At 47.6% G+C, this 105784-nt stretch overlaps 1 protein-coding gene across 1 annotated transcript; it reads right to left on the reverse strand.

Annotated features, from left to right (window-relative positions):
- Positions 1 to 4706: 4706 nt before the first annotated feature.
- FSTL1 (follistatin like 1) lies at positions 4707 to 59525 on the reverse strand. The gene is made up of 12 exons (XM_086460609.1): positions 59133 to 59525; positions 58978 to 59049; positions 58804 to 58863; positions 17784 to 17888; positions 16385 to 16514; positions 15367 to 15399; positions 13601 to 13731; positions 10673 to 10791; positions 9768 to 9880; positions 6831 to 6941; positions 5015 to 5112; positions 4707 to 4751 (listed from the first exon to the last, which is right to left on the reverse strand). Exons 1-12 carry the CDS (start codon positions 59523 to 59525, stop codon positions 4707 to 4709), a joined length of 1410 nt encoding a protein of 469 aa, XP_086316735.1.
- Between the last annotated feature and the right edge of the window lie 46259 nt (positions 59526 to 105784).

Genomic DNA, 105784 nt, shown 5'->3' on the forward strand with positions numbered 1-105784 from the left:
CATGCATGACGCACAAGGCAAAGAATTTATAGTGCCATCTAGCTAAATTCGCGGCTGACACTTCCTTTCATTCCTTCTTAAAATCCTCGGAAATTTAAAGTAAGAAAGCAGACCCACTTTGCAGTTGAGCAGTGAATGGGCAGGGAATGCCACAGTTAAGACTGCTTACACGGCAGATGGTGCATGCTAAAGAGGCCATTTGGTGTGAAAAGTAACATGTAAGAGGCAACGGGTTTGGTTTCTTTTTGGTTTTGTTGTTTTTTGTTTTAACTGGCTTTGGAAGGAGCATACCAAGTGAAACAAAGTAACACAGCCGTCTCTTCTGTGGGGCTGTCATTTGCCCAGAGGAGCTCACAGTAGTGAGCCAAGTCCATTGCAGTTATGGGGGAGATGAATGTAAAACATTATCTTCCTGTTATATGACACCATTTAAAGGCCATTTCATCATTCAGTTCAGCAAAGGTGACATGAACCATTCAGCCCTGTCTTCATAAGGTCCTGTCAGAAACAGAAGGGACCTCAGGAGGGTCACCAGCCTCTTCTCCCATCTTAGGGTAGCGTCAGCTATACTTGGTCTATTCCTGTGTTACTCTAGTCTTTTCTTAAAATCCATAGAGCGGTGAAGTCTGTGAAATATCAAGGAAGTGTCTTCCAGTTCTTTGCTAATCTTGACATTCAAAAGCATTCCCTGGTGTCTCATCTAGATCCGCCTTGACTGCCACAAGCGGAGTTAGTGTCCCATCGGCCACAGCGAGATGGGTACGTTCATCTTGGTCGCAGTCTCCACCCAAAGACAAACATTTAGAGCTTTCCTTCTTAACTGTGCCTAAGACTTCTGACCTGCCCTTCTAAGTCACATTTTCAAGGCCTTTAGTTACTATTTTTCCTTGCCTCTGGGTTTTTCCCACCTGCTCCACCCGTTTCATGAAAGGCACTGCCCAAACCAGAAGGTACTCCAGCTGAGGCTCCCCCAATGCCTCACAGGACAGAGCGATTGCCCTGTACTTCACTGCCTGTGTCCCTCCGTATTCTTCCCACTTGACAATGGTTTGCCTTTCCATCGCCAGTGTGACCCTAATGCATGTTCACCTTGTGACCACATCACACACGGAGAGCTGCTAGGTTTGTCTTTCCCAATGGCACAGGTGGAACAAGTGCTGGGGGAGTGAACGGGGGATACTGAAGGAATTGTGGAGCAATCTCATCATTAAAAGCACATGGCTGGGAAGCAGGATATGTGGCTGCTGGCTGCATCTCTGCCGCTGGCTTGCCATGTGATTGCAACTTTCCACTTCTTTCTGCTGTACCTCAGTTTCCCCAGCTATAAACCAGAGACAGTCATGTCTTCCATTTGCCCCGTGCATTTTGATCCATGAATGCGCAAAAAGACAGCTGATTTTTTTTTCGGAAGAGGAAAACGAGGAATGTGGCTTGTGAGAAATAAAACAAAACGTGTCATTTTTAAAATTTTGTTTCATTTATTTGGCAGTAATATCCAAACCCCCCTGCTTCAAAAAAAATTACAAAATCAAGTAAAATAAGTGCACTAAGGAAACCTACAGAATACTGATAAATTTCACACACATACCAGAGGGAATATAGAGGGAGGAGTGGGACTTTTTTGTTGCTTAGATTTGGCTTTTTGGAAAAAAAAAAAAAAAAAAAAGCCTTCCCTGCCCCTTGCAGCCTGTACAGCAATTATCCCAGAGGGTGATGGCTGAAGTTCAGCTCTTCCTTCCCCAACAGCCAAGTCACCCTGCAGAAGTTAGCGACCGACCAGCCTGCTGCGGGGTACAGTCTGGGCATCGCTCCCCCAACAGTTGCCCTTTCCCTCAGCGCGGGGAGGCAAGACATTTCGGTCCCCTTTGGGGACCGTAGCCCTTAGAACTGGCATCGCTCTCCACAGTTGCCTTTCCCTTTGAGGGCACAAGAAGGAAAAGGCTCCAATGGCGGCAGCCCTTTCTGCGGAGGCACCTTCGCTGCACCCCTACCCCGCTGCCCCAGGCTACCCTGGGGTACGTTGTATGGCTTGTCAGAGAGCTCAGCTTGCCTTGCCTGAGAGAGTAGCCCACCCCTCCGCCCCCAGTGCAAGCGCAAGCTCTGTAAACCTCAACTGCCAGCACCCACCTCCCCAGCTGTCCCCAGCAGCCGTCCTCGTAGACCGCACACCCACAGGAAACAGGAAGGGGACTGGAGAACGTTATCACATAATGCAGCCTACGGGAGCCCTTCAGCTATGTATTACCCTCTCCTTCCTGCACATGCTCTGCTTCTCCCAGTTGGAGGTATTCCTGACTGGACAATAAGGTGTTATCTCCATCCAGGGAAAGCCTTTAAGGCAAGCTGTTGTGTTTTCTCTAAGGCACTTTAACGATCCAAGCTGGAAGGAAGTGGGCTGGGAGGCACAAACTACCTTTCAGAGCAGGGTCAGAATAAAGCCAAACATTTATTAACAATGTTCCTGTGACTCCAGATCCAGCACATGAAGCTGTCTCACTCATGCAGTTGGGGAAGAGCAAGGGTACATCTCATGGGTGCTCCTGATTCCACCAACCACTTAATCCTGTGCCACCAGAACACAAACAATGACTCCATCCCAGTGTAGCACTGTCCACATTACCCTTAGCTCCTATGGACTCATTCCCCTCACCTTCACAATCGACAGCTTCTCAAATCCAGACCCTTATGGGAGAAGAACCAGCCCCCTTCTGTATGTATTATGCCAAAACCTCCAAGCATGGCAAGGTAGAGCATGATTCTCACTGGAAATGTGGCATGGTATTGTGCCGAAGTCAATGGAAGTCCTCTGGGTTCATGTCAGGAAAACAGCTCGACGACCAGACAGCCTTTCACAAATCTGGCTCACGGGTGAGACCGCAGGAGAGACCAAGCTGTCTTCTTTTCCTACACTTGCTAGGCACCAGCTCATTCTTCCTCTCCGAGGAAAGCACTGTGCAAAAAGGGTAAAGTAGGGACAAAAGTCCTGCTGCTCTTCACTCAAGCAGAACATACTTTTGCAGATGGATGCAGAGTTTCGCTTGAGTAAGCACTAGGGACTGCAAGACACCTGGCAAGAACTGCTGAAGTTGCTCACAAACAGGAAGATGGAAGTCAGAAGCAGTCATCTCAGGGTACGTGCATCTGCTTGGCATGCACAGCAGGGGCGTGAAGGGAACGTGGAAACTAGATATTCAGGTGTGTGAGTGTATGAAGTACATTTGACAACTGCAGGCGAAAATCAGCTGGGCTTGCGGCTACAGAAATGATTGTCAACAGCACACCGTTTCATTTATATCTTCATTTATATCTGAGAAACAGGTCAGATGAAAATGACCCATGAAGGGATGTGAGGATGGTCAAAGATGGTCTGATCAAAACCACTGTGAAATGCATCAGTAATGAGGCTTCCAGCCCTGACTTCGAACTCAGACCTGGAATCAAAGAATAATGCTGCTGCCTCACCCCAGAGGGAGATGAAAAGCGCAAGATGATGGCTAACAGCCCAGACTCCAACTGAACGGTTTTCTAAGTAGTTAGGCCTTTCAAGATACGCTGCTAATGGCATTGCCTGGCCCCTCTGTCTCTAGACCACTTGGCACTTTCCTGGGGGCAATTTAGAGAGGCATTAGCATGGACTTTGAGCACATGGACCAGCACAAAGCTGGTCAATGCTAGCTAAGGGAGCAAGAGCTAGAGAGCTGCAGTGTCAATCCATGCCTGGTCAAGCTAATTACACCCAGCCCTGTCTCCTCCTCCCATGAGGGACATTGCTATCCCAAGCTAAGAAATACCCTGTTGTGCACGGCTCACAAGTTGCTTGTGGTGTTTGTGGTGGCTGAGTGCAGTGTGATACAAACTGTTCATGGGCATTACAGCACTGTCAGTAACAAAAACCCACAGGCTGGGTTTTCTTGAAAGATCTAGAGCTACAAAACATACAAAAGCTGAATTACTACCATAGGAAATAAAGTAATAAAAAACAAAAGGGGGAGCCAGCATGTGAATGTGATAAGAAAAAAATATGATAGCACCTCTAAGGAGGGGGCAAGGAGAGTAAAGGTGAGATGAGGTCGAAAGGAACCATGTTGTGTTGGAGCCCACAATGTACTGGAGGAGCTGCTGGGGACAGTCCGGTGGAAAGCAAGGAGGAACGTGCTGGACTCATGCCAGCAGCATGGCACCATGACTTCCAGGTGTCACACCAGGCTGACCAGCTTTGAGGACCTCATACCAAAGGGGAGGGTAAGCAGGGCAAGGTCCTTGGCTAATGATGCCCTGCAGCACACGTGCTCAGCCACAAAACTGCCGGGCCTGTATTTCTGTAGCCAAGGCTGGTGCTGACAATTTTATCGATTGAAGACCCCCTTTTCCATCCAGCACTGGCCTCCGTCCTTTCCCCAGATCCAGGGAAACAGGAAATCCCTGTTACCTCTTGGAGGGAGCAGCCATCTGCTCTGGGAAAGGGTCCCAGCAGCTGCTGTAAGTCCCTCCCAGCCTTCCAAGGCCCCAGCAATATGAAGCTCCCTGAACAGGTAGGCTCTGCTCCCCTTTCCTGGCCCCATTCTCTGTGTATTACAAAACAAATAACCCATCGCTATACAATGTAAATATCTGTGACTGGGCAATTGTGCATACTGAGATCAGCACTGGAGGACAGGGTGGCAGGTTGGGCCCATCCTCCTGGGCTCCTCCGGTGTGGAGGCCCCTTACATCTCCTTGGTGCTCATTCTCTTGGTCTTCTCGGCCGTCTCCTGGGGAAAGAGAGCACAAAAGTGAGGCTCTACACTGACACAGGAACCCGTGTGTGCCCTGAAGCCTTCAGTCCATCCACAAGCAGTGCCAACACTGGCTTATAACTCAAAGCCCCACACCTATATTTGTCCCCACAGGCAACAGGGATCCTCCTTTACTGTGCTCCCCCTTCTACCAGCAGTCTCCAAGTGACAGAAGCAGAAGGAACTCCTCTGGCACGGAGAGGCTTAGTGCAAGCAGACCTTCCACACCTCATACTAACCTGATGCTTCTGCAGTTCCTGAACATATCTAGCCAGTTCCTCCTCAGTCAAGTCTTGATTAGGTCGCTGCCTCTGAGCAGGCACCTTCTCATTCTTTCCTGCAAACAGAAATGGAGTTCAGCATTATCACAAACAGGGGATGCAAATTTCAGAGGCTGAACCATGTAGAACAAAGAGAGGCAGGTAGGCCACAGCGCACCTCAAGCTTAGGAAGGCTTTGCTGGAAGAAAGTATCGTCTGGCTTCTTAGAAACAGAATGGACCTTGTGGCTGTCTGGGACTTCAGAACCTGGGCATCCCGTCTGTCCCCATGTCTCCCTCCCACGTGATAAAAAAATAAAGCCACAAGGAAGAGGCTGCATATTATTTAAAACAAGCACCTATAAGTAATTCAAACATCTTGGCCTCTTGTAGGGAATAAAGAGAAGCCCAGGGCTATCCAAGTACAATAACTGATGCCTAACAAAGAGGTAATTTCGCCCAGTGGAGATGCAACTTGTTGATGTATCTGATCTGTTTCTTTGGTTTCATTATCTCTCTAACAATAGCCTCTAAACCCTCTGATGCTCTGACATGGGAAGAAAGTAAAGGAATTGTTGTCCCATTGCATGCTTCTGCAGGAAACAAAGTAGGCAGCAAGAGCAGGTGTTGCATAGCAACTTTGAAGCTTGTTTCTGGGGAGGCAACAAAAAGAGTCTCTCATTCGGTTACTTAAGCTCTGACACCTATCCACAGCTCCTCTGGGAGCTCGACTACTATTACAGTTACCTCTTCTGAGGCGAGTTCCTGCTGCTACAGCCAAGTCTGGGCTGAGGTGATCCCGAAGCCTCTGCTGCAGAAGGCTAGGCAAACATGAAAAACTCTGTATATGCTTGTCGCTGTTCCCCTCTCTCCTACTCTGCCCAAGCTACTGCCTATAGATCTGAACTAATATACTGCTGACAGCTCCCACACAGCTTTGAGCTTGAAAACAAAGCTCATGCAAAGGCCTGGTTTCTAGGGAAGAAGGCCAGAAAAATACAGTGCAGTGCTGGGAGGGTGGACGTGGCTCCTTGGAAGGACCCGTACATTTCCCAAGACAGGGGAAAGCTGGCTTTCCACTGGCCCTGGACCATCTGTGAGAAGGCAAAACAGAGAGCCGTTGTTCACAACCCCACCACAAATTCTCACAATTGTAACATGGCTGTGAAAGTTTAAGGGCCTTCCAAAGGAAGAACAGACGGACCAACAACCCTGCCTTACTATGAACACCACCTCCCTTCATCTCCATCACCGTCATTTTCTTCTACTTCTACAGTTTTTATGGCAAGAAGCCAAAATGCTTTCTTGGCGTTACTGGATGAAGTCTTCTATCTCCCCTCTGAGGCAAGACAGGACCCTAGCTCCTGCTTTACACATACCATAAACACAGATACAGCGAGGATACTGACACATACGCAGGAAAGCTGACTCGCTCGCACCTACATGAATGGTTGCAGACAGTGACCTATTTGGTCTGTGCGTGCCCCAAGCCAGCTGGATACAGAATAGCTCTGATCTAGAAGATATGGTGCTGAATTTTCATGACACCAAATCCAAACTACAAACCCAGCAGCATTGCCCCCAGCCCAGTTACACACTTTCTGACCTCTAGAACAGAACCAGCTTGGGTTTGGCCAACATGCAGCATGGCAGGGTGATGGAGAAGCCACCCATAGAGAAGATGAGGAAAAGCTGGAGAGAAGAAATCTGGATAGTTGGTGCCCTCGGAAAGATAGAAAGCAAACACCCCTCTCGTACAACACCAAATACAGCAATTGTCGGGAAAGCATACAGACCCTCGCACGTCATTGCGGTGCACACCCAGTTCCCACAGGCACAGACGCAGCGGTTGCACTCCACCTGGGTCTCTGCTCCATCCTCATAGGTTTCATCTTCCAGAGCACACTCTAGAGAGGCACAAAACAAGGGCAGTGCTTGTGAGACGGCGAGCTGGCTAAAGACAACATACTTTGGAGATGCCTTGAGAGAGATGAGGTAAAAAGTTTTGGAGGAGGCCTTCCTTCTCCTAACCACCAGAAGTCCCATAATGACTAAAACATTCATGCTGAATTTGGTGTGTGAAATCAGCCAAAAAATAATTTGGGAAAATCAAACAATTAATTTTGCTTCCTCGAACACATTTCAATTACTCGATTCCAAATGAAATCTCATACATAGAAGAGAACCCCCAAAGGGAAAGTTTTGGTTACTCTGAAAAAATTCCTGTTCCAGGTGGGGAGAAGTTGGGGAAATTATTTGTGTATTTGCTGTTGCCCTGAGAAAGAAAGGGGAAAAATCACAAGGTTTCTCATTTCAGCTCATATTTCTTCTCTCAGCTCTACTATATGTTTAAGTTGAGGCCGCCAAAGCACTGAAGGGTCCGTATGGCGTTAAATGAAAACCAGCTGACTCTGTTTTCTGGGGGAGATGCAGCACCCCTAGCTTCCCACTGAAACAGGCAACAGAGAGTTCAACTTAATAGTCCCTAGGAAGCATAGCGTCTGTCTGTTCCTCGGTGCCACTGCAGCTGGATGTAAATCTGGTACCTTTGGACCAGCACCCCCTGAGGAGACAATCAGATGAATGGCTAGGCATGCCCGGTCAGCAGAACACTAAGCTGCTTCCACATGAACAGTAGTACTAATCAGAATATGGAAGGATAGTGAACTTTGAGATGTTCATCAGGGAGGCTCTCTGTGTAAAAGGCAGAGCATAGCAAGACTTTGGTCTGGTCTGACTTTCCTAAGTTATCCAGACGTGAACTCCTCACATTATTTATCTCTGCACTGATAAATACATGCCTTGACCTTCCAAACATACCGTATCCACTTGACCTACACCCTTCCTTCTAACATCCAAGCCTTTTTCATCACAAGAGTTCTGAGGGCTCTGGAACAGAAAACGCAGTACTTCTGACAATGCAGGGAGAAGGGGTCTTGATGGATGGGAGGCAGGTGTACATCAACATTATCTCTGTGAGTGGAGGTACAGCATCCAATGTCTGCCCCAAAGCTGGTCTCTTTTTTTACCCGGGATATGGAGAAGGCTGAGGTACTCAACAACTTTTTTCCCTCAGTCTTCACTGGCAAGTGCTCCAGCCACACCACTCAAGTCACAGAAGGCAAAGGCAGGAACTGGGAATGAAGAACCATCCACTGTAGGAGAAGATCAGGTTCAAGACCATCTAAGGAACCTGAGGGTGCACAAGTCCATGGGACCCGATGAGATGCATCTGTGGGTCCTGAGGAAACTGGTGAATAAAGTTGCTAAGCTACTATCCACCGTATTTTAGAAGTTGTGGCAGTCAGGTGAAGTTCCCACTGACTGGAAAAGGGGAAACATAACCCCTATTTTCAAAACGGGAAAAAAGGAAGACCCGGGGAACTACAGGTCAGCCAGTCTCACCTCTTTGCCCGGCAAGATCATGGAGCGGATTGTCCTGGAAACTATGCTGGGGCACACGGAAAATAAGAAGGTGGTTGGTGACAGCCAACATGGCTTCACCAAGCGCAAATTGTGCCTGACAAATTTGGTGGACTTCTACAATGGGGTTACAGTGTTGGTGGACTTGTGCAAAGCATTCGACACTGTCTCACATGGCATCATTTTCTCTAAACTGGAGAGACGTGGATTTGACAGATGGATAAGGAATTGGCTGGAAGGTTGCACTAAAGAGTCACAGTCAACAGCTCTATATCTGAGTGGAGACCAGTGATGAGTGGCATTCCTCAGGGGTTGGTGCTATTTAACATCTTTGTCAGCGACATGGACAGATGGGATTGAATGCACCCTCAGCAAGTCTGCCGACAACACCAAGCTGCGTGGTGCAGTCAACACGCTTGAGGGAAGGGAGGCCATCCAGAAGGAACTTGACAGGCTGGAGAGGTGAGCCCCTCGTGAAATTCATGCAATCCTCATGAAGTTCAACAAGGTCAAGTGCAAGGTCCTGCAACCTGGGTTGGGGCAATCCCAAGCACAGATACAGGCTGGGTGATGAGTGGGTCGAGAACAGCCCCACAGAGAAGGACTTGGGGGTGCTGGTGGATGAAAAACTGAATATGAGCCAGCAACGTGTGCTCACAGCCCAGAAAGCCAATCGTACCCTGGGCTGCATCAAGAGACGTGTGGCCAACAGGTCGAGGGAGGTGATTCTCCCCCTCTGCTCTCTGAGACCCCACCTGGAGTGCTGTGTTCCACTCTGAGGCCCCCAACATAAGACAGACATGGACCTGTTCGAGCGCGTCCAGAGGGTCACAAAGTTGATCAGGGGGCTGGAGCACCTCCCCTGTGAGGACAGGCTGAGAGAGTTGGGGTTGTTCAGCCCGGGGAGGAGAAGGCTCCGGGGAGACCTTAGAGCGGCCTTCCAGTGCTTAAAGGGGGCCTACAGGCAAGGTGGGGAGGGACTCTATACCAGGGAGGGTAGTGATAGGATGAGGGGTAACAGTTTCAAACTGTTCGGAGGGGAGATTTAGATTAAATATTAGGAAGAAGTTCTTCACTGTGAGGGTGGTGAGACACTGGAACAGGTTGCCCTGCAGTGTCCAAGGCCAGGCTGGATGGGGCTTTGAGCACCGTGGTCTAGTGGAAGGTGTCCCTGCCCACGGCAGAGGGGTTGGAACTAGATGATCTTTAAGGTCCCTTCCAACCCAAACCATTCTGTGATTCTATGATTCTTCTCTTTCCTCCCTTCCCAGGACCCCTCTGGTTCCCCAATACAAGTGAGGAGTTCCTACTTTTCTCTGGTGGGTTGAAGGATGGGCTGAGGCACTTGAGAAATTCATTGAAGCTGAGCTTCCAGTCAGCATTTTCATCTGACAGCTCGATGAGGGCATCTACGCAGAGTCCCCTGAAAGGAAATAGAGAGGCATGTTCTGCACAGGGCTTTACTAGGCTGGCCCCTGCTCTACTGGCTTCAGAGCACAGATGAGTAAAACCAGTAGTAACAAGGAAGGCCCTGAGATGCCTGGCAGAAGTGGCTTCTGTAAGGAAACCTCACTGGATACAGACAAAAGAAAAATAGTCACAAAATACTCCCTGTCTAGCAAAGGGCTGGGAAGTGGCGGGATATTCAGAACAGCAGGAATAGGACCCTGTTGACATCTACATGCTGTCACATGAGTAGAGAGATGCAAGCACAGTCTAACCACAAGAACCATGTTTTGCTCATTGTCTCACACACAGTGGCACACACACAGAAAAAAGGGAAACCTCTCAGACCACATTTTCATGCGATGCCTGCATCAGCTCTAACTACAGGCCACCCATGAGCTGTGTTTTCCCACCATCTTCCTTGCACTGGATCTAGCTATCAGGCAAAAGGTGAGCAAGGTCCACTGGAAAGCTAATTTATTAGGGTATAAAAATGAAGACAAATTTTCCGTCACCTAACTCACCTTCTGGCTACACACATACTAGATTTAAGGCAAAAGAGAGTTGGAATACATGCTTAATGTGAAGGGTAGCGGTGGGACTGCTCCTTTTGGTGGTATTCACACCTCATTAAGTGAGACGCCACTTCATGCATAGTTGTCTTTGTTACCATAAGCCCGAACTGATATTTTCCGTGAGTGGATTTTCATGCCCCCTTCTACCACGTCTGCCCCCTGGCCCTCCTTCTTGCATCCTGTCCACTGCCCACCTGAGCAGCTTGTTAGTCTCCTGGTCCATGTAGGTGGTGATGTTGACAGCAGTCTCATTCTGCTCCACAAACTTCAGGAATTCAGTGGAGTCCAAGCGAGAATCGCCATCGTCAAAGCTCTGCAGGGAAAGATGGGAGGATATGAGAGTGTCTGATTTATCAGTTCAGGGTACTCCTTCCTTCTCCGTCTTCCATATGTACTTAGCATTTTTGAAGCTTCAGTGAAACAGGTTGCATCATCCCTGTTTTGCACAAAAACAGAGGTGTAGAGAAAAGCAGCAACATATCCATACTAGCGTCAAAACTGGGAGACATGATCCTAGCCTTGTTCTCACTGATAAGCTACACTGCCTCTCATTCACCTCCTGCTGCTTGATTTATGGCTCTAACCCCATTTCTTGTCTTTGTTCCAGCTAGCGTTTAGCCTTCTTAAATACCTCCTGCCTTAAAGCAGACCAGTTGCATTCAAGGAGATGTCAGCTTTCCAGTATGTGTAAATCCAAAGCTGTGCCTGGACTGTGACAGTGACAAAAGGGAAAAATCACAGGAAGCAATTTTCTGCTGATCCCAAAGAAGGAACAATTTAATACAACAGCACAACACCTCGCCACCAACTTCTTAAGGTCTTGACAGGACTCCTGGCACTGAAGAGCAGGATTTTTAGCCCCAAAATCCTGGCTGTACTCCCAAAGAAGTAATTGCATTTTGCCTTCCTGTTTGGAGATGTCAGATCACAGTGCTGGGCGCTCAGCAGGAACTGCTGGGCCCCCTCAGAGACAGCTGCATTGCAGCGAGGGGAAAATGAACTCTACGCACAGACTGCTGCCGGCTAAAGTTTTGCTGTGTGACTTGGGGCAGGTCACTGTGGCTCCTCGTGCAGTGTTTCCAGGAATGCAGGAAGAGACACTGCCTGTTGTTACCTCTGTGTGGAGAAACCTGTAAGGCTAGGAAAATTATTCTGCACACCGTAGCCTGTGTACAACTGCTCCACTAACATGTGTTAACTTCTACTAGACTTTGAAGCCTCTTGTCCTCCTATTTCTTTTGAACATGGCCACAATTCCCTTAATGACCCACTCAGTTGAGCTAGTTTTCTTGCCTTTCAATGCTATGGTCCACATTTACGTGTTGCCCTAGAGACTCTCCAAAACAGAACAGCTTCCCACTGCTAGCCTAACTCCTCTTGAAATAGCATCCTTCAAGGTCATGGCCTGCCTGACACACAGCCCACATCTCAGTCATTCAGCAAGTCAGGCTTCCAGGAGGGAAACAGCTTAATGAGCATCTACAAACCCCCCCATTAAGGAGAAAAGAGAAAATCTTCATGTCAATCTTTGCCCCCAGTGTTTATTACCTGCAGGGCAGGAATCAGGCCATTTGCAGGGCAGGTGTGTGGAGCCCTGGAGCTGGGCACAGCAGAATTCCTCCAGCAACAGCAGACCCTCATTGGCGAAAGAAAAAAACGTGTACGTTTGAACCTATTTAGTTTGCTTGGCTTGGATTTGTCCCAAGTTGCTCCAAGCTCTGAATTCTACTTTAAAAGTATTTCAAAGCTTTAAGGGTTGTTGATATGTGGATTACCACTTGACAGAGAAGGAAATTCCCCCTTTGGTCTGAGAAAAGGTATGGCTTTGTCATGGAAACTTTCATCCATTTGTGCCTGGGATCGGTGCTCCAGAAAAAGGACAGTAAAGAGGACATGAGGCTGTCTGCCTCTGAGCTGGAGCCACGAGATTTCACCAGTGCCCAACAGGCGCGGGGTTGGCAGGAGTGACCAAGCAGCGTCAAGGCAGTGGAGAAAGTCTGTGGCTGGCTCGTACATTTCAGCAAAACCCATGGCTTGGAGAGGCTCTCTGTGAAGGCGGCTGGGGACAGCATGTTTGCAGGGGGAGAGACTGAGGAGCTCCACTTTGCAGGACACTGCAGCTCTTGGGTGCTGGCAGGCGCCAGCAGGGGTGCCCGAGGCAGTGGGCCACAAGTGGGTTTCCACAGACAGAGCTGCATTAATGGCTACAAAGGCAAAGACGCTCTCTGGAGCGAGGGGACCAGCTCCTCTGTCTCACCAGGGGGTGCCATTGCCATGGCAAATTTGCTTGCAGCGCTAACTCCTGTCAGGCACCATTAATCTCTTGCTGTCAACAGCTTATGATTCAAACACTCTCCCCCTTTCCCCACCTGCTCCTCCAGCTCCATCCTGAATGCTCTGAAGTCTTGATCAGGAGCTGGGTGTGAGGGGGAGGGACACAGCAGTGCATGTGGCAGGAGCATGGGAGAAGCGTGTGATCTGGTGGTTAGAAAAGGGGGTGGGGATGGGCTGAGGGACAGGTTGACGTGGAAGAGGGAAGAGGAACGGGATTATTGCACGGCCCTGAGACTCACGGGTGGCTCCTCTCTCCCTGCTGAGCACTAGGGAACTGCCAGCTCTTGACCACAACTGAGCCACGCTCCTTGCAGGAAAATATTCTGCTTGAAGCTCCCAAGTGTCCCCTACCCCCGCCTCAACATGACCCTGGGACTGTTTGGAACAAAGGATCAGCAGCCCCTGCCCCAGCTTCCTGCTCCTTCTACCTGCATTTATAGCACTTTCAGCCATCTTTTCTCCTCTGGTTATCTTTTGTCCCCTGAGCTCAGTTCTTCTCTCCCCTGCCACAGGCACACCTAGCCTGCTCTCCATTTCCCCAGAGCAGGTCAGATCCCCAGGGATGTTCCAGGTCTGGCGTGTCCCATAGCCATGTCAGTGGCTCCATCAGCAGCTGCTGCAGGCAGCCTATAACACACCACGCTGTGGAACATACCACACCTCTCCGGCCCCCAGCTTGACAAGCCCATCACACACTGAAGCCTTTTGGGTGAGGATATGGCTGCCACATTGCAGCGACAGGGCAAGAAATGTTCTCCGGCCTCTGATGAAGACACTGCTCTACTTGCCTTAAAATACTTGTCCAAGACTTCGCTGTAGTTGCTGCCCTTGGAAAACCAGCCGTCTGGGATAATCTCAGCTTCCAGCCACTGGATGACACGGCGACGAAGCTCGTCCCTGTCTGACTGGTAGCAGACGACTGTCATGGGAGAAGGTGTAGTGGAAGAAAAAGCAAGGATGAGAGAAATGAAGTTTGCAGGGAGACCACAGAGAGACGACTGGAAATGAATACCAGCGAGCCAGCCCCGATGGCAGGTTGCAGGCCCCTCTGTCCTTGGAGACGTGCCATGGCCAGATCAAAGCTGAGGTGCCATGTGCTGAACGGCGGATGGGCTGTGGGTGACACCGTGTGGCAAGGCCAGAAAACGACACTCCTGCCAAACCCCTCCTGCCTTCCCGTCCTCAAAGCTTGTGGAATAGCAACTCGGGACTCACTCATCTTGGTGTGAAGAATCTCTGGACTGAGGGAGGAAGGCAACTGACTGGCTCTGGACACTGTCTCCAGGCTTCCCGATGCCATGCAGAACAGGGACTTAGCCGTTAACCCTCAAGTACCCAAACTTCCATCTTCTGCAAGGGCAAAGACTAGACCGAGCAAGCCTCTGTCCCCCAGACTTGAATTTTAGAGCCTACTACCTCAGGAGATTTTGTTTCTTTAAAGCTCTGACTTGCTCACTCTGACTGGAAATGAGATGAGGTCAGGCTGGTCTTGTTCACAGTGCTCTCCGCAACCATGAGTTTCTCTAGTTTGGTATCACCTTGTGCGCTAATACTGAACTATGTATTTAGAAGCAAAACTGAAAGCCTAGATCTCCTGGCTTCTGTGAGTCGCCACATCCACCCAGAGGCCAACGGAGCCAGAAGGAGAATCAGTGTGCATTTGTGTTGCTTACACACACTAAGGTTCTCCTTCTGAATCCAGTGACTATAATCACAGCCAGGTGGACAGATGAAAAGAAAAACCCATAGGGATTCTGCATGTTTAATGTTGAACTTCCCCAAAGCTGCTCTGAGGTGGTGGCCATGCCTTGACATGGTCCTTTCCCTTAAGGCTGTATGGGGGTTTGGTCTCATCTGTCCTAGGAAGCTTAAATTGACAATTATACAGGTCCAACAGTTAGAGGCCATGGACTGGAAAGGGATCCCCTGATGAAGCAGAGGCCATGGCCCCAGAATTCATAGTCTAAGTACACAAGGCAATGCAAAAGGGGAGAAACCAGACACAGGGAATCAGAGAGACTTGTTGGCTGATGGGAGATGTGGTTCAGCTACACCTCCTGGCTAACCAGATGATGCCCCATTCATTACATAGTGATGTCTCTGGCCCTGCACCCATTGGTTAATCACTCCTGAAGCAAAGTCTCCTTTCAAAAGGGTGGTCTTGGAGCTGGGGACATAGCTCCACAGTTATTGTGTCTTAGATCCCCAATGAACTATGCAAAAGAGTGTCTCTTCCCTAGGTCTGTGTGATGATCACAGCTTGTGTCCCTAGGGGCAAACTGGGTTTCACTGCACCTTGCACACACTCAAGAGTGCCTGAGACATCTCAGCACAGTGAAGAGCCCAGGAGATGTATGAGCTCTGAAATGTTACCCAGGAGTAACGAGCCGGGCAGTCGTATTTCAGCTGGTTTATCAACTCAGACTCTGCTCCAGCCAGCGCAGAGTTACGACTTTCACACAGAGCTGCGCAACTCCCCCAGCAGACCTTCCTTCCCATCTCCTTTCCCAAATGCATACAGAGGTCCCAGCCATGCAAGAGGATGGCTTCTCACCTGGACTTGCAGCTGGATTCTCAGACTTCTTCTCTGTTAATGAAAAACAAAAAAGGACATTTCTGATGCAACATGAAGCACTATGAACCTCTTCCCACCCTGGGTGCCACCTGGGCAAGAGCAGAGGAACCTGGGAGTCTCTGGAAACTTGAGGGCCACATGTATGATTAAGGGACTGGAACATCTGTCACCCAAAGGGGAGACTGAGGACTGTTTAGCCTGAAGAAGAGAAGGCTCAGGGTCAATCTCATCAATATTTATAAATCCGATGGGAGGGAACGAAGAAGACTGAGCCAGACTTTTCTCCACGGTGTTGAGTGACAGGGCAAGAGGCTGAACATGGATGGTAGTATGGGCTTTGCGGGTTTATCCTGAGAATCTGACCTTTCCTCAGCAGGCAGACTAAGACACCTGCCTGGCTGAATCTATAAGCTCAGAAAGAAGCAGGCAGAAGCAAGAAGTTGCCCTGCTCTCCTGGGTGCCCACCTTTCCAGTAACCCAGGGAGGCAATAGCTCTAAGATCCCACTACGGCCAACCTGATCTAGGGCCTCCATCCACACTCTCTACCCATGAGCCCAAGTGCTCCATTTCAGCTGATGCCTTAGCCCCTGGTCCTTGCCTGGGATTATGTTGTAGGTATGCCTTGTCTCCAGCACCGTACCTGCCATAGACCCTGTTGATCTAGGCCCTGACATGGTGACTGTCTTCCCACCTTGATCCCAAGCCTGCCCCAGACTGCTTCACTAAGGACTTGTCTGGCAATCGCTGATCTGTGCCTGGTTCTGGTTACCATCACCAAACCTGATTTCATGGCTTGACTTCATCACGACAAACTTGGCTGGTGATCTGGACTCTCGGTTGAACCTGGCTATCATTCCCAGGCTTGCCCTGTTCACCACTCTCCGCAACTGTGGGACAAGGTCCTGGCTGGTGAGGCCTCTGCCTTGCCTTGTTATCACGCGCGGCTTCTGACTCTCCCTCCCTTAGAGGGTAGCTGGCCCTCATCACTGGGGTTACCTTTACAGTGGCCATCGTAATCCACCTGGATCTTGGAGCCAGTGAGGCAGGCATCACGGTGCAACTCACAGTGGTTTAGGTACGTCTTGCCATTGCTACCGCACACAGGCCTCTTGTGAGGTTTGCATTGCTGCGAGAAAGCCAGAGAAGACAGCATTTTACCTGCCTCTTCGAGACAGCTAAAGGGAGGCAGGCGAGTCCCAATATCAGCCCAACACACCAGAAGCCCCTGGCCCTTGGCACAGCCCCCTTGGCCCAAAATGTGTTTGGAGAAGGCTGAACCCACCCATCATCACCCTACAAAAACCTGCACAGGGAAGTCTGTGAGTGTGGGTTCAAAGGCTTTCACTTTATCCCAGCCTCCATCACCACCACCACAACAGAAGCCTTCCTCATAGAAGAGTCCAGCAGAGGAATCATTGCCCATCTTAAATATTAAGCATAATCCTGCGACTGTTGCTCTGTGTGCCATGGACATGCCTGGCTGGAGGTGTTTCTGTGAATGTGTTCTGTGCACCTCTGCTTGCTCAGCTCTGTTGCATCTCTTTGTAGACTCTGCTCTACCTTTCTGCAACCAAATGCAGAATAAGCCATGAGCCACGAGCAAACAGCACAGCCTGCACCAGAAGGAGAGTTCACCAGTGCCATTGTTCAGGCTGTGGGCTTCTTTCTACCACCCCTTTCAGTCTGGCCAAGCCTACCCGGAGTGACAGACACTCTTCCTGCTAATGGGGCATTTCACTCTCCAGTGCCCAGGCCGGCCATATCAGAGCTGCAGGCTCTGAGTGAACACGGAACAAAGAGCCATATGGCCATGCCCAGGAGCCAGGCAGGAATGGTCTGAAAGGATGGGGCACTGTGGAGTAGGGAGATGCTGTCTCTACAGTTGGGAAAGACTCTTCTAATCATCTCTGGCTCCCTGCTGGATGAAGCTATTCATCCTCACAGCACTCTACCACAATTATTTCCATTTTACAAAAGCTGACTTTTAGTAGGGTGCTTGTAACCTCCTCAAACAAGACGCCAGTGAGGGCAGGCTGCCTGGGAGCTTGCAGACCTCTCCCTAGAGTGCCCTCCAAAGCCAGCTGCATATCAATACCCTACTGGGCTTTCCCAACAAAAGACCTCCAGCCAAGTCTCCTGTGCATGTAAAGAGAGCCTAGGCAGTTGTGCAAGCAGCACAGCTGCAAGCATCCGACACTCTCTGCCCCAGAGGGCTCTTCCCCTGAACCACACTGGGAAAGGCCCTGCTGTTTGAAGAGCCACTGTGAACTTGCAGCTGCTCCAAAACAGCTGTAGCCTCATTCCATCATGGGATCCTTCCAGCAACCGAAACACATCAGGGGGGGTGATGGTGGTGACACCTGTCCCAGACGCAGAACCTGCGCTGCCCCCGTACCTCAATGCAGAGGCAGGTTGGCTCTCCCTTCTCAGTCACTGCACACTCCCGCCCAGCTCCGCAGAAAACATTGGCACAGATCTTGGATTTGCTCCTTGGCTCTTCCTGCAAGATACAAAGCAAGAGACACAAAATACATCAAGTTACCCAGAAAAGTAGCCACACAGCTTTAAAAAAATAACACATTTAACTTGTAGACTGGACCAAAGATCACCAAGATGGTAAGGCAAAGATTACAGAATAAGAGAGACATGGCTGCGATAGATGGAAAGTTCAGACAATAACCAGGAGCAGACACAAGAGCTAGGGGTAGAGCCCCAGTAATGCAGAGCTTCCTTGAGGTCACTCCCAGACAATCACCTAGGAGAACTGGACCAAATATAAGCAAGAGAAAGTCTAGCACGAATGGCAAGAATAATTTGCTCATGTCAACGACTGCTGTCTTCAAATTTTTTTTCATGGAGGGTAGGGAGCAGAAATTTTGCTTGAGACATTTAAGAAGAAGGTGAACATAACCCTGGAGAAAGGTGTGATACCAAAGAGGGAGAAGAAATTGCCATCGCATACCAAATGATGCCCCTGCCCCCCCCCCCCCCCCCCCCCCCCAAAAAAAAGCTTCACAAAACTACACAACCCATTATCTTGCCTCCACTGGTCAAGATGAAACAATTCAAAGGAACAAACACTGTCACAGATAATTATACAGTAACCTGCTCACAGAGAAAATGTCTTCCCGGTCCCTGACAGCCAGTAGTTTTATATGCTTTACAGTTTTCTCCTAGTCAAAGTCATGACAAGTATTCTTATTGTTCACATAACTGGTTTTTTGAGTCCCACTGTGTTCCCAAACTGGTGACACCTAGCAGGGAAGATTTCCAGAGGTTAATCGTGTTTTCAATAAAAACATCATTTACTGTTATCAGCTTAATGCCTTTTTTTTTTTTTTTTACTTAGACTTTTAAAAGAGAAGATGGTCCCAGGTGTTCAGACTTTGGAGACCCTGGTTTAATTCCCTGCTTTGTAATTAATTTCTTTTGTGACTCTCATTTCATCGAACATTTTCCATCTCTATGTTAAGTATCTGGTTCCAGCTAGCCAAGTGGCTTCCTCAACAGTTTCGTATCACAGATTGAAGATCAAGGAATGTAAAACAATCAGTGAGACAGGTCAATCACATCTGCTGTAACTCTTCTCTCTAATACACAGAGGTTTTTTTACTTTCTTACCTGAGTATTACTCTTAACCTCTGCTCATTTGTGGTATCTTTGTACCTCCATCATATACTTTTGAAAGTAGATGATCAAAAAGGAGCAGAATTTGCCTGAGGATTATTTAATATAATATATTTATAAATTATAAATATATTAGATATTTTATATAATTATATAAAGATAATATAATAAATATATAATATTTAATATAATGCCTTGCATTATTTATACATATAACAACAAATGCTGAAGCACATTTTTTTCTCCTGTTGCTTCTTTATCCTAATTTTCTTTTTTTGTTTGTTTGTTTTGCTTTTAAACTGTAGTTTAACAGTGAGTTGCTGTCTTTACTGAACAGCCCACAGTGACAGCGAGATCATTTTCTGAATGACCTTGCCCTGGTCTTCAGAATATTTTGTCTGCTGGCCTACTGCACGGTCATCAAGCCCAAGAAGGTCTTTTCAAAGCACTGCAGAATTCCCTCCAGTTTTGCATAGCGAAAACCACCTTTCCTACTCTCTGTAAACGTTCCTGTGTTGCTGCTTATCCTGTAAAATAAATACGGCATTCAGACACACCAGTCTTAACTCAGAAACTTACACCATGTCTCAGGCCTGCTCACCGCATGAAGACAGTCTGTTATCCTCCCTCTGCCCCTCCGTCTTCCTTTCATATATCATTTCTGAGCTATGAAAGACACTCTGCTGCTTCTGCCACATCCACCTCTCTTTAGTTGCGTTCTGGTGGAGGGCTGGTGTAAATGACCTAGGCACTTCTGGGGTGGGATGGAGCAACACGAGCGGTTCACCGGACAAAGCAACCTCGCACAACTTAGGGCAGGAAAGGAAGAATAACTCATTTTGCAAAAAGACAAAGAAAAAACAAATTATCCCAGGCTGGAGTCTGACTGGGGCACTCACATGCCTAAAATGCACTGTAGACACTGAAGCGCTAAGCCATTTAAAGGGTTTCGAACAACGTGTCCATCCCTTCACCCAGCCAAAGACTGGCGGGGGGGGGGGAAGAGCCAAATACGGCTTTGAACCGCCACCCACCAAGGTCTGTAATCCAGGTGCCCGGCAATAGATGGCAGTACTCTGCCTCTCCTTACCCACGGCCAGGCAGGATTGCCAGCGGGAAGCTCCCAGCCGTGCCCACCGATGCCAAACCTGGCTCTGTCTCCTGGCCGGAGACTTACAGCGCTGCTAGAACCGCAGCCGGCCTCGGCGGGCATCCGCAGGGACCGAGCTTGGGTTGCAAGACTCCTCCGCCCTCAACAGCTTGCTGGAAACCAGGCCTACGATGCGGCTGTTCTGGCCGCAGCTCTCTCTCTCCACTGCCGGCGGCCAGGAGCCGTCCCGCAGCTCTCCCACTGGGACCCCGGGTGGGGATGCTGGCAGGGCGACACTGCCAGAACAGCCTCCTGCCAGGCTAGAGAGCCATTACTCTGCTTTTTCTTATTAATCAAAGCAATACGGTTTGCCAGTTGGTTCTTTTTGTTGGTTTAAGCTGTCCTAGGCTGGCAATGGGTCAGAGGTGGCTGCCACGTCCCGGCAGAGCTGTCTCCAACCCATGAGTTTGCCAGAGAAAGAAAGGAATCAAGCTGCTCTACCTGCCTGCCCTCTCACTCTGGCTCAGGGTCTCTCAGACTTAGCTTGCTGATCCTCTCTCCTAGCAGCAGCAGCCACGGCAGGAGTTAGCAGGCTGGGTGCTGCTCCACCTTTGGTGAAAGCAGCTCTCAGCTTCCATCCCAGCTCCCAGAGCAGTAACTCAGCCCCCTGCACCCCTCATCCTTGCAATGCACACCCCACAAACTGTACTTTCTCCAACTACAATCTACAAACCATTACCCCTTCTATTCCTGTGTCCCCCTCCCAAAATCCCTGAGACCCTCACCAGATACCACCTCTACTACCCCACATCTACCCCACCCTGCACCTGCAACCTGACCCACTCCGGCTGCTTTGCAGGTTGAGGTGCACTCCTCTGCCAGGCGTTAGCAGCTGCTGCTGCAGATCCTGCCTTCACCTCCTGCAAGGGCCAGAACATTTTCCTCTGCCAGCCTGCACAGAGACGAAGTTAGCAGTTGCCACTGCTACCGCTGGGTAGGCTGCACAGCTCTAAGGTGGTTCACGGCATACTGCAGGATGCGAGCTCTCTCTAGCAGCTCCCGGCCGCCCTCCCGGCAAATGCCTGAGCCTCCTGAGTGTAATTTGGAATGTAACTGAGATGGTGGTGGATGAATGGATGAGTACAGTAGGGGTCTGTGACTGAGGCTTTATAATCTTCACTCCTGATTCTCTGGTGACCTCCCAGATGCTATCAGCCAAACTAGTTTCTTGTGACAGATACTCTGATCTTACCTTGGACCTTGTCATGTTTGTTCTTTATAAAGCTCTATCTGCTGGAGTCATGTGAGTAAGTGGGGATGGCAGCTGCCACTTCAATATTAAATAGCTCATCTTTGCACCTACCACGTAAAAGCTTGAAAATATAAACTGCAAAGGTTTAAATGCAAGGTCACACGCACAAAAAGATTCCAGTGTTTCAATGTAATTGCCCTTAAATTAATTTCAGGATTTGGGGGCTGGAATCATGGGTTTTACACTGCTTCCTCCCTGCAATCTGCCATTGCCTTTTCTGTCACCGTGGGCTTGGGAAGTGTCACTCATCCCTGTGCACAGCATGCTCCGGCAAGCGGAAGGGAAAGGGCAGAGAGTTGTTATTAATTGCTGCACGGTGGCATTTACACCGCAAGCAGTGACAAGGCAGTTCCTCTCTTCTGCCTCGGGTAAGATGCCCAAGCTCTCTCTGTTTGGACACTGCTTTTAAGTACCCCTCTGCTGCCCAGACAGCAAGCGGGAAGGTGTAAAAGCAGCGAGCATGAAGCCAGGGCAGGAGTGCCTGGACTCCGGAGTGTCTGCCACAGCACAGGGGCACTCCTGACTCTTCATACCACAGCCTCCGCAGGGGCACAACATCCCCAGACATCTCGTCAGGCAAAGCCCCCGGAGAAAGCTGTTTGCCATGGCTCACGGGCCAGAAACTCAGGGCAGCCGGGCAGTGTCAGCGTCACATATGCATAGCCCAGACTGTCTGTGGAATGGGGACGGGAACACATGCCGCTTTTGGGGAGCTCACAAGCGTAACCCCATGGATGAAGGGTTCTTGAACGCGAACGGGCAAACGCCAAGCAGAAGCCTTGAACTGATGGTGCAGCGAGCCACATGCACTGCTTCTGCCTCAGCTGTTGCTTCCCGGGAAGCAATAAGGAGAGAGAGAGAAAGAAAAAAAAAAAAAAAAAAAAAATCAACAAAAAAAGACATTTCCAAGGCACCCTTGGGCAAGAAAGCCTGCGGCAGAGCCGGTGGTAAGGGATCACCATGGCAACCGACAATGCAGGGCCTCAAGGTGGAGAGCTAAAATTTAGGCAGCAGGAAGGGCTGTTTCTCATCAGGAGAGGAGCAGTCGGACCCCCAACACAGCGTAAGCACAGATGCCAGCAACATTTCTGAGCCCCTGCCTGTGCCCGGATACCCGGGACCAAGCGTGGCTCGGCGCGCCGGCACACGGTGCCTCGTGCGGCTCTGCGCGGGGTGCGAGGTCCTGCGAGCTGCCGCGCCTGCTCCGCGCTGGTGGGACGGCATGAACACAGCGCGGTGTCTGCAGCAAGATATACGAGTGACCACACGCATGAAAGAAAAAGACTCATTGTGGCTCCTTGGCTTTGCAAGGGAGCTGCTCGCTGCATCCTCCCCTGGCCCCCGCTGAGACACAACTGCCTGGTGTCACTTGGTGGAAATGAGGACCTTCCCAACCAGCCTGTGAAAGCTGAAACCATTAACAGCCCAGCGACAAAACACCTCTGTAAGGAAGAACAAGCTTCCACCTGCAGAGAAGAGCTGTGCAAGCAGCAGCACGTCCACGGTGCCCCACTGCCCAAAGGGAGCAGCAGGGATTTCTGCCATTATATATTGTGGAAGGATATCTACGAAATGAGGGACACGTGAACAATCCAGCCTTTCCAGAGAACCTGAGCTGGGACGTACCCGAACTGCAGAAAGCATAAACAACTTACAGTGCAGGGCGCATGAACACCTTGCAGGTGCAGGAGAAGAGACAGCCGCCATTAAAGACGCAGTCTTAATTTCTTGAAGAAGATGGGTGTGAACATTTGTGAATGTGACTTGAACGTGACTCGCAATGTGGCCAGTCAGGTTGGACTATGGGCCGTTATTTGCGATGAAGCCAATCAGTATGTATTGGGCGTGGTCGAAGGTTATAAATTGCACTGGAAACACGGAAATAAAGGTTCACTTGTTAGATCACGTTGATCGTGTCAGTGTCCTCACGCAGCTCCCGCAATATATGTTCTGGGAAACCAGCAAGGAGACCACCTGCTATGAGGTGAGGAGTTAACGTGCTTGAAAACAACCCCTCAGATTGCTTTTTCCTTTCTGTACACCCTTCCATACAAAATCTCCTCTTGGAGATCTCTCAAAAGTCTTTTTCTCAGCAGCCCATGCTGCACTGGAGAAATACTACCTGCCATCCTGCTCCTACTGACAGGAGTAAAAAGCTTTTCTGCTATCAGCAGCGACTGCAGGTCTTTTTCCTCTTTTGGCATCAGTTTGTGGAAATCCATAAAATTACTTGACCCCTCATATAATGCTTTGCACTGTTTGCTGTAAAATCAAGGCTTTCCATTTTTGCCCTGCCTGATGCACAAAGAAATCAAAGTGCTCTAGAGCTGTAGCAATGAAAGTTCCTCTGGGAGGCAACCCCATGTATTACACAGACTTGAGTACGACACAGATAAGGCAAAACTAAAGGGCACCAACACGATGTCTGGGGTTGCAAGACTTGCACAGATTGTCATGCCTCGCAAAAGCAGCAGCAAAAGCTGGGAGGAAGTTTTCGGGTATAACCAGTACAATTCACAGTAGACTCCCTCAGCGCAGACAGTGAGAAATGAGCTTTGCAGCTACATATTTCAGCCAGTCCTCCCTACGTCTTCCTGTCCACATCCCTTTTTCCTGTTTCGTGCCATGGACTGACACAGGAGTGGGGACAGAAGGGGTCTCTGAATGCACCAAGGTGCCACCTGTAAACAGCACCGCCCGCACAATTTCTACACCAACTCAACATCCAGCCTTGAAACCCAGTGCTTCGGTCAGCTGCTGTCTTGGCAATGTTTTCTCCTCAACACAGAAAGATTTGGAGACACAAGAGGCTAGGTGAACGATGCAGAAAGCTAAGATAAGAAGCCACATCTCCTGACTCCCAAACCTCCCTTCTCCCATCGTGGGGCTGGGAGGGAGAAGTGCTGCATTGTCCTGCAATATCCAAAGAGAGGGCTTGGCAGCACAGCAGCTATGGGGGATCAGGAAAACTTAGCAACTCCTGTACAGCGATGGCACTGAGAAAGCATTTGGCTTGTGCATTTCCCATTACCGAAGCGTGCCTCCGGGCAAAACAGCTCTTTCGGCAGTGTGCCCTCCTGCAGAGGTCCAGGGAGAGCAGATCCCATGTTCACTGGAGGGCAGGCAGCCTGTCACCTCCGGCCATTTGTCTCCTTGTTCTGGTTTGTGACTAACAAGCAAAGCACTCGTCCCTCCCCGCAAACCTGACCTAATTCCTGCAGCAGCTCCCTGGATCCTCTAACACTCTGATGTGACGGGGCGGAAATTTGGCAGCAGCATAAACTGAGCAGATTAGCGTGAAACAAGCAGGCACCCCCCAACGTCGGGTTTGCCATAAATAGATAGGTAAGGCGAACACTGCTATTTCTCTTCCCTAGGGCTACTGCCTCAGGACATCTGCAGACTCTGGAAGAAACCCCACACAAATTACCTTTAAGTCCAGCTTGGAAGGTTTGCTTTGCAATTGTCAAAGATAAGGTGGAGATAAGACCTGTATGTGGGGATTAAACCACATCTGACCCCCCGTTCAGCTCTCTGATAAAACTTATGTCCCAGGACATCACCACTATTAGGATGGCACAGTGGGCTGTGGAGTGATCCATATCCTCTACACTGGAAGCAAACCTGCCATTAGAAGCTGCTGAACCCACTGGTGCAGGGTCACATTAGGCCTTCTAGTACTTAAAGGGAGCCTACAGGAAAGGTGGGGAGGGACTCTTTATCAGGGAGTGTAGGGATACGACAAGGGGTAATGGTTGCAAACTGAAAGAGGGTAAATTTAGATCAGATATTAGGAAAAAGTTCTTCACTGTGAGGATGGTGAGACACTGGAACAAGTTGCCCAGAGCAGCTGTGGCTGCCCCTCTCCCTGGCAGTGTTCAAGGCCAGGTTGGATGGGGCTTTGAGCAACTTGGTCTAGTGGAAGGTGTCCCTGCCCATGGCAGGGGGTTGGAACTAGGCTTCAAGTTGGAACTTCAAGGTCCCTTCCAAACCCAAACCATTCTATGATTCTATGACCCAGCTGCACCCTTCCTTAGATCTGGTGTTATTCAGTCCCAAAGCACCGCCCTCTGGAGCCACTCCCCCCAGGAGCTCCCCCTCCCCTTGCCTCTGAGAGGCACATGGCACATGTCCTGTGGCTCAGACCAGCAAAGGTGTCAATGGGCAGCCAGGAGGCGCAAAAACAGGCTGTCCCCAAACCAGCTAATTAAAAAGGAAAAGATGTTTGTGAGGCAAAGTCTGGACCACGGCACTGTGATTAGACGAATTTGACAATGTCCCCAATGCTAACAATATCCTATTTGGAGGATGTCAGATGAGGTCTACGCTGGATGCAAAGGGGTCCAGCGCCATTACAACTTCTGGATTCCTCCTCCCCCAAATCCTAAAGCCATCCTGCGAGCAGCAGAAACTAATGAAGCCCAGTTTCCAACAGTTCTCTCTGCATGGTCTGTCTGTCAGCTAGTTACATGGCAGTGTATAGACTCCTTCCTCGGGAGGGGTCTTCACAGGCCCCTCTCATTAAACCAGTCACCTAGAGTCACAAAACCAGCTGGATCCCATTATCTCAGAGGCCTCCACTACTTTATCAGCTGTGGCGGAAACAGGCCGATAGATTCAAGACTCACTGGAGGCGAGAGACAAGCAGGCAGGCACAGCCTGCTGACATAGCTTTGCTTCCTTGGGGAGCCAGGCTGTAACTCCTTTGCAGAGCTCCATGTAACACCCATCTGGCTCAGGCTTTGTCTCAGCAGACTCACCACCACTGCTGCTCGCAGCCCTGGGGGCAGGTCCTCACCCCAGCCTCCCTGCATGACTCCAGCCCCCCTTCAGTCTCACCCACGCTGACCCTTTGTGCTCCTCCCCAATGTTTTCCTTCCATTGGAGGACAGACCCCATCTCTCTTCTGCTTCCATCTGTCCCTTGGAGCTTCCACTGCTGAGATATTTCAGCCAGCTGCAACCCAGGGTTGCAAACAGCCATCTGGACACAGAGCTGGGGGCTGCTGCACTCCCTGAGGGATGCCTGCCACAGAGGAGCACATGCCCCAATCCAGTCTCCAGTCACCACCCCCCCTTCCTAAATCTCTCCCTGTATCTCCTATTCTCAGCTGACAGCCAGGACTGGCTCACTAAATACATCACACAATAAAATGCAACCCCTTAAATGCTTTTGAATACTTAACAGATGAATATTTAATGGCAGCTGAGTTTTACTAACGGGAAACAAACCAGAGCATACATTTCTGCCCATGCTGGGAATCAGGGTGTGTTCCTAGAAAACCTGGCTGCAGAGACAAGAGGCCAGAGAGGAAGGGACCAGCAACTCCCAGAGGTCAGAGGAGGAACCCATACCTCACCCATTTGTGTGTGAACCTTCCTGCCTTGCTGGCTGCTCAGCCTGCGATGCATGAACTGGTCATGTCCATCACATCAGAGGATTGAGCAGGAGAGTGGTGAGGCTCTAACTGACCTCGGTGATGAAAGGGGCCCATCAGGTCGGTGATCTCTGCATAAGGCTGTGGAAAACCAACACTGCCCATGGCAGCCTGCTTGTGGGTATTTGTCTGTGGCTCTGTCAGGGAGATGAAGATGTCTGATGCTACTACTGCTACAAAAAAAAGACTGTCTTGGCTGTATTGCCTTGCAGAGATTGGCAGGGTGGATACAGAGAGCTCTACCTCCCCACTGACCCCAGCAGGTATATGGCCTGGCCTCCTGGCAGGGACCGCAGCTCTAACACACGAGCCATGGCTTTCTTATGTCCCACAGCAAGCAGACAGGAGCTGATGCCTGCAAGCAAAGGGAAGCAGGAATTGGAAGGAGGCTTTTCTCCCCACAACCTATTCAAGAGGAGAAAGGCAACTGCCAAACAGCTGATTTCTCTCACAGCTCGATGCTGCTAAGAGTTACGGAGCCAGGCACACCTCTCTCGAGGACTGCACTGCACGAGTACTTTTGTTTTCCCTTTTAAGCTGGAAGGAATGTCTGTGCTCTGGCCCCCACAACCTCATATTTTCCACCACAAGGCAATGACCGGTGAGGCCCCATGAGGGGAACAATGACATGAGAGTCTGGGGAAGAGGAAATCTCTACCACAAACAAGTCTGGAAAATGGCTGCTAGAAGGAAGGGAGCTTGTGTCTGGCAGCGCTCTCACTCGTGTCTGCAGCCTCGCTCTGCCGCTCACCCAAAAACCTCTTACACTCACAGCCTCGAAAATGTAATGCTCCATAACTGTGCTGACTCTTAGCACTTTCCTCCACCCATCCCTGCAGTGCTTCTGGAAGAAGGGGCCTGATTCCCTCCTGCCGCATCATGCGGTGAAACTGCCAGCTCCTCTGCAGTCACCAGGAACTTTCTTGCTATTGCTGGCTCCCAGCAACGCACAGAGGCAGGAGATCAGAGACAGATTTACACATGCCAAACCAGCTGGAGAGGCTTCAGCTGTGAGCAGGGCAGAGTCAGTCTCACGGGAGGAGAGGAGGTGCTGCTGCTGCACCAGGGTTCTCAGGGGGAGGAATCCAGTTAGTCACTTTGTATTTGGATACAAAAATAACCCTCGTGCACAGGGAAGGATCTCAGCGCACACGAAAGGTCCAAAATGAAGTTAGTCCCACAGGAGCTGTGGGATGAGATTGGCATCATCCTCTTCATGTGACATACTGGAAAAGAAAGGCCAGCACTGACTCCTGAATTTCAACAGGAGGGGGCCATTCTGTATGCGGGTAGCACATGAGACAAGTCATAGCATCTTAAGAGTGGTCAGAGAAAGCCCTAGCCAACAAGAGCATGTGAAGGAGGAGGAGGAGGAGGAGGAGTTCCTCCTCAGGGCATGCAGGTAGAGGTGGAGCGCTGTCCCTGGCCTCCAGACCAGAGCAGAGCTGTAGAGCACAGACTCCGCCTAGCAATTAAACACAGGCGCCATCACCTCTCTCCTTCTCCAAGCACATCCAGGCTCAGCGCTAAAAGGAAGGTTTCTCCACCAGCCAGCATTTTCCTGAAGGCATGCTCCTTCCCCTGCAGGATGCCAGAAGTCCAAGTCCACGGAGCCCAACAATAGAGCCCTAAGATTATCTGCCCCATTTTGGGGTGCACTCACTCAGCAGCACACACACCCCCCATTACCCAATCCAAGGCAGTTTGTGCCATATACAACCTCAAATGTTCCATTTCAACCCCTAAATCTGTGGTGACCTCAGCTCTTTCTGTGTCATGGCAGCCTTTTTCCATCCTTCATTCCCCTAATTTCCCACACTCAGAAGTCCTGCAGATTTTACTCGTCCTGCCATAAGTTCTGTTGTCTCTTTTTCCGGCCAGCCGGGATGATTTATTTCTGAAAGGAATCCAAATCTGGCACAGTTCTCAGCTATCACCTGGCTTCAGTGGAGCAAAGGGAAGAGCAAGCTGAGCAGTTGGAGGCAAGTTAGGATTTACAACCCTATGGCATCTCTTTACCTCTTCCAGTAACTGGACACACAAGAGGAATGTAGAGTGCAAGAAGTGCTGAGGTTTACCAGCAGCCTCCGGCTTCTTGTGCAAGAGACTTCAGTAGTTTTGTTCCCATTACTAATGCAATGGATTTGATGATCCTTCTTTCCAGCTCTGCACATTGGTCCTTCTTTACCCACCTTCTACGACAGCACATCGCAAAAAAAGCAATGGAAATCGCTATGTGATTGGAGGGAAGCACTGAGTCAGCCTCAGTGTGGGAGGGAGAGTGGGAACAAAATTGGACATAAGCCAGTTTTGTGCTTCCCATCTTCTAGCCTTGGTCAAGAACTTGCTCAGCTCCTTGTTAATGCAGAGCAGCTTCAGGGCTGTTCCATCCAATGGCTCTGCTGGAGGTGCCTTTCCAAGAGCAAATCCCCAGGGGACAGTGCTCTCTGTCACAGTCATTTCCCTCCTTTGAAGCTTCTTTACTACATGAAGTCATGAGATCCCCTTTACACAGTAGGAACAGTGAGGAAGGGTCAGAATAAACCCCATTATTAGGCACTATTTTGTCTAGACAACTTTTCTTGGCCCATGGTATTGACAAAGCATCCCCTTTCATATAGTCAGGAATGCTTATCAGACTAGTGGGAAAATCTGAAAATAGAAGTGAGTTAAAGCAAACCTGCAAGAGGGGAGAAGTTTGGGAAGGCTGGGGGACTAACCTGGAGTCCGCTTATGAGTGGTACATCTGACAAAAAGGCACAGCTCAGTCAACGGTTAAAAACTGTGTCCCTGTAGCCAGAGGGAGCTGAAGGAAAGTCTGCCAAACCTCTGTCATACCACTACCCTCAAAATGCAAACTAGGATTTCAGGAGGTGGGCAGATGCAAAGAAAGCTCTCTAGCTTCTTGTAACCTCAGCTTTTACTACTGAAGACCTGACAACTACCTAAACGGTGTGTGCACCTACTCATTGGTATTGGAAAGGGAAAAGAAAAAACACTGATGTAAAAACTAAGTGAAAATCCTTGCTGTGAGAGGAACATAGAGAGGGCTGCACAAGCATACGAACTACAGGGAGACATGTGCATGTGCTTTTCTCTGCTCTCAGAAACATCACATCAGCAACAAGCAAATCCCATTAAAGTACAAAGGCAGTCACCCCGCAGCCCCACACCAGGACCAGAGAGTACCAGTGTTGGGCCATCTGTGACCCAGCACAAGGGGAACTGTGACCCCTGAGTTAAGACCAGCTACTTCTTTCCATCTCCTGCTGCCCCTATTATCCCCCAGAAAGCCTCCAGCCCAGGCACTAGCACCTGAAACCCACACTGTGCAGAGCTAATACCATTTCACACCTATCCTGAAGAGGCTTCCCTCTGCAATAGAGAAAGCACTGGTAAGTCTCTCTGACTTGCACTTAATGGCTGACCTCTTCACTGAGACAGCCAAGAGGAAACTCTGATAAGGTGAGAGGGCCGTGAGAAACCTGGTAGCATCACTATGAAATATGCTATAAAATCCAGTCACTATGGTAACTGCCACAGCCAGGAGGAAAGAAGAAAACTTCTTAAGTCTAAGGGTTTCCAGCCTTCCCATGGATGCCTCAAGGCTGAGTACTGTCCCGGGCTATTGGCACCAAAGCCACCCGCAGCCCCTTTGCCCCTGCACCGCTCCCTGAACCTGCTTTCATTCAAGATGGTTGGCCAAACACCAAGGCATTTTCTTAGGCAATCTGCTCGTGCTTACACTGCTGTGTTCTCATGGGTCCCCTCGTCTCATTCCTGATTTAACCCAGTAAACACAGAGGCGGAACAGGAGATAAACTAGGCTGTGTGGGCTATCAGTGAGGGAGACGGATGGTATTTCCTTGACACCCCCCTGACCTGTTAGCTTACAATCTGTTGCTCTCACAATACACCTGTTACAACCCTGTTCCCTCTCACAGCAGTGGAGCAGTACGTAAAATGAAGGATAAACGCAACTGAGTAGTGAATAACCTCTGCTGTGCTCACTAGAAGTGGCACACCCCGTACCCACACGTGTAGTCTCGGGGAAGCAGATTCAGTCACCCCCACTTCTCCCAGAGCAGAGCTCCCCTTACCACCCCATGGCCTCTGTGCCAGGCTGACAGCATAGACTTGCCAGCATTCGCAGCCCAAAGGCAATTCTGTGATTAAGAAACAAGAGAAGTGATTATTGATTTCCCATAATTCCTAAATAGGGCTGGGTAACATTTTTCAGAAAGCGAGCTAATTCACTAGAAAATGCAATCTGAGGTTGACCAAAACTATTTGGAAATTCATGCCTAGTTTGGGAAACAGCTTTGATTCCAAAATTATTTCTAAGATGAAGTGAACTATTTTCCGTTTTTTATTTTGAAATACATTTCATGATATATTAGGTCAAAGAGAGTAAAATAAAAACATGTTTTGATAAGCTTAGCAACTTTTTGTTTGGTCAGTCCTTTTTTTCTGTTGAGAATTAAAAAAAAATTAATTTCAGCTGACCCAAAATGAAATTTTTGGTTTGACTCTCCGATTCAGCTAGGGAATTTAAAAAAAATCCCATGGCTTTATTCCTAAAACATTGTTATTTGGTGTCTAAAGCAACCTATTCTTCTCATTCTTTCATCTCCTTCCATCTGGCTCTTTGCGACTGCGTCTGGAAATAACGAAGAACCGTCGCAGACATCTCTCTCCCCCTCTCTCTGCAATCACGGAATTTTTTCATGTCTAGTTGGGAAGACTGTTGATGCTGACTCCCATGGCTTGACTTTAAAAACCAAACAAACAGAAAAATAAAGCCACAGCTCAATTTGGTGGTTATGATAACCCAGAGATAGATGTTGCTTCAGGGAAAGCTTTCTCTCCTCTGAGTCACTCCAGCAAAGCAAACAGCACTGATTGTTAAACAAGGCAGCTCCCAGATTGAATTGTATGGGGACTGCAAACACCCTTGTCCATCCCTGCTCTAGTCCCTTCTCAAATGCTCAGTCCCCTCCCGTCCCTCAGAGCTCAAGGAGCCTGGGCCTGCCTCCTGGGTGAGACACACAGGGACTGCTGCAGTTCTCAGCAGAGAAGAGTATCATCCCCCCTGCTGGCAGCAGCCAAACCCAGCTGGCAAGCTAATGGGCATCAGGAGGTTTGTGTGGAGAAGCCCAAACGGGAGGCAGATACCCACACTACAGAGCTGTACAGAGATACTCCAGCTCACCTCGAGAAGCAGAGAGTGACCAGGACTCATGCAGAGACAACACAGCACTGCCTGTGGCTGGGGACCAGCTGCCTGGGTCTTCTTCCCAGCTCTTGTTCCCCGATGGGCGATTTCAAGAGACTTGCTGTCACTGCCTATACATGCACCCAGAGGTGATTCAACTTGCAGAGACATAAAGGACCTGAGCGCATCACTGCAGTCACTTAAAAACAGGCGTTTTGAACTTCAGTAGCCTATCTAGCCCCAAACCAGTAAGAGCAAGTGACCAGCGTTCACCAGATGCAATGATGATGACCCAAGCACTTGCCTGTCTCTTTTCTTGCTGCTCTGGAGACAGTGATGAGCTGTTAGGGACTCGCAATGAACTTTGGTACTGCCCTAGGCTAGACAGAAGGAGAGGGCACCGAGCCTTGCGAGTGACCCTGCGGCTCTTCACACCTTCCGAAGCCCACATTCCTAGAAGAGGGAACACTGCTTGAATCGCCTCCAAAAGCACAAGCTATTCTCTAATACTTCTTGAGCTCTTCCCAGGATGTTTTGCTTTCTGCCCTGTGGCCTGGCCAGGCCCCGTTTTGCAGATGAAAGGCCATGAGTGCACACAGATGCCGGCATCCTTACGCATTCCTGGCTTGTAGGCTTTCCTAGAAGCAGCTACAGGCATGCTGCCGGGGAGGAGGAGCTGCCTCCCAGCCCAGAGAGAGGGCTGCCACTCTGCTGGCTGGCAAACCTGTGCTTGCCAGGTGTGCTGCAAGGTCCCAGCACAAACCCCTCTGCTTTGGGGCCAGCAGCAACCCCCCAGGGCCCCCAACCAGTTCAGCAGAAAACAAGCTAGCTCCCCTGGTTCCCCAAGGGCTACGACAGCCTTAAGGAGAGACAGTGCAAAACAGAGGGCATGATGCTGTCGACATGCAAACCTGCTTAATAACAACATGTGTTTCTCATCTCTGTCCCCATGACTCCAAGAGCATGTCACAGACTGAGCACATGAAGCATCACTGCCCACTGCCAGGAAATGTGTGCTATAGGGAGGAAACCCAAAGAGCACCTGAGGTCTTGGGAAGAAGCTTCAGGGTTTGTACAACACTGGAACAGCCAGCAGGAGCTTGGGGGGCTGCAATAAAGACATCTGCATGCACCCCATCTCCCCTGCCCAGCTCCAGCGCAGGCCAAACTAGACTCCGGACCCTAAACATTGGAGGGAAGCTCACTCGTGGTCTCAGTGTGCAGCTCAGCCCCATCAAGCCGTTAAAGGGAGAATCCGCCAGTCGTGTGGCAGGATTTCAGCCCAACATATTGTCCCTACCAGTGGTTCCCCCTTAAATTCTGACACTGGTGCAGGACCTCAGCCTTCATCCTCACAACCAGCAAAAGAAGGAGCCTCTCTGCATGACTGCCTCCCCTTCGCCCCTCCAAACCCACCCCTTCCCTCTGGCAGGGCAAAGTTGGCACAGCTCAGGAGAGCCAAAGGCAGCTCTCAAGAATCACACTGGCCTATGGCACAAGCTGCTGGCAGAGATAAGCTCAGAGCCTGGCTGGTGGCTGCAGCCCTCACTCCCTTGTACACCTAGACAAGGAATTATAAACACTTCCCCGTAAATAAAAAAAAACAAACCAACAACCCCCAGAGAGTGTGGAAAAATCACCAAACCAGCTAGATCCAAAGGGATCCAAAATCTCAGCCTCATTGAAATGAGAGGTGAAACTCCCCCTGTCTTGGGGGGATCTTGGTACCCTCACGGCTTTGCGCCAGCAAACTAGAGCCATGCCAACAGACTGGGGCAAAGACCGCTTAGAAAACCATGGGACTCCCTTAGCTGGCCACTATGCCCGTTTCTTTGTGCAAAGGAGCCCGTCACTGGGGCTGGCCTCCTCCTGTTGTCAATGCTCTGAAAAATAATGTCCTGGCAATTTCTGTGTATCGTACCGTTTGAGGCAAGTGCTTCCCCTTTTTCCCCTCCACTGTCATGGCTGAGAGGTGGGCTGAATTAATTGCATGCCCTTTCTCTGCGAGTGTGTAAACTGCACCACTGCAATATGCACACAAGACAGATTATAGCCAGTAAAGGAAGACAGCGTAAAGTAGCAGCTCTTTTTTGTGTGTCTTCTTTAGACGGGTCCTTTTTCCCTGTACCTCCCCAAGAAGTTATCATTCCTGTTTCACACCACAGGCAAACAGCCCTATTCCACACCACCTCACAGAAACTGCAGTGCATGAAAAGGTGGCTTTGCGCCACATGCATGATCGCCAACACAACTCATGGCTGTTGTAGGAGCTGTGGCTGGCACAGCTCTGTCCCTGCATCCCAGCGCGGCTGAGCCTCATGTCCCTCGTGCACCATCCTTCCCACCTCCAGCCTTGCCCTGGATGAGGGAGGCCAGAGCAGACACAAAGGCAACAGCCCAGAGGGGAGATTTGTTGCGTTCCCTTCACACCAACGCTGCAGCACAGTGTTTCCAGCAAAGATGCTCCTGGTAATAAACTCGGTCCTCTGTGGTGTCTCTCTGCTACACAACCTTTCCTGCTGCCCACTTGCTGTTTAATTTCTCTCTTGAGTGCCAGACCTTCTGTTCCTTAGTGCTAAACTTCTTCCAGCTGCTACCAGCTCTTACTGCTCTGTGTTGTCAAACTGTAGACTGCTTTTTCCCTCCCTTGCTTGACTTCTACTCCTATAACTTTGTACTGGTGAAGCCTTCAGTTTTCTCAAGGGCATTTGGTCAGTTACGGTCTTTGAATCCTTTCTAATGCTTTGGAGTGAGAATTTGGGTTTTGGCTCTTTTGGTCAAGGGAAACTTAAACTGGATCTCCCTTTTTTTTTTTTTTTTTAAAAAAAAAAAAAAAAGCAACAATCACTTGGACATCATGCCCGTATTCTCTCAAAGAGGTCAGAAATAAAAGCTTTAATCTTGTCTGCTGTTCAGGAGTCTCTCTGGAGATTGAGAAAAGCTCTTCACAAGACCTGAGTGGCAGGACACATTGGTAAAACACAAGCCACAGAGACAGGTCTCATCATGTCCTGCCTCACCACCGAGCTCCGTCTCCAGACTCCCTGCCTATCCAGACAGCTTTCCTTGACCGCTTTCCCAACACACTGGTCCTACTGCCCTCCAGGAACACTGTCCAACACCAACACTTGCCTTTGAGCGACACTGCAAAGCTCCCAATGGGATCACACACATGCAGGAAGCACACAGGTCTGGGAGGCACCTCTTGAGTCACCAAGTCCATCACCATGCTACCAATGGCCCCTCTGCGTACAACTCCAGTTACATGATACTGATTAAAGGACATTATTTTTTTGCCTGTCTCAACACCCACTGAAAGCCTGGTCTCAGAACCTTCTTACAGTTATGAGCCTTCCTCTAATGTCAAGACTGAAGGTATTCATGGCCAATTCATGCCTATTTATTCATACTGGCATATGAATAAATTCTATGCTTTAACTTAACTTAAAGCATATGAATTCTATACTTAAACAGCACATTTCCCTCCCTGGCATTTCATTCCCTCGTCCTGCCCAGCATAACGGAGGAAAACAGATAGTAATAACAGATGTCTGTCTTAATAAATAATGCTCTTTTATAAAAGTAACCTGTATTTTGACTGTTATCAACAACGCTTTTAAACAAGCATGGGATCCAAAAACCTTCCATTGCAGTGGAAATCTGGGGGACAGGCCAAATCAGGGGTGAAAAATGCAGTTTAACACCATTTTGCGGCCAGAGGAGGGCAAAGAAGTTTCAAAACTTAATTCAGTATTTTTGCTACAGTGTAAGCTTAGCCAAGTTATAATCAGGACAGTAAGTCATGACCGACAAATTCCTGTTCCTTCCACGGAAAAAGAATCCTCCATACAACAAGACGTGACATGCAAGATTAGGGATAGAGACAGAAAGTTGAAGGGATTTACTCGATTGCATTAGCCTAGGAACGAACAGAACAACAGCTCCTAACGTGAGGCCACTTTAGTTGTGTTTCAGAGAGGGAGCAGCCCTCTCCAGAACAAAGTTCCCTACTGTTTTGGAGCTGATGTCCATTATTAGCTATTATCTCAAAGGGCAGCTGAAAGACAAAAGGCAGCATTTTCCCCACATTGTAAACCCTCTCCAACAAACCCGGGCTATGTATCCTGCAATTAAAACCACCGTGCTACAGGCAACAATTGCCACAGAGGCTTGGGATCTCTTCATGTATCTAAGTGCCTGTGCCCCGACAGGTGGAGCACGTGGAGGGCTCGGGAACAATTCCTGGGAGAGAGGGAGGAGGAGGAGGGTAGGGATGCTGCCACAGATCAGCTCATATCTGGCTCTCCCACTTTGCTCCCCTAGCTTTAACTCCCATGGAAAGAAACAATTCTTTTTGTGCAGCCTTTTGCAAAATCTCTTCAGTGGGACGCGCTCATCCTCCTCCTTGTTCCGCAAACAGCCTTCGTGACCCCGCTTCCCAGAAGGCTGTTAAGTGCAGGCGGGTTCAGACACCCATGCCAGCCCTTCGCCTCCTGCAGCCTGGGGAGGCATCCCATGCTCCTCCCCAGCACGGGGACCTGACCCTGAGGAGCTGGAGGCCTCCAGCAAACCCTCTGCCTCTGCTGGCATCTCCAACAGAAGGCAGCAGACCACACAGACTCAGTTGTCTTCTCCCCTGATGAAGAATGATCCCTTCAGGACAAACTTGAGGTTCGTTTTGGGAATGCAGGAGGGATGCAGAGGATGGAGTAGAGTGAAAGGGAGGGAGGGAGGCTGCATTGTTGTCTCTCCACTCTTGGCTGCTCTTTGGGTAAATAATGGACTTCTGTCTCCAGGGCTGCTAATCAGCTCTAAATGCCCTCAAAGAAAGCAAACAACAGCACAATAGGAAAGCCCAGAAATAAATCCATTTCATTATAAATTCATTTAGTTTTCATTCCATTTTTCTTACTAGCAAAAAATTTAGGTTAAGCTAAGTACTTTCTTTTTCCAGCAATCTCTGCTAGCTGTCAGCTAATGCAACAGAAAGTTAAGCTTTTGACAGTATAATGGCTTTGTTATGAAAAAAATACAATTATATTATTTCCCAAGACAAATTCTATAGTATTAAACGTCACAGCAATGCAGCATTGTCCTTGACGCTGTTGGTGAAGGAATTTTACATGGAGAGATAGAAGGACAAGAGCAGCTTTCATGGGAGATGTATTTTACGGCATAGATCTCCATTGCTCAGAAATACAGAAGACATGAGGACACAACCATTACATCGGATAATGGAGTTACGCAAGCTTTTGCCTCTACGCTACTTGCAGTTGTGTCATCCATAACTAGAAATTGTAACCGCCTGAAGACTCTTCTGTGGTATGCATCAAACTATGTCAATTCATCAGTGTCCATTCATCTCCATACCGGTGTTTCTAACAAACTCACTAGCAATAGCTAAGACTACTAATCCAGGAGCAAGAAGAAAGAGTTTAGAGTACTAACCCGAGTGAACTCGTAACACGTATCACAGATATTTCAGTAATCCTCCATGTCTAGGCTAATCCCAGCAAAGCTGCCTGAAGTTCAGCTGTTTACAGGAATACCCCCAGGCAGCAGACGCCACGAATGGTTGACTGAGAGCAACCCCCTCCTGAACACCACACAGAAAGGGAAAAAATTGAGGGAATTGGGTGGTTCTGGGATGAGCACAGAACGCTGAGGCTCAGACCCTGCACTTAACCCGGGAAATTCAAGATGGCCAGGCACTAGCAGGAAAACCCCAGGCACCCAAGCTCAAATGTCTGCACTGTCGAAGCAGGAGCAGGGCCACTGGTGTGGTCTGCAAGTTCTCAGACATGGTTTTGTGGTTGGCACAGACCTAGGGTAATCAAGAAGTAATTCACATGCAGCCACCCTAATTCAGAGATAAGACAGTTTTAACAGCGTAGATGTGGGCCATTCTGTCTCAGCCTCACAGTCAGCAAGCAACTCCCTGCATGTTTGATTTATCAATGCAGACATTGCCAAAGCCATGGCAGAATCTCATGGCTTGACAACCTATGAGGAGTCAAGCACCACAATGGGAAATCTAGTAATGGCCAAGACAAAGGCATCGTTTTCCATGCATCTGGTATTTGCAATACATCCTTGTAGCTGGAAAACACCAAGGCACACCAAGCTGCACATCTGAAACAGCAGCCCTGCTCCATCTCCAGTTTCATTTGGGTTTGTACTTCATGGCCATGCCTCCTCTGAAGGTCCTCAGAGGAATGGAGAGCAGTTGAGCCAGCTGATTCACCAAAGTCAAGGTGTCACCCCACATTATCGGTGGAACAGATAGCACCCTAACACTTAAAAGCAGCTTGACACTTCCCCTTACGAAACCAGCTTTTCTGTTGCTGAGAACTTTGCCAGCACTGAACTGCTCAGGTTGAAATTTTCCATGCCAGGTGTTTGCCTCAGGCTGACTTTTCCTTTTTAAAGTGTCAACAGAAAAAGGTCAGTGGTTTCTGAGAACAAGATTAAGTTGTTTCATCTGTGTTTGAGGAATTGTTAAAGTTGTTGTGTTCAGAACACAGAACAGTCCTCAGCACCTCTGAGAGAGCCTGAATTTAGTGGGAGAGTCACCCTGGTGACTCCTGCTCGTGGGGAGCTATCTACATCTCTCAAAGGCTATGGCAAGTATATTAGAGTGCGTGTTTGTGGAAATCACCATTTTACACGCAGTCAGCGACCTTCCTACTGTCCGATTACTTCTGGAAATTCAGCCTCTGCTAAGAACGATCCTTGTCCCTATGGCTCTAGGATCCTGATTACATTGCCCAAACACTAGCTGAACATGATGACCAAAAGAGCTCTCTTCTGGGATTGCAGGATTTCACAGGCAGCTGCTGCTTGGGGTACAGCACGGACCGATGAAATGAAAGGCAGGGGACTACATCTCCCTTGCAGGTCATCAGTCATTACAGCCAGCAGGGCTGATGCCAGAAGAAAACAGTAATTTAGGACAAATAGTGCAAGGGTGGAGAACTGAATCATCAGATGTTTTGCACAGAAGAGGCAGGCTCAGGACATGACTAAGATTAGAGAGAGGAGGGCAAGGCAAGTAGGACATGACCATCCCCTGGACCTAGAGCCTGATGTGGGACCTGGATCCTGTGGCAGCAGGTCCCAGTGTGTATTTTACATTCCCTCATCAAGCCAGCTGCATGGTGGGATCCAGCTCAGAGCCTGAAGGAGTACCAGCACTAGTCTGAATGTGCAGGTACTACAAACTCTTTGCCTGTGAAGGTGGCTGAGCTACTGCTGCTCCGCTGACGAAACCGCTGTCCTTCTCAGTTACTTGGTAAGCAAGCACTGTGGATCCAAGAGCCAAGCACACGGGCGGCTCACACCTCATCTCTGAACTTCAACTGGGTTTTTTTTCAGTCATATGTTCTCAAAAGAGAAGCATAGCCCTGTGCTGTTAGCAGTACGGAGTCAATGGTTGCTGCCACATCTCTAGACAGAGCATGGAGACCACCTGAGGTGAGGCTTCATTTGCTTGTTTTTGTCTGCAGCAAGAGAGATGTAGTAACAGCCCACCTTACAGAGGTTTGATGGCAGCTTAAGTAATTAACCAGCAAATGCTCTAATGAGCTGAGATAGATGATACAGCAGACAACAAAAAATAATTACAAATGCTCTGTACCACAGAGGCAAACAACATTTAGGAACGCCAAACCAACTGCAGCCAGAGCTCAGCACTACGGGTCCCAGGTCTCTTCTTCCCCCCCAGCAGAACAGCATTCCCCTACAGTATTCACTCCTAGAAGGGACAGGGTCCCTTCTGGACAGCCAGGTCTTGCCAACACAAGGCAGTGTCTCTTAAGTGCCATTTGTCCTGATCACACAAGCAGCTGTCACCCACACAGCACACGTCTCAAGAGAAATGAGTTTTCTTCATGACAGCCTGAGCTGCAGCTCAGTGGATTTGCACCCTGGAGCTCAGGAACACAGGATGGGGACCATCCAGGGCAAAACAAAGGTGGTGGAGTAAGGTAAATGACAAGGCAGTTACTCACACAGAAGTAAACTGTACCTGCACAGCAGCCATTCCTCCCTGAGCAGTGAAGGTGATTGTGCCAGGCCTTGGGAAACGTCCCAGAAACCTGAAAGTTTATAGTGGCAGCGGAAGCCAAGATCTCTGCAGAGACAACAAATCTCCAATTACCAAAGCCAGCTCAATTGGCTTAGGGACAGGTTATTTCCATGGGGTTTTTTTGCTTGCTCATTTAATGATTATATTTTTTGTGTGTATCTGTTTTCCCATACAATAGTAAGAAGCCAGACATCAGGAATTTTTGCTAGGCCTCCCTAATCAGAGGGAGTATCTGTGATGCAACTTGCAAACACAACCCTACCAATGCTTTCAACCACTGCGGTTCCCATCTGCCACTCTTCCTTGAATCGGAGGTGACCCCGGTGATCATCTGAGGTTGGCTTCTCAGCCTCCTGGGAATCATGTTACAGAAAACTGATGTCCTCCTATTTACTTTTCGCATCCACCCGTGTGCCTCACTCTAACCTCCTCCTTTGAAGAGAAAATCATCTAACCTACTTTGGTTCTTTTGCCAGGGCAGAATGTTCCCTCAAAGAACCTGGCATTCACAGATGCTGGAAACAGTGATATGGAAGGGAAACAAAAGCCTTCAGCCTTGCTGGAAACCCAGCCCACAGCACCAGCCTAATACTGCCTGAAGATATCCTCTGTGGTTTGGGGTGCTCAACTCTGCAAAGCAAGGGCAGTGGCCATGCTCTCCCTTTGCTAGCAATGACATAGAAATGGCTGAGTTGATGCTTCTCTACAAACACCCTTGTTTGTGGAACTGTATAGACACCACAGAGACATCTGTGGCAGGCTGAAACTTGGTGGTTTACATGCTTTATGTCAAAATCAAATCAAAGACGGGGAGCACACTGAGTTTGGACATATTTTAAGTTAAACAAGCATAAAATATTTGGCAAATTTCCCTTGTTTAATGCAGTATAAATAATTTTTGGTATTTGACAGAGAAAATTTCCCCTTTAATGAATGTGGCAAGTAACTGAAAAGAAGGTCACACTATTTTTTGCAGTTCCAGTTAAGCAGAGGACAGCCCCATCTTCTGCTGCACCATTAGCAAAGTCCATGTGTGAAGTTAAGTGGCTCTTTTGCAGCTGGGGCTGCACTGGGGAGGTGAGGAAAGATACTTGTGTGGGAACGGTAGTTTCTCCTGCAGCGCCCAGTGAAGACAAGCAGATTTTTGCCATTACTTTCAGAAGGGAAAAAATGAACTCTGATAGACATAAAATTGAGGCAGACCAAGGGTTTCAGAAGGAAGCCTCTGGCAAATCCAACCGCAGCAGTTTAAGACATTAGCTTGCACAGCTGCCTGCCAGCCTTGGCCGTCCACCTTGTCGGCCAGCCAGAATTTATTGCTCCTCTAATAAAGTCAGCAGAAAGAAATACATGCTTGTGTCTCAGCCACTACAGTTCACAGCCCAGTGTATTAGACTGAACTGCTGACAATCATTGGTTTTCAGTATGATTGCAGACTCGTGGCTGTATATCCAAGGAGGGGAAGAGCAGACAAGAACAGAACAAAATGTCTCCCTTGCTGTGAAAGGCTTAAAAGAGACTTGAAAGGAAATGGGCAAACAAAGGGGCTAAAGAGCATATGAAAGATGTTTATTCTACAGAAGTTGCTGCAGCGCCTCTCTTCTGTATCCATTGTTGCTGGAAAGGTTGGTTTGGCTGTCTACTGCATGCCCTGGGAAAGGGAGCTGTAGCTGCAAAATACAAAGCCTGGTCTGCAGGAGTTACCACCACTGCTCATGCCCCTGCTAGCCCAGACCCCTCTGTAGGAGTAGGAGCATCCTCCATGGCCTCCAGCTTGTGGTACATGTAAGGAAGCTGAGAGCCCTCCTGACCCTAAGGCCTGCACTTCTGACACTGCCCTCCCCGCTTCAGGGCTCAGCTCCAGGAATGACATCACCCGAATGTATAAGCAGTCTATTTTTACTATTCCTAATGTAACCAGACCCTCTTCTCCTATGCAGAGGAGAGATTTCAGTGGTAAAATGGCATGTGGCAAAAGAAATTAAGAAAGGAAACTCAGAAGGGACAATAGGTTTTCTTTTTCTACAAAGATTTAACAAAACCCAGGAAATTCACACACCCAGAGCATTTATTAAAATGTCTTCCTAGAGTTGGCTTTGACTCAAGCACACCAGGAAAATCAGTGGTAGCCTTTTGAATACTGAGAACAAATTGCTTTAGTACATATCATTGTGTATGTATAGACATTATCCTCACGTACTGGATGTCACCCTTGCCATGCTGAACAAAACTATACTAGATGCCACCTGTACAGACGTGCAGGCTGTAGGAAATAAATATAACACAATGTTTCACCCCACATGATTTTAGAAGTAGCACATGATTTTATAACAATGTATTGAGCCACAATAAACAGAGGTAGGGTGCTGCATGCCACCCTGAAGTTTTACAATTATTGAAAGTTTAATACCATACAGTGAAAGGTTCGGTAACGCAACACTGAACTTCAGTTTTTGAGTAAAACCTCTTGTTTTTCAAAGAAAATAAAGCTTACATTTCAGCTCCCAAATCATTTGGGTTAGCTCAGTTTGACACAGATTAAAACAAACAAACCAACCCAAAAGAAGGCCCCCAAAGCTCCTTGGTACAGGTCTAACAGACCTCCTAGGATAAAACTTGCAAAGCTTGCCCCAGTCCTTCCCTGCCAAACGTCCAGACCCTGTGAGGGTGTAGACACTTCAGGCCAGACACACATGTAAGGTACCAGCTTTAGAAGGTTATCTCACCGAGCTGAAGAAATGGTATGCGTGTACTCCTTTAGCCTATGGCAAAAGTAAGATAATCTTAGCCTGCAGTGAAAGATTTAGTGGAATCACATCACCTAACATCTTTATTACAGGCTACACAAATCCAGCTGCTGGCTCTATGTCCCTCCTCTCACTGTAAGTGAAGTGTAAGTGCTCTAGCACTTATACAAGACTTGAGTCACTTCAGTGTGCTAACTCAGAAGAAACCAGCCCTGACCAAGGAGAGACCATCTTACAGCAAAGGTGTCTACCACATCTGTGCTGATCTGTAAGAGCTTGTTGCTCATGAGGCCTTGACACCAATTCTCACAGTGTGAACCACAAAACCCTTACCCATGCAAGTTTTACTTGCTCTTGCGCTTGGTACTCTTGACTCCGTGAAACCTGTACATAAACACAGCCTAATCCTGGTAGCGATCATTTATACAAGAAGCCTTTAATGTTGCAGTAAGCAACATCAAGTCCAGGGTGCAGATGAAAATCAAGTGTCTACAAGGGACACTGCTTGTGGCCGTTTCCTTTCCCCCCTGTAGAAATGAATACTCACTCTACAGCAAAGGTATCCAGATCGGTTGTGAAGCAGTTCCTGATGTGCCACAGCTTACTGCTTCATCTCCCATAGTAAAGCTGACCCAAGTTCAGTCATGAATGCACGATGTGCCATAAGCAATTCAGGACAGGCTTTGTGACCTGTCCAGTCATCCCTGCTGCGTGACAGCAATTTCAGCCAGAGTGGAACAGATGCCCATGGTCACAGAGCACTTCAGTTGCCCAAGTTTAATCCTCCAAGTCTTTGTTACAGCAAAACATGGTTGACTTTCATGAGCCTCATATCCTCCAAAACACCAGGATGTTATCACAGCCCTTGCCATAAGGGACCCTGTTGCTTCAGTCACATCAGTGTCCCATTGAATACTGTCATTTCTTCCCCTTCTCATATGTCATCAAACACACTAAGCAACATGCTTTACTTCTGCATGCTCCACGCATGGGCTTCATTGTGTTTCTTCATCTTACCTAAGTTTCTTCATCTGAGCCAAGCCACTGTAATTTCCCCCTCCTTGTCAGAAACCATGCAACTGCAGAGAGATCAGACTACCCTAATATGGGGACAGCAGCCAGCAGTATACGGTGTGCCTGGCTTTTAACAGCTAAATCCTATCAAAAACAATGATGAAAATATGGGCACTCCTCCCTGAGACATCCTAATGCTTTCAACAACCTCTTAGGAACACATAATGCTGCTGAATGGGACAGAGGCTGAAAGGAACAAAATGGGGTTCCTGGTACTTACTGTGTGAACACCCGCTGGCTTAACGAACAGTCCTAGATCTGAAAGTAGAGACGGCTGTATGCACACTCTTCAGCTGCTGTATCAGATAGCTGCTTCCTGAGGGCAGGCATTAACTGCACCGAATTATTACCTGAATGCAGTCATGAGGCAGAAAGCTCTCCTTTAGGCATCTCATCTAGGACCAGGGGTCCTACCACAGCACCCATCTTGAAGTACTTGCACCCAGACCCATATCATCATTTAAGATATGAACTCTCTTGTTCTCCATAAACCTTACATATGTTATCTGTCTTCAACATCCTGGGTTTCAGTGGCTTTTGCAGTACCACATAGGAATTCTGTGGGAAGCAAACCTGGACCTTACAAGTCCTGCCAGGTAAGCACACACCCCACTCCCCCCCCAACAACAACTACAGCCAGTCCATGACAATATGCTGCCCACACACTACATCAGTATAAGCAAGGACAAAAAGCCTCCCCCTCCATGCAGAATTAAGCTGATGGATGCAGAAGCATCTGTCCTGCAGCCCTTGAGTACGCTGCCTAGTGCTCTCTGGAGTCCATCTCTGCAATAAATGAGCACTTGACAACTCCCCTGTCCTGGCAGGAGAAGCACCCCGTGGGTGGATGGCCCATCAGGGAGGTGGAAATTGCCCCTGGCATCACTGTATGCTGCTGGAGGCTGTGAAGGAGAGGCCTCGCCAGGCCCCTCCGCAGCCCTCACCAAGGGCTCTGGCACCTTCTTGTTCTGGGAAGCACGGCAGGGACAGGTGAGCAATCCCTGGGCTGTTTCCAGCACAAGCTGCGGCACGGCTCCAAGCCACGCTGGCCGCACTCCTCGCCTCCCCCGCTGGACCCCAGCACCCGCCAGCCAGGTCCTGTTCTCAGAGTTGCTGAAGCTGCCGACACCTTCACAAGCCTGTTCCCCTGAGCCCACCGCACTACCCCTCACAGCAGGGTGGGTGCTGGAGGAGAAGCCTGCCTGGCCATGCCTCTCTATCCTGGTGACTCCTGCACGTTCTGTAGGAGAGGAATGATGGGGACAGACCACAGCTTCTCTGACAAAGCTTTAACACTGTCTTGCATCCAAAAAATTTTGGGCAGCCAGCAAAGGGGCCTCTCTTGCAGGGGCTGTGGTCAGCAGCAAGGGTTGGGATGGGGCAGAGAGGGAGGCACCTTCTTTCCCCTCTGTGCGTTCTACTTTCCCATGTTTTCTCTATGCCTGTGCAAAGATAAAAAAAAGAAAAGCTATGCTCCTCCTCTGCCCCATCAACCGGAGGTTTTTTGGGGGCAGAGTTCAGCTGCATAGGGGCAGAGCAGGAAGAAGGAGGAGCACAAAGAAAAAGCAGCATGGGAGGCACTCACCCTTCTTCAGGGCAGCTCACAGGCAGAGCAGCTCACACCCACCCCAAAACTGCTCCATGAGACACACATTGCAAGGAAGTTTGGCTACAAGTTTAAAAATCACAGCCCCAAGAAACACAGGGCTTTGTTGCCTCTTGCCAGACTTTTATTGAAAAATGGGTTTTTAGCTCGTGGCAGAACACAGGGTGAAAACACTGCCTCAGGAGAGGGAACCACCTCCTCCCACCTCTCATCTCTGACAAGAAAAAAGAAAAAAAAAAGGACTTCCAATTAGCTTGCCCACAGAAAAACTGCATGAGCTTTCCTTGTCTGAATGCCTCTGCTACCCAGTTAAGGTTGCCTTAAAGCTATGAAAACACAACCCTTCAGCCTAGCTCACTTGGTCTTCCTAAGGTGTGAACTGGAAGGGACCCGAGAAGAAAACATGCAGAGCTTTCTTCTTTCTTTGAGGAGGGAAAAATCACCAGACACCCATATTTAAACACAAAGTTGAAAACAGAAAGAGAAACAAAAAAGTGGTATTTTAATAACCACTGAATCTTTATTATGCATTTTTAGTACAGAAGCTTCCCGAGGTTGAAGTCAAGATCCAGCCCAGTCTGTGCCAAGCTCTGTAAAAACGCATCTCAGAAGAGAGTTCATGCCCCTGGGATGGCAAGCAAGCAAGATTTGCTCTCGGAAGAAATTTCTGTATTGTTATTTGGTTAGAAATGGATCATTTGAGAAGGCTGGAGGGAACTGCAAGAAACCTGGCTCTGCCTGCACCTCTCTAACTGTATCCAGTGTGGGTCAGACTCACGGGTGTCTAGCCTGCATGCTCTTTGTGTCCCCCTCAGTCCCAGCGTGGACACCTGTGGGTAAAACAAACCACATCACACCTAGACTCAGCCTCTGATATCAGAGACAGCTCTCCCCCCTGTCAAAGCCTAGTTCATCCACCAGTCTCTGCTGCAAGAAAAATAATAGAAATCAGAGCAACAGCAGTACGTGCTGGCACTCACATGGGACTTCACAGCGAACATACACATGCTCACTGATGCCAGTAGTGCAGCCTTTCACAGCCCTCAGGCCCCAGTTCTGCAAACCATCACTGCTCAGTTTAGATACTTTAAGGGTAGACATGCGAGAGACCATGCACTTCCTTGCTACCACGCCTAATGCACTAGCCAACTACATTAGCTGCTCTCCTCGCCCCAGGAGCCTTAAACTGGCCCACGAGCCTGGCAGCTGACTGGTCTGGTGAAAAGGGCCCTGCAAGGGCAGAGGCACTGTGCTCGGGGAGTGTACGAGCTCTAGCAGGGCTCAACTGAAGCTGCCTGCCACAGTGCTGTGACACGGCCCTTTGCCTACTACAGGGCATGAGCTGCACTAAGCAAGCATTCCCCCAGCCTCCAACCCAGTCAAATCTCACCTGTGCAGTCAAAAGGGTTGAGAAGACTCTAAATACTGAACTTTAACTTAAGCATGTATCATAGGAAACTCCAAACCAAGGCTTGAGTTGGTAATGACAGCAGTACATTTGTGTACTGTGGGAAGACTCCTGTCATGAAAATGTTGCCAGCTCTGCTTCCTGATGGTGTGTGGGTTAATGTATGTAACTCCCTAATATTAAATTAGGGCTCATACTGTTTCTGTCTTTCTTCTTTTCACAACTTATATTGCCCAAGTCTGTACAGATTCACAGTAACAGCGCATGGAGATATGCCCTGTCATCATGTGGCGAGGGAGCGCTAACAAGTGGGAAAGGCAATGCAATGCATGGAGACCCAGTACCGAGCAAGGGATTAGGAGACATACCTTAACCAGGGGACAGCTTAAGTAGCTCAGACTGTTTAGTTTGCCAGAGACAAGACCGGGAGTGGTCCTTGTCACAGACCACAATTACAACAGTGGTGGGGAATAGACACACGGTACTAATGGCCTCTTCTGTTTAGAGGATTAAACTCAATATTCAGCATCCGGAGATCAAAACGAGACAAATGCAAGCCAGAAATGAGGTGTAACAGCATGTGGGTAATTAACCACTGCAGCAACATACCAAACACAGTGGTATTTTCCATTTGTGGTAATTACTTAATCAAGACTAGATGTTTTTTAAGACACGCTTTAGAGTCCAGAGCAAATGGAATTAATCAGAGAGCTGGATATATGGGGTGTATTGTGCAAGACTGCAGAAGAAGTAAAGCACAATCCAGCCTCACCATCTACGAGTCTGTGGTGAAACTTGCCCCTTTTAGTGTCAGTGGAGTTGGTAGACAGGCATATTCTTAGTGACAAGACATGCTGATATTTATATGAAATAGTAATAATAATACATTGTATTTCACCCACACCTCTAACCTGAAATTCTCCAAGCTTTTTTACCGTCACTATGTCAGCAAACCTGACAACTCGCTGGCTGATAAATTGACATTATCATCCCCCTTTCATCCAGCTTGAACTGTTTCAGAGTAGCTAATCATCAGATTACCACTTACATGGGAAACAGGCTACCTACGATACTGGGCACCTACTTTTAGGCCTCTTGGTGAGAGAATAATCACGTGGGCGCCTTCAGGAAGGTTTGAGGATGAGAAGTGTCTCAGGACACAGAACTGCCCAGCAGCTGCCTACTCCAGATGCTCAACCCCAGTACATACTTCATAGCACTCAAAAACTCTGTATGACCTCCCTAGAAAGATTCTAGTAACAATGTCCTTTTAAGACCAGAAGTCAGCAGTTACAAGGAGAGAGAGGTTTTCCTAGTTGTTTTAACAAACATCTTCATATATGACAGACAGACCAAAAGAAAAGTAATTTCCATTAGTTACCATGACAACCAATGGAAATCACTAATCCATCTTCTCTCCCTTATCAACCTTTGGCAGACCTGTCAGGGAAAGCAAGCTACTATGACCCGTGTCAGACTCTCTGCTTAACCACAACATATAGCTGTCAGGGAAATCTACATTGCCACAATGTCAAGTGGTCCCCTTACAGCACATCTCCAGTTTGTCTCCTCTGAGTGACAAACAGCTGGAAAGATGCTTGCTGCTTCCCTCTGAGAGCAAACACACTTCAGAAATGCAATTCCCCGTGTGAGACACTCCAGCTCTCCCACCTTATGCCCTTCCTCTTTTTCTCTGTCTCTATTAAACCATTCAACCATCTATTCCTTCTCACCTGTGGGCCATCTGCTCGTATCTTAAATGTGGCCCGTACAAGCCCTTTTTACACATCTTTACTGCCTGGCAAGAAATTGCTGTGTCACAGCAATTCTGGTCCACATTTTACCTCTATTTTCTTCACTATTATTATTGTTGTTGAGAAGCATAATGACCCTCTGCAGTGCCTACTGCACCTTCTACAGGAGAGCTTTTAAACTTCCCTTAACAGGAATGCATTCAGACTCATAAACCTTCTGAGAAGCACAGCACCGTCATTATCCTTATTTTAAGATGTGAACACCGCAGCTTAGAGGAATTAGGTGCCTTGCTCAAAGCCTACACACAAATCATAGCATGATGCTAAGAGTGAGAACACAGGTCTGGAAAGAAGAGACTGTGTTTTTGCGATGCCTACAGGCTCTGAAGTTGTTTGAACCACACATGCTCAGAGTCCCCTTCAGTCCCTCCATTCTGCCATAACCCCACAGCAAACAAATATCAACCTAAAAAAAAAAACCCACCAAAACCAACAGTTGCCTCTGTTTAATGCTAGTTTACTGTTGACCTTGCATCTGCAGCCAGGACGGCCTAACCTACCCCAGCGTCTGGACATGTGCTGCTGCACTGCAGACGAGCTTGGCAGTGATTTGTGAGCAGTATTAGCGCCCAGCTGTTCTCCGGTCTCTTTCAGTTTTCGTGTGCACAAAGTTAGGAGTGGCCCAAGCACTGCACTGACACCATGCGGTTTCAGGCTATTCATATACCACAGCGAGATTCAACCCTTACCCAGTAGGATCCGAAATCCCCAAATGATCCACATCAATTGCAAATCTTCCTGCATCCTCCTCCACTCGCCCATCCCAGGTTGCAGGAGTTACTGGCAAGTTACTCCATAACACGGCCAAGTAAGGTGTCTCTATGCAAGCGTGTGTACCTGCACACAAGATGTAACAAACTATGTTTTGTGCCCCTTGATTAACCATGCTTTGGCTCAGTTTCCTCAACAACACCCTCCTGGGGGACTGCATGCAGCTCTGAGCACCAAAGAGGGGAGGACAAACTATAAAGTGCAAAGCTGAGTGACAACAAGCTGTTCTACAAGCTGCTTCCCATGGATTCCTGTCTCGAGGCTGATCGCATTTGGTGGCTATGAAGGTACAAACTACGGTCAAAGGGGAATACTCATAAAACGCTCCTCTGGTCTGTAGTAAAAGCCGATCTCACGCTGGAGCTTTTCCCTCAGGTAGCGCAGTAACCGTACCACAGTGTCTATTTTTACAAAACTTAGAGGAGTATAGTATCTTGTAGGGAATTAATATACTTGGCTAAACATGGCTGAAACTGGCTGTTGGGTTTAAAAGGTATTTGAGGAGGTTCAAAGGTACCAACAAACAGAGAATAAGATCACATAAAACTCCATTTCTTTAGGCAGCCAGGGAAAAATGTTCTGCTTTGACAGGAAGAAGGGAGCTACAAGGAGATTAAAAGAGGTGGGCTAAGCACGGAGCTGAGAGGCCCCATAAATCAGCTATGTGCATAAGGTGGAGATAACTGCACGGGGGAGGCACTGATTATCATTGAACACAGGGGCGTAATTAGGACCATTGGGACAGAATGAAAATACTAATGGTCTACTTGCTCATAGAAAAGGACCATGAAGATGAACTTACTGACTTTGGGATACTCCAGAGCATGGTATCATTTTTCACAGAACAGGAAGGGGGCATCACTTATTGGGGATGTGTAAAACTGGGTTTGACAAGACACTAATGGGCATGGTCTGTACAAGCAGCTACTAATCCCAGGGCATGCAGCAATACCTTGTAGAAGAAACAGTCTGTTTTGCTAAAGGGGGATGCTTTGAATGATCTCGATAGGCATTATCACATTTGTCACTAGCACCTCTGAAAAACCTGGCAAAACACAGAGGCTGTGGGGAATCATCCTGCAAGCAGGGGCACATCTTCCCGTGTACAATTCTCAGGTGAACAAAGGCCTGAGGACATGCCTGTCACCCTCCCAAAAGTGCTCCTTTCAGCTAGGCAGGGCTGGTCACACTGCCCTATCCGTAGCTTGGCAGCTGATGTGATCAAGGAGGCATTGCGAGCAGCCACAGATGTGTGCCACTGGCCAAACTGTGGGCCCAACCCTGCAGCAGGCCAAACATGGGCATGCTCCTTGCCAGGGACAGCACAGGCCACCTGCCCAGCCCTGGTCACGGGAAGGGCAATGTGCTACTTGTTGAGCAAAGCTCAGCGCATCAGCAAGCCCACGCACCAAGGCTTGCTCTTTAAACTGTGGATGAGTATAAATCAGGTAGTTAAAGAATAAAAAAAAGGTACTCCCACTCCCTCCTTACCCTACTCCTCCTTATGCTTCCACATCATCCTCTATCAATAGGTCTGGGCCCCAGTCCTGGGGACATGAGATATGGAGCTCCATGAGAAATGGAGCCTCTGTTGCAACTCGACTTCTTCATCGTCTGTCCGCAGGGCAGCTGGAGAAGGGGAGCACCGCCTGAAGAAGATCAGACTGATACTACTCATGTGGCATTCATCATTTTGGGGCTGGAATACCCCAGAGCTTGCATCATGTGGAGCAAACACGCTGTCCTCAGACAGGAACACTGCAGTTTTTCTGCCAAGCTGAAGGCAATGCCTTCAATGTGAATGCTTGGTTCCCTGCCACCTTAATCTTCCAGAGCCCTGAGTTTGAATGTGCGAGCTGCAGATCAGAGCTGGGTCACAACCTTTTTGGTTATCCCTGAGGAATTTTACTCACTCAGACAAAAAAAATGATCCAGACATAGCAAAAATTCCCTGAGGAAATCGCTTCCTCCTACATATAGGAAACGAGACAACAATTCCAATCCCTCATACTTGAGCTTCCTCAAACATAAACATGAAAATGTGGCCAAAACACAAGAGGGGAAAGAAAGTCCCAGAGCAGCAAGGAGTACATATGCAAAGAGTTACGTCATGCAGAAGGAAAGCTCTTAGCTTCAGGCTGCAATTACCAGCACTTAAATGGCAGGGGCCACTCTAGCATGGAGGGGGTCCCCCCTGCAGGCACCATCCTCCAGATCGATTCATCTTCAGGAAAACAGCAACAGTCTCTGATGTCTAAACCATCCCCGGACAGCATGGCGCTAGAGGCCAACCTGGCAACTGGCCAGCACCTGCTGAACGCTCCCTTTTCCGTCCATCCCCGTGGATGGACAGAAACTCCTTGTTCTGCCCCTCTGAGGCTCAAGCCCTGAAATGCCTCGCCCTCGCAGCAGGGTGATGAGGAAAGAGCAGCCAAGGGCAACATTTCTGATGGCAGGAGGTGCACCCAGCCCACAGGTACTTGCTTCAGGACAGGGTTCACCAGTACATCTCTCTATCAGAGGCTGGTACCTTTGCCAGCTCACCCCTGTCACCCTGCTCTTGCTTCCCTCTTAGCAAGATTTTAACATTCTTTTCTCCTGTCCCCTGACTTTGAAGACCTGAGAAGACTGTTTCAGGCTTGAGTCTTACTCCTGCCACAGGCACCTCTGCAGCAAGTCCTTCTACTACCTCCCTAGGTCTCATCACAGATAAAGAAACAAAGTTGTTTCTGACTATAGGCAATCTTTGAAGCTATCACTATTTCTTGAAAACTTTCACTGTGGGGAAAAAGATGGTTAAGGATGGAAAGCTGCTCCAGCATCCATATTCCCAAGGCCTCTCAATCCTGTCTCAGGACTCTGAGCGAGGAGCAGGAGGAATGCATACAGGCTAGGGACAACCAGCAGTGGGTGACAAATAGCCGTCCAACCAGTCCTTCTATGCTTGGAGCATAAGGTGTGCAAATCATGTCCTCCTACCAATGAAACCCAGATGCTTTGCCTTGGGGATTTTATCTGTTTCCCTCCATTGTTCCTCCAAGGTGGTTTGTTACTTTTTGCATTGCAAGGCCCACTATAGAGATACAATCAAGAGGAAAAAGAACCCCAAATTCACATGCTTACAGCTTTACTGCTGTGTAACAGAGCTGTAGAATGAAATGAGGGAACGAGAAGGAACAACCAGAAAAGCTGGTTACTCTGGGGTCCATTACATAGCATTACAGTATTTGGAGAAAGTGGTCAGAGGTCCATCTCTGGGACAGCAGTTGACAGGGTACAGCTGACGGAAATGCTCTGCAGAGAGCCATCCTGCAATGCCCATACAGAGATGAATGAGATGGGTTCTAACAAGTCTTTCCTTTCAACCTCCTGGTTTTCCTCATGCATTGGGTATCTTCCTCAGAAGCACAGGAGAACTGGTACCCTCTCCCCAGTGAGACAAAAACCAGATTCCAATCGTCAAGCAGTGTTTAGTTTCTTCTGCCAAAATACTTGCTTAGCTGTCAAACAGTGGAAATGTGAGATCCACCTACAGCCGAGCTAATGAGATACAAAATTCCTCCCCAATCATCCGCCCCAAACCTCTTGTTCTTTCCAAATGTGTTGGTCCAAGAAGAGCTTCCAAATTGTTTCCAGGTTATGGACCCCTTGACACATTCCAAACGATGCAAATGTCTCAAGAAATTCCACATATGCAGCGTGGAGCATGAGCTAGCCTTTCTTCAGTATCTCTCACAGGCAGCCTACATCTAATCCTCTGCCCCTACTAACCACGTGCCTGATGTCAAAACCAAGAGGTACACTGTAGTAAGTAAGAAAGCCAAGGCATAGAGCAGGTAGTAAGATTTCACAGGAACTTACATGAACTTCACTTCTGGGTAGCTGGTTTGCACGGCAGAGGAGGGGCATAGTCACTCCTTACTGCTGGCTGGTCTCTTCAGCCCAGATCAGAACTGGAGCACACTTGAAAGCAAATAGTAAGGAAAGACCATGCAGTCACTGCTTGTGCTACAGCTATCTGTGCTTTGATACAGCACTGAAGCCTCCAGGCTGCTTCTCTGCCATTTTTTTATTTACTGCTCCAATGCCTAGTAATTGCAATCAGAGCCCCATGGTCGAGAGCACATAAGCCCCTGCTCTAACCAGCTCACATCTAACTTAGCACACTAGCTGTGGCAAAATCTACAACCTCTGGAGAAGTCTAGATGTACATAACCCCACGTCTGCCACCCAGATGCAGCTCTGGAAAGAAGTATGCTTCACAGTGTAACAGCAGTCTGCTTTTTTTCTTTTGCTCAACTCAGGGACAATGCTGTGAAGGATAAATCTCTCCGAAGAAATGCTGGTTATTCACAGATTAGCTTGGATATTGTAGTACAGCAGAAGCTGACCCCCCCTGCAGAGATAGATGCAACCCAGCTAAATAAGGCATTTCTGGGAACCATCTCATCTAGCTCACAGGATATGTGGCAAAAACAGCCTGGTTAGTAGGAGTCTCATGAGCCCAAAAAGACGCATCTGGCTGAGATTTGTGACAAACTCTCTTCCATACAAAGAGAAACATTCCCCAGCTCATGTAACACCACACAAGAAAGATCAAAGTTGCCCCAGTGCCTCCTGATGAGTAAGCAGCTGTACCAATAACAGCAGCTGGAAAATGCAACTGGAGACTCTCAGCCAGTCCTTTCCTCCTGTGCTGGGAGCTGAGCTGCCTCCCAGGCAGCCCCCAGCAGCAGCCCCCTGTTAATTACCGGCAAGGAATTTGCACTCTGGCAGATAAAGTCATTCACTCAGCTACAGCGCATTTGCACAAAGCAGCCTGGATCTGACAGCAGCTCCATCCAAGAAGCAGCATCAGGGCGCCACACACACCTATGTGCTACGTGACGTCGCTTCTGCTTCAGAGCTTGTGCCCTGCACACTGCTGCTCAGAGGTTACGGTCCCTTCAAAACAGCCGGGGAGGTTGTTTAAACACTCATTCACGGGGCATTTGGTCAGCGACTTCAGCACGACATGAGGTGCCTCGAGCAGAACCGCTGGGCTCATCTCCCAGACTCGGATCCCTGAGACAATCCGCAGCACAGCACACGCCTTAAAAAACAGGCTTTGCACAGACGAGCCTATGCTGTGTGCCCGGGATACAATCACTTTTCCCCTGCCTCCCCATTTAAAATACATTTACTACCTTAGGGCACAACTCCAGCAATGCCTGGTCTGGCACTCAAGGGCAGGATTTCAAGGAGGAAGATGCCTATCACTCCAAAACCAGCTAAAAGAGAAAAATGGATGCAATTTTTCCTTCCACTGAAGATGCTCCTGCTAGACTAGACCTGGGAAGCCAGCTTTATTACATTAGTGGGTTACATGTGACTGCGGGGTTTCATTGCACAAACCCAGTGCATATTAAAAACAGCCCAAGCTACCCACATGATTGGCACCATGGTGTCTTTTCTTTCCAGTGCCACAGACAAAATAAATATCAGTGAGAGGAGGACTGAACTATCCACAAAGTCTCTATCACTAAATTTCAAAGGCAAATGGACCCTTCTTAAAATGATGACTTCAGGGCCAAATACAGCCAGATACAGCTATGCAATTACATCAGGATCTCAACTTCCATGTATACAGTTTCATGTATTAAGACAGCAGGTTTTAGTTTTCACCATTGCAAAAACGTGGGAAAAGTTTACCCAAAGCAAGCTGATGATGCTGGCCAGACTGTGTGAACAGCCCAAAGGGAGGAAGTACACCAGGCTTTATGAAGACCAGCTGAACTTCTATCTCGATCTCTCCCAGGACACACATGCACACTGCTGGCAATAGGGGCACAGGCCTCGGAAAGGGTCGAGTGCTGCCCTCCCTACATGCAAAAGCAGTCAAGTCAGAATGAGAGGAAGCGCTCAGGTGAGTTAAACAAACAGGACTTAGCTGAAATCTTTGCCTTTTCTCTTCCCCCATAACACCCCTTTTCAGCTTTTCACATCGAAAAACTACACTGAGGGAAAAGAAGGTGTGGTGAAAAAAAATTATCCCGGGGTTACAACAGGTGTAGTCACTGCAAACACTGTGCTATTAGAAAAGGTTATAAATCTGCCTCCCAATGCTTGTCATTGCTGTGCTGCTCAGGGGTTATAGCACCCTCAGATCTGTCAGTAAATCTCCTTGCAAGAGGAGAGCCTGTAGCATTCCTCCTCTAGCCCTTTATAGCCAAAATGAGACAAGTCAGATTAAACTGTTTACATAACTCTTTCCAAAGGCTGGCTCATCTGGCCAGAAATGGGTTAAGGACAGTCCAGGAGAACTGCTGCAGGTCCCAGAGATGAGGCCGGAAAACTGGGAAGGAGCAGAGGGCAGGCCAGGGCAGTGACCTCTCCTCTTGGCAAGGGTGGATTCAGAAAAGCACTTCTGTCCACAGCCCACACCAATACACTCATGCTGGCATAAGCCTCTTTGCTAATATCTAAAATTCAAGGTGAAAATAACTTTCTTGATGACTCTGAATCAGGTTTAAGCCAAACTGAAAAAAGAAAAACCCTCACTCTTATTTTGAAATAAGTATCCTGGTGGGACATATAATGATGCTGGTATAATTACAGTGGTACCACCGGTGGAAGTGCTCCTGCACGTCACCCTTCAGACCTCATGGACACAGTCAAACGGCGACTGGACTCCTCTCCAGTGCTAATTAAGTAACTTACTCCAGCAGGGTATGAAAAACTGATTAACTTTTAACACATTCATCAGACATTTCGAGCCTCTCCCTTTTCCTCTATTGCAACCTCACCTCTGTAGCATCCCTGTTAATACAAGTGAATGGCCGCCTCATTGAGAGTCTGACCCAGGAAGAGAGAGATAAAAAGGGCTGTCTGAAGCTGATGGCTGGCTTCCATCCGAGGAGTACAGTTCACCGTCTATTGCTCTTGTGACTATTACTGAACGGGGCCCAAGAAAAGCTCCCAAGTTTTGGCATGTCTCAGATTTTCCAGTCTGCACAAAGTCGTGCCAGGAACATTTACTAAAGCAATTTCTTTCTTTCTTTAAAGACTCTAATTACAAACCTAACAATGTTGTAGAAATGAGTGTTGTACAAAAACCCCAGTACAGTTCAGATACAGTTTTGCTGACAAAAGGATTAGAAGCTTAAGGCTCGGTGTTAATATTCCGAACATACTGAAAGGCACAAAGTGCAAACTGCCGCAGAAACCAAAGAAATAGAGAGGTTATCACTTCCAAAATCTGGAAGAGGGAAAACCACACAGGAAAATGCCATACTATTCTTACTAAATGCCAGTGATGCAGGACAGCCGTAATAAGAAACATTTAGTAGGGGGCAACCATCAAAGCAGTCTCTGAATTCCAAGCAGCTCGCCTCCAAGCACAGCCCACACTCTAGAAAACAAGAAGGTCTAGATATCCCAGAGGGTGGGATGCTGCCTGTGAGCGGACTGAAGGCCACCACTTGGCAGCTACCAGCAACAAGGAATCAAACTGAACCCCAAACCAAAAATTGTCCGAGGTGTCAATTTTCCCTGAAACCAGACCCAAACCTCAGTCATCACTCTCAAGTTTTGCTGAACTTAGACTGGAATCAAACCAAAACGTTCACTGCTTTGACACCTGGATGATTACCCCTGAACACAGACAGTCAAATCATTCATTTATCCACCCAAGCACAAACTGGCCTTTAAAACCAAAATTTCAACATGATGGCTGTACGTTTTTCGTACTTTCAGTCTGCAGAAGAGGCACAGAGACATGACAGTACTTACACTTGGGAAGCCATCCAGGTACTCCAATTTAGAGTACATGAGGCAAAAAGCAGGCTTTAGCACTTTGACCATTAACTTAATGTTAGCAGATGAAATCAGAAATCAAGGGCCAAACACATCTTGGCTATGTTTCTCTGGGTTACTGACTCCAAGAGGCTTTACTCAGACCACTGCCATCACTATTTGGCTGTTATTACCATCTGTCTTATGGATGTGCTGCTGTGCACCTCCTTCCTACAGAGGTTTTGCTGCATATGGACCAGAATTGGTTAAGGTTTATTTAGGGTTCCTAAGAAAATGAATAAAACTGATCTGGCTTTTTCAGGACAGTATTGGAGAGGACGCATGGAAACGCTGACTACGTAAGTATGTCACGCCTTGGGAAAAAAGTGTATTACGGTATTATCATGTACAAGCAGATGCAAAGCACTAGCCCATACTACCGCTCAGTCCTGCTCCCCTTGGTTTCCCAAAAGCGGCAACTAGAGCTATAGCTCGACAGTGTCAGCTCGCAACCGCCCTGTCTCACCTCCACTCCTCACATGCCCCACCATTTGCATTGTCTGGCCCTTCGGCGAGCAGCTGGCAGTTGCTGAGAGTTTGGTGAAGAGCTTTGCTTACAGGGACAGAGCAACAGCGATGGGCTTCACCCTAAAGCCCCCTCTGCCATAACCCCGGCAGTGCAGTCCATGGGTGGGAGGCAGAAGAAGAGGGAGCCGTTTGTAGGAAATCAGACATGGTTATGCCTTTTTTTTTTTTCTTTTTTTTTTTTTTTTTTTTTTTTGTGCAGAGCCAAACTGCGATGCTCTAGGGTGGGTCTCGCCATCTGGGAGAAATATGTAGGGAGAAAAAATGCAGGCGGGAAGGACGAGCCGCCCCCCGCCCCCCGAGCGGGACCGCTTCCCTCCGAAAGCAGGCTCGGCCTCCCTCCCCAGCCCAGCTTGAGTTCATTTTCCTCAAATCACTTCCACATTTTCCCTGCCGTAATTATCAAATATTTTGTTTCTGACCTCACTTTTACGGAGGCTGCCGCAACCGGGGAATTCAGGCACCGTTTATTTTCTGTCAACAGAGCTGGGGGGTTGCGAGTCCGGGGCTTTCAATGGTTTTCAATGTCATTGCAGTAAAAGAAAGGAAGAAAAAAAGAAGGAAAGAGCGGGACGCAGGGGAAGGGGGCTGCCCACAGGAGCCCAGCCCGGCGGCAGGCTGCTGGGGGGCCCGGCCCGGCCGGGGACGCAGCCCCCTCGCCCTCACGGAGGGGTCTGGCGGCCCCGCAACTTCCCTCCTGCCCCGGCTCCTACTTTCCCCCGTCCCGGCAGCTCCCCAGGGTGCCTGCGCCGGCGAAGGGGTCGCGGTGGAAAACGCCAGAAGGGAGACCCCCGCTCCCCGTCCCCCCGCCCCCGGCCTGCCCCGTCCCCCCCGTCCTCCCCGCCCCGCCGCCGGGGCCCCGGCGCCTACCTCGGCTCGCAGGCGGGCGACGGCCAGCAGGGCGCAGAGCAGCGGGAGAGTTTTCCAGATCTGCAAGAGAGGGAGCGGGGAGGGGGGCGGTGAGCGCGGGCCGGGCCGGGCCGGGGCGAGCGGGGCCGGGGCCGCCGCCGCCGCCAAACTTCCCGCCGGGGAGACCCTGCTCACCATGCTGCGGGCGGCTGGCGGCACCGACGGGGCAGGAGGAGTTGCGAAGGCGCCTTCCCCGACTCCGGCTCGCTCGGGAAGGGAAGGGGAGGGCTCCCCCTCACCCCGACCCGCCAGCCCGCGGCTCCACCCCCGGCCCGACCCCCGCCGCCTACCCCCGCCCCGGGGCCGGCTCCTCCCCGGCCCGCCGTGAGGGGGCGGCCCCCTCCCGTACCCCGCCGCCCCTCGGAGGTGCCCCCGGTCCTCCCGTCGCCGGGCCCCTCGGCGCCGCAGGGGGAACCTCGGCAGCCTTTAAAGTCTGAGGGGCGTCCAGGGGACTCGACCCGCCCGTGGCCGGGGGACTGGGGTCCCCTGGCCCAGCGAGCGCCCGAGGAGGGGGGTTGCCGCCTCACACCCTCGGCCGGGCAGAAGATGGGTCCGGGGGGGCCCCCCTGAGCCCTGCACTGGTCGGGGGCCAGGTAGAGCGGGGGCAGCCGTGCTAGGGCGCAGCGGCCTGACAGCCCGGCAGAGAGCACCCTTCCAAAGGGGATTGCAGCCGCCCCCCACATTGTCACAAAAAAGGGGGAAACTGAGGCACGAGGTGGCTTCTCCGCAGGTAGGTCCTGTAGATCCCACTGCCCCCGTGCTCCAGCCCTGAGGCCGCGCTGAAATGCCGGCCACGGACAGCTGCAGGTGCCATTCGTATCAGGATGCAGGGAGGTTTAAAAGTAAGGGTTTAAGTCTGTATGTGTTAGGATCCAAATGGCATTGGCTGAGTGGAACAGGCAGCTTGGGTGTTGTGCCAGGCACAGGGGGCAGAAATCCCACCTGAAATTCCTGGTGGTGCTCATTTGTGTATAAATACTTGTGAACCTCTTGTTTAATCTCTTCATCTTGGAATTTCAGAAGCCTCCGATAGCTAGAAGGCAGGATCTGACAACACAAAGATACTGATTGTCCTGGGCACGTACGGAAACCTCTGCTACAGCAAGCAACACCATGACACCAGTTGTCAAGGGCTTTTCCTTGGGTTTTGAGGTTGGTTGTAACCATAAACGACACTGCTGTCTTTGAAATACCACCTCACTCCGTAACCAAGCATGCCTGTAAGCCATCTATCTTCTTGCCATGCTTTATTCTGTGCCCTCAATGTGGACAGGCACCATGGGAGGTGCTCGTGTGTGTCCCCTCATCGTTCACCAAGACCAAAGATTATTCCAGCATCCTGCTGGAAGGAGAAAACTCTTCCCCAGAGTGGTCCTAGATGAGCCCACATCTGGTCTGTTCATGGCAGCTGTGCCATTTTTCTGTGCATCTTCAGGCTCTGCTTCCTCACTCTGTTTTGTTTTTAGAACTACAGTTACTAATTTTGCATTTATAAAGCATCCTCCCCAGCAAGTTCTGCTTCTCTGTGTGAGTGGTACTAGCCTATAAATCTATCCTGAAGAGATGTCTAATTATTTCACTGCTGATGCTGAGCGATGTGGTTTTCATTGTTTGTTTTTGCTCTTTTTTTCCTTTTTTTCCTTCTTAAAAACTCACCTTTCACAATGTACCTCTTTGTTTTGGAGTCATTGATTGCTTTGCCTCATGACACAGCACAGGCAGGGTTATGGCTGAACTCAGTTGGCCTCTAGTTTGCAGAAGCATCGTAGGATCAGGCTCACCCTGAGTCACCCTAAGAGAGGAAAAAAGCAAGTGGCAAATGATAAATATGTTTTAAAAGATTCATCGATTTCTGGCCTCTTGACGCCCAGCTCTGAGCAAGCAGTGCTACACGAGGAGGCTCTCAATTTCCAGAGGTAAAAGTGACTCATACCACTCTTGGGAACATAGCGCTAGCAGGGGTCTCCCAGCTCCCACGTTCCCTCCCTGATACCATAGGCAGTCACCTCAAGTAAGTATGATTAGCCACTGTGCTGGATTATGTAGGTCACCATGAGCATGGGGTTTTTTCTTTGTAATCAGAGGACTGAATATGAAACACAAGGTAAAGGATTAAATCCTCCGTTCTGCATTGGCATTCAGGTACACGAAAGCGTATTTCTTCGAGTTAGTTTTTATCATGTGGAAATCAGTAGAGGTGAAAATCAAGCATCTCTCATGCAAGCGTCAAAGAACATTACCACAGGAGGACAGGCACACACGAGGGGAGAGAGGCATTTGCACAGCTATCCCCTTAAATTAAATGAACTTTTTGTGTGCAGATGAGGCTTGAGTGTCTCTGGTAGGCTGGGGGGGAACAGTCCTTAGCCCTTTGCTGGAAAAATGGCAATGGTGACAGAGCCAGGGGTGTTTGTAGGAATGTGGACGTCTGCCGTGTCAGGAAACTTACCAAAGCAGGGAAACTGTGTGTTATCTCTTCTGTCACAGGCAACACAAAACTCTCAGCACAGACACCAGAGCCTTATTGCTGCATACAAAGGCACACATTTTATAACCAAATACACGATATCTGACAAACTGCTCATTTTTATTCCAAACTTTCACCATTTAAAACTGTAAACTGCAAAGGAGCAGTTTGTACTACCTGAGTGCATAAGAAATAAATCTGCCGGGAATCTTTGCTCTTTCGTGATGGACCCATAACAGGCAGCTTGAATCAGAAGCACTAGAACAAGGGGAAAGCAAATGCATTTACAGTTGTGGTTTCAAGCTGTGGCCATAATGGATATGGTAATTCATCATTGCTGGCTACACAACCAAAGCAGTATCATAAAAACGCTTTCAGCTAAAAGCTCCATTATAAGGGTGAACGATGCTTGCCTGAAATTTTGAAGGTTGCAATGCTCTGGTGGGCCAAAGAAATTGGAAATCATTGCTCTACAGGGAAGATGTTATTCTATTACGTACAACAGTATTTAATTTCTGCTGACGCTTACTTTCCAGTCACTGGTACTTCTAAAACAAACATTTTGTAACATAGATGGGATCACCAATTTTGAGATACAGACACGCATATGCGCAAGTGGCCACGCAACCGAAATTCAGTCACAAGCCGTTGCCTGAGAAGCAGAGCAAATGAAGCCTGGACTCATGCAAGTGTAACATCTCATGGGTGGATACATTCTCCAGTGTTTAATAACGTGCAGGCTCCAACTGCAGCTTTCTGCATTCTTGGGGCACTGTCAATGTCGCTCCCCCTGGACACTCTGGTGCCTCATGAGGGTTACTCGGAAGCCGCAGCCTCTCTCTTATTACAGCATGTGCGCACATATACGCCCAAAGTGATTGTGTAAGCCTCATTGCCTAGAGAAACGAGACTAAACACGTGCCAATAAATTACTACTTAAGCTCTCACCCAGCCCTTTTGGATATACCATGATATCACCCTCTCCACATTACCTCACTCCCATCCACCACCCACATCCTTCACGTCTCCTCCTTTCCCCCCTGCCGTATGAAACACCAGCCCTTAGGGATGGGGTTGTGCTTGCAGCATTGTGCTGAAGTCAGTGACCGCCCTGCCTGCACTGCATTTTAGGTGGCAAGAAGAGTAAGAAATTTGCAGCAATGTTTTTTGGCAGAATTAGGAAGCAGGGTATTATTTTTGAATGGCAAATGCATTAAGGTTGTAGCTGAGAAAGCTCAGCTCATGTGAGACCAGAGGCATCCGTGTCATCTTGAGCTACATGGGCAGTGACTCCTCATGGACCAGACTACAGGTCTAAACCGGTGCCTGAGGAAGGGCCAAGGGACACCTGGGCTTTCCCAACAGAAACAGGCCAGGACTGCAAGACATGACGGGGAAGCCACCCACAAAGGCATGGGCGTCAGACCCGAATGAATGCTAGGGTGACCGCAAGGTTGGTGTGAGGGTCCCCAGGGCTGTCACGCATGGATCACACTGACACCTCACTGCCCTGGGTGAGAACTCAGGCCTGCAGCAACGTTCTGCAGGTGTCCCCTTGGGGTGGCATTGCTGACTTCACATTACCTCCAGAGCGTGCCATGTCCTGACTCCCCTGAGGAGCTTTACCAGGACCTGTGAGCAGGGAGTAGTGGGTTGGTAGGAGTGAATGGTGCATAAGTAAGGAGGCAGCTTCCTATCCTGAATTTTGGGAAGATGCTGGGTGGCTGTCATTATCCTAGCTTCTGAAGTGCAGCACGTCACCCAGACTCTTAAGCTGAAAAAGTATGGGCCTCTAGCACGTGTACACAGCTGGGTGAGCTCACTCGGCTCTAAGGCTTCTCTGGTTCAGGAAGAGTAACTCAGGGAGACACTTTTCTAACCAAAACTCCAACTCAGGTAAGAGATAAGTGTGGTTAACCGTGATGTGAGGATACACACATGACACACAGGTAAGTTAAATCTTTTTTTACAGCGCAGTTATTTCTCAAGTCCATATCACTTTCCTGTAATTCAGTCACCCTCCAGCCTGCACTTTGTTAAACGCGGCTAGGTTTTTTTCTATTCTTCTAGCTTTGCTTTTTGCTTCATTTTCTTGTTCTTGTAATTTTCTTTCTCGCTATGATTTCCCCATTCCTTGCTCCTGCTCCAGCTGCAGCATTTGTACTAATCACGATAGCTTAAAGCTCTATTTCAGACCTAATATAGTAAATTACTATACCTTCCCCCTTTTCCCGTCTTTATTTTGCAGGTTTTACTGGGGACACTGCTAACCAAAGGGTGCACAAGTCTGGCACTAGCAGGCTATGTGGTTTGTATAAAATGCATTCTCTAATGGTTAATGCATTTTTAGGACGTTTGGATATCGCATTAGCTAGAGCAGTAAAATGCCTAAATACCTTTGACAACCTGGCCTTAAACTGTACCCTTGGCATCCCTTATTCAAGGTGAGGTTTTCTCACCTAAGACAAGCTCCCAAGGCATCATTTCCTCACAGACTTCATCCAGCCCCAGCACCCAGGCACAATGACCCAGGTAAGCCATGCCCACCAGCAGTGGGCACAGAACTGCACCTGTGTCTAACCTGTGTAACCATATCTGCTTTGCAGTTGCCACAGCCTGGCCAAGGGTAACTTCACATTCACAGTGCCTCACAGATTTGAACTACACTCAGATCCAAGTCATGGTGCAAGAAAGAAAAATCTGTATCAAAACCTCAGTGTGGTAACAGTCACTCTATCCTGAAGAGCATAACATGCGTCTCTCTCAGCATGTTCCTTGTGCCAGTTCACTCCAGCTGCTGCCAGGCCATGATGCAGCACAGCTAAATGAAATACTCTTGCTTTTGACTCTGCTGTTGCATGTGTCCTTTGTAAAGAGGCTAAGGGCACAGGGCTTGTTCAGCCTGGAGAAGAGAGCCTGTTTGGAGGCAGGAGGATGAACTAGAGACTTGCTGAGGTCCCTTTCAACCTGATTTATCCAATGAACTTGTTCGGTCCTATAAGTTTGCTACAGCCTTCAAACTAAAAGCACCCTCACAAAAGAAGTCCTATGCAGCCAGAAGCAGATTAGTATCACCCCCTGACAGAGCCCCTAGGGTGCTACTAGCCCATGGCCAAACAGCTCAGAGCTGACAAATCCATTAGCTGTGCCCTTGGGGTACAGTCCTGCCAGAATTACTGTGATTCCTTACCCACAATGAACATGGCTCATGCATCTGGAGCAATAGTTGGCATGAAGGAAATAGGGTTCCCAGGCAGTCCCATGGCCCTTATTGGCATCTACAAAGCCACCTTCCACCCTTATGTGGAATAAGAGCTATCCCAGCTGCCAGATGTGTGCCTCCACCATTGTGTAGATGCTGGCTGGTCACAGAGGTTGGTTGATAGAGACTGCCCAGCACATCTATCCTGCTGCAGAAGAGATGTGGCTTATCTACTTAGACAAGGAAGAATCTTATACCATTCAAATGAGGCAGTCACTAGCAAGACATCTGTACCCACAGTTATTCTATGGGGTCCTAGCCTACATGCTATGGCCACAACTTGTTGGATCTGTGTCTGACCCCAGAAAGGCCCTCAGAGAGAGGTCTGATAACGCAACAGGCAACTGCAGGAGTCTGGCAAAATAAGCCTTGGGACTGGCATCAAGGTAAGGTGAGTCGTCCATCATACAGGCAGCTGGATGGGCCCGTATGATTCCTAGGATGGATTTCCTAGTGTGTAATGCTACATCACAAACAAGCATGCAGGTACATACTGCCATGGAGATACACTTCAAGGCAAGAGTCCTGACTTGCCTCCACACCTGCTGATGTCACATGCACTTCACAGCACATACTGTTAAATATGTGAGGAAAACAACCATCACTGCTTTCCACTTCCCCATTATCTCCCTCATTTTGCAGACACAGTCACTGAGAAGTTGCTAAGATTGCTTCTGGTGGAGCATAGAGTCAAACCCATGACTCTTCTGTGGCAGGATGAAATTTCAGCTACTTTGTCTTTCTGCATCATTGAGCTACAAAGATGTACTCAGCTCTGCTGCCATGTTCCATGCAATGAGCCCAGGCACCCATCCTCAACATGCTATTGCTGCGGAGCAAGTGGTTGTCCTCCATCGACAAATCCCAATTCACACAGTTAAGAGCACTTTCTCCATTAGCTGAAACAGTAGGGGGTTTGTGCACATGAATGTAGCAGGAAATCAACCCAGGATGTCTTGAGCTCAGGCAGAGGCCATTATAATTTATCAATTATATTGCAACAAAACACAAGTGTTCCACATGCCACTCACTTGTCTCACCTCTCAATTGTTGCTGTCATGAAGAGGCAAGCTTAACATTTAAATGAAATATCCAGCAAAATTTCCTGAAGGTGTGCTAATGCCTGCTATCCTGCTGTAAAGAAGCAGGTGCTCTCTCTTCACCAACCAAAGACCATCACTTGTGGTTTGGCTGTGGGATCCACAGCTTCTGACTACCAAATCAGAGCGCCAAGTGCCAGAAGAGCCAGAGGACATTTTAAGGGGATGTGTTGATTAACCCCCTTCCCACCCTCTCTCAGCTGTGCCCTTCTCCCCTCCCTCAGCATTTGAACACTGCTCAAGTACTGCTTGTAGTCAAAGCTGAAGAGTTATTCCAGTACTGGGCAGAGGAAGTGCTGTGGAAGAGCCCCTGGAGGAGGATGCTTCAAAGTGTGCTGAAAAATTGCTTGCTGGTAGGGGCAGATTTGTGAGGGAAATCAGCTTCTTCAAACTAAGGATGCTGGCAATAAAGGTCTGCCAGATCTCTCACAGCTGAGAGAACAGGTCTGGGTTGCACCTGAATTAATATGAGCATCACAGGAGATGCTGGGTGGGGTATGTGGAGTCAGATCCTTTTTGGGAAGGGAGGGCATGGACACAGAGCTAATGAGCCTTGTGAGATGAGGGTGGGCAGGATTTCATGTAAAGGCTTTTGTGTGCCTCAGCACCATGCAATCCATCAACGGCAGGTGGGAGCTCAGAGACCTCTGAGATGACCCTCTGCAGAGCAGCTCTGTCTGGGGATGTCTCCTAACATGCATAATGTGTCCGCGGCCATGTGATGATGGAAACAGTGTACCTCAAGATGCCATCAATCCATTCAAACAATTGCCGCAGCAGATCCTGGCTCTCAACACTGTTACAGGACTGACAGAGTGCATCTCAAACTCACTTCCCATAGCTACCTACTTCTTACCCTTACAGCAAATATATATACAAAACCCTCTCATGGACTGTGCAGGTCAGACACATGGTTCAGAGGACAGAAGTTCCTGGTTCTCCCACCCACACTCTGAATAATTTTGCTAGCTATTTCTCATCCTCCAAGGATGGGCAACCTGCTAGCATAGAACATGCTCAAACACATTTAGCTATTTGTCCCAGCCCTTGGCAAAGCCTGGGATGCTTGCTAAAAGGCTTTCAGAAATTTTGCTGCCCAAAATGTGTTCGAGTTGTGTGAGTTGTGCCTGGGTCAGTGGGGGCTGGATGTGGAACAACAGCTCTGTGAGTCACCAGGCATCTGTGAGACAAGGAGGAGAAGTCCATACAGCCTTGTTTAACTACAGACTGTTGCGATGTTCAGTACATACATTCAGGATGGCTGTTCTGGTGGTCTATATCAGGAAACTTGGGAGTTGGCAATGTAAGTTTGGACAGCTGATCTTGGACGCAAACATTAGCTCAAGGACTCTTATAAAATGAGAAACTGCACTGTTAAGCAAGAAAATATTCAATGTGTTAGTAAACACAGCTCACCCTAGAGACTAGCTCTTGTCATTGCTTAGCAATGCTATAAAATCATATATTCCCCTCCCAGCCCTGGGCTAGTCAGTGGAAACCAAGGGGGTTTAGTTTTCCTCCATACAGAGGTACGATGCCTGTCTTCAGCCGGAGATATCATTCCCTAGGAGATACTAAGCACCCTCAGCTCCACCACAGAGGCTGGCAAGTGCAGTTTTTGAGCACCTGCAAATCAGGCTGTTCTATTACATTGTAAGTATGGGAAAGTGTCTGACCTTAGACATCCTTATTTAAACATATTGGCCTTTAATTGCTTCCCCAGTGGGTCAGGATTCAGGCCAAACCTTTTACATGTGAGAAGAGGATACATAGCTGTAAAAAAAGCCAATCCAAAGGAAAAGGTCACTGCTTTCAACCTGTGTGAGAGAAAGCTTTTGGGCTGGAAATGTTAGTGAGAGAAGGCAAAGTGGATAAGAAGCTGTGGTTGTAGATTGGATGAGTTGTCCCAGGAGAATGGAAACTGGACGAGCCGGGCGGGCGAGCTCGGATGTCATACTTGCTACTCTGGGCCAGTGCGGTGCTGCAGAGACCACTGAACTAGATAGCAAGGCAAAGGAGGTGAGAGACACCTTTCTGGCAGAACAACAGACTGCAAGATATGAGCAAAGCAAGCCATGAGCAAAAGGAAAGGATGAAAACATCATCAGAGGGCTTGGAAAGGGGGACAGGCAGGTTCCAGTTGAATGGCACAGATTCAGAGGGGCCTGCCTGGCACTGGGAGGCTGAGCAAGGGGACAGATTTGTGTCGAAGTGTGGCACCTCCTTCTCAAATCCCAGCTGGTCAACTGACACTCGCGAGCTCATTGACTTTAACACTAGAGCATTCCCACCTTTAGAAATGGAGTCTGTTCACTAGGTCTGAACCTTTGACTCCGTTTAAATGTCTATGTCCATGACTTTTCACTGTAAGAGGTGCAGCCATTTAGCAACAGCTCTGGTAGAGCCCACAATGCTGAATAAAATCTCTCCATTGAGCCCAGCCCTCCAGTATCTTTTACAAGTTTGCATGTATCTCCATTTAGCAAGGTGTAAGGTCATCTCCTGTAGACAATATATCTGGCTTGGCAGTTTTGGCTTTTATGGGTACCTATCCGTTCGGTGGGAGAAGCTCAACAGACAGGTGATGCGGGCAGGTCTGGATAGAGCCATGTTTTGTAACTGTCCCCATGCAAAGCTATACATACGCAAGATCTGGCCAGAAGCTCTGGAGCAGGGGTGTTAGAGGCCTCTCCCACCATCCCACTTCCCAGGAAATACAAACCTGGCAATAGCCCGGCTCTGAGTTAGTGTCAAGCCTGGAAATGACAAATTAACATAAGCTGTGAATTTACATACTTTTCAGCCATTTATGGCCTTGTCTGAGCCTAAATAAAAGCCATGGTTGCTGGAAAATTTGGGCCCACTTGTCAGCGAGGCATTCCAGAGAAAACATCACGTGTTCATTTCATGAAGTGAAATAAGATCTTTGTTCTGCATGCTTCTCCCCCCACCTTTTTCTGAATGAGGCAGTTTCATCCGGGGATTACAAGCCAATGTTCCAATCCCTCACAGACGTTTCCCATTATCAGAGCTGCCTCTTGTCCTCCAAATAATTTTCCACAGAACTCCTGTAACTTAGGCTGGGAAATGAAGCCAAGAGCTCAGAAGAAAGGACCCTATTCCAGGCTGCTGACAAGACTGAAAAATGCTGCGGGGTGTTGCTGGGACCACCCAGCCTGAAGCATCCTCAGCAGGGGAGCTGGAAAAACTGAAAAAGATGCTAGTGGTGGGAGGAGGCTCACTCTACTGTACAGCCGTTTAAACAGCTTGGTAAATTAACTTTGATGAGGTATAGTCACACTCTGTGGAATTGGCTATAAAGACTTGTGGTAGACAACTGTGACTGATGATTAACTCTGCAGTGCACAGCACAAAGGGCCTTTGTGTTGCACCCTTGAGACCTGCTCATATTTTGTGAGATCCCCGTCTGGGGATCAAATTGCCCCTGCTGTAGAACACTACCAAAGGGGGTTGGAGGAAGGGAAGGAAAATTTAAGTGAAGCTTTCTGTTTGGATTCCTCTTTCCCCCCCTCAAAGCATCATTCTCTGCTGGGGGGAACCACATGTATGGAGCTTGGAGCTGGACCACCTACTTACTGCACAGACCCCAGCAATTCCCTTCCTGCAAACAGAAACCAGCTACTGGAATGGCATCAGGCTCTGCTCTGTAGAATCCCTGTCCCATCACGCTCATCTGCAGAGGAGGTCACCAAGCCAGGAGGGCCTGTCTGAAGAACCCACAAAGCCCCTTTCTGCATCCTCACATCATGTTGCCATTCTGGTCCTTGGAGTTTTCTGCTGAAGTTTCTCCAAACATCACAATCTCATCATTCTTTCATTAATAGTGGGTAAATACACATCTGACTGCACAGAGCCATCTCCTGCTCCCGTTCATCTGATCTGATCAGGCATAAGGTTGGTTAAAGGCCTTTCTTTTTTTTTTTTTTTTTTGATACAGGAACAGTAGAAAAACCTGGCATTGGTTAAGACTAGTGGCATACTGCTTCACCTAGCTGAATCACTCTTACCTTTGGGGGCCATATGTTGTTCCTCCTTTTCTTGCAAACATAATACTGCAATGGTAAGGTAAACAAAATAAAAACCAGCTTAGTTACATTGTTCGGTCAGAGCAAAGATCAGATATTTTCCCCAAAGCCGTGGTGATTTTTCCTTGGCTGCCAAGAAACACTGCCTGAGTGAAATCTGTTCTGAAAAGATGAGACACTATGATAAGGAGGTGATAGATCACTTGTCCATTCATACATGTTTAAGGAGAGCTATGAGATGCCCAAGGAAAGATATCTGCTATTGTAACCAAGAAGCAAGAACAGGCAATAAGGAAAAAACAGGAAAAACAAAAGGAAATACTGATGTTTGGAAAAAAAAACACATGACAGAACTGAGGCAGATAAACTGGGAGAATTCAAATCTGGAGGGATGCATTAGAGAGTGCAAAGACAAGACAAGTGGTAAAAGCCATGGAAAGGAAAGAATTAAAAAAAGTTTTATCTGTCCTTCAGTAGGAGAGTGATACTAGTGAAGTAAGAGGGTAGTTAACAGAACTAGATGACACATGCCCCACTTGCATGAGATCTTTTTCTTTAAAAAAAATTGTGTTTCTTTACATTTCGACGTCTTAAGCACTGATCTGTATACAAAAGTTCAGGGTTGGGGTCCTGCTGTCCTTTCAGGTTGCACAGTGAATATGCAGGAGAGCCATGCTGAAATCCACTGAACTCCATAAGGCGTAACCTGGAGGTACAGCCCTTGCAAAGCTGTTTGCAAAGCATCTTCCACCACAGCTCCAAGCTAGGAACTGCCTCCCTCATTTTGGGAGGACATCTCTGACAACACATTGGTGAGGCGGTACAAGGGCAGGGGGGTTACAGATGCTTTTTCTTCTGGGCAGACGCTCAGCTTCTGTAAATCTCAGAAACCCCAGACTAAGTGGATAGCAAGACAGCAGAGGGCACACTGCAATCACTGCAGGTACAGGTTGACTCGAGAGCAGCCCGTGATTAGACCACACAGTAAACACACACAGATGTCTCCTGATGCACCACTGTTCAGGGAAGAACATGAGTCTGTGACCCAGAGGAGGCAAATATCAGCCCACAAAAAGGGGAGGGAAGTGGGGAGTGTGGATATCCTAGCTGAGGTGACAGTACATGGGCTGGCAGGGGCCATGTACAGAGCTCCTGAAAAGCAATGGATGTGAGGGGATCACTTGGGGTTTCACTGCAATGCAAGGGACAATCTGAAATATCCTTCCATGTCCTGATGGTTCAAAGCATCTCAACTTGACAAGACTCTCATCTGTCCCATCTTCCAGAACAATCAAGTAAAAAAAAAACCCCAAAACAACAGCAACAATAACAACAACGAAACCCCATGTAGCGGTATCAGATGGACACCCACCAAGAACAACAGTGGGGCCACAGCTTTTACCAGTGGGGAGTGAGTGACAGCCTCTGTAAATGGACCAGCAGGAGCAGAGGGTGCTGCCTGTGCAGAGGAGTGGTGCTGCAGGGAACAGAGCCCAGCCACTCCTGGTGACAGTGTGACCCAGCTGTATCTTCACAGTCTGATTACTTCTTTCCTACCTTTCCCCAGTCCTTTCTGTACCAGGGTTGGTTTCTCATCCCAGTCCTCTTTTCTCTTTGGTTACTGCCTCCACTCCTCTGAATCGCTGCCTGCTTGCTTTCTCCGTTTGGCCCCCAAAGCACCTGCCAACCTTCAGCTTTAAGGCTCAGGCTCTTTCCTCTTCTCCCCGTGATTCCCCCAAACAGCCATCTCCTGCTCCCAGTCTCCCTCCTCCAGCTCCTTGTCCAGACACCCACCTCCCAGTGTCTTTCCTCCAGCTCTCCACAGCCCCTCCACCTCAGCCGCTTCTGGCTGTGTCTCCGCACTCCCAGTCTGATCTCCCTCAGTAGTCCAGATCCTACTGTTCTTTTCCTATATATCCCTGGTCTTCCTTTGCCATCCACAGTTACTGCCTTCTTCCTGTTTCATCCCCAGGAGGCTTGTCCCAATACAACTTCTTTTCTTCCCTTCTGGTCCTCACCACTCTGTTCTGCATTGCAGGTAAATGCCTCTCCTTCTCCAAGCTGCTTGGGCAAATGGCAAAGGTGTCAGAAGAGCCCTGAAATAAAAGGCTCCCTGCTTCCAGCTGGGAATCAAACAGGCAAACTTGTCCATCCTATGAAGAAACTCATGTTGCTGCCCTCACTCAAACCTATGAAGCTCACAGCTGGTACCCATGTGGAGATTGTGTTCCTCCTCAGACACAGCTCCATTTCACCTTCTCATCGTTGATTACCTTTCAAACAAAAGTACTGCTCTGGAGTAGAAACACCTCATTTTAAGTGTTTGTGCATGGAAACTTAATGAAGCAAAGCTGTCTTAAGACAACCAGCTTTGTATCCTTGGGGAAAGCAATAGATTATCTGTGGAGAAATGTACATCTTTGGGTCATTTCCTGATGGGAGATGGGAAAGGCTGTGAAACCTGATGGTTGCAGTCTTGCGTTCCTAATGACGGTACTTAACATCAACTGACCTTCCAGATGGACAGGTAAGGTTGCACCAAAGCTCCCCATCATTTCACAGCCCTTCAGAGTGCAAAAAACACAAGCTAAAGACATTTGTTTCCCTTTCCACACTGCTGGCAAGGCAGATCTGAGTAAAGTAAAGGCAGAAGGAAGTGGGCTGGAGCTGAGAAGGCTGAGTACAGCAGGATGAAGAAAAAAACTTGCGGCTAAAGAGTTGGTCCAAGGCTGGGACAACAGAAAGGAAGAGAAGGAGGGGACAGACATTTTTTGGGAACATGCTGGACTCCATCTGAGAAAATAACTGCTACTTCCCCACCGTAACAGCCTTTTGGGGCATTTTCTGCACATTTTTTTTCCTCCTTAGAAATCTGACTGTTGGTAGAGCCAACAAGACAACCCCTCTCTTACAGCGTATTACAAAACCCTGTCAGCTCCCGGCTGCCAAACATTCACCGTTTGTTTGTACTGAAATTTTCCACTCTTGCTCTTCGTTTCAGACATGTATTTCCTTTTAAGTTCTTACAGAAATAGCATCCTTGCTTTCTGAAAAGGGGCTTGGGAAAAGAATAGTTTTAACAGCGCAGATTTGTTTTTCCAACCATTCCAGAAAGGAGTAGAAATTCAGGCAGCTGAAGCAAGAACTTTAGATGAGAGAAAAGAGCCATCAACTTCATTATTTGTTTTTTGACCCTCGACTGACCGCATCAGTCTCTTCAGGAAACTGTGTTTGGATTTATCAGCACAAATACCAGTCTTCTGGGACTACAGCTAACTGGTTGCTGTGGCCAACTGGTGGAAATAACCAGTGGATCCTGGCTGAAAACTGTGGATCCCGATTCCTTCGATTTTACACAGGAGTTCACACTCCTAAATCTTGGCAGTCTGACACATTCCTTAATATAAAATTAAAAAGCTCCTCCCAAACCCTTTTGTGACTCTCCTTTTTCTTGCGATACTTGCAGTGTTGCAGCAAGACTATGAAATTTGGCAGGGTACATAAATCAGGGAGAGAAAGATAACTTTTTTTTTTTTTTTTAATGTGGTCTCATGAAAATCTGTTCAGATTTTGGGTTGAAGTACAAAATGTCACAAATTTCCATTTCCCATCTGTGACTGGCATAGCACAGCTTGTGGTTCTGGCCACTTGCCATAACTCCCTGACAGTTTTACTGCCATGTGCAAGTTCTGGCCCTGTGTCCTGCTCTACCACTTTCCACAGAGCTTTGGTCCAGCTGATCTACTGCCAGCAGAGAAGATGTGGCCAAATGTCATACAGGAAAACTCTTTGATGGCTGATGTCTAGGTGCATGTGTATTTCACCCTCCCCCAAAATGAAGTGTTGGATTACTAGAATGTTGGCCCACAGTATCCCTGTAGGCAACACAGGGTGGTATAGACTGGATGAGTGGACTACAAAGTGAGTGAAAAACAGGCTGGACAGGTGAGCTTGAACTGAAGAGGTCAACATTCCGAAAGTCCAATAGGAAGCCATTTATGAGTGACACTTCTCAGGGCAACAATACTGGGACCAATACCATTTAACATCCTCATCTATAGGAGGAAAAGGAGGCAGAGAACACCTTAAAGAGTTCATCAACTTGGAGAAGTGGTGGGTATGCTGGAGAGCAGCACTGCTGTTCAGAATGACCTAAATATGCTGGAGAAGTGGGCTGGCAGAAACCGCATGGTGTTCAACAATGACAAATGCGAAGATTTGCACTGCTTGCAAAGCCCCATTCCCAGCGCAGGCTGGCTGCTGTCTAGAAAACACCTTTGCTGAAAAAGGCCTTAGGTTCCCAAAAGACTACTAGCTGAACAAGACTCAGGAGTGCACCTCAGCAGCCATGTAGGCCAAATGCATACTGGACTGCAGAAACAAGAAAGCAAGCCAAGGGAAGGGATTATTTCCCTTTATTCAACAGTCGTGAGGCTGCATCTGGAGCACTGTTTCCAGTTCTGGTCTTCCCAGGGCATGAGTGATACTGATATACTGAATGGGGTCTGCCAAGATGATCAGGGATCTGGAGCACATAATGTATAGGGAGAAGCTAAAGCACCTGGGCTTGTTCGTCCTGTAGAAAAGAAGGTTGTGGGGGGCCTACTTGCTGTCTTTGACTAAAGGGAGGGTTATGAGAGAGTCAAACTCTTCACAGAGGTCCAAGTTGAAAGGCTAGGAGGCAATGGGCATAAGTTGCAGCAACGGAAATTCCAAATAGATTTAACAAAAAAAGTCCCAATGGATTTTTTTTGTCAAGCCAGAGTGTCTCAGGACTGGAATAGGTGCCTACAGAGACTGAGGAAACTCTTTCCTTGGAGATTTTAGGACTCATCTGGCCCTGAGCAACCTTATCTAACTTTAGAATTAGCCCTGCTGGAAGAGGGGGGTGGGAGGGAGGTCTCTGAATATTTGCAACTGTAGAACCTCACAAATGGCTCTGATTATTTGCAACTGTAGGAGGTCACAAACAACTGATGGAGGACTGAGATTTGCTCAAACAGCCAGAATTTTACAGCTGATGTTTGGCCAAGGTTGGAGATTGTTGGTTACCCTGGCTACAGTTGGGTAACCATAACTCGAAGCCAGAAAACTTCACTCTGCTCCTGCTGTCCTAAGCATTTAACTTGTACTTGATTAGAGCACCTTGATTTGCAGAAAGTAAATACAGAGCATTTGTTCCTTCTCCTGCTAGTTTGTGCTACATCCTGGATCAGTGCTGCACTGCATGGTCACCTGTCTGCTGTGAGCAGATCTGGTCGCTGGGTCCCACAACTATTCTTGCTGGAGGGAGCCGAACAAAGAACAAAGTCACCTCACGGTTTATAACCTGGGGTGGTAAGTGCATATTCCCTTGTGTGACACCCATTCTGGGGATGTGGACCCTCTTTCCCACCAACCTGGTTCCCTAAAACTAGTACCTGAGACATCTGAGCCCTCCCAGTTAAGTAATCCCACTCTCTGGGAGACTGTAGATACCTGAAGTTAAACCCTTCAAAGACAGTGCAGCAGGACTGAAAGCAACACAAGTTTCACAAAGGTATTCCTTTTTCTCACTAAACAGCTTTCATTCCTCAATGTCCTAAAATGCTCAAATTACAGACCTTTGAAAACATCAAAAGCCCCACGAGGCACTGATATTTTTGGTGACCTTGGCACTTCCGGGTGGGCAAGGACCAACTTGTCTTTTGTAAATGCATATTGGATATGATGTTGGTTAGCCCACCTTTAAAATAAGCTGTCTTTCTCCTCCATGCATGCTCAGGTTGGAGAATGAGATTGCAGTCCTCCTGGCCATCTCTGTCTCCTTGCAAAATTATTGCATTTCTCTTGAGATGGGCCAAAAATTAGATCACAGCTGGGACCAATGCAAAATAACACTTGGTGTTCAAAGGGAAGATAAAACCCTTATCTCTTTCTTCTGACACCTGTTGCAGATAAACCATTCTTGCTTCAGCGCTTGTTTGTCCCCTCATGGAGGTGTGGGAAATTTGGGGACTTCATGTTGGGCTTTCAGAGAAACAGAGGAGTTGGCAAAGTTTTTCTTTTGTCTCTTAGTCTTTGGTTCTAGCTAGGTCACGTTTTCCATTTTTTGTCTGAAACCACAGGTTTCTTCTTTGAATTAATGAATGTCAAAATTCATAGAAACATAGAATCATTTGGATTGGAATAGACCTTTAAGATCATTGAGTCTAACTGTAAACCTAACACTGCCAAGTCCACCACTATACCATGTCCATCCCTAAACTGCAGGAGTCAGTCTCTAACACTTTTGATACCATATCAAACACCCAAAGTCTTACACTGTCTTAGCTCTAATTGCCCTCAGCAAACAGTGATCAGCATTGAATTAAGTCAAAATTTCAAGCCTCTCTCCCACCCCACGGCTCAGTTCATCTCCACACACACATGTGTACACAAACAAGAGGAAAAGGGATCCCAGAATCACTTGCTGAGACTCCCTGAAAATTCACCTCCCCATCTTTGAATCCCATCTACAAATGGAAAAAAGCTCAGAGCACAACATACGCTGCCATTTGCTTCAAATAAGGGGCAGCTAGAGTAGGTAGTGGACAGAAGAGGAAGAGCATGCCATTGCATTTGAGCTCTACTGCATCATTGTGGTGTAAATGGCCTCCCTGCTGGTGACAACATTTCTAAGGCCAGGTCAGAAATCATAGATGATGACAAGTATTAACGGTACAACAACTCCATGCATGTCTCCATCGATAGCTGGCTCCCAGCTCCTCACGGCCCCCCCACACGACACATTAATCACACAGACAGCACTCGGCATGCCAGGGACTTCTCCTGAACCATCTCACCCCGCTGTCTTTATCTGAAGGACTACAGGCATCATTGTACACAGAGTGAATATTGCCTTCGTGGGATTCGACACGGTGCTGTAAAATTTGTTGGCTAATGGCGTGGCTAAACAAAAGCTACCTTCTAACAATAATTTGCGTTAAGTAGGCTGTGCTACCTCTTCTGAGTGCATCAATTGTCAGTTGCTGCCAATAACACAAACCACAACCCATCTCTTGCAGTACTGTTTCTGTTTGAGCAACAATGTCCAGTATTTCCTTCTACCTGTGCTTTCACATGATGTAAAAAATTATATTTTCTTTTATTTTCTTTTTAAAAAGCACTATAGCAAAATGCCCTTCACCCATCTTTCTTCAGGTCCTCTGTATTCTCTGTATTTTGCTAGGAATCACTGTCTCTCCTTACCTTTCAGCCATAGCCTTTTCTCTGCAGACAATGTTTTTCTCATTCCAAAAGTCTGTGATACCAAGGGAGCTTGTTATTCTTGTGCAGGTCACCCTGCTCTCTTTGCTTCTTTTTAAAATCCAGCACATCCCACACTCTGCTTCTCTTGCTATTTCTGTTAACTTATTTGTAGACACTTTTAAGTGTTAGACTATCTCTGTGGATTCCATCCTCAAACTCTTCCTCCTCTTTTTTTCCTATTCTGTAAGAAATGTCAAGAAAGAACATATGCTAGAAGAACTTGTCTTCCCCTGATTATATTTTCCCTTTCAATTTGAATCTTTCTAGTTTTAGAATTACATGCTAATGACTTGGTGGTACAGGAGCATGAGGCTTGTGAAGAACATCTCCTAGGGGACTGTGAATCACTTGCAATGCTAGCCTGCAGTCCAGTATGTGCCAGAGAAAACGCTGAAACCCAGACAATGGCAAACAAGTGCTTTTCTAGGAATACAGTTTTGCAGCATTGGCTTCAGTTCATCCATATGCTACCAGAGCTCCTTCCTACTAGTCTTTAACTGTCTGATGTGGTATTTTCCTTGCTTTTGCTGATTTAGCCAGATTTCAAAACAACTCCTTTGGAGGTCTTGTTCAAGGTTTCCTTGCCACTACTTCTTCTTAGTTTTCCTCATTTATACTCTTCTCCAGTTCATAAGCTGTGCATTTATGCTGCTCATGGTATAAATCTTGATAGGTATGTCAATATTCCTTGTGCAGTTGCTGACTTCTACAGGGAAGTTCTGTTCATTAGCCGCTTTCTTTATTTTGAATCAAATCTGATTCCTCCTCCTTCTGCAGCGTGGACAAAATAATTCAGTTCCTCTGTGTGGATTTGCATTTTGCTGTGACTCAACTTTAGGCTGCAATCTCTGCTCCTTGTAGGTAATGCTATTATGGTTTTTTGTTATGGTTTTCTCTGGATCTGTTATGCATAAGAATGTCATCAAGAGAGACTCCCGCTCTTCACCAGCTTTGTGTTATATCATTTATCTTTTGGGGCACATCTCCAGGATAAGCAGTATTTTAAGAGGCAGCCACTTGAAATGCCGTCTCCTTGAAGTCATTAACATACTGCTTTCTTGGCCCAGACTGAACTGCTAGTGCCCAGATGGAGCGTTTAGTACATGCTTTGTACAGTACAGTATTTGCTGTAGAAAGCAGATAGGTGATCTCATCTTGGGTGTGTAAAGAGCAATGTTTTCTCTTATTGCTTTCTTTGTATCTCAATAGTCTATGCAGCTATAGATGAAAATGATGTTTCTCTCTTTCCCTGTGATTATTGTGCAAAATCATTCCCGTGCTTCCTCCGCTTGCTCAATTGTCTTTAGCTGTGGCACAGGCTCTGCTTCCCAATCCTTTCTGAGTCTTACTAGTGGTGGATGCCATAGTGTGCGTGCTGCTGGGTTCATAATTTTAGGCAGCCACTGCTTTCTTGCAAGGAGGGGTTGTGCTGGCAAAGGAATCCCAAGGGAGCCTGGAATGTCATCCTCAACAATTCCTGCCGAATCAATTCTCCTTCACCAAAGGAGAAATCATCCATCATTCCCTGCCACAGCACAGCTTCACTGCTGGACAAGTGCCCCTGCCCCAGCCTGTCAGCCACAATGAAACCAGAGCAGACAGAAGGAACGTCCAAAGTGACGAGGGAAACCTGAGGTTCAGCCAGGGAGTTGAGACCCCTGAGGCAGGGTCAGGGCTCCCCTCAGTAAGGAACCAGCCTGGCGTGAACATGGCTGCAGCACAGCTCAGGCAGGGGCCAAGCCTAAGAGATCCATGACTGAAAAGCAGTTCCCAGGCTAAGGAGGGGGAACCCCCCCAAACACATCTCAGCAGAGCTATGCAGGGGATCCTCCACAAAAGCTTCTTCCAGCTCTTTTTTCCTCACCAGCTCTGACCAACCAACTGGTCTGGAGCTGACAGCCAAAATCCTAGAAGGTGGAGAGTGCACTCAAGGTGCTGACAAAGTGCTCATGAGGTGTATGTTTGCCACTCCATCCCATGCTTTCAAAATCCAGGAAAGTATTAGATTTTCTCTACTGTGAGACATGCTTTAAGATTTTTTATCAGATTTCAGGGACTGAAGGCTTTTGGTCCTAGGACCAGTTTTGCTGGCATTTCTATAGCACAGAACTGGACATATTTGACACGTTGATGTACACTTGCACGAAACACTGTATTTCCCTGCTGTGCCAAATGCAGGTCTCTGCATCCTGCAAGTCTCATGGTGGTGCTTGCGAGGTGGCTCAGGCTGCGCTTCTCCTCTACTCCACCCCAGGGTGGTCCCCATGAGAAGATCCAATGTCACCAGTGTGTCTCCTAGGCCCTGTTAGCAGAATCATAGATGCCTCACTGCTTTTCTCCTGCTCTGTGCCATGTCAGGAAGAGTGCAAGGTCACTGCTGCTGAATTGCTGTCCTCAGAGGTGCTCTGCAGTCACATGTGTGGGTAGGGCCAGCTACCTTTCCATCTGCTCGAATGCCAAGTTCTCACCTGGACTCCCGAGAGCCAGGTCTGCTTGTTGCTTTGCACAGTGCAATGCATTGCACCAATGTCCTGCTGATGTACCTTTGCTGTATGCTTTGCTTTAATTGCTGGATGAAGCTCAGGCCCTCTGCTTCCTCCCTCCTCTATCAGCAATGCCTATGGCACTCTGCTGTCCTTGGCTCTCCATTTTATGACGTACCACCTCACGTTCTTCTTCTAGATGCCTGTGCTCTCTGAGCCCTCTCTGTTCAAGTGCTAAATGGCCCTTCGTCACCAATTTTCTTTGTGCCGCTTTCTGGTTTGATCCTGTTAAGGCCTTCTCCTTCAGCACACCATTCCTGCCTGTCAAAGCAGAGTTTTCTTATAGCGTCAGCTGTCCATTCACCACCAGGCTCATCCTGCCCAGTATTTTTTAAATTTTTTCCAGGATAATTTGTGTTCATGCAGAAACATTTTCCTTTGGAGCACTTCCATATGTGTGCTGTTCCCCTCCAGATTCCTGCGCACACTCTGCTCCCTCTAGGACTCTGCCCTCACCCTCTGCCCTTGCAGACACTCCCCATTTGTGCTCTCCCCTCTTCAGGAGCACCCATCCAAGCTCTCTTTTGCTCCAGCCTTGTTCACCCCATGGCAGGGAGCAGTGGGGGCAGCTGGGGAGGGAAGTCAGCAAGTCAGGGGCAGGATCTGGTCTGGAGGCAGTAGTGTCCATTCTCTGCCACAACCCTCTGTTCACATTTTGTGCTCTGGTTGCCTTCTTTTGTACTTTTTCCCCACTAGACCCCTCATTTGTGCTTTGCTCCCTTCCAGTCCCTTCCCTCTGAGCCCGCTTCGTCTCCTCTCCGTTTGCCCTGAGTTCCTCACCAGTTCCCACCCACAAAGACCTCAGCTCCAGCCCATCTCTTTTGCTGTCTTTCCAGAAATCTCCATGCTCCTGCTCTGCTCCCCTCTGCTCCTTCCCCTCACCTCCTGCTCCCCCCTCACACAATGCCCACATTTCTGCCCATGTCAAGGAGGGAGCCAACATCTTGCCAACTACTACTCAGAGGATGTTCAAGTGTGGGTTGCCAGAAACTGAAGTCATCGTGCTCCTGTACCTCTTCCCATCATTGTACAGCTGGGCAGTCACTCAGACCAGCACACTCACCCAGTTGACATTTTCCAGCCAGATAAGCGAGCTGATCTGATTCACCCCCCAGCTTCTCCTGCCAGGTCCACATGGGGGGATAAGAGGTGGCCAGATGTCCCCAGGGGAGCAGAAGAAGAGAAGTGGGACAGCCCCTTTTGTCAGCATTGTAGCATCAGGGTAGCTAAACAGGATCATGCACCACACCTTGGGACAAATCAGCAACAAGGGGCTATTATTTGGCTTCTATGAGCAGCCCAATGACTATCACAGGCCTTTTGCTTTGCAGAGAGAGGTTCAGACATCTTTCTTTCTGAGTAACACTATCAGGGGACCAGCAAATGATGCAGTTTAGAGGTAATTATGCTCAAAAGCACAATCAGAAGAAAAAAATGTGCCCTCTGGCTCCACAGGCATGAAGTCCAGTGTCAGCAACAGTAACTACAGGCCCTGAGCCATACCACAAATAATAAATAACAGCACCAATGTGGTCTGCTTTCCTTTTCTTAATCTGGGGAAACTCTGCTAGGACACTGCCTTGGTAGGGGTATAAAATGTGCACCAAGTGAGAGCAGAATGAAGCCCTACAAGCATGGCTTTTACTTCACGTGGGAAAGGCTGTTCAAGAACTCCCTGAAATCAGAGGAAAGTCATTGTATTGCTTGGCACCTGCCCAAAGTGATTTCATTTTCTGTTCAAGATTAAGATGCATTAATAGCCTGACGGCAGCAGTTTCCTTGCCAAAAAGTGCCTTTTTCCCCCCACCATCCCCCGGTTTATTTTAAATACGAAGGCTTGCAGGTCAGGAGTGAACACTCAGTGACTATTACTTGAATTATCAAATGAAAGTGCAGCAATATCATTTTCTTTCAAGCAAACACTGAGTTAATTAAAATGTGCACTCTGAACTTGGCAAATTTCACATTATTTGTGAGAAAGGTACAGGTCTGTCTATTGCAAAGGCAAACTAAAAATAACCAGAGATACAGCACCAGAACAGCAGCTGTTAAGACTAAGCCACACTAAAATTTTTTCTGGCAAAGCTCTATCTCTAAGAGTGTCATTTACCCTTAGCCTACTCTCTACCCCTAACCAATATAGCAAAGCTGGCAAAAGCCTTCATGTAAATGTGATTAGGCTGGCCAGAAAATCCTTTTGGCCAGAAAGCTGTGCTCTCTTTGGGGAAACAGCATAACCTGTATGGGCCAAAGCACTCCTGCTGACTGAATTGTGCCCCAGGAGGGAGCAAGGCTGGTACAGCTAGGTGGAGGTTGCATTCAAAGGCTGCAGTGAGAAAAGTCTCCAGCACTCGGAGGCCTGGTCCAGTAGACAAGGGCTACCATCCTTCTGCCACCAGCTTGTGGCCTCCTGTTCTTTCATTGAGTAGCTTTTCCCATAACAGGGCCATGATAGCAGGAGGCTTGTCTACTATCACCTGCATCTCTGTATCACAGTGGGTATCTGTGCAGGTCTTCCTTTGAGTCTCAACAGGGAATCGAGGACCCAGACAGCCAGTACTTGTAGTATGAATGGACAGATGTGGGGTAAGACATCTGGAGTGCTCAGTGCCACCAGAACAGACAATGAGCAAAACTAGCAGCAATTTCCGTGTTGACAGAGGCAAAGCAATTTTTCCTCAAGGTTTTATTCAAAGGACACTGCAAAGGGAGGGGGAGAACAGCACTTCTCTTGAAAACCACATTAATAAAAGCCTGTACATGGACTGAAGATACTACTCACCCTTTGTCCCCCTTCCCTAACTCCTTTCTATTGCTTTGCTTTTATAATATGAGTTCAGTTGATTTGTGTAGTGACATCCCAGTATGAAATTTGCCTTCTCTCTGCTGCGCCTGTCACTCTCCAGCAGATTGAACTGAAAGCATAAAGTCACTTTAGCAATCTGAAAATCCCAGGCAAGAAGTTTTCATTCCTACCTGAGTAAATTTGGGACAATTTCATCTGCTTCAATACGTTCATTTGATAGCCAATGGAAGCCAAATAACTACCTGAAAAGTACATGGGTTGTGAAGATTGGCCAGCTTGCTGGTTTGGATAACCAGTTCAAGAGCAAAGGCTTTTTTGTAACATGACATGGTCTGCTTGCTTAAATTCAACCCTCATCCCTAGCTCCCTAGGAACTGGAGGAATACTTATAAAAAATGCTTAGAGAGGATCTAGTAGGTGGAGGTTGGGTGTCCTTGCAGTAGGTTGTGGCAGAGGCATAGCAAATCTTTGATGAGCTATTTTGTATAGGTTTATGTTAAAGAATAAAATGTCTGCCCACCAGTAACTTTGGGAATGGTAGTTACTTATTCCTATCTAGGAAAACAGGCTGGCTTCCCAACAGATACATCTCCCAGTCCTCCATGCAGTTAGAGCAGAAGGGTAGAAATCTCCTGCCAGTAGACGAAAACCATCCTGAGTGGAGGCAGGATGGCCAGCAGCACACTGTGTCCATCCCAGAGGCACTGCCAAAAGACAGTGGGGCTGTAGCAGCCACAGGGGGACAGAGGAACTGTTGCTGCACAGATACTGCACTGCAGAGGCTGGCTGGGGCTGCAGAAAGTATCTCTGACCTAGGGCTGTGTATAAGAGCGTGGACAGGGGTTGACAGGAGGTCTATACTGGAAGACAGGCAGGGATCCCTTCCTCGTCTTTCAGAGCAGGAGCTCCAGGAGATGGCTTCTGCAATATGGGCTGCACAGCCTAGCTACACCATCCTGATCTGCTAGGAAGCATCTGTTCATCTCCAAAGACATGTTCTCTTGTGTCTGCTCTTGTCTCCACAAAGGAAACAGGAGGGTGTGGGGAATTTGCTGCATCTGTTCTGTGTTGAGTGAATAACAGAGAAGTGTTTGTCTCTCATCTGAAGGCATCATATGCAATGGATGTCACTCTGACAGAAACTGTAAGATTTTAGGAGATGTGTTGGAAGAAGTGTGGGCATTAAACAGAATAAAGCATTTTCATTGTAAGGAGGGTGAACCAATATCCAGCTCCCCTCCAAAAAAAAAAAGCCTAAAACCCAAACAAGGCAAAATATGACTAAGAAAGGAGACATTTTTTTATCTCTGAAGGCATTCAGAAGAAGATGAATTCAGGTTGTGCACTGAAATCCCCACAGGCTCATACCAGGAGCAGATTGGTATAGGTACCCTTGCAAAATGAAAACAAAACAGGTCTTCAAGAGCTTGCTGAAATAACAGGCAGATAATAGCTGTCTTGGGGCACTCAGGTTTTAAGACGATGCTTAGCTTGATTGAGGAGGCATCTGGAGGTATCAATGGGCAGAGTGCCATGCTCCTGTGGAGGACACCGCATCTGATCCTGATAGCCTGGAACAGCTGGAGACAAGGGAGATAACATTGTGGTTGTAGCTACAACCTTGGAACTCACAGCAAAGCTCTGTGCATCAGTGTTTCTATTGCATAGGTGGAGATCAGACTACTGGACCATGCCATGGGCAGGATGTGATAGGAGCAGTAATGCCTGTTGTAGGTGGCAGGGAGTCTTTGAAACACCTCATTTCATAGAAGACAGAAATAAAGGAAGCTCTGGTTATATATCATCAATATCTCAGAAACCAAATTGAGAACCAGAACCCTGTTGGGCTGGATGCTGCTCAGGGGACATAACCCCTGCTATGGGTTTCTGCAGGGAGCAGAGAGCTGACTGCATCCACCATGTGTCAAGGAAACCTATGGCCAATGTGCCCATATGTCGTGGATGTGTAGCAATCCCATCACATTTCTTGGCAGCTTTGTACTGCTCCTTGAGGCAGGACTCTTCCTTCAGCAGCTGTCCCAGAGCCTTTTGAGGGCTAATTTTGTGATGTAGTATCATGCTGCCATAGCTGGATTTGCTACTGAAAGCTCTGCAAAGCGTAGATGGGACCAGAACAAACGTCAGCTCTGCTCAACCAACAGTGAGTCCAAAAAAAGACAGCAGCAGGAGAAAGAGGGAGCCATCTTACAGCAGCAGCTCACCCCCGGCTCCCCTCCTACCTGCCTTCCTACTGCAGCTGGAAACATCCAACTTCGGTGCTGGGGCTGGCACGCTACTTACTATGGCACCTGCCTCTGCTCCTTGTCACTAGCCTCTTCTCCAGGCTGCGCTATTTACTAAGGGTGTAGGTGAGCTTGGCTCAGTCAATGCCAAGAACATCTGCTCTGCTTCAACCCTCTGCCACCCTCACAGGCCTGCCCAGCTTCATTTTTCTAGTTGGGTGAAACGAAGTTTGTTTTCTTAACCTGAGCTTCTCATTTTCCCATTTTTTCCCTTTTTCTCTGTCCAGGCCATGCAGAATCTGGTTCATGGAGACCTGTATCTGCACTGGGAGGCCAAATGGGAAGTGAAAAAGAAGTATCTTCCAAAAAACATCACAAAAGTGGCCAGCCTGGCACTACAGAGTGAAATAAGACTTGCTGAAAGCTGCTGCATGGCAGGCAGATGAGTCCCTTGCATTGGTCCCAGCAGGTTGGTGACCAAAGGCCATCGCCATCCCTCCGTGCATCAGAGGAGCGTACTTCTGGCAGGAGCAGGACTACCTGGGAGGCATTCTCACCACTGCTCTAGCCAAGCGATGGCCCACTCCATGTCTGGCTGCATCTATGTTATTAAATAGAACAGGCTGAGAAGTCCAAGGGCTGAGTGGCATGGCACGAGTCATGTCGAGCCACCTAAATTCTCCACCAAAACAGGACGACTGTGTCCAAACCCCTCTTATTGGCTGGTATGCCCATAGACCTAGAGATGCTGTCAACCATCAATAAAAGGTGCTACCTATATTCACACTATACATTCTTCAGAGCCTTAAAAGTGAATCCTGGGCTTTATCCCAGACCTGTCCAGGGTGCTCTGATGTGAACAGTAACTGAGACCAGACTCAGCGTTAATTGGTTCATAAATAAATAAATGGGAACTGTCCCTTCACGAATTCTTACTCAGTGTCCAGGCCTTTTCTAGGCTGGAGCTGGTTGGTACAGGTCAAAACATGGCCAGGGAGCACGCTAACCATTAAGCCATACAGATGTTTAGATTTACTTTATGAAGCCTCTGCTAACACAGCTGACTAAACCTGGTGCACTTCTGCAGGGGCTCTGACTGGATGGTAGCCCAATGCAATCAGCTAAGGGCAAAGCATGCCCTTGAAAGCAGGCCGTAACAATAATAAAAAGATTTTTTTTCTTGCAACATATTCAGAAGAAAACTAACTTATCTTAAGATCTAAAACAGGGCCATCTGTGTGCCAACCAGCATCGCTTAGCACAGGGAAGGCATAACAAATATCCCTGGCTGTGATGCCATGCCTCCTGGAACCCCAAAGCTCCTTTCATTCATTCTTCTGCGTGCAATAGCAAAATCATATGCCAAGCACTAGCTGCAAATTGAAGTGTCTCAGCTCCCTCCTGGCCAAGGGAAATGTCCCAGCCTTGTGAACAAAGGGATTGTTTAAGACTGGAAGCAGGCTGGCATATTTGAAATAAGGAACAGCTCCAAATATATTTCTTTTTCCTTCAAATTTTATCTTTTCCCTCCCAGTCAGTGCAAATTGTTGAAACAAAAGAAATGCTTCTGCTATCCCATGGAGAACTGCTCCTCTCAGGGAGGTAAAGAGCTGGCTCATGCAGAGGCACAGGAGAGGCAGACCTTTCGCAGAGTCCTTCACCAACCTCTGCTGATGCATTTCATCCCTCATCTCTGCTAAGCTCACCCCTCCAGTGCAGAGGCAGATGCAAGGTGGGAGCACACTGGTACTGCTGAGACTCACACTAGCAGAGCATCCGCACCTTTTACCTTTCCTCCAGTCAAGTGGTCTGGGAGATGGAGGCACTTGCAGGTGGGGCTCTCTAGGCATTGCATGCCGCTCCTCATCTTGTTACACTGCAAAAGGGAACCTTGGAAGAAGAGTTGCTTTACCTTTACAGACAAGCCTGCCTGCCTGTGTGGACGTGACAGTCCAGCCATATGGCTGCCGGCTCCCACAGTGTCTCTGTGCTGGAGCTAGCATGAGGCAGAGAAGGGAAATGTCCAGGATGCAAGTGGCAGAGAAGCCAAGACAGTTTGCCTCCCCAGGATGGTAATACTAAACTCACATTCAAGCCTGGTGGGGACTTTATGCTGCCAGCCTCTCTTGCAGAAGTCTGGGGGCATCACCATTGCAGCACGGGGTGCAACAGGAATCAATGCCTGGGTGTGCAGGGCAGCCTAGCTTAGCTTTAAAAATAAACCTTCTTTAGTACCTTTCTTTGTTACCTTCTCCTTAGACCTCCTCCTGTTCTCTCTCTTTCAAGCTTTTTGCTAAAAAACACGATAAACTCAGAAACCCCTTCTTTTTCTTCCACAGACCAAAGTCATTCTCTGCCATTTCCCTTGTCCCATCCTGTTCTGCACATACCAGGCAGCAAGAGCTTGGCCAGACCCTGGTTACCTTGCCCTTGCAGGACACGACATGCTTCAAATGCAGCTGGCCACACTGCACACACACCTGCCAAGAGAGAGGGGTGAGACGAGGCCAGGGGAGATCAAAAAGGCAGCAGCAGAGGCTGTGCAGGGCTTTGCAGACCACCGAGGACTGCTCTGGATGTCTAGCATTGTGCCCACAAAAACAGGCACCCGAATTCAGGTTCTCATTGCTATAGTAACTGAGCCACATAGTTTTGCTCCCCACACGCCAGGAGACCGATTAGTAATACGATGTATTACAGATCAGCAACCAAGTCACAGCAAGAGCAAACAATTTCCCAAGGACTTGTGAATTTACAGCAGGGCAAGGGACTGAACCTGATGTTTCCAGTCTAATTTTTGCCTTTTCACAGCTAAAGCAGGTGAAAATGGCCAGAAAGAAGTGTGAAGATTCTTTCAAAAGTTTGACTGTCATCTTCAAGAGTGAGAAGATGACACAACATTGCAACATTGGGTAAATAACATGGATTTAAATCTGCCTGAGATGAGGACTTTTGCATTTTGTTCTTGCCATCTGGGTGTAGATAATGTGGACATAATGAAATATAGGAGACTATAGGAGCCTATATTCCATAGGATTACAGGAAATACAGGAATCTTCCCTGAAGGACAGATATTGTTTACTAAGCCACCTTCTAGCGCCACATATACAACAGACTGCCCTTGAGCGACTAGTCTGGCACTAGAAGGGGTGTTTTTGTGTGGCTGAAGCAGGCATTACAAGTAAACGAATTATAAAATACCAGAACCATCAGCCATGTTACCTCTCAGACAGAAAAAGCCTCCTAGCAGCAGGCTGCTGCCTCAGTCCTCCACTGCAAAAAAAAGGAGCACCTTCTACAAAATCATTTTTCCCCATCAGCTGCAAGGAGACACAGACTTTCCATATGTTTTGCTACTGCATCGTTGCTATGATTCTGTGGTGACCAGTGAATCGAGACAGTATTTTAATATCTAGTTATAAAAAATCTCTTTATAATTTGAAACTACATAGGCCAGGTATGTATTTGGGTAAATAGGCTGGCTCTAAATATACCGTGAAATATATAAATAATTGAGGGGATTAACATACTGAGTGCATGTGACAAAAATACAGTCCTCAAACAAGAAAAGTCCATGCAAAACTGAAGGATAGCATGGAAACTGAAAAGATTAATTTCTAGTAATTCAGAATCCTTAAAAATTGCTTCCAAATGGCAAGAACAGCTTTTGCTCCTTGTGCAAAAAGAGAAGCTGAAAGTCCTCCTCCAAACAGCAATTTTTTTCCTTGCTTTTTGTTTTCTTGAACTTTCTATGGGCAACAGAAATATTAAGACTATTATCTCAACTATAATACACTAATGAGAGCAAATTTCAATTGAGAATCCATTTCTATTGCTATTAGAGTGTTAAAATGATGGGTTTTTTGCTTTATATTAAAAAAATTTAGCTCAAATGGCAAACAAACAATTAGGGGAACAGATAAATTTTCTAGCCTTTCAGTTCAGATTTGACAACATTCCTATTTCACTGCTGAAGCTACAGCAAAACCTCTAAAAAGTTAATGAAACTTCAGGCTTTTCATTCCCACTTGAAAGCAAAAATAAGGCAGAAAAATATTTAAACAACAAACCAACAGTTTTAGGCTCTTAACACATTTAGTGAAGGAATAAAAAGCCTGCAACAGTGCACTCTGTTCCTGTTTGTGGGACACCTATAAAATAAATCTCAATCTAGTATTTTGTCATTTGAAATCAGTCTTCCCAGGTCCACTGGGTTTAGCGAACTGAGCAGCCTGCTGTGCATGGAGCTAGAGAAATAATTTCTCAGCTAACAGACTATTCCACCAGCCTTCCCTGGCAATTAATTTTAGGTGTGACTGACCATATAGTCTTCTCACACAAGCTGTTTTAATTATTTCAAAGATTGCTATACACATACCTAAGCTGTCCTGAGCTCTCCACAACAGAACATCCTAATAACCAGCAAAACATAATATCTAAGCACAGACAGCTCGACTCGATGAGATACTTTTGCAACCACGGTGATGTGCAAGCCTTTTCAGATATCTATGCACATGTTTCATGTCCTTCCAGCATCAGTAACAAGAGTTACCTCAAGTACCAAGCCCTAGGCTTGCTTGAGTAGAAAATGGAAACAAAGGTACAGAGGTCCCATGTGATAAAAGCTGTCTGTGTTCTATTGCTCCATACTGCTGAAATGCTGCGGGTGAGGCAGAAAGGGGGAGACTGGGTGGAGTTTTTACTTGGAAAGTCCTTTTAAAGTTAGCAGGTCTAGTGTATTCAACTACAGCTAGTGATAACGTACCATTGTACTGATGAGGAAACAGATACAGGGACCTGATGCTCAGGAGTTACTTTCCTCTCTCTATCCCTTCCTAACTCCACACACTGATTCCTGGCATGACCCTGTGTGGTCTGCACCACACTGTCCATGCAAAGAAAGATGCAGGAGGGGATCATTCATCCGCTGAGGTTTTACAGCAGAAAGGGCACTGCTGACCTCCTCTAGTGGCAAAGCTAATAGGAATGAAGAGTAAATTTGGAGGCTCTGTGTGCCTAGGACCAACAATGTCATTTCATTCGGATTCAAGCAGGCTGAAAACTGAAGATCTCCAAGCTTACGTTGCAAGGTCATGTCAGCAGGGGTGGATGCAACAGCGGTGGCTCCTGCCTATGCTGTGCTGTGCTGCACCTGTAGCATGATGGAAGGGGATGGTCAGTTGCTCAAGCAACATTTAGATGCTATGCTGAGGTAGCTTACACGTAATTTTTTTGCCACGTTCCCCTAGGTGAAAAGCAACCACAAGAAACTCCTTTCACACAGTGAAATGGCACACCGCAAAGAAGAAAGTGAGGACAAAAGGAAAGCACCCAGGAAGGCATGAAGCTGTGGCCCCATGTGGGACGGGCACCATCAATGCCAAGAACAACATGGCCACTGTGCAGAAGGAGATTGCTCCGGAAGCATCACACATAGGAAACAAAAGCTTCACAGTTTGATAAACTGCTCACTCACCCTAAGGACAGGTGTTGTTATCAAAATCCATTTGGCCTGGGCTCTCTCTGCAAGCAGCAAAACTCTTCTGCTTGCTTTTTGCCCGCATCTGAATTTGAATCTTCCAGCGATTGTTAAAAGCTTCCTAACCGTGCCATGTGATAGAGTTGTTATAAAGCTCTGAGAGACGGAGCTGGTATCGAAGCGCTCAAATGCTGATAACCCTGGCTGCGTACTTCGGGGCTGCAATAGCTGCACTGGACTGTGGGGCATGGTCTCAATGAGTCACTGGAGGACTCTTCCAAAATCCACCATCCTTCCTGGATGACAGCATGCCCAGGACAGGCGAGCCTCTGGCTGCAGCAAGGAAACCCTGACCGCAGCTGGGGAGGCCACCTCACAAGGGAGCCACTTCAATTTCAAGGGCAGTTCAAGCCTAATTGGAGGCCAAATATTTTGGCAGGAGTAGGGTGTACAGATCCTGCATTGGTGCCCTTGGAACTGGGGATTTGAAAAGGTATTAAACTTAATTCTCCCCTGTTCTGCCACCAGAGGGCACGGCTCCCTTCCCTGCCAGGGGAAGCATCAGACAGCAAGGGCGGTGGGATTGCCTGCTGCAGAAGTTCGATGTCCTTTTTCTCCCATCTCCCCCTACACCTGCTTTTCAGCCTCTTGGCTGGACCTAAAGCCCTGTCTGAGAAGAAAAAACTACCTGAGAACATTTGGTGAGGCAAATGGGAAGGCAGCTGGCTGTGGCTTGGCAGAGCATCTGGTACGGCTCAATCCTACGTGGACCTCATTTAGTAGCAGCTCTGCCAACAGGTTGTGCCTCCTGCTTCAGATCTGCCTTGTTTGCACCATGTCACAGGTTTATGCAGTAACCAGAGCCCTGTCTCGGAGTCAGTGATGTTTTCTGATGCTACAGAACAAGCCGTGCAAGCTTGTGCTGCCCTGTTTTCAACGTCAAGGCCTGTTCTTTTCTGAGGCAACGGAGAGATGCCACCCTATGTCGGAAAAGCTTTGTTGTAGCAGGATGAAGAACAAAAAGAGTCCCAGGCAGTGGATCCCCAGGTTTGTCCCCCAGAGCTCTTGGAAATGGGCTTGTACTTAGAAGACAGCACTGGGCACCTTGCAGCTTATTTTCTGCTTGAAGTCATAAACCTCTGCCTCATCCCCCTGGACAAACACCCCACCACCAGGCAGAGTCTGGGGCATGGGTAGGTGAGGTTTGCTGCAGCTCTTGACCTGTGGGAAGCAAGATGGGTACTGAACCAGACGCTCACTCCTCCTTCATGGCCATTTCAGAACCGTGGCATGCAGGGCAGAGACTAACAGGACAGTTACCTTCATCTGCAAAGGCCATTTAGTAAACAGCACATTTTATTTTATTTCTTCTTCAGCAGCCACTGCCAGCACAGTGTGACAACCAACATATCCTTTGCTTTGAGGTGACAATAGAAATCCAACCAGAGCAACCACAGATTTGAGCCATTTTCATCTTACTCCTTTTTTTACCACAAATAAAATATAGGCTAAAATATAGGATGTTAGTGATGCCTTTGGGAAGTAAGAGTAAGGTGAGTTCAGGAACACTGACAGTAAGACAAAGAAGAATGCTGTGTGCATGGCAATTTGCACTAGCCTGAGGGCCAGTCCTACTCAGTTTAGAGTGATGCTTTCCAACAGCCATTGAGAAGCAAAAAATTTTAGCTTGCAGCAAAGCTGGGCACCTTTTCTCTAACATATGCATTCCCAAACCATCATGGGATTTTTGATGCTGTATGAGGATTCAGGATTTATTTTCCAGATGTATTTCTCACTGATGAGTGTTCATCCAGGAATTTATGCAAATTATTTCAGGTCGTGTGGTGCTGGCAAATTGTTTGCTGTTCCTGATAAGATACATATGCCTGGTCTCCAACAGTGGCATCGTCAGTTTTGTGGCTTGCTGATTAGAATAACAAAACTTAGTTTTTAAACATTAGAAGTCAGAAGAAATGAAAACTGAATTAGTGAAATTTTTTGGTTTAGTTTGATGAATTAAGATTTCGTTTATCCTTAGTTACTACTAATTTTGATTGTCATGAATACAATTGTCCAGATACAAATATGTATGGAGTTACAAATAACTTGTAATTTCCCATCCATATGAACAAAAGTCCATGCAAAATAGGCAAACATGGTCTTGCCAAAGCAGTCACTTAATAATAAGGAAGAACAATAGTAAACATTATTTTCATTTTTTGCAGATACAATGGATATGAATTGGAATTTATCAATTCGGTGACAAAAGCAAAAATAAAAGACACTTCAATATTACTATGTGCAAGTGACAGGTATCAGAGCCTGTTGCAGTGGAAAAGGTCAGGAGTCTGCAAGCAGTGACTCAGGACATAAAATCTTCCCAAGGCGCCAAGATTGTATTCCCATGCAAACAATCAGGCTACTAAAAATACCAGGCAACTGGAAGGATCTGCTCTATATAAGCAGAAATGTATACAAATCAGCATTTCATGAAGGCTCACCATCGGGCATCAGCAGGTCTTTTATGAGTGTCTTAAACATCTGGTTTTGTCTGCTCGCCCTGACAAGTTGTCTCTCTACATGCACCAGATGCTTCCGATGCTGTGGAGCTGCCAGGCAGAAAGGGAAAGGCAATTATCACCAGCAAAGGGGAGCACAACATGACTGAGGGGTGTTTTCCCAGGAGATCACTGGAGTTCCTCCCAAAGGATGCACAAAATTTGGGTACTAAAACTGTGGCCTGCAAAAGCACTGCAAAAGCTCAAGGCAGGGCCCCAATGACATGGCGGGCACATGCCCATGATGCAAATCAGTCACTACTACTCCTCCATGTTCAGTCTCCAGCCTGGGAGCTGTAGTCCTACCACCAGATGCAGCAGCAATGAGAACCCGTCATCATCATGGTAAAACCCCTGTGATGTGATCCATGATGTCTTTCAGTATTTCCCGTCCAACACGAGGCAACTATAAACATTCACTCTGTCCCTTTTTAAACCCATATCCTGCGGTTACCAAATGACTCTTAGTCTTCTCTGCCAATGGCACAATACAGATAGTACTGAGGGACTTTGTTCTGGCAGCACTGTAGTCCCACTGCATTAATCTTGGATGAAAATGTCTGGTGCTATAAAGGCCTCTATATGTATTTCCAGATATTAGATGATGTGAGCAATCTGAAATGTTCCTAGGCAAGATGAAATTAGGAACTCAGAAAAAGCTGGATTGTCTCCTGACCTCGTGCACTAAGAACCTAGACAACTCAGATGCCAGATTCTCTTTCTACGCAGAATTTTAGCTTGGGGGGATCTGCTCTAACGGTCCTTTTGCAGTGACTGGAGCTTTACTGAGCTTCCCATGGATAAATTTTTGCATCAGCTCTTAAAGATTGGGCTATGCCTCCCTTGTGACAGGAGGGTCAAGCCTCAAGATGATTACGTAGCAACCATGACACTCCAGACATACTCCTGGGTTCCTTGGAAAACCAAACATGCAATTTCCATTAAGAAGTTCCAGCATACAGGATATGGTCCGCTTACAAGTCCCCAAATGGTCAACAAAAATCGATAAAAAATACTGTTACCACTGTACAGACAGCAAAACTAAAGCAGCCAGGGTGAGAGACTTCCCAAGGTCAGCAAGAGAGCCAAGAGCAAAATCAGGACTCCCACTGCTTGCTGTTAGACACAACCCACTAGGCTGCAGCTGTAGTGATGAAGGATAAACGAGCACTTCCCACAAAGGAGATGGACAGCCATCACTATAAATGCTCATCAGTCATGTTGATTTAATGGGTAAGAATGACAGAAATCTCCGAACCTGACTCTCCCACTGATAATGGCGATGGGGATCATGGGCTGGACTGCACATCACGGGCAAAGCCCATCTTGCAGGTTGATGGTAAATCCCTCATCACGTATGAAGCCTCTTGGCTTTCTCCAGCAGGCAGCAGGGCTGCACAGCCCTGCCCTGTCGAGAGCTCTTCTGCCTTGAAGAAAAGGCACAGAAGTCCTACTCACCCTTTCATAGCATGGTGTGTTGTGCCTGGGCCTCTCAAAGCAGCCCTAAGAATGAGTTTTGACCCCATCATCAGATGGCAAGGTGTTTCGACATTTAATAATCCATCGAGACTGGGGCCTGGCAGTGCATTTTTTTCTCTAGCCAGCCCTCCCATGCACTGCATCTTTACGATAGATTGTTGGCTACTAGACCAAGAAGAGGCAGATTGCTTTTGTCCTTCCTTTGTGCCTTTTTGCAGGGCCAAGGCATCAGCTTGTCCTTTCTGCTGAAGAGTCCTTCATTGCACTCCTGATGAGACAACAGCCTCCCTTTGTCACCAACACCCACCAGAGCCCTCTATCAGTGACCCCTCTGGATGGAACCCCGGAGCTCTGTCCCAGCTTAGCTTGATACCTTATGTATTCAGTGTTGCCTATAGTGAAGAGAGGGCTCTGTGTTAGTAAGGCTCTTGTATTTTCATTTTTCCCCTGTGTTGTTTTCTTTCGGAAAGTTAAACAGCTGCTGGAAGAGCTCTAATGCAACCCCAATATTATTTTCTGAACCAGATGCTTATTTTAACACTGTACACAGAAACAATGGGATGTTCCTCTGGAAGCGATGGCACTACAGCTTCTTTAAAGTAATTAGTATTTTGGCAGAAGCTTCTTTTACCCACAGAAAGCAGCTCAGGGTTAAGAATGAAGGTGTAGGAGAAGCACTACAGATCACAGCTCCAGTCTGGTCAGTGCTTCTATTATAAACCTTTATTTTTTCCCTCTAGGAATTTTTCTTTGGGCTGAAACTCAGCATACTGCTCAGAATTACTATAGATCCTTATTACTTTTACTGTTGCAGCCAAGATACATCTTGAAAACACGTATTAAGTTTTGAATTAGATCAGAGATCCCTTCCCTTTTGAATCCTTCCACTACTTTACTAGTTTGGGACTGAATTGCTCTAATGCCCTTCCCCATTCAGCCATGCATAATTGTTGACTACCTAATGCAAAAGTATTCTAGAGCTTAACAAAAACAACAGTTTTGCTATGAGATGTGTGATATCACCTATAGGAGTATAGAGCTTGTTTTGACTCTCTTTTGGTCTCTGCAGGGCAGTGTGAACCCTTGTAAAAGGATCTCCTTTTCTAGGAAACAGTTTTGCTGCATCACTGCTATTCACCTCCTGTTTTCTGCAGAGCTTCACTTATTTCGTCTCAGGAAAGGCAGCTGAAGTTCCACATCAATAATAATCCTCTTGGAGCAGGTCTCAAGCATGCTCCAGCAAACCTCATCAGACTGCAGTACACCTACCAGACCAGCGTATGTAGAATCTCAGGAGGCTTTGATCGCTCGTGCAGAAAGAAGCAACTTAAAGTTACTTTGCAAAGCGAAGTACCAGTTATGGATAACCGTTAAGAAAATAAATAGGATTTGCTGTTTACCATTGCTTTTCTGCAGTTCTAAAACTGCACCAGGGATGTTGTCACGAGCCAACCTTTTCTGGATGCCTCATGCTAGTCTGCCTTTGCTACACTCAGGGACACACAATGCATCAGGAACTGATTTGAGGAAGCATGGAGAATGGACAGCTTTTGCTGAAAGTTTTTCCCATATTTTTATCATGATGATATTTCTGGTTTCGGTTGAAAAAAATGGATTCAAAATAACAAAATCTGAATTGGGTTTTTTTTTTTTTTCCTCCTCTATCCCTCTCACTTTCCCCTCTTGTTTATTCCTCTGTTTTCCTTAGCAACTGGTATGAGGAGAAAAGGCGGTGAAAAATAAACAAACAAAAATATTTTTTTAATAGAAGGGACAGAGGATACTTCTGTTTCTGCCCAACAAAACAGAAATGTTGCATCAAACCAGAAAATCTGTGAAATTTGTTCTTGGTGAAAATTTTGTCAGCCTATTTTTATTGGTATTTTTATCACCATCATCATTAACGCACTATGCTTTCAGCACTACCTGTTAGGAAAGACTGGTGGTTTCTTCAGAAGTCCTGGAGTGGATCCAAAGGCCTCAATTCCTGAGACAGGGTCAGGCCACAAAAGCAGGAGGGTGCCAAGGGCATTTAAGAAATGTTGCAAGGGCAATTCCAGATGTGGAGCTGGTGATTCATTTCTCCTGTGCCTGGACTAATGACCACCTTTTCCTCATCACGTCCTGGTCTTTCACTGCCACAGAGTGCAAACAACGAGCAACTCTCAAGCAAGAAAGTAATCCTTTGCCAGAAGAAGTCACCTCAAAATTTCTATGCTCTGATCAACTTCTGTTCTGTCCAAGAGAGATCTCACCCAGTCCCTGACTTTTCCTTTCCTCCAGGAACAAGATATTAGGCAAGGACAAGCCAATGCTAACAACATCAGCAGTCCTAAACTGTTAGAGACATCCCCCTGCAGGAAGCTGGGCTGCATGCAGTGTCCCAAGATCTCCTTAGGTCAATGGATAAAGGCCAGAATCCTCTGTAGGAAACTGCTTAAACTCAGTACTTATCAAAGCTGTGGCTGTCTAGACTCTAGGACCAAGAAGTACTTTTGCACTTTTGCTGCTGAACAAGGTCAAGACAACACAATGAGTGACAGCTTCTCCCTCCAAGAGGTCCCAGGGAAGAGACCTCTCACCACTGTATCACATCTTGCAGTTACGTACCTGTGAACCATGCACAGGGCATCTAAGAAGTTTGTATGCTACATGATCAGCAAGTTGGAAGAATTTGTCCCAAATTTTTCACAGATCTAGACATAGCTGCTGGACAGGTTTACCCAATGTTTGATGAAGCTGGTGCCAGATGCAATATAGGTACACTCAGACAAGATAAGAGATGCTGGTATTTGGAAGAGGTTGTTCTATGAGAAAATATGATAAAAATCCATAAGCTGTCAACTGAAGCGATTTTCTTGACTACTATCAGAGGTGGGAGGGCACAGATAGAGGTAACTCTGCTCTGAGAATGCTCTGTAGGCCAGAAAGACCTTTTCAATCATTGCCTGACAAAAGGGCAGCATTGCTGTCAGGAGCAGACTTCACCCCTGTGACCCATCCGCAAAAACTATGTCTAAGAACAACGAAACCAAAGGTTTCAGCTTCATAATTTCACTGGTCTTAAAAAATATGCAGGAGATTTTTAAGATTAGGGGCTGGGTTTTCCTGCTTTGTTCAAGCTTTTTCTACAGCGAATTAAAACAAGGAATGGTCAAAGAGTTGATGTAGTCCCACAGGGCAAAGCAAAGGGATGGGAAATAGGGTTTTGCTCTGTGCTGGGGAGGAGTTATACAACTGTAAAGAAAAAGCACTTTGACTTTGGTGACTGTTGTGCAGAGTGATTTATCATATCTCAAATTTTCATTTTGATTTGAGACAAACAGATTTTTGGCATATTAGCTTCTCTTATGCGTATATCCCAGATATTCTCAGTCCTTGGTGGGAAGGACTATCCTGGAAAGAATTAGGCATGTTGAGGGGTGAGTCACTGCCCTTGTTCCTTTAGGTGACGCGATGTATCTAGACACTAGGAAAATCACGGAGAAATGCAACCTCCCTATTAAATGGGTCCAGCAAAAGAGGCATCCCAGCCAGCTGTGAGACTGATACAGACATAACAGCACCAGGCTTTGCAATTTACCTTGGACTCATTCAGTTTGTGATCATGTGCTGTGGGCAGCTTTGGTCACTGCAGTGACTGGTGGACCACGTCATGAGCAAGAGGGAGCTGCCTCCCTGAAGCAGCTTGCAGCAAGACCAACACAGCAGCAGAAGGTGGGGATACCGTGTCTGTGTCTAAGCAAAGGCAAACTCACTCCTGACGGTACAATGACACACAAAGAAACGACAGATCAACCATGCAAGGCATTTGTTCAGAGACGGATGGGTCCTTCTCCATAGCCTTTACCATGACACTGGTCTGGAAAACCTGAAAGGCTGGTCGCAGAAACTGAGTTTGATCAGCCATCCTGTGCTGAGGAGAACCAGCAAGCTGTATGATGGCTGCTTGCACTTCCCTTGGCTTCAGGGGCAATTAATGACAGCAAAGTAGGAAGAACATGAATGCCCTGCTCCCAGTGTGCTGCGTACAGGTTGCTTGACACAGAGAGGATGAGAGGCAACAGGGAGCTGAGTACCACAAGGTTAGCAGTTGCCATCTGCTAAGCATTTTGCAAGTGCCTGCTACCAAGATTGGATCTTCTTGTGAAGATGCTTGGAAGAGCATAAGATATGGCCAGGAGTGTCGGGGATGGCCTGACTGAGGAAGATGAAATTGGCCTCGACAGCATCCCAGTATACCCGTAAGAAGATGAAAGAAGTGGATGAAGAATGTTGTAAACAGGTCTGAGGAAGTGATAAGAGACTGAGCAAGAAGAGACTAAACAAGTGAATACCACAGAGCAGAAATTTGGCAAGAGAACAGTAGATGAAGTGGGAAATACAGTTGGAGCTCCAGCCAATCAGTATGTGAATAGAGGCGAATGGACAGAGCTATTGAGCGAATCATTTTAGCAGCCTTAGTGCATAAACCGGTGGACAGATAAGAAAGGTTATAAAAGGGTACGTTTTTTCTGCTGCGCCATCTCAGCCATCTTGGCCTTTTGTAACTTAATAAAGACTGCCTTCTTACATATATATTCTTGTTGTGTCCCGTCCCAACCGCGACACAGGAGAAAGCAGGGAGAAGACTGAGCAGCAAGTGAAGGAGGCAGAGGAAGTCAAAGTAGGTTCAAGGAGTAAAAAAACCCTCAGCAGTGATGTGAGTGTGGGAGGAGAGGGGTGGGTGGGGAAAAAACATCTGCAGGTGAGTAGGGGGGAAGCAGATGTGTGTAAGTGGATGGAGTGGAGGGCAGTAGGAGAGTAGGGAAAACACTGTGTCTAAAGGGCCATGCAAGGATCACACCAGAGGAAGGCATCTTTCCCTTAGGGGCTGCAAAACACAATTACACTGGCTGGATTAGGGATGCATGCCACTGTAAACAGAAGTGCTTTATCTAAAGAGCAAACCTCTCTCCTAAGAGGTTATCTAGAGAAGTATGGAGACATTAATTTAGGAGGCAATTTTTAACCTTGGCAGCTGCCTTACCCAGTCTCCCCAACAAGGCAGATGAAACCTGATGGTATAGGGTTCTGCAATGCTAAGGGACATTTCTTGTTTAGTTAATGTTCCTGATTTATACATGATAACAAGAGACCAAGGAAAGCACTGCTCTGTCATTGTATCTCTATGGGTCAGAAGTTTAAGGTTTTAGTATTGCCATCGTTTCTGTTTAAACATTGAAATAACCAGGCTGGACACCGTATATCTTTTCCACTAGCTGGCATTCTGCAGTAACAGCCTCATTTGTATTCTGTCTTTTACTTGAGCAAAAAAAAAAAAAAACATTCTGCATTGCCACAACTAAGTACTTCCCCACTGTGATACAGAGATTGCCAAACAGTCACACTAAATTCAACATGTCCCTGCTAACATATTTTATTCATACTGATGGTCTGCTTCACAGTGTGTTCCCAAAGACTTGCATTAAAATTTAAGCTCCAGACTTCTAACAAAATATATAAAGCAAAATAAAGTGAGTATCTTGTTCTACGTAGCTGTACAATGGAGCTGCCTCTCCTTCAAGGCTGATCTATCACAGATTTCAGGCTGGTTTTTCTTCCCCACACCGGGCTTGAGTGCCTTCCTATACAAAGGAGAAATTTGCAACCTCTTGAAGAGTTATTGTCTATAAAGTCCTGCTCCTTTTCCAGTTAAAAATGAATTTTGGGCTGTGCAGAAGTTTTGGACTGGATGATCCCACAAAGTGAGACTTCCTCCAAGATCATGTTCATGAGTGGACCCCACCATGACTCGCAAAGTCCCTGACACCAAACCTACACTTCAGGCACTGTATTTCTGTCTCGAGGAGCAGGATTGGCCATATCTGTTGGGGATTAACGTCTCACTGGCTCCCCTTGGTTGGATCTTCACACAGTAGCCTTTTCCTCACACTGATTTTGTTTGTGAAAGGAAATTCGTCTAAACCTGTGCTGTAGCTTCAAGTAAGGCAGTGCAGGGAATCTGACGGCTTTGTAGGCCAGAGCACTTTTTCCTAAGGCTCTCCTTTGCTGTCAGGAAGCCCAGGGTTTCACCCATGGGTCTGGACATCTCCAGGTACAAGAAAGGCTGTGTAAGATTTGGCCCCGAGCTACATGAGCCATGTCACTCTGTCACACATTGGATATTCTGGGGGCTGGAAAGTATCTGGGCTAAACTGGACTCTTTCCACAGCCCACAGGGAAAGATACAATCTCCAGCAGATTGCTCAGAGCCTCTCAGACATGTTTCAGGATAGGAGGACTCACCATCTGAAACTCCCTCCATCATGTCAGAGAGATGTGGGCAGAGTTCACAGTGGGAACCACTTCTTTTCCAATACTCAAACTGAACAAGGCAGATCTATCCTCCTTTGTGGGCAAAGCAAAACACTTGGGGAGAAATGGGGAAAAAAGAAACGTCAGCTGCTGAAGGCGATCTGTGTTGGGAGCAGCAGGCCTCCCCTTACCCTGCATGAGACATTTCCTGCAACTCTTGAGTTTCCTCTCACTGACTCCTCTTAGCAATCACTTTTGGAATTTTTACTGGTGTCAGTATGAGACCACCCTCGATGCCATGTATGCTCCCGATGGTCATGAGGCTGAGCACTGCTCCATGACTGACAGTGCATTCCAGGGATGGCAAGACAGAGCTGCTCCACAGGGGAAGGCGAGCTGGGAGCCAAACCAGGTGATCAGAGCAGGTACAGTGGCAATAACCATGATCATCCACAGTCCAGTGATGTCCAAGCAAGGACAAAGAGACAAGGAATGTCTGAGGTCAAGCCAGTAACTCGACCCACTGCGGTCCAAGGTTAGACACAACACAGACTTGACACTGCTCAGGCAAGAGCTAAGGCCAAGGGACTGAGCTTCAATGCTGCTCCTGGGCCAGGGGGTGATGGAGGATCCAGAGGAGGCTGTTTGGTGCAACGACAGCTTGCTGGTGCACTCCAGTTCCTGACCGCCATTGTGAGGGGAAGCCTAGGAATAGCGTTACCCCTTGGCTGGTTAAGCACTTCTAACACTTAGCCAATAACAGAACTTACCTTCAGATGTTCAGCTTTCTAATTGCCACCATACTTTATTCTAAGACCTCTTCCTCCCCCACTCTTCAATGTTTTGTGGCTATTAATAGCCTCTCCTGCAAGGAGCTGGAAGCAGAGGGAGAGCTAAGAAAATTATATTACAAAATGCTACAATCGATAACCTGCAAAGGAATGGAGAAGAGATGCTCACTGCCAGCTTCTCCTTCTCCCACTGGAGCCTTCCAAGTGGCATCAGCTCCCCAGCTTGGGCAGCTCAGCCACAGCTATAATTCAGAGTGAGTCAAAAATTGTATTTCAGCAGGAAAAGCTGAAACAGCAGAGGGCTTCTTGTCACCGTCTCTGGACAAGCCCAGGAGAGGCAGAAATGGTTTGTTTAATGCCATCTCTCATTATTCCTGGCACTTTATGACTCATTAAGCGTCCTAGTTTTGTAACTAACTCCTGCTGAGCTCAACATTTGATAAGACATTTATGGGTGGCCTGTTGGCTGTAATAACGATTGAACTATTCATAATTCCCCTAACCCATGTTAACTCCTTCCTTTGCTTGCCAGGCTTCCTTTAAACAACTGCAAGGTACAGATATTGGGGACTTCAGTTCTTAACACAGAATGAGTTAGATTTATCTGGACAACTTATTAACATAGCTATATGCTGTAATTAGACACACTTGTTCTGAGCCCAGATAAACTATGCTGTGTCCCAACACCTTTTACACTGCTCCTCTTCTGAATGTACTACACTTTTTGCCATGGATGTATCAATGCAGATGGATACCTGATACCGATTCCCCTCAGAAGAAGGTCAGCAGCACACACATCAGTATTCATTCACTTGTATGGAATGGGAACAGGAGCCAAGTGACCCTTCTTGCCCATTACAGGTGGGAATGTAAGGGACCTTCCTTACAGAAGTAAGGTACCTCTGTTCAGGAACCTTCTTGTGATACGAGTGATCTTGTCAGCTCCTCCTCTGTTTTCCAGCTTGCTTTCTTTGCAAAAGGTCAATGAGAATTCAAAACAGAGCCCAGCAACATGTTGACCCAGCCTGACAACTGATGCAAACAGGGCAACCGCAAGCACTCAGCACAAGCTGGAGAAACACAAGTATTTTTCAAGATGACAGCACATTTAACCTGTCTTTTTGGAAAGTGTCATGCGTGATCACCTCGGAGATAGGCAGAGAGGTCTGTGATTTAGGTTAATTTTTCTTTCATTCGCTTGAAGCACAGAGTCACTTAGCCTGGCCACTCTGCAAAGATGTGGCTTTGTGTACACAGTCAAACAAATCCAGTCTGTGCATATTGTGGAGCATGACTGAAAAGTCACCAATGAAATCACACAGGTCTAAACTGAAGGCCAGTATCTTAGGCTACTTTAAATTCAGGGTGGAAGTTATTTGCAGCTTCAACTGAAGTCTGTCATAGAAGTGCACCTGATTTCAGACTAATTTGGATGAGTGCTCTAAGAAATTCAGCGGTGTGTAGGACAGTATTCAAGATGGCTTTGTACTGAGTCTGGCTGTACAGGTAACATGGAGTTAACCTTCTTCACAGCAGTCCCTATGGTGCTGTGCTTTGCATCTGTGGCTAAAATAGCACTGGTAACACACCAACGTTTTGGCTACTGCTGAGCAGTGCTTGCACAGCATCAAGGCTTTCTCTCCAATGCCCCACCACCAACCTTAAAGGTCTGTAGGCTGGAGATGGGCAAGAGCTTGGGAGGGGAAATAACTGGGACAGCTGACCCAAACAACTGAAGGGATATCCCATACCATATGATGTCATGCTCAGAAATAAAAGCTGAGGGAAAGGATGACAAGAGGACACTTGTGGTCATGCCATTTGTCTTCCCAAGGAACCACTATGCATACCGAGGCCCTGCTTCCCAAAAAGTAGCTGGACGTCTGCCTGCTGATGGGATGTAGTGAGTGAATTCCTGCTTCTGCTTTGCTTTTGTATGCAGCTTTTGCTTTTCTTAATAATTTACTTATCTCAACCCATGAGCTTTTCCATGTCATTTTCTCCCCCAGTCCCTTTGAGGAAGAAGAGTGAGAAAGCAGCTGGGTGGGCATCTGTCAGCCAGTCAAGGTCAACCCCCCACAGGGTTCTGAACAAAGATTAATTTTCTTGACTGGTTCTTTCTATTTTGGTTACTGCTGATCACAAAGAAAACAGATGATGGAAACTTCAAAAGCATTTTCATTCGAGAACTGTCAATTTGATTCAATACTGCCAACCTCAACCATTCAATAATCATCAGTCCTGATTAAAAAGCAGAAAAACTCTTGGGGTCTTGCCTTTTAGGTCTTGGTATTTGAGCTCACAAGGATGTGGTTTTAGGACCAGCATATTCTAGTTCAAGCCTGTATTGCCCTACTGAGAGTGGCCCCACTCTCACTAGTGACTGTTTTATATTCTGCTGCTTGTCTTAGGTCAACCCTAGCAGTCAGACTGAGAGTCAAACAAGCTTCATGACCTGGCTGGCAAAAGCAGGGTCTCGTTCATTTTCACAAAACCTTTTGTTTCAGAAGTGGTTTGTAGTAGCAGACAGGCTGTGTTCAGAGTCTGCCATAGGGTGGCCCAGAAGGAGCAGATGACGCAGGAGTTCTGCACAGGAGTCCAGTTTGTCACCGCAGCATTTCTCACTGTGTGCAGCAGTTCCCTTCAGCAGGGAAAAAAAAAAAACAGTCACTGATTTCAGTCAAGTGCTTTGACTGCAGTATTTCTGTCTTTGTCCTGCATTGCTTCATGCAAGTTTTAAACACTTACTATTGGTGTTTCAGGCTTTTGCTGAAGGATGGAGTTTTAAAGTTAGAGACATGGCTGTTATGAAATTAAGAAAATGCAAAAAATCACCTCTGGAGGAGCGAAAACAACAAATTGCAATGCACGGGCTTGATTGTCAGAGAATACACTTCTCTGGAAGGGATCTAGTTATTTTCTTACCCCATGAAACAAGTGACATTTCTCAGAAAAGACTCCCTGTGGGGAACTTGATCCCTTGGGAGGGAGGATGAGTTAGTCATTAGAGACGAAATGCAAAGGTGTTCTCAACATAGCGGCTGCCTGCTCGATTTTCCAATAGAGTACATTACGTTGTTAATGGAAATGTAGCTTTGCACCTTCTGTTTTTCTCCCAGTTGAATTAATTTCAGTACTGTTTGCATGCCAAGCATGCACACGCACAGCTGTGAGCTCTGGGGAGAGGGAGAAGGCACAGCATGGACCTACACAGATAAGATCACGAGTCTGCAACAGGGCTGGGAGCTGAACCCGCTGCCTTTGCCAAGTGACTTCACCACAAGACCATCTTTGCTCCTGCCCACAGGATCTGTCCCACACCATTACAGACAAACCTCAGGAGCCAGCAGATTGGGGGAAAAGTGTCTGGCTGTTTCGAAGTCCTGTGGGAGATCCACAGGGACAGCAGTTTTTTGTTCCACTCTGTGATGCAGCAAAGAGGGGAAAACCATCCACCATGTCCCACAGAGCAGCTATCCCTTCCCAGTATGCTAATCCAACCTGCACCCCTGTTCCTGCCAGGAATATCTCTGTCTCAAGGCCGCATGTGTCATCTTTTAAGAAATAAGAGAGAGCAGAGAGGAAGAGCTTTTAAAGAAGTGGGCCGTGCAGGGAAACACAGGCTGCCAAGTTTTTGGGAACCCTCAGAGATGAAAGTACCACAGGAATGCCACATGGCAGTGCTGCTGGTATACGTACTGTGCTGCTAAAGTAGCTCTTCACATGCCAGTTATGGAGAGAGAGAATTGTGGAGCTGGAGACACAGAGCTCACTAAATCTGATGATCACAAATCTGATGATCACAAAATGGGAAAGGGACTAAGTTGTTCCCTGCAACAGGAGCCACTGTCCCAAGCTCAAAGCCCTGGGAAACAAAGCAACAGGGCATGTAAGTACTTCATTGGGAGCTGACTGTGAACGAAGCAGCTTGGTTTTCATCTGGATTTGCAGCTGCATGTTTGTGAAGCAAATGAGGGTGGAAAAGCTGAAGAAACACCGGGAGAGAGTTTCTGAGAGGACTGCAGGCTTGTACTTGAGAGGCGGAAAAGTACCTCCTGCTGCAGGGGTGTGCTGCAGGTACACAAACTGCAGGAATCCCTGACTCATATTTCATCTTGCTAGAATCAAATCACAAAGCCCCAAATCCTAATTGGCTGCTCAGACCAAAAGGAGATCATCTGTTTTCCAAGTGCTTAGGTAAAAGTAGAGTGAAATCATAAGATGTGAGGCAGAGCTTCTGCTCTATTACTGCTGTGCCAAAGCACAGCATCTTAAATAAAGTCAGCAATATTATTTTGTGCGCGCTTAGGAGCAAACTGTAATCCCTCATCCACCATTACCTCAGTCTGTAGAGCTACCCCAGTGCAAATGAGGCCATAACTATATATACGCCACCATTAACTTACTTAGTTCCAATCAGCGTAACTGCTATTGTTGCTTTGTATACCCAAAGAAGAAAAAACAGCAGAAAGCTTGTTTACTGGCAAGTTTGTTTCCAGAAAGACAACTTGGACGTACTTTTCTACACCTCTGGAGAACAAAGCTCTTAATACCGACAAGACAGAAACTTCCCGAAGTCAA

This window comes from Leptosomus discolor, chromosome 1 (genome assembly GCF_034619465.1).
Source record: "Leptosomus discolor isolate bLepDis1 chromosome 1, bLepDis1.hap2, whole genome shotgun sequence".
NCBI lineage: Eukaryota > Metazoa > Chordata > Aves > Leptosomiformes > Leptosomidae > Leptosomus > Leptosomus discolor.

Excerpts from the sequence above, each read along its gene's own strand:
- FSTL1 (XM_086460609.1), bottom strand. The coding sequence starts at position 59,525 with ATGTGGGGGGCGGCTGCAATCCCCTTTGGAAGGGTGCTCTCTGCCGGG. Across the intron at positions 15,400-16,384 it reads TTACGATGGCCACTGTAAAG|AGAAGAAGTCTGAGAATCCA; the intron begins GTAACCCCAGTG and ends TTTCATTAACAG. Across the intron at positions 9,881-10,672 it reads GAGACTAACAAGCTGCTCAG|GGGACTCTGCGTAGATGCCC; the intron begins GTGGGCAGTGGA and ends ATTTCCTTTCAG.